This window comes from Solea solea, chromosome 19, assembly GCF_958295425.1.
Source record: "Solea solea chromosome 19, fSolSol10.1, whole genome shotgun sequence".
NCBI classification, from domain to species: domain Eukaryota; kingdom Metazoa; phylum Chordata; class Actinopteri; order Pleuronectiformes; family Soleidae; genus Solea; species Solea solea.
In genome coordinates, this window is record NC_081152.1 from 8,907,776 (window position 1) to 9,025,841 (window position 118,066).

At 40.0% G+C, this 118,066-nt stretch overlaps 6 protein-coding genes across 9 annotated transcripts; 2 read left to right on the forward strand and 4 right to left on the reverse strand.

The window, feature by feature from the left end:
• The first annotated feature begins 4,779 nt into the window (after positions 1-4,779).
• On the forward strand, positions 4,780-19,701 carry plpp1a (phospholipid phosphatase 1a). Of its 2 annotated transcripts, none has more exons than XM_058616522.1 (6): positions 4,780-4,990; positions 7,967-8,121; positions 11,286-11,566; positions 15,215-15,272; positions 17,466-17,642; positions 18,510-19,701. In XM_058616522.1, exons 1-6 carry the CDS (start codon positions 4,933-4,935, stop codon positions 18,627-18,629), a joined length of 849 nt encoding a protein of 282 aa, XP_058472505.1. In that variant the 5' UTR covers positions 4,780-4,932; the 3' UTR covers positions 18,630-19,701. The 2 variants fall into 2 exon arrangements, with proteins under 2 accessions (XP_058472505.1, XP_058472506.1); XM_058616523.1 differs by lacking the exon at positions 7,967-8,121 and adding an exon at positions 9,951-10,102.
• Positions 19,508-41,431, reverse strand: mtrex (Mtr4 exosome RNA helicase). The gene is made up of 27 exons (XM_058616521.1): positions 41,285-41,431; positions 40,291-40,431; positions 39,805-39,871; positions 39,656-39,718; positions 39,438-39,550; positions 38,976-39,150; positions 38,769-38,859; positions 38,556-38,680; positions 38,030-38,128; positions 37,732-37,852; positions 37,438-37,569; positions 34,267-34,346; positions 33,714-33,824; positions 32,119-32,220; positions 30,865-30,990; positions 29,925-30,075; positions 29,248-29,420; positions 29,097-29,165; positions 28,898-29,023; positions 28,096-28,206; positions 27,809-27,997; positions 26,450-26,613; positions 25,037-25,142; positions 23,287-23,343; positions 23,035-23,197; positions 20,979-21,083; positions 19,508-20,146 (listed from the first exon to the last, which is right to left on the reverse strand). Exons 1-27 carry the CDS (start codon positions 41,383-41,385, stop codon positions 20,094-20,096), a joined length of 3,114 nt encoding a protein of 1,037 aa, XP_058472504.1. The 5' UTR covers positions 41,386-41,431; the 3' UTR covers positions 19,508-20,093.
• A 274-nt stretch (positions 41,432-41,705) lies between these two features.
• dhx29 (DEAH (Asp-Glu-Ala-His) box polypeptide 29) lies at positions 41,706-51,393 on the forward strand. The gene is made up of 28 exons (XM_058617435.1): positions 41,706-42,025; positions 42,570-42,643; positions 42,785-42,898; positions 42,982-43,111; positions 43,202-43,341; positions 43,438-43,587; positions 43,852-43,978; positions 44,077-44,235; positions 44,630-44,798; positions 44,893-45,013; positions 45,103-45,492; positions 45,572-45,838; positions 45,959-46,102; positions 46,225-46,401; positions 46,659-46,799; positions 46,916-47,057; positions 47,147-47,267; positions 47,400-47,484; positions 47,617-47,705; positions 48,060-48,188; positions 48,286-48,361; positions 48,455-48,679; positions 48,793-48,929; positions 49,213-49,303; positions 49,425-49,724; positions 49,799-49,930; positions 50,261-50,357; positions 50,621-51,393. The coding sequence occupies exons 1-28, from the start codon at positions 41,857-41,859 to the stop codon at positions 50,674-50,676; spliced, it is 4,152 nt and encodes a 1,383-aa protein (XP_058473418.1). The 5' UTR covers positions 41,706-41,856; the 3' UTR covers positions 50,677-51,393.
• Positions 51,394-51,495: 102 nt separating this feature from the next.
• On the reverse strand, positions 51,496-59,531 carry pstpip2 (proline-serine-threonine phosphatase interacting protein 2). The gene is made up of 14 exons (XM_058617436.1): positions 59,289-59,531; positions 58,469-58,569; positions 57,632-57,706; positions 56,962-56,996; positions 56,752-56,858; positions 56,614-56,676; positions 55,515-55,607; positions 55,374-55,419; positions 54,625-54,704; positions 54,445-54,543; positions 54,094-54,190; positions 53,755-53,839; positions 53,636-53,664; positions 51,496-52,460 (listed from the first exon to the last, which is right to left on the reverse strand). Exons 1-14 carry the CDS (start codon positions 59,319-59,321, stop codon positions 52,405-52,407), a joined length of 999 nt encoding a protein of 332 aa, XP_058473419.1. The 5' UTR covers positions 59,322-59,531; the 3' UTR covers positions 51,496-52,404.
• A 601-nt stretch (positions 59,532-60,132) lies between these two features.
• On the reverse strand, positions 60,133-66,245 carry sdad1 (SDA1 domain containing 1). Its single transcript, XM_058617307.1, has 22 exons — positions 66,025-66,245; positions 65,816-65,920; positions 65,525-65,623; positions 65,312-65,422; positions 65,063-65,134; positions 64,855-64,955; positions 64,700-64,757; positions 64,517-64,591; positions 64,295-64,396; positions 64,104-64,173; positions 63,887-63,990; positions 63,628-63,685; positions 63,484-63,542; positions 63,324-63,400; positions 63,012-63,109; positions 62,847-62,923; positions 62,127-62,256; positions 61,891-61,982; positions 61,607-61,797; positions 60,950-61,034; positions 60,545-60,706; positions 60,133-60,413 (listed from the first exon to the last, which is right to left on the reverse strand). Exons 1-22 carry the CDS (start codon positions 66,112-66,114, stop codon positions 60,366-60,368), a joined length of 2,064 nt encoding a protein of 687 aa, XP_058473290.1. The 5' UTR covers positions 66,115-66,245; the 3' UTR covers positions 60,133-60,365.
• An 892-nt stretch (positions 66,246-67,137) lies between these two features.
• ptpn13 (protein tyrosine phosphatase non-receptor type 13) lies at positions 67,138-114,071 on the reverse strand. 3 transcript variants are annotated; one of them, XM_058616845.1, is made up of 49 exons: positions 113,724-114,071; positions 107,330-107,449; positions 103,629-103,795; positions 101,899-101,964; positions 99,636-99,821; positions 99,363-99,450; positions 96,069-96,677; positions 89,807-89,899; positions 87,870-87,969; positions 86,829-87,042; positions 85,376-85,450; positions 85,063-85,234; positions 84,684-84,834; positions 84,434-84,572; positions 84,168-84,320; positions 83,573-83,755; positions 83,293-83,455; positions 82,061-82,472; positions 81,460-81,566; positions 81,193-81,246; positions 80,563-80,652; positions 80,311-80,418; positions 79,841-79,972; positions 79,241-79,725; positions 78,666-78,782; positions 77,324-77,417; positions 77,140-77,225; positions 76,875-77,043; positions 75,454-75,668; positions 75,239-75,337; positions 74,430-74,812; positions 74,170-74,332; positions 73,861-74,016; positions 73,476-73,647; positions 72,743-72,953; positions 72,508-72,593; positions 72,365-72,417; positions 72,017-72,172; positions 71,064-71,229; positions 70,889-70,978; positions 70,654-70,760; positions 70,504-70,559; positions 70,291-70,388; positions 69,900-70,048; positions 69,128-69,218; positions 68,685-69,022; positions 68,382-68,597; positions 68,233-68,295; positions 67,138-68,142 (listed from the first exon to the last, which is right to left on the reverse strand). In XM_058616845.1, the coding sequence occupies exons 2-49, from the start codon at positions 107,442-107,444 to the stop codon at positions 68,065-68,067; spliced, it is 7,674 nt and encodes a 2,557-aa protein (XP_058472828.1). In that variant the 5' UTR covers positions 107,445-107,449; positions 113,724-114,071; the 3' UTR covers positions 67,138-68,064. The 3 variants fall into 3 exon arrangements, with proteins under 3 accessions (XP_058472828.1, XP_058472827.1, XP_058472829.1); XM_058616844.1 differs by having other exon boundaries at positions 78,651-78,782; XM_058616846.1 differs by lacking the exon at positions 78,666-78,782.
• Between the last annotated feature and the right edge of the window lie 3,995 nt (positions 114,072-118,066).

Sequence of the window (118,066 nt, forward strand, 5' to 3'; positions counted from 1 at the left end):
AAAATGTGACAAAAAAGTCATATGTTAGTATGTCGTCCAAAATCATGAAAAAACATCATAGTATAGTATGTCATCCAAAATGTGACAAAAAGGTCATAGGTTAGTATGTCGTCTAAAATCATGAAAAAACATCATAGTATAGTATGTCGTCCAAAATGTGACAAAAAAGTCATACTATAGTATGTCGTCCAAAATGTGACAAAAAAGTCATAGGTTAGTATGTCGTCCAAAATCATGAAAAAACATCAAAGTATAGTATGTCGTCCAAAATGTGACAAAAAGGTCATACTATAGTTTGTTGTCCAAAATGTGACAAAGAAGTCATAGTATAGTATGTCGTCCAAAATGTGACAAAGAAGTCAGAGGTTAGTATGTCGTCCAAAATCATGAAAAAACATCATACTATAGTATGTCGTCCAAAATGTGACAAAAAAGTCATAGGTTAGTATGTCGTCCAAAATCATGAAAAAACATCAAAGTATAGTATGTCGTCCAAAATGTGACAAAAAGGTCATACTATAGTTTGTTGTCCAAAATGTGACAAAGAAGTCATAGTATAGTATGTCGTCCAAAATGTGACAAAGAAGTCAGAGGTTAGTATGTCGTCCAAAATCATGAAAAAACATCATAGTATAGTATGTCGTCCAAAATGTGACAAAAAGGTCATAGGTTAGTATGTCGTCCAAAATGTGACAAAAAAGTCATATGTTAGTATGTCATCGAAAATGTGACAAAAAATTCATAGTATAGTATGTCGTCCAAAATGTGACTAAGAAGTCATACTATAGTTTGTTGTCCAAAATGTGACAAAGAAGTCATAGTATAGTATGTAGTCCAAAATGTGACAAAAAAGTCATAGGTTAGTATGTCGTCCAAAATGTGACAAAAGTCATAGGTTAGTATGTCGTCAAAAATGTGACAAAAAAGTCATACTATAGTATGTCGTCTAAAATCATGAAAAAACATCATAGTATAGTATGTCGTCCAAAATGTGACAAAAAAGTCATATGTTAGTATGTCATCGAAAATGTGACAAAAAATTCATAGTATAGTATGTCGTCAAAAATGTGACAAAAAAGTCATACTATAGTATGTCGTCTAAAATCATGAAAAAACATCATAGTATAGTATGTCGTCCAAAATGTGACAAAAAAGTCATACTATAGTATGTCGTCCAAAATGTGACAAAAAAGTCATATGTTAGTAAGTCGTCCAAAATAATGAAAAAACATCATAGTATATAGTATGTCGTCCAAAATGTGACAAAAAGGTCAAACTATAGCTTGTCGTCCAAAATGTGACAAAAAAGTCATATGTTAGTATGTCGTCCAAAATCATGAAAAAACATCATAGTATAGTATGTCGTCCAAAATGTGACAAAAAGGTCATACTATAGATTGTCGTCCAAAATGTGACAAAAAAGTCATATGTTAGTATGTCGTCCAAAATCATGAAAAAACATCATAGTATAGTATGTCGTCCAAAATCATGAAAAAACATCATAGTATAGTATGTCGTCTAAAATGTGACAAAAAAGTCATAGTATAGTTTGTCGTCTAAAATGTGACAAAAAAGTCATAGTATAGTATGTCGTCCAAAATGTGACAAAAAAGTCATAGTATAGTATGTCGTCCAAAATGTGACAAAAAGTCATAGTATAGTATGTCGTCCAAAATGTGACAAAAAAGTCATACTGTAGTATGTCGTCCAAAATGTGACAAAAAAGTCATACTATAGTATGTCGTCCAAAATCTGACAAAAAAGTCATAGTATAGTATGTCGTCCAAATTGTTACAAAAAAGTCATAGGTTAGTATGTCGTCCAAAAATATGAAAAAACATCATAGTATAGTATGTCGTCCAAAATGTGACTAAAAAGTCATAGGTTAGTATGTCGTCCAAAATGTGACTAAAAAGTCATACTAAAGTATGTCGTCCAAAATGTGACAAAATATTCATACTATTTTAGTCGTCCAAAATGTGACAAAAAAGTCATAGTATAGTATGTCGTCAAAAATGTGACAAAAAAGTCATAGTACAGTATGTCGTCCAAAATGTGACAAAAACGTCATAGTATAGTATGTCGTCCAAAATCATGAAAAAACATAGTATGGTATGTCGACCAAAATGTGACAAAAAAGTCATACTATAATATGTGGTCGAAATTGTGACAAAAAAGTCATAGTATAGTATGTCGTCTACAATGTGACAAAAAAGTCATAGTACAGTATGTCGTCCAAAATGTGACAAAAAAGTCATAGTATAGTATGTCGTCCAAAATGTGACAAAAAAGTCATACTATAGTATGTCGTCCAAAATCTGACAAAAAAGTCATAGTATAGTATGTCGTCCAAATTGTGACTAAAAAGTCATAGGTTAGTATGTCATCCAAAATGTGACAAAAACGTCATAGTATAGTATGTCGTCCAAAACCATGAAAAAACATCATAGTATAGTATGTCGTCTAAAATGTGACAAAAAAGTCATACTAAAGTATGTCGTCCAAAATGTGACAAAATATTCATAGTATAGTATGTCGTCAAAAATGTGACAAAGAAGTCATACTATAGTATGTCGTCCAAAATGTGACAAAAAAGTCATAGTATAGTATGTGGTCGAAATTGTGACAAAAAAGTCATACTATAATATGTGGTCGAAATTGTGACAAAAAAGTCATAGTATAGTATGTCGTCTAAAATGTGACAAAAAAGTCATAGTATAGTATTTCGTCCAAAATGTGACAAAAAAGTCATAGTATAGAATGCTGCCAAAATGTGACAAAAAAGTCATAGTTTAGTATGTCGTCCAAAATGTGACAAAAAGTCATAGTATAGTATGTCGTCCAAAATGTGACAAAAAAGTCATACTATAGTATGTCGTCCAAAATGTGACAAAAAAGTCATACTATAGTATGTCGTCCAAAATCTGACAAAAAAGTCATAGTATAGTATGTCGTCCAAATTGTTACAAAAAAGTCATAGGTTAGTATGTCGTCCAAAAATATGAAAAAACATCATAGTATAGTATGTCGTCCAAAATGTGACGAATATGAATGAACAAAACCCTTGAATGATTGTGCAGTCTTTTCTAAACTTTTATTGCTGACATGGGATTGAAACAGTGTCAGTGCTTCAGTCGTGCTCTTGAGAGGTTGCTCAGGCTTCAGTTGTCCACAAGATGTCCCCGTCACTGAAGTGTTGACGCTTTGAATCTTTTTCGACATAGTTGTTCAGAAAGCCTTAGTGCTTCATAAGGCTTCACTTGCCCACCACTGCAATACACAGGCATACAGTATATAACAGGCCCCCAATTTTGTGGTGTCTTATATCACTGGTGGCTAATCTCTGAATACTATACACTCAGTATGAAAATCTGATCCAATCCACGTCTTTGTAATTCCATAACTTCCATATTTCTGTGGTGTCAGAATCAGAATAAGCTAAACTCAGTTGTCTTTCATGTCAGAAAATGAGGCTCAGCACACAGCAGACAAAATATACTGTATTTACTTTTTTATTTGCCAGACTTTATTACTAAGAGAAGCATCAACTTGTCACAAATGCCTTATTGAGGCTTTTACTCAATAATTTACATTGTGGGTCATAAAATGTATAATTGTTTAATAAAGGTTTCTTCTGGGCAGTGGAGTTTATGGCATTTTTACATCTGCATGTGACTGGCAAAGGTTAAGGTTCATGTGACATGAAAGTGCGAAATGGCCACCAAGGTTAAATACTGAAGAGTTCTTTATTTATCTTTCAGACACTGTAAGATCCAGTTTTACTTCTTTAGGTGGTTAAAAAACACACAAAGGGATGGATGCTCCCTTTTTTTTTTAAACATTTTAATTCAAAAAGAGAATATCAAACCAAAATCAGACTCATAATAATTGCCAGAAATCCTCGCATAACATCAAATCACTGTTAGTGTATACACTTTTAATGGACATGGTAGGATTATTTATTCATTAAAAAAAATCCTATGAAAATCAAATCATCATTTCTCTGCGTAGTATTTTGCAACTTAACCTCCAAACACTAGGTGGGGTAAGTGAGCTATTTACAAAGCCAGTTGTGAGTTTAAGATTAGCTGCCATGTCATGGAAAACGTTACCATCACTTTTTGGGTTTTATATCAGAATATATCGAAGTTGACATAATTTAAATAAGAAAGACAGAGGGATTCGATGACTCAGTGTATACTTTGATGTTTCATTTCAACATCTTATGTACCTGTATTTGGGAAGATTTAATTGTTTTATTCCAACGGCTAATATTTCCATGTTTTTGAGTGCCCAAAATTTTACATTAAGTTTATAAAATATTGGTCTGACGTGTATTATTGCACATTTTACGTGACTACATTTAAGTTTTGCGGTTTCTGTTCCTGTGAGGGTATTTTTTCCGACACTTCAGCTAGCCCCTGAAGGCAGCACCGGTCCTGCAAGGATCGGCCGTTTTCGGAACTTTTCGGATCAATGTAACGAACACCTCGTGGGCCACCGTCTTCAAACACCAGTAAAGGACACAGGTGTACATCAGCAGCCGTTGATGACTGACAGCGAGTTACAACCTCGTTGTTTTAAAAGCTAAAAGCATCTTTTTAACAACAGTCATGGCCGGCGGGTGCGGTCTACGGACGAGCCGCGATTCTCTTCCGCCAGTGTACGGCAGCAAAGGGACGACGCGTCCCTCCAGTTGATACGCTTCTCTCCGCCGCGGCCCGGGCGGTCTGGTCTATTTGTCCGTCTCCTAGTTCCGTTGTTGAACCATCTGTTTTTTTTCTCTCTGTCGGAACCAGCGGTCAGCGACGTCCCAAGTAGGAGCAGCTCCTCTTCTCCACTCCTCCACCCCCACCGCCGGTTTTTATCACAGGGAGGACGCACCCACCACTACAAGCCAGGGACTCGACTCAGAGACAGACAAGAGCAAACATGTTTGAGACCAGAGGACTCCCTTTTGTCCTGCTCGACATAGCCTGTCTCATCCTAGGTATGTATTTAAACGCCTCTTGCCTGCTGCTGTCGTTGTTGCTATTGTTGATATAATCAGATTTGTGTACTGATACAATAATCCTCATGTTCGGATTGTAACAGTCATCACATGAAGGGAGTGGTGAATGTTCACCCTGCACGAGTGTGTGATATTGAAAATCTACTGTGTTTATTTTAGCCTGTTACAGGTAATCAATCAATAATCAATGTGTATGCTGAGTAACTTGCTTGCTATTGATTTATTTGACCAAAAACAGTGAAGAAACCCATTGTCTTTGTTTCCATTGTTTGCTAATTACTGCCACTCACTGCTTTCACAACGACTGAAGATGTTCCCAGGACATGCAGGGTTAGTAGTACTGTGTTGTTGATGGGAACATGTTCTACTAATGCAGAAAATACAATAAGTACAATGTTGTAGTAATAAATCAGGATCAGCAATATTAAACCAAATATTGGAGGACTCAGTGTTGGTATAAGCAAAAGGAAACATCCAATATGCTCATTAAATCCTTTGTATCTCGTAAATTCTTCACTAAGTACAGAAACATGTTGTTAAGAGGTGTGTGCTGCCATCATGTGAGCAAAGTCTTGTCTTTTAAATGGACAGTTGTAACATCAGATCATGTCTGTGGTTAATGACTTACTTGAGATGTAGAAAAAATACGTTGGACTGACCAGTACTGACCAGTATTGAAAAAGTGGTATCACCCAGCGCTACCATCTTTAATCAAGTTTTTGATTGTGTTGTTGTTTTGACTCACCTACAGTTTGTTTACCTATTCAAAAAAGACAAAGGTATTGTATTTTATATAATATTCTTGCTGGAGTACATGTAAACATGGATTCATATTGCAGCTAACAATTATTTTCATTACTTTCTGCTTTAATAAATGTTAGAAGATTGTGACAAAAGGTCCTGAACCTTAACAGGATGAATTCAAATGCTGTGTTTTGTCTGCGTGACTGGCCAAAATGAAAAGATTATGACTTGTACTAACTATCACTTTTGGAGATGGAGGTGACGTAACTATGAGATCATGCAAGCAGCAAATATTTGAGACTTTTTTTCTTCTTCAAGAAAGTGACAAATTCTGACTCATGTTTCATTCACTGAAATATTCAAAGTTTGTTAACTTATGCATGAGTGTTAACTGGTTTTCTACTCCCTTAACAAATACAGTGTATAAAATTCTGCAACATTTATTGGTGAAGTTGCAGCTGAACATCCCTCACCTTCCCTGTGTGTTGAAGAACTGAACCTGTGTCATCTTCAGTTAGAATCAAAACTCATTTTTCTCAGTCCATTCTAAAGTGTTTATATTTGATTATAGGAATGACTGTGGCGTCAACAAGGCACTCCTGGTTCTTTTCTGCTATGTCGGCATATACCTTTACTCTCAGGCTGATCATAGATAATTGATATGTACCGTGACTCACTGAATTATAGCTTCCCTTGCACAGACTACAATATGCATGAAAGGTGCTTATCACCATAGGATTATGAAAAAATAATATTTTAAAGATCCCCTGCACATATTTTCATGACATACTGTTTTGCAATACTATGCATGGGCAATTCAGTCATTTGTTGACATGGTTTGAACACAGTAGGTTCAATTATCCAGTCAAATACATCACACATGTGCACCAGATACTTCAAGGTTTAATATTACACTTACCCACGTTGCACATTGGACCATAATTAGCCTCCAAACTGTCTTTGAACTGAGATTTATTTCCGAAAAAACAAAACAAAACCCATTATTATGACTGTTATTTTATGTGTGGAGGGACTTTGACCGGGTGATAAACTCCCAAGGCTACATGTGCTACATGTAGAGTGAGAAGCAGAATGACTGTACGATCTCAGTGTGTTGGTTTGACTGATGACTGAAGCCAAGTTGATTATTCTGCTGACACACGCACACGCACATGCACACACACCGTTAAATTGTTATCATCTGTGAGAGCCTCCACACTGAGTCCGTTAGCAGCAATGTTACCAAACACTCATATACGTGTAATATGACCACATCTTTATACGTATGAGAACTGAGAGATTTTTATTTGTTTTTTGACTTGTAAAACAAGCAGGTACTGAGAACGCTACAGGCTGCAAATGAAGCATAGTTAAATATTTAATGGAAAAATGTATTATGTCCTGTTGCTGTGTGTGTGTGCGCCAGTTAGCCCTTGGGTGAAGGAGACGAGAACAAAATAGAAAGCGTGTGGGGGAGGTGGGGTTTTGCATGTGTTTCTGTCCCATCGTCCAGCTGCTGTAGCCATTCAGCTCAGGGTGGCACAGCTGACGGTGTGAACAGCTGCAGAAAGGGCAGAACAAAAATACCAAAACGAAAGTGAGATAGAAGCAGTTTGTGGGTAAAGGAGCATCTTTGCTGCGTGTAGACTCAAGTCTTCTCTCCCTTTTTATTAGACTTGTTAGCTCAGCGACGGCCCCTCATTTTGCCAGAAAGGATAAAAGACTTCTTATCCTCGCGTCAATGTTGCTAATCGGGCCAAACAGCCAGAGAACTGAGAACTGTAATGCTACAATGAGACTTTGGACTTACTAATCAGCACAATCTGTTATCTTTATGGTATTTTATCTGTAGGGAGGGTAAGATTGTGACCACACTCCGCTCCTTTCACAGCTGAGTCGAGGCTCCAGGAAAAAAACCAAAAACACAACTTTACAATTCTTTGGAGCAACATAATAAATTCTTAAGAGTGTTTTGTGTTGTAATGTAATGAGGTATGGGTGAACACATTGCTGGTTTTAGTTTCTTCACTTAGGTTATTAGCAGTAAAAAAAAAAGTTGTGGTCATAATAACAGAGAAGATAATTTGCTTTCTGTAGTTAGTCAATTCCCCTTCCTCAACTTTTTTGTTCTTTCAGCACCTTCTCCATCTCCGCAGTGTTTCTCTGTACCTCTGACTTCTTGTGGTAACTCCCCCTGATCTCTGTCCACAGGAGGTCTGCCTCTGGCAGCCTTTAACCTGGGTAAGATCCGTCCCTACCAGAGGGGCTTTTTCTGTAACGACGACAGCATCAAGTACCCTTTCCACCACAGCACTATAACCTCCACAGTGCTCTACACTGTGGGCTTCGCCCTGCCCATTAGCTGCGTAAGTAGGAGATGCTCACATCAACAACTACAGGTGTAACTGGGTGCAGTAATGCTGTCACGTTGGTGGCTCAGCTCACCTACGTGCAAAGCTGACGTTATTGCTCTCAGTTACACATGTTTTTCTTTCATCAAGAAAAGTCTCTAAAGACGAACAGAGCCAGCAAGACCAGTGCATTAAAGAGCTAGTACTTTTCCAGAGCCTGATCGGAGGATCATTCAGAATAACCAGCTTCCTGTTGGATGCTACACGTCACTTGAAGGTCCAGGGTGTGAGAATCAATTGCATAGGATGGTGAGACCGGTAGAGGGTAGAAAGTGGATGGATGGGTGAGACTATTAATTGTAAAAATGGAGGACTCCTCTGCTCACCCCTCCCTTTCCCAAGCACATAGGGAAACTATGGTGGCTTTGCGTACTAGAAATTACGTTTTTCTTATTTGTTTGTGGAGTAAGCTTCCACTTTTTGATTTTCAGAGCTGCTGTAAAAACATGGCGGTGCAAGATAGTGGGCGCCCTAACGCTAAGGCCTTTTGCCTAAACTACATTTAAGTCCAATTCTAAGGCTCTGAAAACCACAGGATTTACATTTTAAAGCAGGTATAGAATTATACAAATATAACTATGGGTAGTAATACCCTCCTAAAGGTAACACACTGGACCTTTAATTTGTACGATGGCAGCATTTTGTCTCAGTGAAACCAAACACTGATTCTCCATCTGATGTTTAGTTCTTTTCAACTAAAGACAGAGGAGGATGTCCACTTTCAAACAGCTGAAACGAATAACGTCTCTTGCATACACACAAGTGTAACAGTCTTTGAATAAAGCATTTCTTTATATTACTTTATTTATTCTCATCATTATAAAATGTAATGGGGATTTTAATCGTCTCTCAGTCCACCCCAATGTCAATATTTAGCTACTGAGCAATTTTTGTTACTGTTCATGAACAATCCATCCAAAATATACAAACGCACAAATGATTCTATTAATGAAAAAATATAAATGACACGAGGCAAGTTTGAGTATTTAAGTTTTTTTTAATGTTGACCTCTTTTTGCTGTTGCTGATTAGTACAACAGATGTGCAGCATGCGCTCTTTGTCCTTCTGTTCCTTAAAATAGCTGGAATGCTCTTCTGGACCAGAGCGATTGTTTTCAGAGAAAGTGCTGCTGGTGCTTTTGCATCTCTGTGTGGGTTTGATTTCTATTTTTTGCTGTTGTTTAATCAATGATTTAATTTTTCCAACCCTCATCTATGTATCACCGGTGTTCATAACCTCGATCTCTTAACACTTTCACTTGGTTTTTATGTCACTGCCTTTTGAACGTATGTGGGAATTTATCACAAGTCGGTTACCGTGAGAGGGAAAGTTTTTGCTAATGGGAAAAGGGACGAAGGAACGCCGATTGTCAAACGTGATCGTGTGAGTCACGTAGGGAACCACTGCTTCTTCTCACATGCTGACAGCTTCGGCTTCCTGTAGGTCTGTTGGAGAGACATCCCCAGGAAAAAAGTAAAAAAAAAAAAAAAAAAACTCCATCACAGTCTCTCAGAGGGAAAACAACATGTGCTTCACTTTTCAATACCTTGCTCAGAAATGTCATTTTGACTTTGCTTTATTAACATTCACTCTTTACCAGCGTTTTAACACTTTGACCATTAACACCTGCACACTGAGGATGTGGAGGAAATAACACAGTGGGTCTGAAACTCACACGTGGGCTTCTCCTCTGCTTTGCATAGCCACAAACACTGTTGCATCATGGGTCTTTTATAACACACATTTCTTTTGCTTGTTTCTTTCTCTCATTGCCTCTCTGCTAGCTGGACTCCCGTTTGCCATACTCAATTTGCAACACAGTCCTTTCCGCCGGGGCTTTTTCTGTAATGACGATACAATCAAGTACCCGCATAAAGAGGACACCATTTCCTATCAGTTGTTAGGAGGTGTTATGATTCCCGTCACAGTGCTCACTGTAAGTGCATCCGTTTTGTTACCTGCAAACGGTTTTGTCTTCGATACTAAATTTACGTCTGTATTTGCAGCTTACGCTGACCCAATACTACACCTTTTAACTTCTCTATTTTCTCTCATACTGTGCCATTACTTGTGTTTACATGATTCTCTGATGTATGTGTTTTAATTGCTTGCATCTGCCGCCACTCGCATTAACTGTAGTTTAATTTCCTAACGACAACAAAAACTCACAATGACACAGAGATGTGATGCATTTATTTAAAAAATACCCACCATTACCACGATTAATGTTAAGTTAATTCTTGATGTGGCCCAAGACACAAGCAGTGACCTAATGATCACGATCTGTTTCAAAAGAATGGCACTGAAAATGTCCAGAATACAAACTCGATCCATCCAATAAGCAGCAAAAGAGACAAGATTGCTGAATATATAAATCTAAAATCCAACTTCCTTTGTGAAAATCTTGATATGTATATGCTGCTCTAAGTTAAAGTAACCTTAAATGTTCTGCGACCCATCAGCACAAGTTGTTAAAAGATACTGAAGGCAGAGCAGAAGCGAAACAAACGCACTCTCATGCACCTGAACCACGACCATTTTAAACAACGGGAATTAATAACTCGTTTCCTCCGATGTATCACGCATCACTATGAACCTACAAGCTCAAAATTACACCAAAACAATCTAAAGATTTTGAATGACTAGATCACAAATTATGTATTTGAAGTGGACTTCCTCCTGTGTTTGTTCATTTCCATATAATCAATATCTAAGAGAGACCCAATAGGTTGAAATGTTAATTAATTATGCTTTCTTTCCCAGATTTAGGAGAAAGGCATGACGCCACATTCATGTCATAAATAATGAATCTTTATGTAGTGGATGCCTCGCTTTGTCCAAAAGAAAACAAAAAAAAATCCACTTACCAGCACAGGTTTGTTTAATCAAACTGTGCTGTTAGGATGATTTTTCTTTTATTAAAACAATTGGGCTGTGCTTACGATGACCACATTGTAGCTGATGTTAATCATTTAGAAATATGAGATGTTGTCATTTATTGTATTTTATTGGGGAATATTGCTGGCTCTGGTGTCGTAGGTTTTGTTCACTTTGTATCTGTTTAACATTTCCATGTGTCTGATATCTCTCACTCGGTATCTCTTCCTCCCTCTTCACAGATGATCCTTGGCGAGTGCCTTTTAGTTTATCTAAATCGCATCAAATCCAAGTCGTCCTTTGGCAGCTACATTGCCTCTGTTTACAAAGCCATCGGCACCTTCCTCTTCGGTGCCGCCATGAGCCAATCTCTGACCGACATAGCAAAGTATTCGATTGGCCGACTCAGGCCGCACTTCCTGGACATCTGCAGGCCCGATTGGAGAGAAATCAACTGTTCGGGAGTGGCTTATATCGAAGACTTCACCTGCACTGGGGACGCGACGATGGTCAATGAGGGCAGGTGGGTTTCGTTCCTCCTTTAATTGTTTCAAGTTGATTTTAATACTGAATTCTCTCTATGTGCTCCTGCACTACTGCTACTACTGTACTAGAATCAACAAATCACTGAGCTCAATATGCAACAACAAGAGCTTTATATGATAGACTCCAACAGGCTGCTTTTCTGTGCTACTGGGAGGTGATTTTAGTTTTAAAGACAAAACAATGGGATGTTTAATCAAAACAATAAGTCCGTCAGACCTATTGGATGTTGCCGTTTCAGATTTGAACTTGATCCACTCCAAAGTTGTGTTTTGTCGCTTAACAGAAAACACACAAAATGTGCCAGAATGAAAGCCCTACACCTCCCACACCTGCATTGTTATGCAACAGTCACGGTGTGAGGCACAAAGGGTGGTAGTTAAAATGTGTCAATGAACAACTTGTGTATGATTATATAGTTATTTTACCATTTTGGCACAGCAACTGTTTATGTCTGTATCCCTTTCCCTTCTTAGCTAAATGCTACAAGCAATAAACCTGTTACACGTTGGATATTTGCAACAATGGCGTCACACTCTGAAGAAGCCAGGGTCGGACCACAAACTCTTTTGTGTTCATTTTTTTCTCTCTTTATTTTCTCATTTTGAAAACAAGTTTACATATAATGAGAAAACTTAATAAAATATATATAAATAAGGAAGCTACAGCGCAAAATATAAGTGATGAAAAAGTCATGTTCCTCTTTGTGTGGAACTATGAGGAGTGTGAGTCTTGAAAACCAAAACAATATTTCAGTACAATCATAAAGAGAATGGAGATAAATGTGTCATTATCAGAGTATCCAAAGATTTAAAAGGTTGAAAAGTTGGTATGAGTTGACTTTGAGTAGTACCCTTTTTTTTTTTTTTTTTTTAATCAGGTTATTCCCTTATCGTCTGTGTTTGCTGTTTGAAGGTAGTGTGAGGCAGCGTTTGTAGGAAGTTACAGTGTGAATCTTTAATAGCACGTCCCAACGGAGATAGAAAATGTGAGTTTCTGTTTTGATTGTAATCTGCCTCTTATCGGCTCATAGCAGAAGGAAGCATATTGGGAGGAGAGGATATCCACATCTCATTCTGATGTTGTTACCACCACATGGAATTGCGTCAGGTTTAGAAGCGGAGGCCTCAGTCGTGACATCAGCTTGTATCAGTGGTTCAGAGTTATGGTCGACAAGGAGCTTTCATCTCTACTTCAGTTTTTTTTTTTTTTTTTAAATGTCAGCTTATTGTATTGAAAGGCCAAAGTGTGCATTGTTTCCTGCCTCTTTCTCTGAACTGCAGCCTTTGAGTCTGAGTGGAAATGTGCCCACTCACCCCTCTCGCTCCCCTCTGGGTTACATGCTGGGGTGTGGTGCACAATTGTTGACATTTCCTGGAACCTTATTGCTACTCTGCAGACTGTTCTTTTTACCCGTAGCTTAAAAGGGACAAATGTCTCACAGCAGGAGAAGAGAAAACCTGGTGAGTCGAGGAAGAAACCCCCAAGGTTTGGTTTGCAGATGTCCGAGTGTCGCTAATAGAATTAATGAACGCAGCAGGAGAGGAGAGACGAGGTTGCGGCAGGCTGCTCTGGGTCATCTTACTGTAATATGATTCCCTCTTTTAACTTCCACAGCAGAGAGCAGGCCTCCTGTCAGAGCTGTGTGTATTTGTTATCATATGAAAGGCCATGTGTACGCAGAGCTTGTGTGTAAATGATAAACTTAAGTGCTCTCCTAAGATGTGAATACACGTGAACTCCCAAATGTTTGCTCGTGATAAAAAGCATGAATATGCAATGAGTGAGGCTGACGTGGTCATTGTTGCTGCAAGGACCAGCTGGGGTTTTTGTTTCAAGGTCTTTCAAATCATCTTGCAAAATAAACAACAGTGCAACTCAGACGGGAAGAGGCTGCACTTGTCCTCAGCCCACACAAGCATAAGGAACAAGGAACATGTTAACATGCTGGTATTTGGCAGATATGTTTACCACGTTCAGGATTTTAATTTACTCTGTTGCCATGATTCACCAGGTCCAGTATTTTCTTTTAGACAAAAACAAGTCCTAGAGTACTAGATGTTCTGATTTCTTTGCTCCGTAGTGACAAAGAAACCACAAACAGACACAGAACAAGAAACGGAACATCTTTGGTTTGTTGACAAAACAAGACATTTGAGGTTTAGGAAAACCACGTCAATGGACCTTTAGAGCATGTGAAGGGTAACCTGAAGATGGACTTAATATTCACATGATATTGGGGAAAATGGGTACAATATGCGGAGCCATTTTTCTTTAAAGAGATTAAATAATTAAACGTACGCTAAAGTAATAATTAGCTGCTACAAATGGTTTTATTTATTATCATTGCTCTCTGGATGTATGTAGTCAAGTTTAATGAAAAGCTCTCACCAATACAAACAGTATTAATAAATATGCCTGCACTTAATTTTATTTACGATGTTGTCTTCACTGTTTTTTTCTCTTATCTTGTCCTTTACTCCTAAGGTACGTATGGAATAAACAATGCGCACAGTGTGGAAAAACAACTCTTCTCGCTAAAAAGAAAATATTGATTAATCAATAAGATAATCAACAGATCAATGTGTATTAACAATGAATGTTGGTTTCCACTATACACACATGTTGAGAAATGTCAGGACTTCATATAAATAGTGGACATCTGTGTAGATTCTCATTGAGTCAGTAGAAACTGGACTGGAATTTTTGTCTTGAAGACCACTCGCTCAAGAGGCTTCTTGATGGAAACAGAGGAAATAAGTGTATATTCATTGTGCTCTAACCACATCATCGGGCTGCTCCAATGTGTGATAGAAACTGCCATTAAGGGTCAATTACAGTCATTGGAGAACTCCAGGTTGCTCACAATGGTCATTCACAACGACCTGATTGTTATCAACGCTCCAAAGCCCATTGTTGGTTCAAATTCTCCTAGGTGACGACGTCACCGCCAGCTGTCACTTGGTCTGATCCAAATTGAGAGTCCGTATTTGGGAGAGTCCGATTTGAGTGTGGGACTGTAACACTGCAGGGGACTTTTCAGCGGATTGACTTTTGTGTAACTTGGCAGTGGGTGGAAAAAAAAATCCCCAAAGAGCAGTTTTCATTTTTCCACATCTTCTGTGGTCTAGTTGTCGTTTGTGGGATTTTTTTTTTTTTTTTTACCTTCCAAATTTATCTGGATGGCTCAGTAAAACCTGCTTCCTGGAACAAGCGGCAGGTTGTTGTTCCACAGCGCTGTCTAGACTCTGAAATACACAACCTGAGCTCATTCTGCACTATGAAGAGTGAGTGGAATAGCAGACCAAATACACCAGCACAGTAACATTAGACTGAATGCGTGTGTTCGTGTGTGTGTGCACATTCAAGGCTGTTGCTGCAGACGTGGTCCAGACAGCACAACAACTGTTTTTATAAACAGGAAGTAACTAAGGCAGTGGGGGAATGGAGGGGATGCTCCTGCTCACACTGCAACAAACACACTCACCTGCGAGTGAACATCAATTCCAAATTGTGGTGTTGGGCTTTAACATAACCAATGTTTTAAAATGTGCCAGTGTTTGTTTATTTAATGCAAATGATTTGATTACGCAGCAAAGTGCTCAGCGGTTCTCTCTTTCTGTTGCAGATTATCCTTCTACTCGGGCCACTCCTCTTTCTCCATGTACTGCATGCTGTTCCTGGCTGTAAGTACCTGCACCACTCGTACAATATTTACTGTAAATTACATTTTTTATTTCGCCATATCATAAATGCGGGGTTGCCAACATCCTAATAATAAAATAAGGAACTCAGTTATAGTGCATATATTGTCCCATGTACCTGATATACTGCACTTTACATGACAATTTTGTTGTTTAAAATAGTATTTCTATGTGTGTAACTTTCCCTCAACCACATATGAGTTTAAAAATTAAACACATCTTGCCGCGTCTCCTTTACTACGATACACAGGACTCGCAGTGAACTGGACGACCAGTTAAAAGTGCCAATTTTCTGTTGGATGACAGACAGATGGAGAGGGACTGACAGCTGGAGGAGGATTTTATTTCCCCCTCATACACAATCTTCATTAGTGGACTAATCTGTCATGGTTTGGCTCTGACCTCATGATCAAAAATAAGGAACAAAGTGTACTCCACATCTGTTTAATATGGAGCACATCCTTGTTTTTTACGGAACGGTTGGCAACACCTATGTGACGGTGAAAGTGACCGCTTCATCTTAAAAGAAACTGTGGAAAATATGCCAGTTTTTGTACCTTTCCCACGTACATAGCTACAGCTAATTACCTACTTAGTATTTTGTTCTATGCAACGTTCTAACCAGTAAATATGAAGCTTTAGTCGACAGTTAATTAGTCATGGGCTGAAAGAAGTAGTGGTCCTTTTTTGTACAAATTAAAACAATTTTTTGTTTGAGTTTGTGAGGTGTGGAGGTGCAGGTACTGGAAGATTTTGTGGTGACTTGTCAGAACCAGAATTTGTTTGCAGTTGTTGCTAAAGCTGGGGAAGTAGCAGGCATGTCAAAACTATGGCGATGTTTGTTTACCCTTTTAAACTGTCACTCTCTACATGGTCACTCTTGCGAGAGCTTGATGCGTTCAGTTACAGATTCAGAAAACTGTATTGGTCCCAGATGGACAATTCATCTGTAGCTTCCCATACACAATCATCCTCAGTTCACACATACACAAACATACAGCAGATCAGGCATTTGGTGTCAGACAACAGGGACAGAGAAAATTAATACAATTAGTAAAAAAATTGACCCTGATCCAAATTTAGTTGAGGATATGAAAGATTTGGAGAACCTAATTGTTCTGCTCAGGGGTAAAAGAAACTGGCAACCTGAGGGTTGAAGCTTGAACACAGATGCCAGGATGTTTTTGGGCCTTTTTAGACACCCGATCTTCCCAGATTGAACACCGGTCTCTGTGCCTGACCCCCATTGGTTTTGCAGCCGATGTTTACAATGCTGCTGAGAGCATTTGTGTCCTTGGCAGATAAAACACTGACTGAACCAACAAATACAAGAGAATGTTAAAAGACTTTCCATTATATATGTTGGCTTTGACAAATCAAGTCATGTGTGATCTCCCCCAGTCTTTCAGTGTGAACTCCAAGTCTTTTAAAACACCCTAACGACTGTGAAAGTTGTGTCCCCAGCTTAAGGTAACGGGCTGTTAATTGTAGTTTATTCAACACATGCTTGATGTCCTCATCTTACTCTGACCAGGAAAGTGACTGTGAGTCTGACGACCTTGGCGACTGTGAGGTCACCTCACTTTTGTGCCCTGTGATCTGCTGTATCTGTGACTTGTGTCTGATTTTTGCTCAGTGCAGATTTGACTGCCCATCCCTGATAAGCATCTTTGGCTGCTGATTCATTCTGCAACAGCAGATATAAATAGACACGGGGGGGGGGGGGCAAAGTTCCTGGCACCAACAGTCCCTCGGCTCAGAGTGGACATTTAAGTATGCCAAACTGATATTTCCGTCCGATATTTAAACATTTACCTTCACATTCTCTAGGTGTTTCTTCCCCCGCCTCCATTCAGTGGAAGAAAAGGAAGTAGATCAGAATAATGCTTGGCCCTGAATCAAACAAACAAAAAAATAGACACTTCCTGTTATCATAGCAATCACCTTATTTATAGCTCAAATGACATTTAGGAGGTTTGCTGTGGCCTGCAGCTGATTTTCAGGGGCTTCTCGGAAAAGGGGAAGTAAATGGTAAAGCTTATAACATGCTCGTCGGGTAAATGACTCAAAAGAAACAGAGTCACTCTCACAGCAACACAACGTCTTATTAAAGCCGTTACCATTGGCACATAACTGCTCAGGTGTTTTACGTGTCTGTGCCGTGTCTCCCTCAAGCTCTACCTGCAGGCGCGGCTCCAGGTGGAGTGGGCGAGGCTACTGAGACCCACGATCCAGTTTTTCCTGATTGCCGCCTCCGTGTACACGGGACTGTCGCGAGTGTCCGATTACAAACATCACTGGAGCGATGTGCTGACTGGACTCCTGCAGGGGGCCCTCATGGCTATCCTGGTGGTGAGTGTTTTTGCGTCTTGATGTTACTTTGAAGGAAGAGTCAAGTGTTTTGGTTTAAATACCTAAACTTTTTGCTGAGTTTGATGGCAGCACTGAAAAGATTTCCAGGTCATGTCCATGCACAGTTAAAACCTTTTCAACACCCAAGCCTTAAAAATGTCCTGTTAGTAAGTGCTTTTGCCCATTTTTCCAGAATAACTTTCAATATCTGGCAGTTATTTACATTTACTGCATGTTAATTATAAAACCTATTTAAAGTAACATTTGTTTAAGTCCAAAAATGGAAGATATGCACAGGCATGTTTCCAACCCTCTCCTCTCTGGTGACAAACCATTCGCTGGCTTCCTGCAACGGTGCTAGTGAAATTACCATAATGACCACAAATTGACTTTGACTTGCACCTTCTCAGCTTTCAGAAACTGTTGGATTTTTTTTCCCCGATAGCTCAAACTGTCGCGTAATTACAGTAACGCAAAGTGCGCTCACGCAAATGTGTCTTCGATACGCTCGGTGTTAAAGGGTTAAATCGAGTTCTCCCTTCATCAGGGAACTTGGATGACCTTCACATACCAGAAAGGATATCATTCTAATCTGTTTATGTCGTTAGCTGCTTGAATACACACGGGTTGATGTATAAACATGGCAGAGCCTTAGTAAGACAAAGTCCTTGTCAAAAGTACATATATTTATAGTACACATATATAAGGCTTATTCGATTATGAAACTATTACTTTACATCAAGCAATTATACACTTACAGCAAGAACATACTTGTAGTTTGCTAAATGTTGCACGCTGGACCTTTTTAAATCTTGTTGGAGAAGCAGGAAAACACTCACCTAATGTTCTCCACCTGTAACCTTGCAGGTCTTCTTCGTATCGGACTTCTTCAAGCCACAAGAAGAATCCCGCAAAGACCTGGATCTGGGCCACACGACCCTGCAGGAGACGCCGACTAACGGAAACCACTGTGAGAGTCCAAACTAATCTACGTGAGAGGTGACGGAGGAAGACGCCGCCTCTGCTCTGTCCAGATGCACACCCAGGATCTCAGCTCTCTAGCCTTTTGTCTCACACAAAATTCTCATCGACACCCTGCATGGATTTACTGTGTGGAGTACTTCAATTTTTTTTAAACTTCAAGTAAGCTATTGGATGACTGTGCATCCCCCAGAAGAAACTTTTTTTTAAAAAAAGCTACACCTCAGGCCTGTTAAAGACTTTTGTGATTTTATTTTTTACTTGCTGCCTTGTACACTGATTTCCATCACAGGAAAAGTAATGAGACAATCTGTCCAACCCTTGTAAGAAAAGTAAATGTGACTGAAACAGATGTAGGTCTGAGGGGGGGCTAGAGGTTCTGTTAGAATGGGAACCATCGATCTACTGAGCCAGTGGGGGACGACTTACCTGCATGCACTCACTAAAAGGGTCTGACCACTGCTGGAGGGAGAGAAAGGTTGGAAATCCATGAATGTAACGCTGCTTTGTGCATTTCCTGACCCGGAGTCTCAAGCTCTGATTTAGGGTCAGTTTTAGTGCTGCCCCAGCTCTCAGGCACGTGGAGGCTTTGATGCCCTGTTAAGAAAGCAGCGTCTCAAAGCTACAACATGCTGAAAGCTGATCCTAGATCAGACAGCAAGCTGCAGACTCCACACTCACGTCACTGACATCCGATTCTCCAACTGTCTAACCTCATGCAGTCAGAGAGGAATCTCCACTGATGTCATGTTTGCTTAGAGAGTTGAAGAGTCGACGGTCAGTGAAGTCCTGTGTTGCCTTTGCTAGACTGCTGCTGCTGCTGCTACCACAGCTTCCTGTGTATCTAAGAACTGATGTTATTTACATAAAGTGACTAAACAACATTGTAAGTTTGTATAATCTGTATGTTTAAAAAAAACAACATACAGACTTTTATTGAAAATAAATGTTACATATATGTACAAATGTCTAAAAATAATAATGAAATGACATTATGCTTATTACCACGAACAGTCACATGTTAAGTTTTGGATGTATTGTTTTAAGTTGTCTGATAAAAATTAAAGCATGAATTGTTTTACTTTGTCCGCCGGATGTTTTTGTCATGACGCACCACCTTTTGCGTGAAAACAAACCAAAAATAAAAACAATAAACAATGTATTCTAACCACGCAGGTGCATTCATCAAAATGAAAAAACACTTAACCTCAGACAAACAGGCTCATTTATAAAAGACACCTGGATTGCACTGTCGACACCACTTTGCTAATTAAGTTTAAATAGAGTTGTCATGAGGAAAGGAAAGAGTCAACTAATCAATGAAAATCAATTTCACATGTGAAAAGGTGGACCAAAATCTGAGCCACAAAAAAAAAAAATAAACGCTGCATCATGAGAAACCTGTGAGCAACAGTGAGGAACGGCATCAGTCGAGCAGCAGCTACTGTGATGAAAAGCTGTGACAGATCATTATAGGTAGAGACTGGCGGCAAAAACAATGTCTCTCTTGATCTTCGTTATTCCTGCAAAAAAACACAAACAACAAATAAGCAATTCCATCTTGAATGAAGGAAAAATAAAAGGTTACCAGTGTAAAACACTGTTTTGAAAGCATCCACTTATAAAACATAAACAAATGTCAGTTCCATTCAAACCATTGTCAAATGAGTTCATATAACGCTGATTAAGTCTGTCAGTTTCCACATGACTCGTCTCTGCGGTAACACAGTGATGCATGTTACATCAGGACTGATGGAGGGAAGGCGGAACCATAATGGCTATGCTAGTAAGGAATTAATCCCAGGTCTATTAAACATGACTGAGGTAAAGGAACTGTTTGCAGTTCCCTGAAATATAAGTGAGGTAGTGAAATACCGAAAGGAATGTTGGAATTGGTTGGACTATTGACGTATAGCGCTTTTCCACCATACAGTTCTAGCACGGCTCGGCTTGACTCTACTCATTTTTCTTTTTCCACTTTTCCATTAGGGATAGTACCTGGTGCTTGTTTTGGTGAGGTTCTAAAACGTGACGTCGACAAGAGTTCAGCCGTATTTTAGTAGTGCTGGTCATGCAGGAAGTACAGAACTAATCTTTATGTTTAATTAACTGATTTTAATGATTCAGTACACCGAAAACAACTGCTTTGCTCGTCGCATATAAAACATCACTGCAGCTATGGCGATCCCGCCCACGTTGAGGGGGTACTACAGTCATGGAAAACACCAAACTGAGTAAAGTCGAGGCGAGTAGTGCTGTATAATGGAAAAGCACCAGGACTCTGCAGGCTCACCTGAGGAGTGGGGTGAGTCTGCTGTGACACTCACCGTGTTTTTGGCGTGAGATTTCTCTTACCTTCAGCAAACTTGTTTTCCAGTTCTGTGTTGCCGATGGCCTTGGCTGCAGAACACATCTGTCTCAGCACTTCCTCCAGACGCCGCATGCAGCGGATGATGCTCCCTGCACCACAGACACACACATTTAGACAGTAATGAGTGAGTGTTAGAAGCTTATTTATTAAAACCTGTGGATCCTCTTTTTCCAAAATTGCACTCGGCAAGCTACTTGGAAATACTTATATTTTTCTTATAAAGAAAATAGACTGCACGTCAGCGGTACTCTTGATTTAATTAGTTTGACCTGCTCTGCTCTGAGTAGAGGTCAGTTAAGTGGAATCTAAAGTGAATATTCTTTTTTTACGAAATGTTCCCGAAAAATATGACAAAACAATCTTTTTCCTTTTTACAACCAAAATTGAAACTGAAAGATGAGACAGAAAATTGAAGAAAAAAAACAACATGATTATTTTGGAAATTTCAAAAGTTCACCAACTCTCTCCTTTGCCAACACTTTTATTAGTCTACAGTTTTCCAGCTCAGCATCACTTCCTTATTACAACAATATCCAATATTTCACAGATGAGGTCAGTGTTGGGAGCAAGAGATACAAGCCGAGGGAAAACGATGGACTTGGTTCAAATCAAACCGCACATAATAAATCACTTGGTGAGACTCTTACACGTGTGGCTGCACATGTGACGGTGAAAAAGGTGAAACGGTGAAATGTTTTTTTTGTTCAGTTCTTCACAGCAGACGATCAGAGAAAACTACAGTGTACTTACTACTACTACTTACAGTGTAAACAGCAGTGTCTTGTTGAGGTCATTTTTATTTAAAGTTTAGTTACTTTTGTGTTTTAGTTCAGTGATCCCCAAACTAGGGTTTGAGATTAACCTGTGAACATTTAAACAATGAAACCACCTTAGCAGTTTAGAGAAGAAATGTCTGCACTGGAAATGTGGTTTAATCTTTAACAATATATGGAGTTTCATTTAAATTTGCCCGTTGAAAGTCAAGGAAAGGACTGTTGTGCAGGATTCTTTGTTTATTTTTTTTAATCCCTTCGTCCCAGACCTACACATGTCGAAATGATGCACCATATAATTGAATAAATTACAGTGCATGTAAAACAGAAAGGAAAGGAAAGGAAAGCAACTTTATTGTCATCATACTGGTATTGTACAACGAGATGTCGAGGTCAGATGGAGGGTTGATCAGAGAGCCGCTGCGACTGAGCGCGCCGCCACAAGACCAACCTGACCGAATGTAACTAACATTCTATGATGGTGGGAGGAAACTGGAGAGCCCAGGGGAAACCCACGTAGACATGGGGAGAACATGCAAACTCCACACAGAAAGGTCCCAGACCAAGAATTGAACCCAGCACCTTCTTGCTGTGAGGCAACAGTACTAACCACCGCTACTAACCACTGCGCCACCATGCTGCCCAGAAGCTTTGCATGTGAAGAGTTTTTATATGCATGTTAGAAGAAAATAGTGGCTGAGAACATGTGAGAATAAAACACAACTATGGAGTAAAGGATTATGGATTACTTTCTCTCTAGCCCTTTTACGGCGTGTATACAAACAGAGCAAAGCCACACAGGAGTCTTAGTTAGTGGCAGAGCTTTTGAGAAGGAGTTTTATGTTATTTAAAATTCCTAAAGAAAAAGACAAATTAAGTAGAGGAGAACAATGGAGAACATGGACTTAATGCACATTGTTCTCTATGTTGTGAATAAATAAAGAAATCCTGCACTTTTGTCTTCAGTTAGACAGACATCTTGATGTATTGCTATATGATTGTCTTACAACAATTCTGTGTTCTGTGTAATTAATATGTTGCATCGTGATATTATTGGTATTAAGGACCATGTGTCACGTCTCATATCGTGAGGTAAAGTGGGATTCTAACCCGTAATCTTTTATCACTTTACATACTCTTAATGTACCTCAACATCGCCCTGAAGTATTACATAGTCAATAAATACCATTATTTACCACCACTGATCAACGGTCAGGTTTAGTTTGGCGCAGATGCAGCGGGTTAGATGTCGCAACAAGTGACTCACCTTCAAAGACGTCAGTCATCTTGCAGATTTGAGCGAAGGTGGCGCCGTTCGCCCAGGCGAAGACCACGTCCATCAGATGGGGCTTAAACTGGTTTAGATAAGTCTCCTCGTCCACCTCCAGCTTGGCATCGGCCGACACCTTGGCTATGCGCTTTGCACACTCCTGAACACAGCACGGGCAGGGTTCACATGTATCCACCAATATGAAACTTTTCAAAAAAAAAGTTTGGAGATAGTTTTTTGTTTTCTCACCTGCATCCGTCTCAGAGGTGCAGCCAACTGTTCAGTTAGTTTTGGCATCTCACTGGCCTGAGGGGGAGAAGGTTTACTTTATTATGAAATATTTCAGCATGTTTAAGACGTGTGGAAAAAATAAGCAGACCTCAACTCAAACACTGAAACCTGCTGCTTTTAAAACAATGGCTTCAAAGTCTAAGTCGTGTTTCCTTCCTTCCCACACTTTTCCTCAATTTAAGAGGTATTCATTCATTCAATCACCTTCTACTGCTTTATCATCCACATGAGGGCTGTGGGGCCACAGAAACAAACCACCATCCACTCTGACACCTATGGTCAATTAAGAGTGTCAAATTGGTCATAAAGTATGTGGAAGAAAATTGTTTATGTGACCTAATACTACCCAGTGCTATCCAGCTGTAATAGTTTTTGATTGTAGATAAGACTGAAAATTGTCAATTGTGGATAATAATCCATCATTCATAAAGACTGGTCAGTCTGCTTGTGATCAACTGGACTTGCTTGAGTTTCACCTCTAACACAAGAGACTTCTTCACTTCTGGGTGTACAAAGCAGCTCCTGTTAAATCAGCTGATTTCCCTGCACTGACTGCAATCTCTCTGATTCTTAACCGCATGACTTAATTGTCCTCAGTTTTGGGTCTGGTTCTGAAGCATTGGTTGGGCTGTTTTTATATCGCTGTGAGTTTTAACATTCATTTACACCGAATATGTCTGGATTCAGGGGAAAAAAAATGACCTTTCAACAGCACATCAGGTACGAGTGTCGCTGTTTTAGAAGTAGGTCCTGTTTCTCTGTGGAGCATAACGTTTGAGAAGCTGCACTGCTCTAGTTAAAATCAATGCATTCATCATAATTTGAAATATTTGACAGTGGAAAAAAAAAGTCAAGAGTCCAAATGTAGTCAATGCTCAAGTCTGAGTCACAAGTCCTGTAACCCAGACATTTTCTTTGTTTTATGTGGCTAACATACATTTACTTTATCAGCACATATAACAAAGAAAAGCAGCAAATAATCATTTGTGTGTTTACACATTTGGTTAATTTAAATAAAAGACAAAGTAAAAGGAGTTAAATGCCAGAATAAAGCACTTCTGTGTATAATCGCAAAAACAAATTAAATGGGTTTTTTGCCATCAATCCTGAGCCAAGGAGCAGCTGGTGCTCTTTTATGACACAAATCAGCTGAACACACACTTACACACACACATTTGTGCAGCAGTCATAGTGAGGACACCTGTAGACATAATAATCCCTTGTCCTAACCTTACCCATCATAACCAAATGCCTAACCCCAACCTAAACCCAAATCTAAGCCTAAAACCAAGTCTTAACCCACAAAAAGCAATTTAGCCCTCACTCCCTACAGTTTATGTTTTTTGGTCCTCACAAAGATACCCATACAAGCAAACACACACACACATAGTAGTCTTGTATTGCATACATGACAGCTGCTTGTCATTTGATGCGTTCAGTGGGCGGAGCTGGTGTAAAGCCAAAGAAAACTGTTTGATGTTGGGTTACCTCACTGACAGCACAGGCATCACGACGTGAGACAAAATCATGCTCGGTAAAGAAACAACCTCAGGTTTCTGGTTTGTTTGCAGAGCACGAGAAAGAGGCCAAGAATGCCACTGGAGTGGAATTTGGGAACGGGGAATCAAGTGTTTATCTTAGTGGTCGGGACTTAGTATCTGTTTGTACAAATCAGAGGAATTGCACGTGTTTGTGTGTTTGTGCCTACATTTTCCTGGAAGACAAAGCAGGACAGCAGGGCCGTGGCTTGTTCCGCTGTCAAATCGTTGAAGAGACCATTGAACACCATCTCTGTCAACAGGAGCTCGTCCGCACTGGAAAGATAAACACAGAAAAGGGAATTATTATTATTAGATGTTGTTTTATTACTTTGGTCTCAAACTGCAGGGTCAAGGCATGTGACAGAGACGGGAAACGACTCCGGTTAAAGACTTCTCCAAAGATACAGCACTTACATTTAGACGGATAATAAAACTCAAGATCCAGAGTCACTTCGCCGGATATGTACAGTTGTTAAGTTATAGCGTCATAGAGTCGCATGTTAGGTTTAAATCAGCCCCCTTTTAAGAGCATTTTCAATTTGTGCATACATTTTTAGGGAGGTGAAAAACCCAGTGCATCAACAAAAGGGCAAATGTGAATAAGTGCTTTAGAGGTTGATGTTTAGAAATCATGTGACTGAAGAATCTGCATTTCACTGGACTAGAGAAAATATCAGTAAACAACAGACAAGAGAAGGTTTGTGTGTACTGATGAGGAAACCACAACATTCTTCAACTTTGTGCAAGAAACAAACATTTCTACAAGATGCTGCAATGAAAGGCAACCATGTAAACAGTTATTGTTGCTTTTTATTTACGTCATCACCTTGCACATTCTTACCCTTCTATGGTGAAATTAACTTTAACACCTCTCAGTGAACTAACTCCCAATATTTCCCGATGGAAACGCACACACACATTTTCTTTTAGTAATGGATTGGAAATTAAATTACAAAATGCACTTAAGTTCAACAACCTCCTATGGTTACCTGAAATTTTACACCTCTCAGTGATCCAACTCCCAATATTTGTCTAACAGCAGTGTACAGAAAAACATTAATGCAATTTTTCTTTTCATAAAATGTGCAGAACATTTAAATGGAAACGCAGCTACAGTTTTCACCTTCTTTCCCTTCAATGGTGACCTGGACTTCTACATTTCTCAGTGAACCAATTCCCAAAACTTGCAACAGCAGTGGATTCATTGCAACTTTAATAGAAACCTTGCTACAGATACCAGCTTTACAACATAACGTCCATTAATCACAGAGGCAGCGAGACATCAATATCCAACCTTCACAGCAATGCATTTACTTCTCTGCACATTTTCTTAGCTTAGTGCTACATTTCCTGGATACAATTCTTCTTTCACAATCCCTTTGATCTGGTAACAGTGGTGGGGATTCATTATTTGAAGCACAACAGTGAGGAATGAGGAATTCCAGCTGGATTCATTTGACTTCCAGTTGGTTATTTTGGCTAATATTTTTCATGTACGTGTGACTATAGCAGAACCAAGCTTTCTGATAACCCGTCTATGTTTGTGTCTGTATTTATTCAAACTCTTGTCCTTTCCTTACCTGCTAATTTCACAAGCAACTCGCCCCTTCACCTCAATCACATCAGAGGGGCTGGCGAAGCCCAGGCGTCGCAGGACTCTCTTCCTGCACTTGAGCTGGTCCATCTGCAGGACGGTCCGTGCTTTCTTCAGCTCTCTCTTCGCTGTTCGAACATCTGCTGCAATCTAGAGCACAGAAATCACACACATACCATTAAATCACGCAGCCCTCACACTTTATGTAACCTGGAGACAATTCCAGGGTTTCCAGAAAATATTTTACTTTACTGAAAGCTGCAAGAGGTTTTGGCCATGAGGTGATTTTTTTTTTTAACATTGTATTGTGAAGGAGTAGAATACTCCAGTTATCTGCCAAAACGTTGCCACCACACACACAAATAAACACAGCTACAAAGAGATTTTAGCGGCACGGTTCATTACTCAAAGCAAGGCCGATGTCTCAGATCCACTGACTGCACCAGATTGTCAAGAAATCTATCGCATACACAAATGAGACATAAAAAGTGCTTGTTGCTGCCAGCAGCATGCGCCAAGAAAGACCACGAGGAGATGTAAATGTTTATGAAATTGTCAAACACAGTCTGGTTTACCTCGGACATCAGTAAAGTCTGTCTGCATGTTTTGCACAGATCATCCTCTTTAACAGCAGAGAACGAGCCCAGTGAAGTTCTGACGTAATTATGATCAAGGCAGAATTAATTTGAGGTCTATGTGATCTATGTGGTAAAGGGTCCTACATTTTGTACAGTATATTATTAAATTCACTTCAATATTCTATGTTTCAAAGTGTAGCAACGGTTTTATTTTACAAAAGAAATGTTTATATTTGGCAATAGTTTCATTTCTTTACCCTGATAAGGGTAAGGGGCTTTTTTTTTTTCTAAACAGTAGCAGTGCTCGCAGCATGACTCACGTCTGTCCTTTGATTCACACAGAAATATATCAACAACTATTAAACATTTACTGTGCTTGGACAATGAATACAATCATAAAAAAAGATAAAGGGTTAAAATTTCTATTCTTTTTATGGCCCTACTTTAAATCCATTTGCATCACAAGTGTGATCAGATGAGGTTTTCGTTCTGACCTATGACTGAGGGCAAGGCCCTGTAAATGTTTATGTCCTGTCTGTCTTCCTGCATTTGTATGACTGTATACAGCATGTGGCCAAAGCCCACCTGTCTGACAGAAAGACAAATGAAGGTCACTGTTCCATATCCAACATACGTGTCGATAAATAACAGAGATAAAAAAATAGACAGGAAAGAAAGTATTAATAAGTCAAAAGCAACAAAGCCCAACTGTAATCTGTATAAAAGGTTCCAATTTGAATAGGGTTTGACATTAAGCAGTTTCTCACCAGAGCTTTCTTCTCACACAGAGAATATACAGACTCCAAGTTGGGGTCACTGTGCAGAGGGTGGGAGTACATGCGGTGCTCAAAGGCCTCCACTTTCTGAATGACTTTCTTCAGTGCAGGGTCTTTGATGCCCATGTCATCTATGGGGTCAAGCAGAGGAACGCCATCTGGGAATCGCTTCTGCACCTCCTGAGGAGCAACAGTGGACAACAACTCAGATAAATCAAAATGTGTTGAGTTCTAAGAATGGCGGTACATTTGTTTCAGGATGGATTTTTTTTTTTTACCTGTATGGATTTGAGCATGAGCTGCCTGTTGTCAAAGGGCCTCAGGTCTTTGGGGATGTAAAGTCGAACAGAGCTGATGGAAGTCACAAGATGAAGCATCACAGGAACCACCTGGGGAAAAGTAGTAGTTGTTATGATTCTAACTCTTATGTGAATGATCCAAACATCAAAGAGTGGTACCAATACTCCACATTGATGACAGTGAACCACAGCAGAAGAGAAAGCAATAAGATGACACAACTAAAAGGATTGCAGTCAAACCTCAAATAAACATCACAGAATTTAAATGACAAAATACCTCCTCACACCACCAACCAGTTGTTTTCGCTTGCCACAATTTTATTGGGTTGGAAATTTTAATTAATTTCAGTTTAATTCTCATATTTCATATACCCTTCTTATTGAAAATTGCCACATTTTATCCTTGTACAAACACCAACATTTCCACTGTAGAAAAAAATACACAAAAGACGACGTGTTGGCTAACAAGTGGTACTGAATATTTCCGTCCCCATTCTAGTTTCAAAGGAGGTTTGACCGCAGAGGAGACCACAATGAAACAGTCTATTGCCTTGAATAGAAATACAAATGTCTATGTATTCAAATAATAGTGCAAACTCTTTGGATAATACAAGTACACTACTCAAAAAATCTAATATAATATATAGAACTGCAAAAATGTTGCATATTAGTTTCCAGAGTCACTGAAACACAATTTTGTTTCTGTTGTACAGTCTGAGATCTTTAAAACAGACCAGTGGAAATGAATTTAGCTTTTGTACAGTATGTTTGCTTTACCCACCTGCATCTCTCCAGTCTCTCCTGGTGCAGCAGGTTTAGCAGCCTCAGTCGCAGCATCTTTTACACTGTCCTTATTACAGTGGAGCAAGACCTCCACCACATACAGCGGATCCGAGTCTGCAACGCTCTGAAAGGATACACAAGTTAATCACAGCCACATATTACTGGCCTCTCATCCATGTGACAACAGGAGAACTTACCTTCACGTTAGACTTCTTGCAAAAGTTAACGACAACTCCCCAGCCAAAGTCAAGGTCTTCATTTCTTACCTATTAGAGGAAAACGGGGATCATGTAGTTAGCATCTGTAATGGTTTTCCCATCATCAGACTTTACGTGAGTGAAGCTCTACCTTGACAAGTCGCCCAGGCTGCAAGAAGGGCAGGCAGTTTTTGGGTTTATTGATGAACTCCTGTATCTCTTTGCCCAGTTTAGCCAGCTGCTGTCTGATTTTAAAGTAAGTGACGACACTTTCCTCGTTAGGTATCTCGATGGCATGGTACTGCTCTTCCAGCTTCTTTATTTCTGCACAGAAAATCAGAAATGTGATTCAAATAATAGCCTGGAACTAAACCATAACAAGGCACTTTCAGAATATTCCATCTAAATACTTTTCTTTTTCAAGCATCTTTAACTTCCACCAACATTAAAGTCACCTAGAACTTTTCTAGCAAACACTAATTTATTTTCTGCATTATTTAAGATCTAATGTGTCCTCTATCGTGCCCAGTGAAGATCACTAGACTGTTGCATCAAACTGTTGTTGCGACTGTGGGAAAATTAAGAGGCATTTATGCTTTTTTTAAGCCAAACAATCTGTCAGACATTATGCAGATTCATTATTATTAAAAAATTTAGCTAAAGCTGCTGACAATGATCACTTTGCAATGGCAAAAACACTTGTGGAATAAAAGTCTTTACGGTGGCTCAAATATATCACTGTATTAGGATAATCAAAAACAGTTTGTCGAGATGTTATTATCTCATCCAGGCTGGAGAGCACAGAACTACATATGGAAGAAAGCTTACTCTCCACAACACCAGGCAAAGCTCTATAGTGTTGGAACTGGTAGAAGGATTTCTCCAGCATGTACTCAGGGTTGATCTCCTCCACACGCAGCAGGTTCAGCACCATGTTGTAGGTCAGATGGAAGGCACTGTTCAACGGGTCAGCTGATCCCTAAACAACATAAAAACAATAAGAGGTTACAAATTTGTATATATTATTTTAATAATAGACTTGTGGTTTAACATGTGTTTTCATAATGTTTTTACCATTTGGTAAAAGGGCCAAGAGGGTCTGAGAAAATACAGTCACTTCCCCTAAATAAACTGAATGATTTTGCAAACATGACCTCTGAAACGGCAGAACCGCAGATATGTGTTCATCTTTCTCCAAAAACGCCCTGGGAGTTTAGCACTGTGACAGCGCCAACAACCAGTTTCACACTGGCACGCAGTAAACATATTTATAGCAACACAGCAATAAATGTGTCAACCCAAACTCAAAAAGCCAAGACTCCCTTGCCTTTCTGCGTGTCGTGAAGTGTTGAGCACCGAATGATTCACAAAGGGAACGACTCCAGTCAACTCAAATTAGTTCCACTTAGTTCCACTAAATAAGTTCAAGGGTTGCAATAATTAATCGAATGGTAGTTGACCATCAGTTGGCGTTTATTAGTTAAAATAGTTTAGATATTTTCGACATTTTTATCTGATCGATGGATCAGATAAGTTGGATTTATTCAATGTGGATACTTTCTGGTTTCTTTGCTCTTTAGTCTACTTAATATCTGTTGTCCTCATTTTGAGGTCTGGGAGTCATTATTTGACATGTTTTGCCATTTTCACCAAACAACTAATGGATCGAGTAAACAAATAAAACGATAATGAAAAGCCCTTATGTACACAAAGCACTAACTTGATGCTGTATACTAAAATGATACCCAGAGCCTGGATGTTGAAATACCTTGAGGAGCTGTTTGCCCACAGCCGGACTCATCTTCTCATCCACCATGAAAATAACGATTCCTCTGTCGTCCATTCCTCTCCTCCCAGCACGTCCAGACATCTGGATGTACTCACCTGATGTAATCTAATCCGCATGAAAACACACAAAACATTAAGAAATTAGCGAGTGCATACTTTTCTATGCCTGCACTATAATGTAGAGGTCATTATAAAACCGTCTCTTTTGTGAGCGAGACAGAAGCTCAAAGAAAATATTGCAATAATGTAGGTGATAAAAACAGTTGTTGTCATTGTTATCGCACAGTGAAAAATCTAGATGATGGGATCGTCTTGTGGGGAAAACGCTGGACCAGATTTTCTTTCAGGACTAATCTCTGCATCACACATGGATCTGATTAATCCCCACATATCTACTAGTCTAGAGATGAAAAAAAATAAAAAAATTAAAAAACATAGCAAAAGGCAGACATGACTCTTTGTGCTGAAATGATCCGATAATCATTTTCGGAATGCTGAGGAACCTGCTCATGATTTGAAACACAGCGAGTTTTCAGGAATGAGAGCTGTGTGCTAAAGTGTGCGAGTGCCTGCGTGGAGCTTTGGCGCAGTCAGAAGCACCAGATGTTCCTGATGAACCTCTTGGAGGGCAGTTTGCTTCTTGTATTCTCTTCATGTGTGTGCTTGTGTGTGTGTAGTGATGATGGCTGATTTGACGTGACGGCAGCTCCACACACTCTCTCACACAGCCCCCACCTCTCATAGGCAGGACGTGGCTGTTAATGTGGCAATGCAAGCTGCAGGACTTGAAGACCATATAAAGGCCTGAGAGAAGAAAAAAACACTCCATGTGCGACACTGCCACACTGCTGACATGCTTAAGTGGTTGTTTTAAAGAGATAGCACTGTTTATGAAGAGTTCTACACAGCAGAAACTCCCTTCAAAGAGCACCAAAATGCATTTTAAACATCTTAAAAAAGAAATAGCAAAGTGTAAAGTTCTTTGGACAATGTGGGATAATGATAAATTAATTGCTAAGAAAGACATTTTAATTCTAAATAACTAAAAACTATTCAACTCAGTATTGCAGAGGAGTAAAATGTATAATGTATATTCAAGTATGTACTGAAACTGCAAGTAAATACTTCAGACTGAGGGAAAACTAAGATTAAAAGTGATGTATTTAACATTATCAGAGTGAAAATGTAGGAACCAGTTTGATAATGTCGTGTGTGTGTGTGTGTGTCGTCTTACAAAGCGATGACTCTTGCCATCAAACTTGCGTGCGCTGGTGAAGAGCACAGTGCGGGCGGGCATATTGATGCCCATGGCAAACGTCTCTGTGGCGAACAGGGCCTGCGGTGACAAGAAAATTGATGAGGAAATTGTCACCTGAATATTTCAACAATGTCATCTGATTTTTGAAAAGACGCCCGGTTGTTTTTTTGAAACTGTAAAAATCCAAATATCATAAATGGAAATTTAAGGCATTCAAATAATGGGAACATTTTTTTTTTTATTTATTATACTGTGTGACTTAGTTACAAGCCTTTGCTGATACCACATTTAATCAAAACTGTGCACATGCCTACTCATCCATCCCCGAGTGCCTTAAGTTTCTGATTTAAAATGCTTGTTCTGCCAACAGTTTTCTTCTTCACAGCCTTTTGTTGGCACATTGATGATCTTTGAGTTAGCCTGCGTTCTCACACAGTACCATTCTGCAAGAAAAAAACTTCCTTTTCATTTGAATGAGATCGGTCTAGGGGCACAGCTCGATAAGAAATGATAAACCTTGTTCAACTGTTGCTGCAAAGGTGACATCATCCACTAGCATCGCGCTGCAGCCACCAAACACAGGCAAATTTCTGGTAGATTACACTTCATTACATCGGTAGAGTTTTTCCTACCGTTTACCTCACACATGTCACCATGAACTTTAAAATACTGGGTTTTGGCTCATCTAAACTGATTTATTAGATCAAACATCTCACAGTTGAAACCACACAGCCCCACCACAGTGGCCCCTTCATTGTTTTAACACAGCGCTATTTTCAGTCTGAATGCTCACTTACTCGCACTTACTAGTGAACGTGGGAACCTGAAATTTTCAGCACAAGTGTGTGGAATTTGCCTCTGATACAAACAAACTGGTGACCTTTTTTCTAACACACTGCTCCATAAAGTCGCTGTTATCAAAACCTAGCTACTTGTATTGTAAAAAAATAAATAAAATCGAATCGTTTTATAATTGAAATATGAATTTGAAGAAGAAAAAAAGCACTAAGTGAGTCAAAGGCTACAATTGAACTGTTTTTGTTTGGTTAATGTCTCACACTAAATGATCAAAATGTAATCCAGACATGTTAAAATGAAAGCATTCATATTTCTCATCCTTGCATAATCAGAGTATAATATAATATATGCCACTCCTTTATTATTGCACTTTTTTCTTTTCTTACTGTTGCACATTTTACATTTTATGTTTATAATATTGTTTGTATTGCTGCTTTGTTAAAACAATTTCCCCTTGGGGATGAATAAAGTATTTCTATTCTATTCTATTCTATTCTAATATGCATATTTTGATGGTATCACATGATGTGAGCACACTTTTTAAATCTATTCCTTGGTGAATAATGTATGGAAGCTTCAATTAAACTTAATATTGCTGATGAAATCACAAAAAAATAATTAGAGTACAGTCAAACCTGGCTGGGCTAAGTTGAGGTGAACACTCATTGATAATGATTTACAAACCAAGTCACTGCAGGTCTTGTGCTGACATGCTGCATCTAATTTGTATTAAGTGTGTTTTTATGAGGATCTTGATGCAGAGACAGTCGTACCTTGAGGAGGCCTTCGGAGAAAAGGATCTCGATCGTCTCCTTCAGGATGGGCAGCAGGCCTCCGTGATGGATACCTATTCCCCTCTTCAGCAGCGGCAGCACATGCTCTACCTGAGGCACACCAAGAAATACAAATACACACATTAGTGACTGCAGTACTTGTTTATAAGTTTCAGGCAAAATGTTTAACAGTGAATCACATACAGACACAGACAGAGAGGAAAAGCACTGAAACAATGTCATGCAACTGTGATGTATGGTTTGGTTTGCAAGGCTTTGCCTTTGCTATTACAGTGGTGATATATACCCCAATTACTGCAAAAACTGCTTTTTTTAATAATTACAGCAGGGTAAAACAGCAGAAGCTTGTGTTGGTATTATGGGTGCAGCAGTTTACATTAACGTTGTTTAAATGTGTTCTCTCAGCAGAAATGACTAAAGGAAACTGTAAGTCTATTTTCCGGTGCTCATAACCAAGCTTTACAAATGTTTATTTAGAAGACGGGTACGAGAACAGTAGATGTTTATAAAAGCACTGTACAAGTCTCCTCACCTGAGGGAGTTTCTTGTCTTCATCTGAAAGACAGTCGACTGCGTTGCTGAACACCTCCTCCACCAGGCGTTTCTCGTCATCTGCATTCGTGAAAAATAACAATCATCATCATCATCTCGTAAGATGTTCAAAGATTCTAAATATAACTACAAACGCCACTTCTTATATTTTGAACATGTGTGTGACCCTTAATAATCACATGCACTCACACAACTCGCATGTGATTTCTCCTGGCATGAGCAGTGAGACAACACAAGGAGTTGTTTTTAGGGAATTATTAAATTGCTGGAAAACACCAATCACAGCCAGAGCAGGCAAATGATGCTGCCATCTGTAATTGGTGCAATTATGTACCATTTCTTACCAAAAATATGTCTATTGTCTAGTCTGCTAAATATGACTACACCAACTGTGTCACTACAGGCAGAGTCATTATTGTGCAAACCAAGTTACATGTTTACTGGAAGGCAGCCATTCTTTTTCTTTCAGTGTGGAGATTTAGTCACAGGACTTTTATTCATGAAACCATTTCGGGAAAACGTCCCCCTCATGTGCCCGGTTTCAACTTAGACTTCCAAAAAGTCGAATGGCTCAGTGTTTACTGGAAAGGCCAAATGATTTCAGTGTCAATGAGACAAAGCAAGCAATGCCAGAGACAACAAATACTAGGGTCAATTATTCAAAGCAGGTTAACTCTAAAACAGCCAGGACATCTACTTTACATTATAAATTAAAAAGAGTTGGGTAAAGACGGAGCGACTTTTAATAAAAGATATAACTAAGTCCAAAGTGTTATCTGTGATCTACAGAGACTGCAGATATCAAAACAACTTAGTCTTTTAAAAGCATTCACAAGTACATCAACTTAAACCACTGCTATCTATACGGCTAAACAAGCAACAGGCCCAAGACCTGATTATTCCTCCTCTGGGGACCATGAATGGCCACAACACACCTGATGCAGATACCTTGCCATAGGCTTTATGTAGAACTCACAGTTAATACCATGTCTGCCTGTTCTGTTCTACATACAGCTGTATAACTATTTCTAAATTTGGGTTTGGAGATTTTACATTTTTTACAGAAACCCTGCATTACTAGTGTTACGCAGGTGGAATACTTAAGGGTTGGGAGTTTCCTTTGAAACAGTAATCAGTATCCAAACAACATTAATGGCCATAGTAATTTCTGCTTTCCAGCACAGATCAGCACCACAATAGACCATTGGCCTATGTCCTTCCAACAGTCACATTTTCTGCAAGCTTGTCGCCAACATGCTTGGAATTTATGTATCAGCACCAGTTGTCCCCCCGACAACAACACGACTACCGACACAAAAACCAACACAATTGGGAGACAAGAGAAAAACCGGGGAACAATAAGAATGGAAGAAGTGAGTGTAAGTGGAAAAGGTAGAGGGAGGCGAAAGTGGACAGATGGAGAGCCACGTGGCTTTTACCCCAGACCTAACCGACCCACAATGCCAAAACAAAACATTATCTTTGGCTGAGTATTTAAGTTTGTTCTGTGCAATATTGATGAAGAATATTGGCAGAATGTTTACAGAATAGAGGCATTCAGTGACCGATATGCAAAATATTGATATCAAAGCTAATTTCCGAAGACAGTATTACTTTATGACACTTATTAAACATGTTTTATTTCACAAGAAAAAAAGAAAAAACATGGACAGGAGCAGATGGAGCTTGTTGGATTATTGACAGAGACAGAGATTTGTCCTCAAGAAAGAACCTCACTTGTCCAACGGAGTAAACAACAGGAGCAGCTGTGCATGGACAATAAACCAAATTCATGTTAATAACTCAGCGGGGAGGATTCATTCTCTTTGGCTCACCAACTATTTCACATTTTGTTGAGCATTTCTCTTGCTTAATTTCAACCCCCTTCAAAAGTCTCAACAGTTTATCACAAAAAAGTATTTGATTAGGCAGTTACATAAGTGTGCAAAGACATTCTACTCAACCACTGTGAATGTAACCAAAATTATCCTCATTGTTGAATATGCTGAATCCGTCATGTTACATTATACCTGATGAGTGCTGTGAAAATACAACCCACAGTTAAACACTATAATTTTGCAAAGAAGAGATTCATTATCTCAAGCCAACACTTGAGTTTCTACTTAAATGACGAATGAGCAAAGAGTTTTAATTGCTGGAATAACAGATGTGCCAGAGAGGAAAATATCATTAGATTATGAAATCTATAATGAGGGGGGCTATGAATCAAAGTCTGAGTTGTCAAGTCTGGAAAATGTTTTATCCTTATCGTATTTAGAGCAGCAGAATTTATGCTTTGTAAACACGGAGCAGTGATTTACAGCGAGATGAATAAGCTTGACACAATTTGACCTCATTCAGCTCAGCAAAAACAGGAAAGAAAAGAAAATGATCTCATGCCAAAAAAACACATCAGCTGCCATTAATCTAATGGTACCAGAGCCGATGTAAACCTTTTACTGTGCATGTTAAACCCGTATAAGCCAACTCAAACTCAACAAGTGAAGGAGTCTCACTAGCACTCAGTATTTCTTCATGCCAACAATGTTGGTGATGTGCAAGTTTCGGAATGAAACTGTACATGACGCAAATCTCCACAGACAGGCCGAGCATAGGTTTGAGACACATACAATATATACATTGTAGGAATGGGCATGAATATTCCAAAGTGTTTGATTAGAAAAGTCAATAACTTAACGTGACTATTTGTGAGTATATTAAAGATATATTTTTAAGAGAATTCCTATCCTCCTGGTCACAGGGTGTATCGTTGCTTTGGGTCCGAGTGCTGGGTGATGTACAAGGATAGAGGGATAAGTCAATAGGGTACTGAGTATCAATCCAATACTGGTCAAAATTACTGGATCCTATATAAAGCCTATAGCTTAGGCATGCTGTGGGTAACAGCTTTCTTTCTTTTTAATGGGAGAAGAATATTCACACAGTTAGAGAATTATAAATTTGAAATTAATTGAAATGGCTTGGTGGAAAATGCATCAGCACAAACATGTTAACAGCTCAATAGTTTAGAAGGTGTAAATTACTTTAAGACCGATATCGGCACAGTACACACTTGAGGTTGTGATAACGTTACTGGACATCAAGCCATTCAAAATGCCCATCCCTAATAAGTTGTGATAAAAGCACATACCTGTGTTAAAGTCCAGTTTGGCCACCTGCAGTGCGTAGGCCTCACACTCTTTCTTGCTGAAGCTGAAAATGATAACAGGCTGGAAATTCCTCTCCATGATCATCTTCACAATTTTGAACACACTGGATGGACCTGTGGAAAGAATTCAACCGAAAAAATAAATAAAAAGATAGAGACGTAACCTGATGTAAGCAAACAAGTTGGAGAATAGGCAATGGGAATGACTATAATGCTAAATTGGACCTAATCAACATTACAGATATTTTGATATTGAAGACAGACACAAAGACACACCTTTAGTGCCTCCTTTGCGTCCTCTGGGGTCCCATTTGCCACCTCCACTGCTGCCCCCAGAATCGCCTGCATCTCTCAACACCTGCATAGCCGTGTTGAAATTGTCCTCTCTGAAGTCTCCCTGGTGAAACCCAACAGATATTGGAAGATATAAATCATATTATAGAGACAAGTGTCAGTCGACTGGGTCTAATCTGAAAGGAGACATATTTAGTTAAACTTCTATAAAACCCATTTGTCATCAATACATCAACTCTCCCTCATAACCCCAGTAAGTGTAGTCTTTAGTTGTCCTTACGTTCTCATCAACCACCAGGTGGAGACCATCGCCCCCTGCTGGAAAGACGTAGTGTTGCAGAGGAGTGGGACGATAGTCTGTGTACACAACATGGCATGTCTACAAGACATGAAACGGGAAGTTATTCAGAACAGAAACACATGAAAAACACAGTACTTTGCAAAAGTCACCAGATTTGATGTTTTTATGTGTCAAATTATTTGGTCATTTGATAAAAGGGTAAAAAAAAGGCTTAAATTTGTCTTAACTCATATCATAGCAAATGTGTTACAGTGACCTGATACTTTAGATACTTCTTAAATGTTGGCAGGTTGCGCTTAGTTAGCATGAAGAACTGGTTTACACTGCATCGAAAAACATGTGTATTATTGTCTGAAATAGCCAACTACAAAAGCTATATGCTAAGCTACTTTCCATCTCAGGTTGAAAACGTTTGCATTAGATTGTAAGACTCATGCTATTCCACCAATGAACAGACTATAAAAGTGTATTTATAATGCTCTGTTCAATATTTGCACAATCTCACCTGTTTATGCAGGTGACAAATCCACTCAGCAAACTGTCTAGCATTGGGGATGGTGGCTGACAAGAAGACATAATGGACGTTGTCAGGAAGAAGAATGATGGTCTCCTCCCACACGACACCACGCTCTGAAAGGCAAAATCAAGTAAAGTCACTTTCATTGCCCATCATGGTCATTAATATGCTTGTGCCGTTCATTTTGCAGTTTGTGCACACCTGCATCTCTCATGTAATGGATCTCGTCAAAGACGACCCACGCCACTTCCCTCATTATCTCAGAGCCTCTGTACAACATGCTCCTCAGGATCTGGAAGAAGAAAAAAAATACTAATGAGTCACAACTTTCCTAACAACACCCTCTGATAGAAGTGAAATCTAACAAATCTAATTGTCTGCTTTGTTTTACACATCATCAAATCCCACCTCTGTTGTCATGATGAGGCAAGAGGCAGTGGGGTTGATGGTGACGTCACCAGTCATCAGACCCACGTCCTGAAACTCCTCGTACATCTCTCTGTATTTCTGGTTTGAAAGTGCCTTGATGGGGCTTGTGAAGATCACTCTCTGCTTTTCTCTGAGGGCTAGAGCTATGGCATATCTGCAAGGATGAGGATATCAGATAAACAAGGTTAGATTACACATCAGACATCACCATAGTTACTGAAAATGACTGCTTGATCTAAACGATGCCTGTTGTCAAACTGGTATTTTTGTATGCATCACACAAGAGAGGAAATGGCAGCACACAGATGCATTAAATACAAATACCACACTCAGTTGTGACATATGCTGCCACAGTAGAGAACAGACATTCTTGGCAAAAGTGAGCTTGTGCCCTAATGTGTGTATAGAACAAAGTTAATCTGTACTCTATGTTATACTTACTCAGCACAGACAGTCTTGCCTGCAGATGTGTGTGCAGACACAAGCACAGACTCATTGTTGTCAATACATAAGATGGCCTCACGCTGGAATGGGTCAAGAACAAAAGGGTACTCCTGCAAGACAAACAAGACAACAATTAACACTAGCAAAATTGTATTTGGACATTATGATCAAACTCTGTCAACCCCCTCCCCCCAAAAAAGTGTACATCAATTTACCTTGGCTGCTTTTCCCACTCTGGATTTCAGAGGTTTATATTCATCACTGGCAGGTAAAGCCACCTAAAAGGGAAACGACCACATGCTCAGCAAATAAAGATTTAACAAACAGTACTAAAAGCAACAATTCTTTCATTTGATTCCCTTACCTCATGTGAGCATCCTTCCACAGTTTCAACTTGCTCCACCTTCACTTGGGGCATGAATTCTGCAAGACTAAAGTAAAAAAAAAAAAGAGTTACCCTCACAGAAACATTAAAGGGATAGTTTGAGGGTTTTTTTAAGTCTAGTTTTACAAGCTATTGACCCATCATCAACACTGATTTCACCTAGCATGCCACACGAGCTGCTGGTCTACTGCTACCTCATCTGGTAAGTTTAATGACACTCGGGCAAAACCAAATAAAGATTTCCAAACAACAAGTCTCAAGGTAATACATATGAAGGTACTAAACTCTGTTTCCCTCCTGCTGGCAGCCATATTAACAGTGAGAGTAAGTGTCTGTGTCCAAGGATGATTCAAAGAAATGACAGCACATTTAGCAAAGTCAGTGATGTTACTGTGTTAATAACTCATACAAAAGCACATAATCAGCATGCATAGTCCTACAGTGTTAAGCTGTAACTCCTCTCACTTTAGGTCATTAGCCAAGGCTGTCTCAAGTCGAGGTTTCTTCTCAAACACCACTTCCTCTCCGCCGTCACTGTCCACCTCCCTCTTGAGCCGTGCAGAGGGTCCAGCATCCTTTTCAGAGCCATTTTTACTTATAGCTTTCCTGAAAAAGAGAATAACACGGACAGGCACAACATTCTGTTAGTCTAGATTGAACAGAACAAGTTCACTATGGAAATTACCAGATGTTTTAAAAAAAGAAAACCTCACACAACCTCTCACATTATCTCACAGTTTTCACTCCGCTACATTTATATAATAGTTATAGTTTGGGCCCAGACATGCCAGTGGGCTAAGGCCCTACTGAATCTGCTCTAATAAATAATTTAAATGCTCTTTTTTTTCCCCCATTATCATCTTTTAATCACAATGCAAGGGCGATCCGACAAATGTTGCATAAATTATAGTTTTAAACACATTTACTTTCCTAGTTTAACTAATTGTAGGGAATGATTAATTCAACTTCTCCTGCAATTCACACATTTTGAAATGCCACTCCTTTTCATACACTGCAAATTAATGGATGGGACTATGATAACGAACTTTGAACTGTGGAGGATAGCATTTACACCTCTCAGTGTACAGCCTGCTAGAACTTATGAGAAGAATAATCATTTAGCTACTTAACAATCACATGTATCCTCACATTGACCAATTTACATGGTCAGTGCTGCTTTCGCAGCAATTTATCATATTATTTCATTTCTTAAATTCGCCTAATAAGTTGCAGCCCTTTAGCAAAATCGTCTAACACAATAAAAACTATTTTGCGTTGGCTTTCATCAGCACAACCTGCCACATTTTGACTCTTCTTAACAAGCTAGCAATGCTAACCAACTCACACGGGTGTTTCACTGTCACGAGCACACGCGATACCGCGTTCACGGTCCCTGTACAATCCATCATTATGGGTTTAAAATACAAAATTTTACTACGCAAAGATTCGGAGACTTTACCCTGTTTCTGGGGGCACTGGGGGGAGAATCTTTTTGCTCGTGGTAGTTTGTTGTTCATCATCAAACACGCTGAACAAGCCATCTCCAAACGCGTCAGCCATGATTATTTAGGAACACCCCTTCCCACAATTCAACACGAGGATATGCTGCGTTCAAGTTGTGGCTTAAAATTATAGCGTCATTGCACCACCAGTGGAAGTTACAGTATATATAGTGCGAATGCATTTAAATTAAATAACAGGGGTAACAGGTAATTTAAATATTTTATTCCACATATGAAAGCAGGTGCAAGAACGTACTACGACGAATTGTCATCGAACTTCTTTATCTTTTGTTTATCTGTCGTGATACTAAGTTTCATTGCTTTTTTTTCCCTATGTTACTGAACGCAACATGATACTACACTACGGCAGCCGCGTAGGTCTCGTCAGTCACCGACAGGCAGAGATGGAAAAACAAACTAGCCTAATGTTGTGTCTCTATTCATAATCAGCACTGTTTTACCCTTTCAATGACTTGTCATCGCCTACCCACACACAGGTGCCACACATAGGCTGTGTTTGTTTGACTTAATGGGTGGAAAAAAGAAGAAATCGGCAGCTCCGGTGGCCCCGGCTGTGGCGGCAGCAGCACAGGGCAGGAGCGGTGTAGCTGCAGCGGTGAACAGCGTGGCGGAGGAGCCGAAGAAGCAACCAGCCAACGCCAAGCCGGCTAAACCAGCCAAAGAAAACAAGTCAAAGGGTAATAAACCGGGTTCATTCTCTCATACGTTGTCTGGATTCACCGTAAAAGACACCCACAGCGTGTTGAAAGGCTCAAAGCGTGTTGATATGATAGTATCGTGATCGTTCTTCATTAGATGGTGTATTTACACACAGTGACTTTATCATACCTGTATTTTTGATGTGTGTAACAAAAGGTTCACCAAACCTCTTTGGGCTACTCATTACAGTTGGTGTGTTTTGGTCGTTTACCAGCTGAGATCAGTGTTCCTGTCAGTAGGGATGAGCATTACAATATTTAGGTTTTGGTAAGATACTTGTCAAATTAAATGTATCTGAGATTGCAACAATACCATTCAAATACCATAATAGTACAACAAAGTGTAAAAAGGAGATCAAAATAATCTGAATATAACACATTCTTTTCTGTTATAAACCAGTGTCAACAATGTGTCAACAATTCTGTGATGTAAAATATTTCTATTGATTATGTCAGTAAAAATGATCGGTTTTAACATAAAGTGAGATGTAACATAAACTGATCTGCTGTAACCTTACTCCAGCTCCAAAGACCTACAGCCTTGCAAACACTGCACAAGTGGACACAGGTGGAGTCTCAGACAAGTCCATTCTGAAAGTGAGTCAACCGCCATTGTAACTGTTGTTGATGGCCCACATGCATTTAATTTATTCAACTGCAGAGATTGTGGATTTTGCTTCACCCTGAAAGACATAAAAAAAAATGTAGAAATGAATCGGACTCCTCTTGCTCACACAGGTCACTATCCAAGCTGACTTGGAGAAGAGGATCATCAAGCTGATCAATGATTTCAGACAGGAGAATGGGGACAAAGAGCATGTTTCAGGCAGACTTACAAGCAAGAAACTGCTGGTGAAGACAAAATTTCCCCGCAATTGTTTTATTCAAAATATTTTTTTATTTTTTTTTCTAAACTTTTTCTTAATGTGCTTCAGGACCTGTACACAGCTCTACAGAAGTTCAACTTCAAGAGAGAGCACATTGAGGAGGCGATGAAGAGCAGTGTGCTCTATGGAGGGGATCTCCACTCTGCTCTCGACTGGCTCTGTCTCAACCTTAAAGATGGTAACAGCGCATCGGCAATCAGATCAGATATAACCACTGTATCGTACACAAACAGGTCAAGGAACTATAATTTACTGTTTCCTTTGCCAGATGAGCTGCCCGAAGGTTTTAGCCAGCAGATGCAGGAGGAAAGCCAGAAGAGCAGGCCCAGGTACCAGCCTCCTGCTCAACAGACACCTGCCACCCCAAGCCCCAAAGCACCCAACAGTATACGCAAAGAGCCCAGCAAGGTTTGTGCACTCATTACCAAATGTGCATTGGGTTGGACGGATGTGTAGCGTGGGGTTTTATCATGGCTTATTATAAGTGTGTGTTGTGTCTGGCAGGCCCCAGAAAAGGACGAAGCTGCAAGCGTGAAGGACTGGATCTTAAGGTATGCGGAACAGAGCAGTGATGAAGATGATGGTGAGGAGGAAGAGGAAGATAGAGAGAAGAAGAGGGGGCACAATCCTGAGCTGGAGGAAAAGTTTGACCCAGTAAAAAAAAAATTTATTCTCACATCTCATCTAACTCTCTTTTCATCTATCTCCCTTTTTAATATTACTATATATACAGTATGTTCAGTGAAAATTCCACCTCCATGCTGCATGCAAAACCACATTTCACCATTAACATGTTTTTTTCATTGTTTATATACAGGTAGGAAGATGTGATGGTTACCTACACTAACTTTAAATATTCACTGTATGTGCCACTGTGAAGTTGTTCTATAACGATGTGTTTCATTCCTTGCTGTGTAGAACGACCGCTATTTGGTCCTCACCGCTCAGCTGTATGACACTAAAGAAATGGCGACCGCTGCCAAGACCAAAGGGGACAAGTTGGGCCAAAGGACGGCACAGGACAGGATACGCATCATACAGCAAGGTGCATACTTTGCCTCTTTTCTGTAGACATTAAACGTCTCCTTTGAAACCACTATTGAGTCACGCAGAATACGTATATTTCTATTTTCATATTTCTAGAAATGAAGCAGCTGGAAGCCCACCCCGTGTTCAATCCAACTATAAAGGTGGTGGATATTCCGCAGAGGGAAAAGAAAACAGTTCCAGTCAGTGAGGGCAAAGAGGACGTCCCCTTTAATCTGTTTGAACGAGCTGAAAAGGAGCCTCCCGCTGAGAAAGGTTCATCACATTTATTTATTACAGGAAATTATATTTTCTACTATGGAATAGCTACTTTGTTCACAGACTGCACCACCATGAAAAAACATGGGTATGGCTCATTTTTACCTTCACCTTAGTGAATTATTTCCTCAAACTAGATATTCAAGATGTTTCCGGTGCCACCTTGGATTCAGGACCTCTGTCCTCAGGGATAAATAATTCATCATCAAAGAGTGTCCCAAATTTACAATTGTATATAGAGATAGCTGTTATAGCTGAGATAGGGACTTTCAGATTGTTAAATCCCAACATTAGAAGCCATTATCAGACAGACTCCTAGGCACCAGAGGGCATCTGGCTTCAGTGACCTCTGACTTTGTTGCTGATCAGTTTATGTCACTTTACATCACAGCTGTGAAGAAGAACGAGCCAAAGGACATTCGTAATTTTGACTATACAGCTCGCAGCTGGACTGGAAAGTCTCCCAAACAGTTCCTCATTGACTGGGTCCGAAAGAACCTGCCCAAGAGTCCTGCACCGGCTTTCCACAAGGTTCCTGCTGGGAGATACTGGAAATGCAAGTGAGTATTCTGTGTTTCTGTGTCCTTATTACCATAATGTATGTTGTGTATAGGTAAAATGTTATTTAATTTTCTCTGCACGTATGATCTCCAGAGTGCGTATTCAGAGGATAGAGGATGTTCTGGAGGTTTGTCCCACCATTCTGACTGAGGACAGCATGCAAGCTCAACATCTGGCAGCCACACTGGCGCTCTACACCCTTATTAAAGGACAGGTACTACATGTTAACATTTTTGCTGTGTTTTAGCCTCATATAATTCTGTGCTTTATATAAAATAAATGTGTTCCTTTTCCCCCTCTCAGTCGGTGCACCAGCTGCTTCCTCCAACCTACAGAGATGTGTGGTTGGAGTGGAGAGACGGCGACCAGCAGCGACAGGAGGAGAACCGCACTGCCGCAAACAAACCTCGAGATCAGTTCATCTCCCGGCTCCTGTCCCGACTCAAACAGCAGCAGAGCCAGAGCCAAGAGCAAGGGTCAGGATCCCAAGACCAGGCTGTGCTGGACCATAGTGGAGATGACGAGCCCGAAGAGTCCTGGGAGAACCTGGCTAGTCTTGATATCAGGGATGGAGAAGATCTGGAAGACAAGAGTGAGAAAAGCGGGTGCAGGAGGGAAGAGGAGGGAGCACTCAGGGCAGGAAGAGAGCTTTTACTGAAGCTGAAGAAGTCACCACTCGCTCTCAAACTGCTGGTAAATACCCTTTAACATCTCCTGATGGTACAGTTAGAATTAAATACAGAAATTAAATTAGTGTTGTACATTTAACTAGGCAGAGCGAGAGCAGCTTCCTGTCTTCCAACACCGCCGTCGTGTCCTGGAGGCTCTACAGCGCCACTCTGTGGTGGTGGTGGCTGGCGAGACGGGCAGTGGGAAGAGTACACAGATTCCTCAGTTCCTGCTGGAGGAGCTGTTGACTGGGGGCAAAGCGGCACAGCCCTGCAACATCGTGGTGACTCAGCCTCGCAGGATATCTGCCATGAGTCTGGCCTGCAGAGTCACTCAGGAGCTTGGGTGTGAGGATGGACCCGGATCCAAGGTGGGAATCACATCTTTAAGGGCAGCATCTTGAGACCTCAGTTCCCCTACTGCAATGATGCACAAAGATGCACTGACACCTGCTGCACTGATTGTGTGTAATGTTGAATTTGTGTTTCAGTCGTCGTTGTGCGGATACCAGATCCGCATGGAGAACCTGTCCGGGGAGTGGACCCGTCTGCTCTACTGTACGACTGGAGTTCTGCTGAGGAAGCTGCAGCACGACAGACACCTGAGTTCACTGACTCACATCATCGTAGACGAGGTACGGACAATTCAATTTTCAATTCAGTTCAATTAAATTTTTGTTTTTTTGCAAACCTGACAATATGCATCAATTGTATTGATATTGGCATATTCTTCACTGGACCTCTCTTCATTTGCCAGGTCCATGAGCGCAGTGTGCAGTCAGACTTCCTGCTGACCATCCTGAAAGACGTTGTTATGAGGAGATCGGACCTGCAGCTGATTCTCATGAGCGCCACAGTCGACTGTGACAAGTTCTCCAACTACTTCAACCGCTGCCCAGTGATCAATATTCCCGGCAGGACTTTCCCAGTCGAGGTATTTTTTTATTTTTAAACGAACCTCTTTGAACCAAGCAAAAAAAAAAGGAACTTTGATTTATAGTGTATAGTAATTCACGTGCTGTTTATGAAAGGATGCGTAAAACTGTAAGACAAACCTACCATCCGGTAAAATTAAACTGAAATGACTTGTCTTTGTCTATGGAACTGCTTTGGACGTGATGACGCGAATCAAAGCTGCTGTTCATTTATCTGCATGGACGTTATTCAGCCTCCTGTGGTTTTGTTTTTCAGGTGTTTCATCTAGAAGACATCGTGGAGCAGACAGGCTACGCCCTGGAAAAAGACTCAGAGTACTGTCAGAAAATTCTGGAAGAAGAGGAAGAAGTCAGCATCTCTATCACACAAAAAGGCGGCAAGACATTTCAACACCAGGTATGATTTGGCTTTTTATTACTATTACTATATTACTATTATGTTTGGTATGTAACGCACGTTCATTGGGCTGTAGTGATTTATAATTATTAATCTGTGTGTTTCTATGTGTTTAGGAGGTGATATTGAGGGACTCCTCAGGCTGGGACCTGGGTCCTGACCTCGACCACTTTAGCAGCAGAACACGGCAGGTGTTGCAATACATGAACCCCAATAAGATCAACATGGACTTGCTGGTTGACCTCTTAGACTATCTAGGTAAAAAACCTTGTCACAATTACTACGTCTGATATACTACGTCTTGTATGGGTTGGTTCTAATATGGGTTTGTTTTTGTGTGTCTACAGACAAATCCCCACAATTTGCAGTTTTGGATGGAGCCGCTCTCGTGTTCCTTCCAGGGTTGGCTCATATCCAGCAGCTGCACGACCTGCTCACTTCAGACAAGAGGTTCAGGGAGAGAAACAGGTGACACACACACACACACACACACACACACACACACACACACACACATAAAAAGTTGCGCAACACACTAAACTGTACAAATAATCTGAAGTTTACCACCATCTCACAGTGAGTTTTGTCTCTTACTTCAAGGTACAGGATTGTAGCTCTCCACTCAACACTTTCATCCAAAGACCAGGCGGCTGCCTTCACAGTGCCCCCTGCTGGAGTCAGGAAGGTACTAATAAATATGTTAGAGAGTATTTAAGACTTTAAATTTAAGAACTAAAATCCCATATACAACAGATTCAAAGACAAAAAAAAAATACAACCTAAGGTCATGGACATCTCTCCTGTGTCTTATGTTTAGATTGTGTTGTCGACTAACATCGCTGAGACAGGTGTGACGATCCCTGATGTCGTGTTTGTCATAGACACTGGGAAGACCAAAGAAAACAAGTAAGTGCCCGTAAACAATGTGCATTTTAATATTGCAGTAGCATGGTTAATATACACTATTATCGTTATCTGTTACAAATTTTTTTTTTTTTTTAAAAAGTGAAACTTTGTCTGTTTTATGACTTCAACCAAAAAGTCTGCAGCAATTTTGATCAGATGAAGATTTGATAAAGTTATTTCACTGCTCAGACATTTAAGTTGAAATTACAGATCTCACCACCTGGTGGCAGGAAAGGATTCATTATCTGTCAACCGTGACTTCTGTTGGTGTCTGGCAGTACCAAGGCTACATTTATACTAATGGCAGAATGGTTGCAGATCATTTTTGACTCTGTGAACGTTTGTGTCGCTCAGGTACCATGAGAGCAGCCAGATGAGTTCTCTGGTGGAAACATTTGTTTCCAAAGCCAGCGCCCTCCAGAGGCAGGGGAGGGCAGGACGTGTCCGTAACGGCTTCTGCTTCAGACTCTACCCAAAATTCAGGCATGGAGTGCATTTTCACATTTTCTTTAAATATAGAGGATGATTGTGAGGATGATTCAATACAGTAAAAAAAAATATATATTTTTTTAAACCTCAGGTTTGATGCCTTCATGGATTATTCCATACCAGAGATACTACGGGTCCCACTGGAGGAGCTCTGCCTCCATATCATGGTATGCTACCGTTACTCAACTGAATGGACACCAAAGAGAAGTTTCTGCTTCTTCATCCCCATTCTTACCCCTGCCTTCTCTTTTGTTTGGTAGAAATGCCAGTATGGTTCCCCGGAGGATTTCCTGAGCCGGGCCCTCGATGCTCCTCAGCCACAGTCAGTCAGTAATGCTATCAACTTGCTGAGGAAGATAGGTGCGTGTCACCTCACCAATCACCTCCTCACTCCTTTGGGACACCACCTGGCGAGTCTGCCTGTCAACGTGAAGATCGGCAAAATGCTGATTTACGGAGCCATCCTCGGCTGCCTGCAGCCCATAGTAATGCCCCACTACCTCATATCATGCAATGATTACATGTTTTAGAGTTTTTTTTCTATTGTATTGTATATCTTTTACTTTTGAGATGCGTGTTAATGAAAGATTTGTTTCAGGCAACCATTGCAGCAGCCATCGCTGAGAAGTCTCCCTTCTCCACACCGATGAATAGAAAGGATGAAGCTAACTTGGCCAAAGCTGCACTGGCATTGGCAAACTCTGATCACCTGACTATCTACAATGCATATGTGGGGTATGGCCTGTTCTGTTAAAGATGCTTTTAACCAATAATCCACACCACACTTGTTGTGTTGGCCTACTGAGCCATAGAGATGAACGGAGCACTAGCTGGAATATATTACCTGAATGCTGTATCCAAATGTGCAATGCATAAATTTGACATACTTTAAACTGCGTGCCAGTATAGGCTGGATGTTCATGATGCTTTGCAGTATAATTATGATGGTTTAATTTGGTAACCCATGGAAAACCCTGAAACAAAAGTAAACTACATCTGATGACTGTGTTTGTTTTAGGTGGAAGAACTCACAGACTGAGGGACCGAGAGCAGAAATGTCTTACTGTAGGAAGCACTTCCTCAACAGAACAGCTCTCATGACAATAGAGGTATCACCCTCACTTACACGTGCACACACTCTCACCTGGGCCTCTTTACTTACTTTTACACAAATGATTCTTTTGTCCTTTCTCCACCGTTCCGCTGCCCTGTTTGACATGTTCCATGCAGGATGTGAGGCATGAGCTGATGAAGATGATGGAGCAGGCAGGTTTCTGGTCACCTCGCTCCTCCTCTCGCTCTAAGGCCCCGCAGGTGGCCCCGCTGTCCAAGCAGCAGATCACAGTCTTGAACGCAGCGCTGACGGCGGGGCTCTACGACAGCGTGGCTCGGGTCTTGTGCACACCCTCGGTGGATGTGCTCGAGCGACTGGCCTGCACGGTGGAGACGCCTCAAGGCAAAGCGCAAGTCCATCCGTCATCCGTGAACCGCAACCTGCAGACCCACGGCTGGCTGCTGTACCAGGAGAAGGTATGAATGAAGACTCTGTTTATCTCGTATGTCTCGTTCGTCACATTTGTGCTAATGCCTGCTTCTCCTTCAAGGTGAAATACACCAAGATCTACCTGCGAGACACCACTCTGATATCTCCATTTCCAATGCTGCTGTTTGGAGGTGACATTGATATTCAGCACAGAGAGAGACTCATCACACTTGATGGATGGATACAGTTCCAGGTCAGATGTTAAGAGGGTTTCAGGGTTCCAGTGGATCCTTAAAAAGTCTTTGAAAGGATTTCATAGTCCTTCATAAAGTCATTGGATTCAATTATCTAAAAAGAAGGCTGAAATTGATATGAAAATTTTTTACTGGACCAAATAGTCATGTTTAATGTGAAATTAAACATTTGCAAAAGTTGTCCATAACTATAATGTCTTCTTCTTCCTGTCCTCCTTTATCCACCACTTGTCCACCCGTCATTGGTGTTCGTGGGGTTGTTTTCTGTTTGTTTATTGTGAAATTGGCATAAAAAAGTCAACATGGGCTTATTTCTTTCCATTTTAAAGGCTCCCGTTCGCATCGGTGTGATCTTCAAACACCTGAGGAAGCTGATGGACTCTCTGCTCGAAAGGAAGCTGGAGAATCCAAGGATGAATCTGGAAGGTAAATCCAACCATGAAAGTTGTTTCCTTTACATTAAGCAGCATAAAGTTGCAATTAACACTTGTGCAACATTTGCTTTGAAGACCAATTGCTTGCCTCTTTAAAAATAGTACTTTTAAACAGTATGTTTCGATTGCAATGTAACGTCACGGTAGATGCCTTCCATAGCTCTATATTACATGGATGAAGTGTGCTGGTATGAATAATAAATAAGTATATTTTTCCTGAATCTGATCTGATCCAGTCTCTTATGTCCACTGTAGGTGAGGGGACCATCCAGATGATTTTGGATCTGATCCAATCCGAGCATGCTCTGTGATAACTGACCAACTCCGGAAGCATTCGCCACAGAAAGAACCTGCAAACCAGGACTTAGGCTGTGTGTGCAGGAGTCCTGCAGACAAAATCCTTATTGTGTCAAATCTACTGTTCAGGATTGACACCTGCAGACAACATGTGGGTTGGACTCTTATTTATCAGGAGCTCAGGAGTGTATGATATGAAATTTCCACTTTCAAACTTGCGACTGTTCACACCTGCCATTCAAATGCTTCCTGCGATCACTTGCGATTGGATCTCACTTCCTCATGCTGTATGCAAATATGACAGATTTGTATCTGCTGTTCACACGAACAAAACAAAAAAAATCATGCTTTTAAAAAGGTCTGACCATACAGACGTGTCTGTTAATGTGTTGGTATGAGTGAGGTGGAGTGAGAGGTCTGCTGCTGTATCATGAAAATGAGATTTAAACGCCTGGAAAAATCAAAATCATGTGTGGATCAGTGTTAGTATTGTGACGCTGATATGCGAGTCCTGAAGAGTGAAATGAAAGCTTTCAGTTCACAGTGGAACTGAAGTGGGTCAGAGGACGCCGGCTAAGTCTCTCACGTTTTTACTGGTTTACACGACGTGATCACATGTCATAAATATGCATTCAGGACGCAGTGAGTGCATTCACACCTGAACTCTCTGAAGAAGTGCAAAAGAATTGTGTTTCCAAATGCAGTGGAAAATAAAAGCTGAATTAAGTCCATCCATCCTTGCATTTTCTATCGCTTTATCCTCCACATGAGGGTCATGAGGGAGTTGGAGCCAAACCCAACATAAGGCGAAATGTCTCTTTTCATTTTAACATTTTATTCTGTCATGGAATTAAAGTACTGTGTATAAATTATGAATAGCAAGAATGCATAGAGCCCCACGGAGTGGGAGTGAAGTATTGTTTTTGGTGGCTCTGTGCTTCCGCACTTGCTTGCAAGAATTTGTGATAGACACACACACACACACACACACACACACACCAGGCACATGTTTATGTACGTTGCTCAAGCACCCTAACTTGCTCCAGTCTTACACAACACATCACATCAAGAATTACTCAGAAACTGTTGCCACACACAGGTTTGGCTGAATGATGTAACCCATTTAATTACTGACACGTTATAAATTAAGTGAAATGAAAGTGCAAAAAGTCCAGTCAAAGACCCTCCTCCAGCGTTTAGAAACATCCTCATCCCATAATTTACCTGAATTGTCACACAGAACGCTCTTAAAATCCAACGGAAACCAGTCCATTGTTCCGCTCGTAAATCTACAGATAAGGCGGTCACAGAGGGGAGTCTGCATGTGAAGCCAACGAACACTCTCATACTTTAAAGAGGAAATGAAAAAAGCAAGCAAAAGGCACAGTGTCTTACTAGGAATAAATTAAGATGCAACATTTGAGCCTCCTGATAATAAACTGGCTTCATATGTGGAGAGCAGAGAGTACCTGAGTTAGAAGAACTTTATAATTGCATAAAACGCCAATTCTGTACTGTTTACAACACAGTGATATAGTGTATGTTTAAAATGCCCCACCCAAACTATGTAGGTATACACAATTATGACACTCGTTTTTTTTTTTTCAACCTACTAAGATCTTGTCTTTACAGGGAAACAAAAAAGAAAAGAAGGAAGTAGTCATGATAAAGTTCATGTCCGTTCCAAAGCTCCAGCGCCGCACAAGGAACGTGTACAGTAGCTGCTGCAGCCAATCTGTGCATCAGTACTGGATAACACTGTAGTCTGTGTCCTGCACCGTGGAGTACGTCACATCATCTGCAATCAGAGCACAGATCAAACACGCGCAGTCTTAACTATGAAAAGCAGATGCACGCGAGGCAGCATATACTCAGCACTGAAAGACCTTTAAAGGTGACAATTATCCAATCATAGTCAAATGGAGCACGAGTGAATCTTTGCCACTGACTTGTTGTTTTTTTTTTACATATGATAATATCAGTGTCCCTCACTCGCCAATCACAAATGATGCTACTTTTAACTATGTTTTCACACCACTATTACAAAGACTTGTTATTTTATAGCAAGTAGAGGAGAGGTCTCAAACTTGTGGTCCGTGGGCTCCACTTGATTTAGAATTAATTTCTTTGGAAATATAATAAAAAAAAATTTAAAAAGCCAGAATTCTGACTTTAATCAGAAGTCAGACTATTTTCCAAAAGTTATTTATTTGTTATTTTTTTTTACATTTGGCCCTAATCCTCTTCCGTACTTTTATTTTGAATTTCTGTGAACTATCAACATTTCTATTGAGATATCATGATGGATTATGATATCATTTTAAGCTCATTTTGCCCACCCCAAATTGTCACAGAGTTGTTTATTTTCAAAAAAGTTGGACTTTTTTTTCACTTGACTTCATGAACCCTGAAGCCCTAACTAGGAAGTGGAAGCAACAGGATGCTCCGTCATAAGAAGACTGGTTTAAATTTATTAACAAAAAATGACACAATAGAAAGGTTAACATGTTCTATGAAAACGAAAACAGAAGCATTTAAGAGGATGTGGTTAAAATGGGTTGGGTACATCAAGACTCAGAGACCCGATTTGATCTGATGGACATTACTATTTTTTTACTATTGTTACTATCATTACTAATCATCTCTTACAGAAACTGTATGTATAAGAAGTGTACAATATACACTTCTTATAATACTCATTTATTTAGATGAAGTTTTGAACCCATATATTTCTTTTGATATGTATGTACAAATGTGATGTGTCATTGTTCAAATGTGAAATAAATAAAAATAAAATTAAATAAAAAGAATTGTGAAATCAGTGCTACGGGAGAGACCGTATTGGTTCAATGTTATTAATCTGGACATTCCTCCATTGGAGGTTTGCCATCTAACCCTTTTCAAAGACTTGTTTTATGATAGCGAGCAACACAAAGTATACGTCAATATATAATAAAATCATACCACCACTACCTTGTGCAGGCTCAGGTAACGGGCCCCTCCTGCAAATTCACAACAACATTAGGAAAACAGAGAGTTATTGCCTAACTACAGATCGATGGGTAAAGCAGTCCTGCAGTGCTGACGATTACCTGAGGATCAGTGGAGGTGGTCGAGTGAGCGGAGCTCCAGTTGGAGACCTCAGACCAATGTAGAAATTCTCATACAAAACTGGAGCTGTGAAAGAGAACAATAAGGTGATTAAACGGCACATATATATGTGTACATGTGTGTAACTATCGTCCCTTTTTTTGTCTGTCGCTGTTATATTCATATACATTTCAGACAAGTGTGCAGAGAATCAGGTGATATTATCCAGAGAAAATCTCTTTTTACACATGGACATATTTGAACATCACACACAAAGTCCCTGCGATGCATGTGTCGAAGCGACGTTAATAAGTGCAGTATGTCCTAATTCTACAACACACCTGGTGGTTTATCTCCGGTCCTCCTGAGGTTTATAAAGTATCCGATGTCTTCCTGGACGTCGCACTGTTCGAGTGACTTTCTCACTTCCTCGTACAGCTGCAGAGAGACAGTGAAACCACACTTTTACAGAATTTCTAGCCACTATGTTCACCAACCAGTTGCTTATTATGTATAATTGGGCAAATGCTTTGTCACAGTCGGACACAAAGTGAACCAAATATGTAACAAACTGAACTAATTGGCAACAATTTCTCATTTTGTTTCACATGATTCCTCATCATTTGCTCCATGGCTGTCATAAAATGATCCCTAATGGCAGTTCAATGTGTTGATCTAACTGTGAACTTCACCTCATCGCTGGTCACACACTGCTGCGAGAGCTGGTTCAGGTGAGTCCAGACAGCGTTTCTCACAAAGTTGATGCGCTCGACCGACTGCTTCTCAAACACCTGTGAAGGAAAGCATTCGGCTCATGTGACCGCATGCGCCGTATTCAGACGCCAGCAATCTTGAATCACTCGCAGTCTTACCTCACACGCTTTGATGTGTTCTTTCAGCCACTCGTCTCTAATCTTTCCCAGTGTGGTCACGTTCTGCTGGTATAATCGGTCTGCCAATCAAACACAGGCATCGGCGTAAGTACAATATACCGTATCTATGCGTACGATAGTAGGAATTAGGGATTAGATTTTGAATAAATATCAAATTGCGATTGCGATATTAATTGCGATATCAGAGGGAATGGCAATTTTTACACAATTATTCTCATTTTCATTTGAATAACATATATAAAGTGATTACTGTGTGATATTTGTGCAGATCTGTGAGAAATAAAGATGGAGAATAAGACGTGTGAAGGTCAGGACAATATTTAATGTAAAAATGGTACTTTGACACACATTTTGGCTTTAAGAAATATTGTGCCCCCCTGCGATTCAGTAGGTCGTATTGCGATTTTGATAAACTGTTCAGCCCTAGTATGAATACTACATACGGTAAATATCCAAAGATATTGTTATTATTACATAGTACATATTTGTATTGAATTATAGTATTAAATGAAATGAATGTTTTTTTTGAGTTCCTCATCCTCTGGGGATAAATACTACTTTAAACTAATAATAAGTGCAGGTGTCTAATACAATCCCATAATAGCATAGGGGCTCTTTTCCATTGGTGTGTAAATGAGAGTCTAAACGCTGTATATTATATGAATGCTTTCCTCTCCATACACCCCAAAAACGATGCCAGAGGTGAAAATGTTTCTTTCTGAACTCACCTGCTTCCTCTGCGTTCTGTTTTGCCTGCTGTGCTTTGGAGCAGAGCTGACAGGTGATGAGGAAGAGAACACATGAGAACCAAGTCTTCATCAGTGGGTCAAATTAGTGTGAAATCTAACTGAGCCGGTGCTCCACTGTACCTTGTCCATATGCTTGGGGTTGTTGGTGCTTCTGTTTACGTTCTGATCGGCCTCTTCTTTGTCTCTGCACTTCTGCTCGTACACCTTCTTTGACTGTGGGACAGCAGCATCGTTAAGTTAGTGTCTGCTCGCAGAGCGTTTTAATGCACCATCATGATGAACTGCAATGGAGTCGTTGTTCGCTGCACTTCCCCAATCTACTGGCATTAGTGCAATCATTACCACAGACTCATTTTATCCTTATTTGAATAGAGCATTTCTTCTTTTTTTGACATTGATGCTCACGCTGTTAAATGACAGCTCTGTGCTTCACTTCCCAGATCGGTCGGCACGACTTCCTCCCCCAAAGAGGAAGAACAGTAATGGGACGAGAATAGAATTTTTCACTGCTGTCTCAACACAACTGAAAGAAGAAAAAAAATCACAACTGGACTGGCGTCCAGTGTCACATGAGTTTCAAATCCCTGTGCTTTTTAGCTTGACATTAAGGTAGCACAAAAAAATGTTTTAGATATTAAAAAAACAGAACACTAACAGTAATCTGACGTTGGTTTGGCAGGAAAATTTCTTTTGTAAGCAATTGAATATTTGGCCAAAACATCGTATCAAAGGGCCTTAAATCGTCTTCAGTCAGAAACATAAACCCACGTTTGCTGCCTTAAGCCAACAATAAACAATAGCTAAACAATCAATCAGCATGTGTGCAATCATTTCAAGAATTACAGCTTGTTCTTTGAGCCTAACACATGCAAGTAGTTATTTTACAGACATCTACTCCCCTGAACCTGGCTGTCACCATGACAACAGCAGTGTTTTTGGTTTAGGTTAACTGTCAAACCTCATAACAGAATCTATTTGAATCAGTTCATATTATTTCAGAATAAAAGCTCGATATGAAATAAAAAACATTTTTTTTTTTTTTTTTTGGGAAGATAAGCAAATCATTTAAGATCAGATTGTTAAACAATCTGCCGAGGCCAGATTCCGCGGGTCCACCAATTGCTGACCACTGGTCTACAGTATGTGGTCTCCAAGCCACTGAGCTCAGAAAGCACTCAAAAGTTCCCTTTGTAAAGTACTGAGCTTATTTTTGACTCACATCCATTGCCTTCTTGAACTGTGCAGACTTCTGTTTGTGGAGCATGTCGATCTGTTGTTCAATCTGAAAGGACAAGATCTCTCAGTTACTATGGTTTCCTGAGATGGACTCGTCTCATCCGCTCATCACAGCGCTGACCCTTTTCCTCGCTTCTTTCTGCTTTTCTCTAAAGTCTTCCAGTTTTTTGGCCTCCTCTCTCATGCTCTGTGCCAGCTGTAGGTGTGACAGGCTCACACGTTCAGTTTCTGAAGGGGTAAAAAACCCAAAAACAATGAATCAATAAGTGATTCGAATTGTGAACTGAAACATTTTATGAGTAGATAATAGTGTACAATGTTGAGCACTTACGCAACTTGAACACATCCAGGGATCTTTTTAACGTGCTGAAAGGACAAATGGAATGCATGCTATAATATAATATGTTATAAACATTATACATGTACATAAATGGTGTACTTCAATTCAAAATCCCAATTTGTAGCACTGCATTTCCCACTGGTATTTGTTCTGTGCCAATTTAAAAAGAAAGACATACACCTTCCGGAAGGATTCATATGATGTATCTTAATAAAAATTGTGTATTTCACAAATAAAAGCAGTTAAACCATGTTAAGTCCTTTTCACAGAAACAAAGACATGTGACCACTTAACATGTCAAACCACATTAAACTGTCTGTATTGATTTAGTGTGTTTTAAGTCTTGGTAAGCATTTAAAGCTGCTTTATACTACAGTTAAGTTCCCACGGACACATCAGCATCAGTGGACTAGTGGAGCCGAGGACCAAACCCATAACCTTCTGGTTGAAAGACGACCGACTTTACCACTGACCAACCGCTGCCCCAAATAAACCAATGATATGAAGAAACTGCATGCTGACCGCAAACTAGAAAGTAATCTCTATTTCGTAGTTGGGCTCCAGGAGTTATTCTAACAGCCCAAATCCAAACAGATGAATTAATTCCATGGTGTGACGTTCACTGACAAACACACAACAGCTGCAGCTCAACATTGCTTACTTCATCTCATTGTGTCCGCACACCTTCTTGGACAAACCAAGGAGGTCTTTGGCGTATTTCTCCTCAATTGAGGCCCTAAAAAACAACAACAACAACAACAATTAGTCTGGTATTAAAACATTTTGTGTGGCTGGTAAATGTGGCTATAAAATCTATTTTACTTATCTATTCATGTATTATTAGTTATTACATTGCTTTAAATCAAAAAAGTAAAAGTTATTTCCACTGCTCTGCCATGACCTGCATTTTTATATATAATATATAATATAATATATTATATATATGTTATATATAATTATTATTTTTTGACTCCATTTATTATTTATTTGACTTTCTTGTTCCTTGTGTTTTGAGTGTGTTTACATTGCATGGTGATGCTTGATCCTGTCTGCTTGTTGTCTTTGAGTGTTCAATGTCCCACTCCCCACCAACAACACGTTTTAATGTCTTGACTTTTTCCCCTTTTTTCTCTCACAGTTGTGTTGTAACTTCCCACAATAATGACCCAGAATAAACTGCAGCTCACGTTCCTTCTCCTTGCCAACTTTCATTTTCGCCTCACTTTCTTCATCTGACTCTTTTGCAGCTTTTCCACAAACTCTCCAGCTCAGCACCCTCGGCACTAGCTGCTTACTCTGCAGAAGCTTTCAAATAAAATAAACAAATAAACAAATAAAATGCTCATTTCTCAGTGCAACACTGAGCAACTTTGGTAACAACCAGGGCAAGATGGTGACTATGCATCTTGCTGTATACTTAGATATTTATTAGTGCTTCTATTGAATTGAACTAAATAATTTTGCATGATTCCACATAATAGATGTTGTTTTTTTTTACCTGGCTTTCATGAAGTCCTCCAGCTCCTTGCATGTCCTCCTGCCATCATTGAGATACTGAATGATGACGTCATAGCCACCAGTGCAGGTCAGATCAATGTTCTGCCAAGGTCAAATGAAAAATATTAGATTCTGTTGAATTATATTTTTAACTTTGTTTCTACTGACTGATTCTGACTTTACAGACAGTGGCACTGTAACAGTACTGTTATATTGGAACCTCCTCCTGCTGCCATATTCTACTGCTTATACAGTACAAACATTTGTAAGGACATTAACATCCAGTAAAACACTGAAAGCACCGTGTCTCTGAGTGCATGTTTGAAATAGCACCTTTGACAATAACTATAACACCTTTGCCTACTGTCAGACATTTAACTGTACAGTTATTCTGACCTTCAATGTTAGATAGACAGACTCTGAGGTTTATATCACACAAATCAATGCAACACACGTAAATGTAAAAAAAACAAGCAAACATAAAAAAACCTGTTAAATATCAGGATGTTTCAGAGAGAGAACGAGGGTGTGAATTGATGTTTTGACCCGCATATCTCTGTAATTAAAATAAGCTTCTTAGAGCAACAGCCTATAATCACCCAAACCATGTGAATATGAAAATCACTGAGTTTTTTAACTTTCCATCTCCATAAACTACATGAGGTCTGAAGTAACTGTGCAGCAATCCATTTATGAGTTTAGTAATAGTTACGTTTATTGATTTAAAACGAGAAAAATAACAAATGATAGATTTGTTGTTGTTGTTTTTTGGATAATCATCAAAGTAATTCAAGGACGAAGTAAAGAAGAACAACACTCACCCAGAAGAAATCCTTTAAATGTAGATTTTCCATGACGATTAAACGGTGTGGACTTCAGCAGATTCCGCAGCTCTGACACTGTCGACCTGCTGCTGTCTGAGTTTGTCTCTCTCTGAGGAGGAGGTTCGTTGTGGCTCCAGGTGCATCATGGGTATTGCAGTTTTAATGCATCGCGGGTAAAAAAAGGCAGTGTTCAGTTAGTTAGTTCGCTGCCTATTAATTTAGTTCACTACTTAGTAATTTTGTTTATTTAGTGAGTTATGTAGTTTCTTTAGCTTTTTAGTTAGTTGTTTATTTGGTTATGTAGTTTTTTTAGTTAGTTGTTTATTTAGTTATGTAGTTTTTAGTTGGTTATTTAGTTTGTTATGTAGTTAGCTATTTAGTTAGTTTATCAGTTTAGTTACTCAGTTGTTTGTGAAAGCAAACAAAAGTAATGCTTCACATTACATGCTTTGTAACAGTGAATCTCATGAGTGGACACTAATGTTATTGTGATGTTTGTGAGGTTTTAAATATTTCTCTGGATCAAACTCGCACTTCTGTTTACATAAAATTAAAACATTAATTCAGCTATTAACCAACAGCTCACCATTAAAGTTTAACGGCAGGGCATTTATTGACTTTTATTTAATGTATTGTATTAACACAGCTGTTACTGATTTGCAAATCCTCTGCATTTGTAAAGAGAGGTAGAAGAATTTTTCACAACAGAATAAATAAACACTACTAGTGTGACTTTTTCAGCGCCTGTGACCTCATCTATACAAAATATGCTTGCTTTTAATGGAAATAACCAAAGCCATTTGTGTGCTACAGACATGTTTTAACAACACAGGGACAAATGTTATGTGTGACCAATTTTAGGACATTTATTAAAAGGAAGAAGCAGAAGTCGTAGCTTAAGAGCTGCAACACACATCAAAATGAAAAGACACATGATCACATTTACAGAACTATCAGAGATGATTTATTTTAGCCACTGAATATAATACATTAATAAGCTAACAAAGTTCATGTATAATATCATTTGAGTTTAACATTCAGGTCAGTGATTGTGTCATGTCATGTCCATGTGTCCTACTTGTACTGCTTCCTCTTTTTAAGGAGCGTGTCTCGTAGAGCAAGCTGTGGAATGAAGACAAAATCGTTACAGTTGAAATGCAAATACAGTTCCCTCGGTTTATTTGACACAAATAATGAACCGAGACAAATCCAGGAGCTCATTCACTTCCAAGTAAGTTTTTGCAGTAAGTTACCTGTTTCTCTCTGAAGGAGCGTTTGCCCTTGGTCCTCACATTCCGACTGTGTCTCATCATCATGAAGTTCTTTGTCCTCCTCTTCTCCTTGTTGCTGGTGCTGGCGTGTGGGTTCAGCTTGGTGTGCTTCTTCGCAAACTCCTTCCGGTCAGTTCGGCCCGCCTACAAAACCGAGTATCAGGAAAAGATAACGGTCAGCAAATGTAAATCGAAAATGTTAAATTATTGAAATTATATTTTTCTCATATTTTATAGCCCAAAGAATAAATGAGGAACATAATTATTAAACTGTATTTATTAGTTGCAGCCCTGCATAGCATTATGTCATGATGTACAGTGACAAACCACTGCTGTAAATCTTAAAACAAGATTTAAAATGAGCAGACAGTAAACGCAGGCTTTTACCATTGCTGTTGCCAGACGCGTTTCCTTATCTGCTTTAGGTTTTTTGTGTAGTTTCTCGATATTTCTCAGTGTCAGCAGCTCCCCACTGCAGGATACGAAAAAAAAAAACACACAAACACAGAATAATTACTTTTAACTTTACAGTAACAACACTATTATGAGACCTGAGAATACTTGTGTATCAACAAATCCTTGCAAATTATAGATTCTTAGGGGACATTCACATGCTGCATCTTTTGCACGTAGAAGTACATTATTTAAAATGGAGAAGTGCGTCAGATGTACACAAATGTGAGAGACGCTGTTGTTCTTCTCAGTGCATCTGCATCACACCCACATAAATATTTCTCAACTGTTTCTGAAGGATTTACGCTTGAACTGTATCTTTGATATTCAGGCCAAAGATGTAGTTCTAACTGTCCAGTCTTTGTCGACTCTGAAATGAGCTTTCATCCAGTCGAAGCTCCTGAATCAGTTGGGAAAGGAGAGGATGAACATTGCTGATAGTCCATTGTATTTTTAGTTTTATCAGTAATTCAGTGAGGATTTAATAATGATGAATACTGCACCCTTGGTTTAAAACACCTCTACCTTCTTCCATGCATTATTTTTTAATGTGAACGACCCCTCAAAACTCATCTTTCATCTCATTCTCACCTGCCGTCTTCCTCATTGTCACTGTCCACAATTTTCCTCTTCTGATTTTTGCCCGGTGCAGCATTGACCTCCTTTGCCATCTGGGCCAGACGGATCTTCTTGAAGTCATCCTGAGTCAGAAGCCTGCTGGTGCTCACTGCCACTGCCTTGGCTTGTCTCTCCTCCACTGGTATACTCTGGAGCTTCTCAGCCTGAAACCAACATAGAAAACTCACATTAAAACAAGCATAGCAAGCATAACACAAACACTATCTATATATATATATATGACAGTTTACTCTCACCACTTCTCCTGTGTCTTCATCAGATGAGTGATGAACGTCCACCCATTCCCCGTCCTCACCATCGTCACTTATGCTGGCACTCTCCCAGCCCTCTGTTGTACAATATGAAAAGATATGTGTTGTATTGAATATCTACCATCTTTCATAAGCTCAGTACATTAGGAGAACAGGTTTCCGTTTACAGAAGGAATCAGAAAATGTATGTATAAATGTTCAATAATAAGAGGATGGCTGACCTTCATCCTCCTCTCCTTCTTTCTTCTCCTCCTCCTCTTCCAGGACTTCAGCTCCAGGGATGTGATCTTTAGCTTCAACTTCTCCATATTCTTTGATCTTAGCTTCTGTTGATGCCTCTGTGGGTCTCCCCTGGACAACAACGAGCAGAGCGGTGTTAGAGTTTGGGATCTTATTTCAGCACTCTCCACCAACGTAGGTAAAAATAACAAACAGCATGAAACATCAGTATCATTTGACCTAAATGTTCAACATTAATTAATTAATTCATTCATTCATTTATTTATCAGATTATTTTATCTGATAAATAAATAAATAAAATTAATTATTGTATCAATATCAATATTCCTTTAACTGTCATAAAAATGGATGTCTAATTCTCACTTGATTTCTAACACCAGTAATTATTGGAGTAAATCATCGCAATCATTAGTTTCAACTTAAATAAAATGTTATTTCCAGTATCAAAAACTGACAAAGTGCTGGTCATATTGTAAATCTCAGCCTTGACAGGAGCAACCAAAAGACCAAGTCCATTCTATATACAGTCTGAAAATTCCTCACAAAAAACCCAAACACCAAGCAATGCACCCACATTTTGATTCCAGTGTCACACATTTTTTTTTTTTTAATCTCATTCTGTGTTATTACACATTTAGATTTTGAATTAAAATATGTTTTTTGGGTTTTTTTTTTTTTTTTTTAACACTCCGTGAACTCACTCGGTCCCTCTTGTGCAGCATATGTGGGTCTAGGTTTCTGAACAGCTGGATCAGTCCTCGCGCAGACATCATCACATCTGAGGCAAAGACATGTTGTGTTTGAGTGAACATGCACGCACATACAGTACACACACAAAACTACACTGGCTATAAAATGAGACTCACTCTTGTCCTTGTGGATCTTGTACTGAGCCAGGTCCTGCAGCAGGTCTTCGTTGATAGCGAGTGGACAACGGGCTGCCACCTCTTTGATGGCATTAATCCTGAATCACAGGGAGCACAGGGAAAACTTTACTATTTAACAATACAATAAAACTGAGTATGGCATCTGAAAACATAGATGTTCAAAAGCTGACTTGTTGAATTTTAACATTTAATGATGAAGACACAAATGTTGGGATTCTGACTGAATAGGAGGCTGTAAGGACTTAACAAAAATCGTTTACTTTAACCGCAGAAACTGTGAAAGGTACTCACCCCACAGTCATGACCTCCCCAGAGTTTCTGTCGGTCACAAAGTTATTTGCAATTGTCATGATGACGGGTTCAAGGATCTGCATGAGTGGGAAAAAATGGTGTTAGCATTGTTCACATGAAACCTGAGGTGCTAAATGAAAATAAGCAGATATCCGTGTACCTCTGGTGGGACGAGCTGGTGTGATGACTGTGCAGCACACAGGAGAATCTTTGTCACTTCTATAAAAATGACAGAGATGTGGTTTTAAATGTGTCACAGCACAAGTCAAATGACTTAAACCTATAAGATTTCTACTATTTTTACCTCTTTGATGGGGCTGAAGAAATCTCTGGACAAAGGGATAATAATTGAAGAGAAAAAGCTGGAGAGTGGGAAAGAACAATAAGTATTCTACACAAAATAAACCTTTTAACCAGTACTTCATTTAAGCTTTTATCACCTCTGCCTAACAGCATGCAATTATATCTGCTTGTTAATAAAATAATAAATGAAACATCAAACAAACATCTTACTTAAAACTTACCATAACATAAAAACAAGTGAGTTAAAAATGATCACTGACCTCATGGATACCAACGAGTCTGGATATGAGCTCCATCATCATGATCTTCACCTCAAAGCGCTCTTTAGAGTCTTCCAACTGTTTCAAGAGTTTCTCTGAGAAGTCTTCACCAAAAATATCATATTTGATAGTGAGTACACTTGTGCAAAACATGTCACACAAATGTCTCTGGGAAACTTTTTTCTACAGTGCAGGGTAGAGGACAAGTGAGCTTTACCTTGTGGGTCATGAATTAGGTGAATGGCAGAAAAATTGAACACCTCTGCTTTCCTCTTTTTCTTGTGTTTCTGCAAATACACAACATGAGTATTGAGAATCAAAGCGCTAACGACTAACTTAATTTATCTGAACATTCATTGGACGAAACAAGTCCTGTATGTGCGATTTTCGATTTTACAGTGGTGGTACCTTGAGGACTTTCATTGCTTTTTCCAACTTCTTCTTGTTTTTGGAGGATTTCTTGCCCGTGGAGTATCTCACCTTCAGGTCTCGGGCTGATGGTCCCTCTGCCTGGAATACAAAACTGATGTTTAACAAAAAAAGTTGCACCATTAACATGCTATATAACAATGTAACTAAAATATATTTAAAGTCCTAACTACTTGGTTTCAAACTTTCCGTTTTACTCACCTCTGAATCTGAATCGCTCTCATTCTTTTCATCTTCATCTTTGCCCAAGAAGAATTTAAGACCTGCAACAAGGATCTACAAAGGGAGATGCATGTGAAAGGATGTTCACGACTGGTTTTATATTCATTCAATATAAAACGCCAGTGTTTGCTTTCAAAATGAAAATAAATAAACAGAATAAACCTTGGTCACTTTGGAGAAGCAGGCTGTTGTAATGACATTAACCGTCTTTGCATCATTCCTGAGGCAAAACCAAAAAGACAAGGAAATTACTTAAAAAAAATAAAAAATCTAATGAGCTCTACTCACTCTCTTCTCTTTGTGTGAATGATACTCACCATATGTTTCTTTTGTAAAGCTCCGCCATTACATCTAAAGAGATCTTTGCTGCAATGGGATTGCTGTCTCTTAGCATGGTGTACATGAAGTTCTGTAGCGTCTGAAACACACATTGTATTAAAAAGAATGAGATTCAGCTGTTCACAGCTGCTTCATCACACAACATAAGGTGACGCTCACAAATAAAGCATGAGTTTGGGTACTTACTGTGTTGACCTTGTTGTTTTTGTGCTTGGAATTTATGTTTTTGATATCAGCCACTATGTGTGTGTACAGTGTCTGTGGAGAGAAAAGATGCAACAAAAGGGAGATGACATGATCAGAGGGGGACATTTAAGGAACACAAATATGGACTCAGAAACCTCATACCGTGAACAGATTTATGCCTCAAACATATATTACCACTTCCTTATATGGAGCCAAATGGTTGTTTGAGCAGTGAAGTGGAAAGATTACCTTCCTAAGCAGTTTGTCGTGGCATCGCAGCATCTCAAAGAACAGTTCAAGGAGACCGGTCGGGTCAATCAGGTTTTTATTCCTCAGAAGGATCAGCGATTTGCAGAAGGTCTGACCGAGGTGGGGTGAGAAAATAACATTTCACTGATGTGGCATAAACATAATCAAATATTATCTGTGTGACTAACCATGTCACTATGTTCAGCTTCTTACCATTCTTAAGTCTGAATCAAGGACTGTGTGGTGACTGAGTAACAACTCAGTCAGTTCTTGAGGGAAGGTGGGCAGATGTTGCAGGTAACAGTGAGCAACCTGAAGGAAAAGGAGCAACCATTAGTCTTAATTACAAGTGAGGGATCCGCATATGGGCTCCTATGTGTCCAGACTGTGCTCATTTTTCTCATAAGAATGACAACTTTGAACCATATCGCAATTTCAATTACTGTCCGAATAATAACAACATTAATGTTTGACTATATTGTGCAACATTAAGTTTGAATTCACCTGAGAAATAAACATGACAAGTTCTGCCAGCTCCTTGTTGGGCTTGTCGGGCTGCAGTCTGAAGATGTGAACATTGGACTGGTAATGTCGGTACTGCTGCATAAACTGAAGATGACACAAGGACAGCCAGAGGTTAATGTAGTTAACTGTAATTCATTTGTTTTATTCTGACATGAATAAAACTAGTCTACATGCTAATGCTAACTTACCTCTTCCACGTACGACTGTGGATCCCTCTTTATCAAGTTCTGCAGTTGTGGCAAATTGTTTGGCAGTTTGTTGTTGTGTCGTCCGGACATGTTTGAATCGTATTATGTGATATTCTCTACGAAAATAAACTAATATTGATAAAATAATCACAATATAAGGGAAAAAGATGTACTTTTCACGGAGAAAGCGTGGCAGCTGAGCAGGCTGCCATTAAACACCACAACAGGAAGTAGACTGGAACGTCACTTCCGCTTCAGTTAAAGGGCACCATCGTCTTTTTTTCGAGGTTCGATGTTTTACTGTGAAATTTCCAAATTTTACTATATAGATCACGACAAACGCAAAGTTTTGCATAAACAAGCGTTTTTGACTAGTTTACTGCAATTTCTGTAACACCTAATATTATTTTAAATAAGTTAATTTCAATTAAATGTTTGATAAATGAAGCACAACTTCATTTCAAGTACTTGACATAACGAAAGGTATTGGGCAATCTCCAAACTACCTAATTCTGGGAGTGAATGCCTTATAAATGTATCACTGACAGTGATGTGCAAGTGGTAAAAGTATGAGTTAGTGCCCAACTGGCTGTCCATGGCCTAAAGCAAAATAGTATAGTGCCCATTAAATAAAACCAAAAATGTAAAAAGAAACAACTGAGCAATACAAAGAAAATTCATTTACATCAGGAAAAGCGCATTCCTGATAAGTCTGAATTGCTTCTGTAGCAAACCAGATCTTAAAAGAGCAAAATGAATTTAAACTTTGTTTTGTGGCCCAAAACTATTGAACTGTATAAAGGTAAGACGTCTAGGCAGGAATAATATGAACAGGACTCTAGCACCACCTGATGGTGGAACTAGTTAATAGCTGCAGCCAATGCATTGTTTCATTCAATTTACACGGATGGAAAAACAAAAGCACATGATTGCCAGTGAAACATGGACCAAAAGCCATGAAGGTTCCAGTCTTTGAAAATGATATGATATAAATGAACAGTTGATTAAATTCTGAAGTCCATATTGAAACCAGAGTTAGTTTGTGTTTTTTTTTATTTTTGACAAAATAACATTTTCAATATAATGCAGTAAAAAACAACAACTAAAAAAACCTTCACATACTATATCCATTTATTTATTTTTCTGTTGACTTTCCAAACAGCCTCAGCGTAGGTAAACATCATAGGCAGCATTTTTGCATTTTCATATTAAAAAGCAGTGGCCTCCATTTCACTATTGTCCAACCAGTATCAAACCGTTTACATGTGCACAAGACAAGCTGTGGCGTCTCTTACTCTTCAGTGAGTTTGATAGACAACAAACTTGCTGAAGCTGTATATTTTTTTAAATGTTTTTATATGTACTTTATATTATGGCAAGTGTCGTAAAAGTTAGGAATGTGATGGCAACTTCTGTACAAAGCACGACTGGTAACATTTTGGGCTGAGAAAGAGCCCTAAAGTGACAAAAGACAAGGGAAATATTAGATTTTCTTTAAATGAAACCTTCTGCTACAAACCATTTTAATATGTATCCAGTTTAATTTTCAGGAGCTGAATATGTACACTTTTAATTTCATCATTTGCCTCAGGCAGTTAGCAATCACTGTATAATAGATTTACAAAGCAAATACTGACATAGTATTCTGTCAAGGCATGTTCCAGCATCAGAATAGGATTCAAAATACACAAGTAAGATTTTGTTCCACATAAAATACGAGATCATCGATCACTTTTATAATTATTTTTTTAAAATATCCAAGAATCTGACAAAAAACCCCATTAGTGTTCTCCTACTGGTGATGATAGGAAATACAATCAGCAGTTTTCATAAATGCATTGAAAGGGAGCAGCAGCCAGGGAGAGAAAACCCAAAAAGCAAAACATAAAAATATAGACTTCTTAAAATGGTTTACTCTTAAAAAGGAACTGAATATTTTAAGGCATAAAAAAAAACATATCGTGTAATTTGGCAATTCCTGCCTGTGTCAACTCTGCTCTAGTGATTCAACCACTACACGGCGCTGATATGTGGTGTCTACTATCCTGAGATGTTTTCCTCAGCTTGAAGGCATCTGAGCACGTAGAGGATCACTTGATAGCAGAAGATGTATTGATCCTAAGAAAAAAAACAAGGACGATTTGAGATGTAAATTAATGTAGTTGATATTAAAAGAAAACTTAATAAAGAAAAGACAAGAAAAGTCACCTCTGTTTGGACCATTCCCTGTCTCTGAAGTCTCATGGTTCTTACGACGTCTGAAATATCAAACTACAAAAAAGAAGATTATAAACAAACAGGAAGTTTCTTCTTTAACAGCAGGAAAGAAAACAATAATAAAAGACAGTCAAACTTACATCAGCGTCTTTACTAATGAGACCCAGAACCACGTCTATACAGATGAGTGTTCCTGAGCGACCAATGCCTGCGCTGCAGTGTGTGATTATGGGCCCCGACTCATGAATGTGCCTCATGTAGGAGATGAACGTTAGCAGCTGCTCAGGTTGTGAGGGCGTACCGTGGTCGGGCCATCCCGTGTAGTTCAAATGAGTTACGTGCTGGATTTCATCGGTCTACGGAGGAAATGTACACGATAAAGAAACTGTATCAAAGTTGAAATTATTAGAAGAAAGTGAGAGGATATGAGCACATAAACTTACCAGGACATCTTTGACCTCGATGAGTCGGATGACAAAGTTGTCCAGATATTGGTCCTTGATGAGTGTGATCTGTAACCGGTCGTCCACCATCTCTGCCGTCTTCGGCGTGTCGGGCCAGTACCGCTGACATTTCACTTTGCCACCCTCGACCTCTTGCGTCATCATGGCGATAACGTTGGACTTCTGCTCCCAAACCATTTGCCAAAAGTCACCCAGAGTGGTGGGTAAAGGTCCCTGGCAGGCGATGTACATGAAGTTCTCATCCTTCACGGGCATGTTGATGAAGTTGGCGTTGATGTAGCCTCCGTCTTTGCCCAGAACAACTCGAGTGGTGTCAACTAGAAGAGTTGAATGAAGTAAAATGTTTTAATGGCACAATGAATACAATTCCTTATTATGTTACAAAAAAAAAATGGGGCCGACACATTTGTGACTTTTCTTACAGGGAACGATATTCTTGTAGCGATTCTTCTTCTTGTTCTCCTTTGTCTGACCGATTAAACAGTCGTCCAGTGGCTGGAGATTTTGTAGATTCTATAAAGGAAGGAAACACAATAAATAAAGACAAATTAGTTTCAACCAATTCACACTGGGGCAGAACAATTCAGGTTACATCTTCCTACACAGACATACTGTGATTAAGATCAAGCTTCAGAACAATATTCTAATGATAATCTATCTATCTATCTATCTATTAGATTAGAGCAATCAAAATAAATAGCAGCCTTTGTATGGGCTGAAATATGTGCCACCAGAAACTGAATTTGAATAATTTGTATTTGAATTTAAATAGCTAAACTTGAATAATTGCATTAAAAAACTGAATTTGAATCACATCATTTGAATGTATTATAATACATCGATCAAAAATGTAGGTGCTCGATTGCAGCAGCAGAATGATTTCTCAATCCTTTACCAGTACCTGGATGTCTGTCACAGTAAATTGAAATTGAATTGTGAGAACTGAATGTGAAAACATAAAGATTTTTTCCAATGCAATGATTCAAATTAAAAATACAAATTCAAATGATGTGTTTTTTAATGCAAATATTCAAGTTTAGCTATTTAAATTCAAATATAAATCATTCAAATTCAGTTTCTGGTGGCACATATTTCAGCCCATACTAATTGCAATGTTTCAAGTTGCATTTTTTTGGCTCGAAAACAATGAATTGATTAGCCTGAATTCACATACACTAAAATTCAAATTCTTACTTCAAACTCCTGCAGCGGCACTTTCTGCTCCAGAAGCCCCCTCATCATGCGGACCACGGTGTTGAGCTTTGGTCCAGTGAACTGACCATCAGGGACCACTTTGACAAGGGGCAAAGAGGTCAGCTCGTCCTCCGTGATGATTGGCCCATCTGTAGAAACACAGACTTATCAAATACCAAATATGGTTACTACACTAACCCTACAAAACAGTGGCACAATGAAACAGAAGAGGAACTGACTTGTTCGCTAACCATAGAAGAACTCTTTCACTGATCATTGTTATCACTTTCACAAACACAACCTGTGCATGTTATTTAAGACATTTCATCAAAGTTTAAAGCTTTTTCAAAGTCAAATTTGAAGACCAAAGTTTGGATAGAGTTAGTCTTACCATCTCTTGACCTGGAATTCATGTTCTCAATTGGCAGCTCATCACTTCCCCATGTGATTTCATCTTCCTCTGGCTGCCCCGCACTCATTTGCAGATAGCTGTTGATTATTATCACAAAGCGTTGAGCATGTGTGAAATACAATAGGAAGCACTGCACGATATATTTATAACCTAACATGCGACAGGTGTACGCCCCCAAAAACAACACCTTACTTCTCATTTCTTGGATCGTCAACACTCTCCTCTTGCCATTCCACTTTTCGGGAGCTCTGATGAAGAGTGGGGGGGGGGGGGAAAGAAGAAATTAACAAAAGATTATCCGATATAATCAGTTCCATAAAGTCTGGTGGGTTTGATTTGCACCTCAGGAGAATCTTCAGGCAGAGAAGAACCATCACAGTCGGTATCCTCGGAAAATTCTTCGTCTTTCTCCGTCTCGCCTCTCTGCTCCAATGGCCCATCGTCGTAGTCTGGGAATACATGTGTTTGTTCAACTTACACAGTATATAATTCATAAACAGATTCACTTCCTTCATAAAACTGCACATTATAACATTTAGGATTGTTCAGCTGGGATTTTCACTACTGGATGCTCTACCTATTGGAGGTATGGGAGGAAAGCTGCCGGATTTCAGCTCGTCATGGGGAGTACACAGTTTAGTCTTCACGCCACTGTCCTCACTCAGATCTGAAAGCAGCAAATACAGATCAAATTCAACCTTGATATGTTATTGAAATAAGAAAACAGCATTTATCCGTCACAAAATCTGTACCTGTATTTTCATTGCACTGGTCGGAGTTGATGGGAAGATAAGCGAGGTATGTGTTTGGGTTTTGGTCCGGCGGTCTGGACACTACTAGATGCACCAAGCCTTTAGCTTTGCGGATAGTGGTGACAGCTTTGCTGTGGGTCACACCTGTCATCAGCTCTTCATTCACCTGGGAGAGATAATCCGAGTTTATGACAATGTACAGTTATGATCACATAATGCGACCATCTCTAGTACAAACAATTATACTTGTGTATACGTGTATCGTTTATTGAATTGCACGAGGAAGGAAAACATTGCATCACCAAATCGATATTTGACCCAACCCTAATATTAAGAATGTAAAGCAGTGATTATCAGTGTTCCTCGATTGGGAATCGAATGCAAAGAAAGTCACTTTATGAACTTGACTTTTAGATTTATTTGATTATTTCACATCTAAAGAAATAAGCAATAAGCATGAGATAACACAATATCTTCTTAAAAATGTTAATGCAACAGCATTTACACTCTGCAGGAGTTTTATTTGGCTGCCTTCTCCGTTTCATAAAGGCCGTGCTTTAGGGATGTGCAGATAACTTAACTGGGCTTAAATAATAACCGGCAGGTTTTGCAGCAGCAGAATGATTTCTCAATCTCTCAGCAGCTGTCGCTTCCTTTATTGATTAGGCTTTTTCCCCGAAGTTCCGTTTTTTTTTAGTTGCAATCAATGCAATAAAAAAAAAATAAAGCACACATTAAGGTTTGCCCTTTTATTTTCCACGTTAAATGCTGCCACACCGAGTAAAGGCACAAACATCAAACATTAAATGTATGAAGGTTTCTGGTGTGGGCAGATGGGTCACGTAGCATTTAAAACTAAAATAATACACATTTCTTCTACAATCTTACTATATGTAATTACTATGATTAAAATGATGTTAAAGTCCGAGCAGCAAATGTCAAAAGGCACTTACCTTCAGCAGCCTGTCTCCCACTTGCAGCTGGCCCGAGGACTCTGCTATTCCTCCTGGTGTGATGGATTTGACAAAAATGCCTCTTTCTCCTCCAATCACAGAGAATCCCAGACCTCCAGACTGCGGCTTTCCGAGATCCAGCTCTAAGATTTCCTCCTGCATGTTCCGCAAACAAACATGACATCATCTAAATGTCATGACTCAAAACCGAGCCACACGAGCAAGCGCACATGAGCTTAATGGTAGTAGTCGATCCATGAATGCAGAAACAGAAGAATGCGTTGGAATTCACGCACGAGACACAAATACAACGAAAGATTATGAAACGGTTTCTTAAAAAAAACTCACATCTAAGGGACAAAGTGATGTGAGACTCTCGGCATCTTCTGCTTTAAGAAACCCTTGAAACAGAAAACAGCGTGACATTTATATGCAAAATAAAACAAGTGAAATAATATGTCACAGATGAAATGTCCCGGTGTGAAACGTACCATTCATCCTGGATGAAAGTTTAGGGCTGATGTTGTTGTTGAGAAAAGAGACACTTTTCTGTGTGGGAAAAACAGGCTTTCCATCCCTTTGAGGCACAAAATAACCCAGAAAGATTACGGTACGTACAGAATCTTGAGCTGGAAATAATTTTCTGTAATGCTTCAGAGTTCAAACATCAACATCAACACTGACTCGGCATGTAAAATTCCACTTTCTCGGTGCTTCAGTGACTACCTTGTGGCTTTGAGCGTGAGGTTGTTGAGGGAGAGCTCCAACAGCCTCCTGTTCTCGCTCAGAGTCAGCTCCTGCGTGGGAGCACCGTTGATGTAGTGGATTAGATCGAGTGGTTTCAGGCTGCCTTCTTTAAAGGCCAGAGACCCTGGCAGGACGTCTTTCACAAACAGAACGTCATACACACTGTCACTCCCTCCATCCAGTACCAAACCTGGGGAGAGAAAAAGAGAATTAAGAATTAATAGTCACAAAATAGACATCATGTGTCATTAGAGATCAAGGAAATGTGTTAAATTGAATCACTGGCTTCACTGAGCAGGCTGCAAACTCATGTTTGTGTTTTGGGTTTGGTGTTTTGATCTGTTGCGCCAACCACCACCACCCACCTAATAACTCAACACTTCACCACACAGGATGCCAGCAGAGAGCAGCTACTTGCTGAGCTTTGCAAATTGTGAACAAACCTAAAAAGCCTCACTACCAATCTAAAAGAGGGTATAAGAAAAATGAGGGTCTGCAGTAGAGATGCGGAAAGCTGAGAGGAAGTCGAGGAAACAACTGCACTCCTCGCCGTCATACACTTAGTATTGAACATATATAACATCCATTATTTCTCATAATTTTAATTGGCATTAGCCTCTTAAATGCCAGAGACATATTTTACATATATATACCCCCGTAAATTTCAAACCCACCAGAGAGGTTTTATCAAGTGACAAGGGCTGTTTCTTACCCAGTGCTTCCTGGTTGCCCTTGAAACTAATGTCTGGCAACAAGTGGGCTTCAATGGGAGGCTTAGGAGCTTCCAGAACCCTCCCCACCATCAGGTCAACTACCCGAGGAGCACCACGCACAAGGTTGACCACTTCGGTGTGACCCATACTGCTCACGTCTGTGTTGTTCACCTGTCAAGAGATGAAAATGAATTATTCATTGTTTGTGGATTTGTAAAAAGGACTTTTGGGAAACATTGTCTCATATCTGTATGCAAAACATGGAGCATGTGATTATTTTAGCCTTGGGTAAAGGTTATCAACACCAAATTTTAATAATTAACATGTGTTTAATAGACACTTTTTGGGTACAAAGAATGGAGGAGGTTGGGGACAAATTTATACCATGATCATTCTGTCCCCGGGCCTGAGTCTTCCATCTCCTTTGGCTGGGTCCTGGACAATGTCATGGATGTAACACCCATGATCATTACCTTTGGTAAGCGTGAAGCCTAAACTGCCCTTCTCTGACTTCATCAGGGAGACTTTTAGCTCAGCTTCCTATCAACAGAGAAGAATACAAGTATAAAAGTATTTATTATTAAAATAAAAGTATCTTTTAAAAGTTAGATGCGGAATATTGTTCAAACTGTGCTCAGAAACATTTAGATCATCAATTCTCAATATGAGGAGTTTCCCCTCCTCGGTCCCCACCGGTACAAACTCCTCCATGTCCAGTCCATTGCCGGGCATGGAGAGGTTTAGGGGCAGAGGAAGTTGCGGAGGAGGCAGTGGATCTGGGCTTGGGGCAGAGATGGGGGGTGCCATAGGGAGTGTGGGTGCCTCAATATCGGCGGGCAGTCGGGATGAACGATGCCTGACAGAAACAACCATAGAGACAATTTCATATTATTTTCATATTTCAAAACTGCAATCAAAGCAGCTGATGTTATGAGTAGACAATGATCAAATACCTCTCGCTGCAGTCTGATCTTGTCATTTGCAGGTTCGGGGAGTAGAAGGCCGAGTGGATGGTGTCGTCCAGTTGACCTGTGCTGTCGTAACGTCCCAGTCCCTGGTTGCTGCCGGGAGTGTGGTAGACACTCCGCTCCCAAGTCTGCCTGCTGTGCTCCAGGGTGTTTGGGCTGAAGGCTTCCTCCACCTCCTCATCGCCATCTGTGCTGTCACTGTAGCTGTTGCGGCGGCTGGGGGTTTTGTGCAGCAGCCTCTCCAGTGCGTCCTCCACCAGGCCCTTATTAGTCTTAGCCTGTGGAGCTAAGGGAGAGGTTGTCCTGACGATGCTCGCGCTGGCCTCCGTCTGGGTTATCACCTCCTTTCTGGGTGATGGCCTGGGTGTCTGAGAAGAAATACATTTCATTTATACTTCATTAGCACTGCATAACCTTTGGGCCTTTGTGAACAGAATCAATGTAACATTGTGTGTGTGCTTAATCAGAAAATGAGCTATGTCAAGCATTACTAGCACACTTCTTTGTGTTTTCAGTCATACTTCAACTTGTTTGCTTTGCTAGAGCAATGTTTGCTGTTGACTCCGTCTGTCTTGACACAGAACTAATCACTACCTGCTAATCACTAATCCCTAACCGCATGTAATTAAGCACTGCTATACTGAGAAATACAGAAAGATTGAGTGAACTCATCTAACAATAGCTGGACATTTATGTTTAAAAGTAACGCACTACAGTTTAAGTTTAAGTAACTAGTGGTGTTTGAGAGTCTCATAGAGCAGTAAAGGACAGAAACCATTTAATTTAAGACTCACCAAAGTGGAGGTGTCCATCTCAGGAAGAATACCAGGTTCAGGTCTACAGAGGCGCAAAGTCACCTCCTGACCAGTTCCTCGCAAAGCTGAAATCACCTCCTAACAGAGACAAACATAAGTCCAAAGTAAATAATAGAATTTAAGAAAAAAAAAAAAAATAATAATAATTCCCTCTGTTACTATCAAGTTGTGACAGGATGCAAAGTCTTGCGTACATGTTGCGAGAGTCCTTTGAGGGGCGTTTGATTGACCCGCAGGATGATGTCACCCACGTTGATCCGACCGCTCTCGGCAGCAGGCTGACCAGGAAACAGCTTCTTAACGCGCACCATGCTGGAGCCGTGAGGTTCGTCGGGGCTGTTCTCCTCTCGACTAAAACTGAAGCCCAGCCCTGACGTGTTCTTCAGCAGACACACCTCGAACACGTTATCTGTAGAGACAAGAATGCACAGTGTGAAAGATTATATTCAGCCCACACAGAATAAGGGCTTAGAGATACAGGATGGGTGAAAGAATGGATGGAAGAGCTAAGAAATATAAATTGAAATGCTTCTGATGATTAAAAAATTAATAAAAAAAATAAATCACAGTTTACTTTTCATAAAGAAGAGATCAGAACCTGTTGAGGCTCTAACTAGAGACAGATGCAAGTTTGTTGCATAAAAAACACTTTTTCCAGATTGGAGACAAATTTCCTTCCTGACCCTTTGCCAACTGCACCATGTACATGCTTTTCTGTGTCTCATTATTACTGTTACACGCAGTCGTCAAGATCTACAAGTCACTCACTTTCAATCCCTGCTGTGACAAGACAAGGATGGACATATTATTTTTTTTGCATACAGACTATTACTAGTTTTATTACCATTTCATCATGTTTTCCCAATCACTTCCTGGCAATTTTCCCAGAGTGGAATTAACAGCCAAGTGGCATTAATGTAAACCTGCAAATGTATCCCCATCACTGAAAAATATATATTTTTTTGAAACGACACCTCTATATCCGCTGCCAATGACTACTTTTGTAATAATCAGTATCATAAAAAAATATTGCTAGGATAACTGTAAGAAAGAGGCATATACAGTAATCGTGGATGATTCGAGCAACTAGTCAATGACCCTTCAGAAACAACGCTGGCTTGTTTGGAGCAAGCAAGACTATTGATGTCCTTCACACAGGCAAGATAATGAGCTCTAAATGGGCAGCAGAGTGTTGCTAATAGGTTGTACACACACGCTCATTTACTTTCAAATGAAACGACCTACAGCAAGTTACTTTGCCCGCATAGAACAAATGGCCTCAGTGAAAACCCTGTTATTTAATAATCACAGAGTTATTGCTTTTCATTACAAACTAAACACTTATACAGGTTCTTCATGGAGTGTAACTTCATGGTGTAAAGATATTATTAAAGATATTCACTACTGTGCAAAAGTCTTGGGCCACCATTCAATGTGTTGTTTTAGAAAAACTATAACGACCATACAGTACCTCATCAATGTCACTCATTTCACCATTCCATGACATGCTTGAGCATTACATAGATAAGTTGCAGGAGTTGATATGTGACATTTCAGCACAACAATATCTCAAAGTTACAATTTACATACGGTGCGTTTAACTGTGCCACCTCACCTTGCGTGATGAAGCTATACTCTGGTTTTTCTTTGACCTCGTGTGGTTGTTCTTTGCTCTTGTTTTGCTCTCGGCTGCTGCCAACACTCGTTCGAGTGCACAGAGGTGTGACGGGAGCATGGACGTGGTCTGCAGGCGGATGACCCTTCTCCAGCAACAAGTGCACCGTCTGAGGGACGAAATGATTTGCTTAGCGTTTCCGGACCAGCTGGTGGCAACTGAACAGCTCCTCATCAACATACTAAGGACAAATGCTGTGCCTCACCTGCCCAGTGTCTCGGAGAGCCTCTACTGCTTGCTGATGAGTGGCTCCCTCCAGGCTTTTGCCATTTACAGCCACCACGCGGTCACCTGAGTATAAATAGGGCAGACGGACACCAATTAAGACAACAGAAATAGTGCAACCATCACTATTTGTAAAAGAAAATATGAGTGTCGCGGCTGTTAACCTTTCTGTATCCTTCCATCCAGCTCAGCTGCACCTTTAGGAATGACCGCTTTGATGTAGATGCCTCCATGTCGAACCGTAGTGTTGACTCCGCCCTAAGAAACGAAACACAGCTCTTAGTCTACTTGGCCAAAGTCACAACCCGAGATTTTGTATGGGAGGTTTGATGGGATGTGTGGAGGGTTTTTTTTTCACTGGTAAAATGATAAATGCTTTGTCTTCACTGTAGGTTTAGCATTTAGTGCATTACATTACTGACATATTGTAGAAGGGGATATTAACAACACTTCACAGCAGAAGTATTTAAAATAAACAATCTGCCCAACTATCCAACTGTCATACTTATAATTTCCCTACACAATGGGCGTAATTACTGGCTGCTATTTCACCTTTATGTGCATCAGCTGCTTCATGATTTCTAGCAATTCTGGCAGACTATAATCAATTATTTGTGATGTATTTACTTCCCTCATCTCTAAATGCTCAACTCTTTGAGAGGAAATGAAATCTTGCCTTCACACACCAAAAAACTGACTTAAGCAATGAAAACATGTTCCAATGAGCTGACTGCGCTCACCTCGCTCACCTCTGCGCTTTACCTTGTTGACAAATCAATTTAGTATTCATGAGGTCATTTAGTTGGAATGTTTAAATTATTCCTCGTGCAGCAGTTAAAGCATTTATCATGTAAGTCATGAAACACTCACTGAAGTGTAAATGACCAAAAAAAAATCCTCCACTGTGACGTGACTGATGAGATTACTCGGGGGTTAAACACGAACAATCACAGACGGTGTGAATTTCTATATGGTGCCCATTTAGTTGTGATTGTTCTGAGGTGAATTTGATGTTTCCTTTTTTCGTTTGTGTGCATTGCTGATGCAACAAAACGGTGAGTCATTTTGATATTTGACAGGACTCAAAGTTAAGTGAAGCTATTGTGTCTGCAGTGTGAATGAACCCATGGCAATCAATAAAGTGTTGAAATTCTGTTAAAAAGAAATTATATTGGCTGCAAATCTCTCTGTCTGAGTTAGCGGCAATCACATAGGCAGCCAGTAGAAAGAGCACTTCCTGGACCTGGTGAAACAGTGTGAATGTCCAACAGATCATTTGTTAATTTTTCAACCCTGCATTGATTAAACCCATAAAAAGTATGAAATTGTTCTGTTAGTTCAGCGGAAAAATAAATAAATAAATAAATAAATTCCCAAGCATTATAAAAAGCGAATCAACCCAAGCAACAAAAAAGTGCACACACACACAAACCCACACAAAAATGCCAAAATGAGGGGGGGAAAGGGTCAAAACAAAGAGAGCGTGAAAACCTTTTCAAACAGTACCGTGACACTTATGCCCAGGCTGCTGTCTTTTTTCGACAGCTCAACGTCAAATAGATCTCCTGGATGGAGACTATTGACCCCTGGGGCATTACCATTTACATTTTCCATGATGTTTTCCTGCAAACAGAAAACAAGTCGATTTATCACAAGCTGGAACATGCGGAGAGAATAAGGGATCAAGGGAGAGGGAGGAAGCTGAACTAGGTAATATTGGAAGACAAACAAGCAGATAGTATTCTATTCGGGGGGAAAGATGTGCAGTGTTCTGCTAACAAACTGCCCTACATGGACAGAGTCAATGCAATGACTGGCAGTTATAGTAGAAGTCTATATACAGCAGGCAGTTAGTTGTGCCAAGCATTTGACAGGTATTGTGTGCAATGCTTGTTTTGCAGAAGAACCAATCTAATCCCAATCTAATATAAACACATTCAAAAATGTTTATTTTGTTTGCTCCACTCAGATATACAAATGTTTTTTTATAGTTTTGATTCATAAATCCCAGCATGTGGGATAACTCATGACAGTGAACAATACCATTGACACCAGTGAATTCATTGACACAAACGCCGCACCTTTTTGCCTTTGAGTTTCTCTTGGCTACTGGAATAGGTCTCCTCGTCCATGTCAGAATCCCCCCAGTCAGAATGTTCGGAGACTTTGGGAGCTTCTGACACTTTAGCTTTTCTAGTTTTAGGTGGCAGAGCTGGTGGCAAAGGATCCGAAGCCACGTTAGATTCTGGTCTATGTTGTTGGGCAGTGGATGAAGATGTGGCAGGAGCTGTAGCTCGTTCAAGCAACTGTTGAACTCCATTAACAGGGAGCTGGCTGATTTTCGCAAAACTGCTTGTCCTGGAGTCCCGAGAGCTGAGGCTCGGGTGCTGGTGGACTGTGGACGATGCCACTGGTGGTGTGGCACTTCTGTGCAGAGGAGGGGTAGGGCTTAATGTTCCTGTGTGCTCCTCTGATGAGGTATCAATGTCTAGTTCTCCTTTCTGGCCAGAAGTAAGTGCTTTCAATGCAGACTTGGCCTGGGAGGAGACATAGCCAGAAGAAGAATCTGCCAAATCAAGGAACAAGAACAGTGTTATTACTCTACAGGTCTAAGTGTAAACAAAAAAGGCAATGTAATTCTTATATATTACAAAATACTCATCACATGTCCCTGCCTTTACCTTTGTAGAGCCTCTCTTTGGGCTGTGACACCACCAGAGTAACTTCATCGGGAGCATTTTGAAGACGATCAAGTGTGGAAGCATGAGAGAGTCCTTCTAGGTTTACTTCGTTCACAGCGATCAGCCGGTCGCCTGCATCAACATCACAGCATGGAGGAGAAATGGGTGAGGAAAGACAAGAACCTGCTTTAAATTATTACCGCGGACAACAAATCATTCCATAATTCAGCGGTTTAAAAACCTAAAAGGGCTGTGGCCCAATTTGAAACTCTGGCACTTTTATACAGGCCACAAATACTTCAATCAACAATTTCCTTTCCCTTTATCTATAGTTTTTAATGACAGTACTGTGCAAAATGGCCAAACGTGCGTTACCGTCATGTCCCACCAGGGGTCCATGGCGCACTTTAGGAATTTAATGCTGTAATATATCAATTAGGAAGGAGGAGGATGGCAAAGCACAGGCCTACCAGGTTTGAGACTACCATTGATGTCAGCAGGACCTCCAGGAGTGATGGAGCTAATGATGGTACCAAGATCCATATGACCGGAGTTCTCTCCTCCTACAACCTGGAAACCTGGAGAGCACAAACAGACGTAAACATACACACCGTGTACATGCTCTTAAAACACATCATATCAGGAGAACACATATCCCTTAATCAAAAACTTAAATTGTTGGTACACTGTTGAATCAGAGACATGGCAGCAGGGAAACTTACCTAGACCGTACTTAGCATCTTTCTTTAGGTTTACAGTCGTGATGTCTCTCTCTGGATATGGTAAAGCATTTAGTTTTTTCATGAGTGATTCTGTGTGGTGAAAAAAAACAAACATTCCCCATTTAAATAAATTGCATGAGTTCTGTCACGTATCACCAATGCATATGGTGAAATTAGGGTAAGTTAATTCCATTAGGGATTTAAAATGGGTCGTTTATGAAGACTGTAATTATAAACCGAACCAGACAAGCATGCATTGTGGCTGATGTGGCTCTACATTAGCACAGTTGGCCGGAAAAGATGGACTTAGCTGGGATGAAAGGGGAGGTCACGACTTCAGAGCCAACCATTAAGCTTTTAAATGGTGGGAGCGAAGCCAGAGTTCAGTTCCACGAGCAGGCAGCGCAGAGTGGAAAGGCTCAACTATGCATTATGTAACCGTGATCTAGGACTTATTTTGATTTGCATATCCGTACTTGGCTGTGCCGTTACAAAATATATGGTTCAACAGATTGACAGAGAGGATTAAGGACGCTATAAAATCAGGGACCGTGGAAAGTGGTGGGGGAATTTCCCACAGTTTGTATCTGAAGGGGGGGGAAAAAGGAAATGAGAAATTAAAATACCAACCATCAAAAGAGGCTGGGGTGGAAGGTGGTCCAGAGGAGCTGTGCATACTGACCCCTGGAAAACAACAAGAGATCAAAAGAAAACAAGAGATCAGCAAGGCTATAATTTGCCTTTTGTGCACTACACAGAATAATGGTGGTGTATTATACAGTACAATGACCGCTAAACCCACCAGGACATTAAATAATCAAATAAATACATTAACTTTCAGATAACTTAATATTAACATTGTCATCACTCATTTGTGTTTTAGGTTAACATCCCCACCTACTACATAAGCTTGGCCATTATCCTCTATGGAAGAGGAGTCGGAGTCTTTTTTGGACTTGCTGTGGCTCCAGGCCTGGCTATTGTGCAACGCTGCGCTGTATGACCTGTGAGGAAGAGAGAAGGGGGAAAAGAAGACGAATCAGCCTGAGGTGGCAACTTTCATTTCTGAATGGGGCAGAGGAATCAAAAGGAGACTGAATGAAAATAATAAAAATATGCTCTGTGCTGTTAAAATCCCACATGTCATTTGTAAAGATGACAGAAGAGGGAGCAACTGCCATTAAAATATGTTTTTTTTTTCTGATTAAATAGGAACACAAACACAAACACACAGGTAGGCACAACAACACAAGGGCAGGTTTGAACACCCCCCTCCAGAGGGTTAATTAAGACACAGATTTGTCTATGTCTCTGTAGTATGAGGCCAAGTAGCCCCAGTAACAGAGAGTAAACTATGGCGTGAGGTGAGCTTGGAGACTCAAACCGTGAACTTTCTGAATAGTTCTGATGGATGGTAAAACAATTAACAACCAAAGATGAACATATGTCCTTCATAACAACAAGTGCATGTGGAATGGATCATTTCCATTTCACTCACTTGTCTGGGTGGTGTGTCAGAGAGCCTGTTTCTGAGTTGACTCTGTGGTGCTGCTGGAAGTCAGAGGCCACTTGGTTAGACTGTGGTTGACTCAGTCCACTGTGCGACTGGCCATGATACGACTTTGCCACCTGGTGCTCTGGAGACTCCGGCGTCTGTCCAAGGTTGTGGTGGGAGTGGCTCATTATTCGCGGGTTGGAAAGGACTGTGGAGGCCACTGGATTGTAACCTGGAAAGTGCAGCTCATCTTGGACTAATATTGGGCCGGCCGGTGCCTTGTTGAGGGCCGCCTCCGAGTATGAGATCCTCTTAAGGTGGTCCGGGTTAGAGCGTGTCGATAAGCTGTCGGAGCTCACCGTCCTTCCCACCGATTCTCCACTCCGATATTGTAGAAGGTTCAGAGGGCAGTTCTCTGATTGACATGCAGGACATACGAGAGAGAAAAAATACTGAATATTACTCACTTATGACATATGAATTTATTCTTTGGTTATATATTACAAACAATTTGTGTGAATAAGCAAGTGACAGTAATAAAAAAAAAAAAAATATGCAAATAGGCTCAAGCACAAAGCTTAATTTTGCCTCCCCTATAAAATCCATAAGAAAACCAGGAATATCAACAATCTAAGAAAACAGGAAAATAAGTTAAAGTTAAATAAACAATGTCAAAACAAAACATATATTACTTTAATAATTGTAAAGCTTTACTGAAACTCCACAGTGATTTTAACAATTACATAGATATACAACCAACAATGTAACAATGAAAATGTAGGGACTGCCCTCAACACTGGTAACCAAGTTCCTACTTCCTGGTAATATCCGTTATAATCGTCACAGCGGATTACAAATATTTCACTTCCGATGACTCCAGCCTTTTTGTTCAAAGTAATAATTATTATTTATAACTTGACCTAAATTTTCAATTATTAAATCGGGGTAAGATACAGAAATATATTTTTGGCAAATGAAAAAACAGGTGAAATTGTAAGAAAAGGGAAATACACGAGCATCAGCTTTTATCTGGTGATAACGAGAAGGCTGTCTGACACATGCAGCTGACATCTTCACAGGGCTTGTCTTTCTGTGCAGGGCTTGTCTTTCTGTGCACATGTCTGTGTGAGGTCTTTCGTCTCTGGGTTACAAATGCAGCTATTTTCTGGTCGAATATTTGCATCTGAGGGTCACATGATGTGATGAGACATTATGTTATACATAAATTGTCCTACCTAGGTCCTGCAGCTCCTGGTTGCTTTGACGCGCCTTCATCTGCAGGTAGAATTTGTGCTGATCAGAGCAGAGCTGCTGCAAATACTGACACGTCTTCATGCTGTCCGTCTGAAATATGTGCTTAATCCCATCCGATGTGTTCTGCAGGCAAATCTTCTTTTTCTTTAGCAGAGGAGGAAATAAAACAAGTCAGCGAAAGCACAGAGCAAACAGGGTAACTTGTAGTGAATTAGAGAATGGCATGGTTTTATTTTTCTTGGAAAATAGACAGATACGTACTGTAAATGAAATCTTTTTAGTCTCCCGCCAGGGAAACCTAAGCACAGGGGTACGATTTCCATTTAGGACTTCAAAAATGACCACCGCTTTGGAGTAGACACCCAGCATAATTCCCGTCTGAGACCTCCTCTCTGGGAGCACCCGATGGAAATGGACTCCGTACTCCGTCAGCTTCTGGCTCAACTTCACAACAACAAACACACAAATGTTTAATTCTTCCACAGTCTTCAGATGTATCACATAAAATACCACATACTTCATGCAGAAAATAGGTAATTCTTTGGCACAGCGATCAAATACGAATATGGTTTTTTGTTATGTGGCATGAATCAAATAGAGCTGCTTGAGTAACAAACTTCACAAAGAATGAAGGATAAAAGGCAGAAATATTACGCAACTATTTTTTTGTTATGGACGCTAAAATGTTTTGTTACTTCTTCGGCCAATTCAACTACTTCCTGGAACACCTGCCATTTGGTGCACTTAAAACTTCACGTTTGACATGTTTCACAACTGCAATAAAACTGCTGCAATAAAAGAACATTTTTGGGACTTGTCTAAAATGTCGATTCCTTTATATTTCTGCCTTGCCGACCTTGAGGAATTCAAACTCCGCCTCTGCCTCAGATGCTCCATAGTAGTTGCTGTGAAGTTTGGGCAGCTCCTCCTTGAGGGTCGTGTGGTCCACTTTATCCAGGATGGATGCCGGCAGGTAATGCTCCAGCCTGAAATAGGTCTTTCCATGGAGCTAAGGCACAGAGCAGAGAGCAGCTTTATTTATCAGATCACCTTATTAGCCCAAGACTCAAATTTGTTTTATGTATTTTCTAATTCTTTTGTTTAAGACTGTATAAAACACACCTCGGGTTGGTAATCACTGAATTCAGCCATCAGTGCCAGTGAAGCGAGTAACATGGAACTTTCCGTGTCACAGCGCAACCTCTCCTCCAAGACATCCTTCCTCAGCTGTAGGTAGTACTGATGTTTGGTCATAGCGTGTCTGTTTTCCAGAGAAAAAAGGAATGCTGATGTGCCAACATCTGGGCAAAGTTCTGTCCAACGATGATGGAGTCAATGTACCATTTTAGGTTAAGCTTACATGCATACTTACTGTATGAGGCTGACATCATCGAGGAAGAATTTGATGCGCAAGAAAAGGTTAAAAGGCACGTCCGATTTTCTCTTCTTGGGATCCTCTTTCCACCCGTCTGGGGCCACTTTGGAAAGTTTGGCATCAGGATCGACGAAGAAAAACTCATTTTCTGTATGCGTGAGGAGTCAGAATGAGCCACTAATTATGTTTGATTTGTTATGTCACAGAGGTATACTTTCATGATTTCAGGACAGCACATCTCTATAATATATCATGAGCTATTTAAAGGTTTCCACATAGCACAACACACACACATCTGAAAACACTCAAAACTTGCACCTGATGCACACACAAGCACCTGAAACCACAGATCAATCCAGCTTACAGCACACTGTACCTCTGAGGTATGCAAGGCCAAAGAGATGGTGCTCCACAAGCCCGATGTGGGCAACCACCATATCCAGAACGTCTTTACAAATGGCCTTGATGTCACAACTCAGCTCCAGCTTTTGGCCGTTCAACAGCACGACGCCCACCTTTCTCTGCACTTCCTCTGCCTTTCCGCGTTTCTTGTGGGAAGAAAGCAAAACAAAGAGGGAGCGAGGGAGGAATAAATTATGAATGGGAAATAATGGAGGCTCTGTGACAACGCCCTATTCATCTACATCATACATACTGTACACACATTTTCACCAAGTTTATATCCTCACCATAAATGAAGAGGGGACAGTTAAGGCAACGCAGGGCTCACTGGCCATCTTCACAAACTCAGGCCCGTGGTAGTTCTGTCATTTTGTGCAAAGATAAAAAGTAACGGTCAGAGAGAGAGTGAGCTTTATTTTACAAAAGAATGATGCCAATTGATTGTGTTTCATCACTTTTAACACACAAAACATCTGTTATATATTACTAACGAAAAAAATGGACCCTCTTTCTTCCATCACAAGAACACTATGACTGCCAGTTCAAACCAGTTTTATTGGCTACTCCTTTCACTAAATTTCACAGCTCATGTGATACTTTTTAGGTGTTGTTCACACACACACACAGACACAAAAAAACACACAATTTCCGTGTTGAGTTTCTGTTGTGTACTCTCACAGTAGTGGAAGAACAAGATTCTTTTGCTTCAGCTCAAAGAGTTTTGCTTTGTTAGCCGTAAACCCTCACATCCGAAGTGACAATCACACTATAGCAAGTGCAATGCACCAAACAGAAGGAATAACATTGATATTTTAGCAGATAATCTCAAATGTCTTACAAGTTTACACCTTGTGCTAATACATTTTCAAAATTTCTGATAGTAGGCGAGGAAAAACAAGACCAGACCAGACCAAAAAAACACCCACATGTCCCACATATTTGTTTTACAGTCATCATTTTGTATTTAAAGAACATCCAGTGAGCACAGCATTAACAACCTCACTGCCAATGAGCTCATGCGTAATAAAAATGTACATCCATCATTAAATAGTCCAAGATAAACAAGATTTAAGGAATGAGTCGTTAGGTCTCACATCCAAGAGTCACCACTGCAGAATCAGTGGTGAAATGATGTCTTTCAAGCTCTTGCTAGAGTTGGCTGTGCCATATGTGTGGTCTAAATTTCCGTAGTTGAAGAGGAAGTGTTGTATGTAAACAACTTTAATGCTGATAAAGGGAAATCTGGCCCAAGTAATTAACATCAGTCGTGGAGCCGACAACTACATGAAGTAATCTGTGAAACTGTGACTATGTTACATTAAAATAACATCTTCACAATAATTTTGATGGTGAACTGGTTTTATAAAATGAAGAGTAACGGCTCTGTCGTCTGTGATTGCGTGGCCCAAATTACTGTGCCATGTAAAATTGCAGACACAATCTACCATTATATGTGTGCAACTGAATGAGAGTACACAGCTCAGACCGCCAGAATTAGCTCAGTGAGTGCAACACTAATGCTGAACTGTAGGTTAGTTTAAGAAATAATTTAAAAACCAGTAATATTATGAGAGGAAATAATTGAAATATCAAGAACAGAGTTTGGTTTGTGTGTTATAAGTGACTGTGCCTCCGGTGCAGGAAGCTGGAGATCAAGAGAATCCATCAACCTTTGTGGCATGCAGAGACTGATGTTACACAGAACAACGTTACTTAGCAATGTTTTAAGTTCCTTCAAACCTTGGGTTTTCGGAGTGGCACAGATGAGTTATAGAGGGGGTCTGGAGGGTCCAGTATAGAGGTGCGTGATGGAGGCAGGGGGTCGTCTGTAGAGTAGAGGTTGGCCCTGGACAGCCTGCTGGCCAGGTGAGCCTGGAGCCGCTGCACCTCCTCTTCTTGCTTCTGGAGGAGCAGCTCAGCTCCAACCAGACCTTCATCAGCGCCTTCATACTGCCTACAGTGAGGGGAAGAGAGGAGGAAGGATTTGCAGTGCAGCCTAACAAACAAACAAAACACTAAAAATAAACAGAGTGCAAACAGCTGTTGTCTGCAAATGGTTGGTTGTATAACAAAAAGACAAAATGCATTTACACACAAAAGATTCTGAATACTACAACTGAAAGTGCTTTGCACTGTGGGATAGATTACAATCTTTTTTTTTTTCTTCTGTGAGCAGCAGCAGGCAGGTCAGGTCTGTAATGACAGAGCTTAGAGAGACAGAGATTGCCGAATGTGGATGTTGCATTAGATGACCTCACAAGCAAAGCATGGGGCTTCTGACCCTGTTGTGCCACATCAGCTGTGTGTGGGCCAGAAGGCCAAACAAGTCAACTAAAGTGGTGGCTCTGCTGCTCGGTGTGGGGTTTGTAGCAAAGGAGCCAAGCACATACTAGACATGTCGTTTCAAAAACATACATAGTCCTCTGAAGTGGGGCAGGTGGTTAGAATAAACGTAATAACATTCTGAGCCCTGATGTAATCATGTAAGCAATTATTAAACCACCTTAACAATTACTACAGACGTGCAGTAGGAAGTAAACACCTGGTATTGTAACGGTTGCTGCCTAATAATAAGTTGGAGGTGAGATTTGGAAGAGAAATATTAAATCAAAGTGGCACAGAAAGAAGTTCAACACGTCTTTTTTTCTTGTTTCTAATAATAAAATGGTTACTGGCCTGGTTACTATATGACATGACTAAGTGGTAGGTTATACGGGAATGGCATTAGGCATTAGTAATTTGGTTGTTCAGTAGCCACCTGCATGCACATGTGTGCGTTACCTGTGTCTGTGCGCGTTGTGACCCGTCAGAGACAGGCCATCGTGGTCAGGGGAAAGTGCCAGCTGTGAGCTGAACCTCCTCACCTCAGTTGGTTTCTTAGCTGGAAAAGACATGGGAATATGAGCCGTGCACACAAAAGGAACATTTTGTTTTTACATGTACACAATCAAACACACCCCTCGAGATTCAGACACCCATGCTGTGGTGCAAAAGTACCTGTGTGGACATGCATTTAAGGAGGTGCAGTTGTTGTCAAAAATTAGGTCAAACCAGTGCCACAAATGGCCCTGCATTCATTCAACAGCATGTGTCAGGTGGTACTAAAATATACAGAGTCTCTGTGCATTGAAAGTTATGATTTGTGGTATGCTTCAGATGGGGGGGAAAAAAAATAAATCAAACTGTTCAAAACATTTCGATTATTTCCAAAGAATAATGTGTAAACTCTTCACAGCTGCCTGAGCTCAGTGTCAAACGTTTTCCTGCAACAGTGCTAAGCAGTGAAGTGTGGGTGTTGCGCAAGCTTAAATAAATTTGCCTTTGACCTTCGTAAGCTCCATTTCCTGCGACGCTGTCAATTTTTAATTCATTATTCATGAAATCATTAAAACAACACACGTAAACGGTTTGTATTGTAAAAAATCCTGTATTCATTTCCAACAGTGTCTGTTTATAATGTGTGTGACGGGAGCCTTTTATGACATTTCTGTAACAATTACCCAAATTCCATTTCCAAGTCACATTAAGCTCATCAAAAGCCTGGAAATCAAGACATTACATGTACGTTCACAGCTCCTGTGTTAGTTGCTTCAAGATCATATGATCAGGACTCAAGTGCAGAGGATATTGACAGATACTCCAGTTAATTTCGGAGATGTTGTGCTCAATAGTGCAGCCACAGTTTTTTTTGCCACATGAAAGAGTCGACCAGCCAAACAGTTTGCACACTATTATGTTATTGAAGTCTTTTTTGAAAGCAAAAGTATGTTACCTTGTGCAATCCAACATAGCTAACCAAAGCTTTTTATCTTGTTAAAATCATCAAGGCAGAGGGGTGCACCTCTGGATTAAAGTGTGCCCTGAAGGGACTGGCTCGTAAGGAAATCTGGCTTTGAGCAGGACAGACGAGAGGAAGTGGTCAGTCGAGACAAAGAATAATGAATATGGTTTGCCAGGGGTTTAGAGCTTCAGATTTACAGCCCAGACTGCTGCTGGGTTTCCTGTTAAATTCACTCTTCATTACAGGTGTAAATCAGTTCTTGCTTAAATGGCTCAAGTGAAATTGAAAGTTAAATTCCTGCTGTTACGGGAGTAATTTAACTGGACTGGAACAGCTTTGACATTTTGAAGATTTTCTTTATTTTTTTAACTTTCGATTTCTGCTTCATGCAACACTTCAAGTTGGGTTGTACGAGTGCAGCATGCGACGCCTATGCCCAATTTCCACCAAGTGGTCAACTTCAGTCCGGTATTGTATGTCACGCAGTTATTTACATTTACATTGTCAAACCTTGAGAAGGGCACCAAAATAACCGAGCCGTACTGTTGCAGTAATGGCCACCCTTCCGTTGGGGTGCCACGCACAGTGGTTCAGCTCCTGCAGGTTGGAGCAACAGTGCAGTCTGGTTGTCAACAAAGACTCATCACTTTCGTGTGAAAATTGGCATTTCAGCATGTAGCCTTCTGTCAAACAAGACTTGTGATGCCATACGCCAAAAAGACAGAACACGAAAAAGGTGGACGCTTTCATTTCCCTTTGGTTCTAGCATTGTGTTCTTCTTCTTCATGGAATTTGTTAGCGAGCTACACTGTGCCATGTAGTATGACATCATGCTATTTCCGTAGCTCACCATACAACCCACACACCCCGCGGAAGAAACACAAGGCCGATTTGATTTCAACCATGGCAAGCTTGGTGGAAAAGAGGCATCTTTTACCTTGTCTGTAGTCTGGATCTGAGGAGGTGACCGAGGGGCTTTCACTAGAAGAACTGTAATCACTGTGGTACCTCTTGTGAGTGAGGACTGGGTCTGAGGGAAGAGGGAAAAAAAACACGTTTAAAAAAAATAAATAAATCACACAATCACAAATCATGCAGCACTGTTAGAACATGTCAGTAAAATAACTCAAGAAAACATGCACATTACTTCAAGTGGTTACGTGGACACGTTTGTAATGTTTGTTTATGATGGTGTATTATAGTGAAACAGTCTGTTTATTTTACATCATGTGACACAGAACGTCACAAAAAGTTGCGTCAGTTGTCTCGACTTGGACAAGGTGAAGTGACAGGCTAAGGACTCTCTCCAAATCCACCTCAGACCAACCCCAAACAAGTAGACCGAGAAACACAGAGCAGGAATTAGTCATGCTGTTGGCCAAGACTCCTTATGAAAGACATATGTGACTAAATTGAGACGCAACCTCTGCACAACAAAACTGTATGTGGGCACAAGCCTCCTGTCAGGTTAGAGAGCCTTTCTGTTGAGGGTGTAATCTTTTGTCTTGCTTGACTGGGTGAACCACAACAAGTACAGACCAGCTCACTGCAGTTACTTACATTTCCTCAGAGCAGTGCTTCACAAACAATGGTGAGAAACACGGGGAGAGAAAACACAAGACACTCTCAAAACAATCTGAACCCTAACCTAATGTGTCCCTCTGCCTAGTACATAGAACTTGAAAGTCCTGCTCCTCAGTATCTGCTACATTACATGAATGAATGGCATTCCCCTGTCATTGCTGAGGCATCTAGGTCAGAGACGTTTCACAGGGCAACAATCTTCTCTTTGTAATGACGTCTGTCTTATATAAACATCAATAATACAAATATTGAAATACACAGAGTCGCTGCTATGTTTATACATAGTAGTTGTTAGTACTATTTTTTGTCTATGTACAGAAAGGCATACACTGTCCATGATGCAGCTCTTTGTGTGCGTGTAATTAATTTTTAACCTACGTGTGAAGTGAAAAGACACGGAAGTACACATAAAAGTCATTACCTCTTGTCAGTAACAGAAGATCTGATAAAACATTCTGGCAGGCAAATTAAACATGTACGCATCGTGAAGAACTAAAAGTGTTTTTGTGTCACTTATTTGATAAAAGTATATGAAAGGACAAGAAAATGAGACATGTAGCATCTACTACTCTGGACAAAACTTTTGTAATTCATAATTACAAAAATGTACTTTCCCATTTCCCTCCAAAAACAACCTCAACATTAAAAAACAACTACCCTGAATGGGGCAAAACTCCGCAAAAACCTCATGATATTAAGACACAGTGAAACACAACAATTGAAACAAATGAATGTGGCTTGTGGAAAAACATACATTGGTGGTCAAGCCACTATTATATTGTCTATTGTTGTTAATCAGCATATATAGAGAAATCTTAAAAAAAGAGAATTGGAAAGAGTTCCAGTTAGTTACAGAGAATCACAGTGAGAACATGCTGATACTCTTGACGTTTGACTCACTGAGCAAGGGAGCAGAAAGGCTTGACTGAGATAAATATGTAGTGCATAATTTCCTCTGAATACTTCTCCCCACTAACTCTTCTTTATTTCCCAAGAAATATAAATGACGATCCGGAGACGAAGATGATGAAGACAAAGAACTCCTTCATACCATAAATGGGACTCAGACCGTTATGTAACATTGTATGTTATGTGATTAAAGTCGTTTTTCATCCTAGTAGTCGCACACAATCGACATTTTTAGAGGAAGAGCAGCTTTTATAAAAGCAACCTGAACTAATCTCTCTCCTCGCTTTTCAGTATCTTCTTATCCCCCCTGCACCCTGATGCCCTATGGTACCTGCTACTTTGAAAGAAAGCAAGAAAGCCCTTGCTTTCTTTCAGAACACAAGAGCTTTTTTAGGCAGTGTCTCTGTGGGTTGTTTGGATTTTGGTGGTCTCAGGGGAAAGGAGGAACTCCCTGAAAAGTGTAGTCTTGGAACACATCCAACATAAACACAGCAGTTAAACAAGACCGGAAAAAGGAAAAACATAAAATGCAGAGTTTGTGAAATTGCATATTTAACCGTCTGTGATTTTTGTTGTTGACGATACTATGTTGCCTCTGTTTGGACTCAGTGAACAGAAACTATGTAAAACTACCGTACACTGCATTTTATCTTAAAAATGGGCTCTGTCAAGCATTGCTATCGCACCTGACGGAGGGAGTGTTTATACACCAGCAGCGTAGGGGCGTGTGGAGGCAAGAAGTGTTTAACTCACAGCACTTTTTTGTGTTTTCAATCATACTACAACCTGTAAGCAGCTGTCTCGCTTTAGCACAATGTTGCTTTTGCCTCCACCTGTCTTGACATAAAACAAATCACTTCCTGTGTGCTACGTCACCGGCTGTCACAAGATCTGAACACCTCTATACTGAATAAGTGTGGCGCGGACAGGCCTAATCAGCATTATGTCAACTAATATTTGACAATGGTTTGAATGAGCATTTGTTTATATTTATAAGTTAAGCACTACAGTTGGTGCTGCCTTTCACCCCGTGTCAGCCAGGATTGGCTCCAGCCCCTCTGCGACCCTCATGCGGAGGTTAAAGCGGTAGAAAATGGACAGACAGTAAATGAGTGTGGCAGTTGATTAAAACGGACTATAGAAAAAGGCTTTTCATAAAACCATGAGAAATCCTCTGTAATCATTCCTGAAGCAGTTTCCGAACCAAACTGTAACATAATTATGAAAATTTGGGGGTTGAACTTTTTTTGTGAACACCTCCTCTTCCCCTGGGGCAGCAGTGGTCTGTATTTGTTGTCCAAGCTGGACCCGCCCCAGCCCAGAGCCACATGATCTGCTGCCAAGTGCCTGAAAAGTCCAATAACGTTAGGAATTCCCTCATCCGTTACGCATGACTCCAATTACAGCCTGTAGGTCTGCGAGGAAACTTTCTACTGAGTGAAGCACCATGGTGCCAAAGAAGGGGGGGAGTTGACAGTGGCATGGTGGCACTGGGTGAGGGGGACAAGACATAACCATGCCCATGCACACACACAGGACATTCATGTATTCATGGAATTAATATTCATTAAGCTAAAGACATTTGAAAACTCGCACACACACAAAACACAGAGAAGCAGTTTGGATCTGCCTGAAACCTGAGAGCACTAACCATTGCTGCGCCATCACTTTCCTGTAGAAAAGGACAGAAAAAAGTGAGAGAAGAAAGAAAGAAAAAGGTCTCTGCCAAGTAACACATCCACACGGCTGCGCAAATGGCCTGTGCTCACTTAGGCCCCATTCATATTATCGGATGGAAATATTTCTCAACCTTTGAAGTCAGTCTAGAGGGAAGCATTTCTATATCTCAGCATACTGTCCAACATCAATCATCATCACAATTTAACATCAATTAGAAGCTACTGACACGCAAAACAAATATGAACCCATCGTCTCAGCACGCAGACAGTCTGATAGGTGGGACAATAAACACCTGCTCAGTGGACAAGCTTCACACTGTCAAAAAGACTAAAAGGCTTATGTCCCTGATTACAATCAGCAAAGGGCCAAGGGGAGGGAAGAAAAGGAAAGGAAGGAGTTGCCGAGGACACAAAGCCACAATAGAGGAAAAGAATGCTTGGTTGATGGCTCTGTCAGCATTTTTAAAAAAAGCTGCCTGAAAAGCATGGAGGCAGCCGGAGGAGGAAAAGGAAGAAGGGGTAGAAGACGGTGGGATTTACCATTTGAAACTACGTATTAATCGCTCATGCTCCTCGGCTGTCCCTCATCTGTCCCATGTGACCCACTGCGTTAAACTAGCCTGCATATGGAGACTTTACCAAGAATCCGATAATCTTCCGAGGAAAACGTAAAGCTCTTTGGAATGACTGCTGACTTGCTAAACAATTGTGTTGTGTGTTTTTGCGGCCTTGGGTGTGTTTATGGTTATTAACTTAATTTGCACGCGATGTGTGCTCATATCTGTGTGTTTACAGTCGTATGAATGTGAGAGGAACGTGGCTTTATAGCATGTGTGACAGTAACATAGCAGGCTAGAATTAAGCTGGCCTGTAATTAGAATCGGCCATTTGGAAACCTCTGTACCAGTGACTCATTCATTCTGTCTAAACACTGCTGCACAGCCACCACCAATGATACTTCGTTCAAGCCAGCACCCAGCTCCCATCCCACATGGTGGTTACGGATGGACACGCAACCTACAGCTCGTCCGCGTGTCCGTCCGCTCACGTGAGCCTACCAATAAGACAATTTTACCACTCAGATGAAGACAGCTAATGGATACCTTACATTCTCTTCACCTTTCTCTAAATATATTAATTTCTCTGCCCAGTTAATCTCAATGACACTGAACTGACAATGTCTTACTCAAAGCTGTAGGACATAAACAAATGTCTGTTACATTCAAACGGTTGTCAATTAACACAAAGCTGATTAACCTTATGAGCTTCACATGACTCTCTCTGTATTTCTCAGTATGGTGGTGTTTAGATCTGTTGTTGCCAAGCAACAGTTCCAGACTGCACACAGGAAGTGATTATTTTCTTTAGACAGATGGAGGCAACAGCAACTTACTGCCTGCATTAGGCTTTACGATTAATCGTTCAAATTGCAAAAGGCCAAAATCAATTTTTGACTGTTCTTTACCAATTACAAATGTAACACATGTGTTAGATACAGTTTATAGAGTTCTTAATATTATTGATGCCATCGTATAGCAATGATCCATCACATTTTAAATCTATTATAATGAATATTGAGGGCTGACCTAAACAAAGATAATATTTCAAATTAGTCTCTACCCTCTGTGACACTTAAGTGCTTTGATCCAGCTAATCAGACAATGAACAAAAATAATATTTATAATAATAATTAATAACAATTTTGCATAATATTATACTTCTTTTTATGATTGTTTTATGAATATAATACACACAGTGTGTGTTCAGGAGCTGCACTGAATGTTCTGATTCTGATTCTGGCTGATGGAGTGCAATAGGAGCCTCTGAAAAGGTCACACCAGTAGCGTCCCCCAATGTGAGACGCGAAATGAATGCTATGAAAGAGAACACAAAGAAGCGCCCCTGAAAAGTTGCAGAAGTTAATTCTACTGCTCAAACGTTCAGCATTTTTAACGGGATATATTATGCTTCTTGCCCTCTCCTGCCCCAGTGTTACAGCTGTATACACACAAACTCCCACTGTCAGGTCTGATAGTATTGCTTGACGGCACGTTTTCAGATGAAAAACGCAGAAAATATCCTCACATTGTTTCTGTTCCTGAAGACCAAACAGAGGAACAACAACAAAAATCACTACAAGCCAAGCATGGCAGCTTTAAGACTGTACACATAGTTTCAGTCACAGACTGTAGCCGAGTACGGAGGTGGGATTTTCCGGTTTGTTTGACTCAGCAAACAACAAGTTATTCACCAGTGAAGTCGCGCAGGTTCTGACAAGGCACTAGCATCATGCATAACACAATAATGACACATGACTGTGATGAGACGTGCGATGAAAAGCCCATTATAATAATTATGACAACAAAATAAATGTTGGTAATCTGTCAGCAATGACGAAGGTGCAGATAAAAGAATAAAGCCAGTGGGAGTGTGTCGAGTGTGCTTTGTACATTGTTCAGAGTCATTAAGGGATGAGCATTGTCTCAATTTAGGCCAGTGTGCCCAACATGGGACACTATGTTATTGTCTGTATGTGATCAGTAAAATAAATAAATAAATAAAGTGTATTTATCAATGAAAAACAATAGAGCCATTACAAATACTTGAATCTCGAATCAATCGTAGAGAGTGCGTGAATTCCCTTTCAATTATCAAGGAAAGCTTAAGAAATGGACATAAATAGATGGCGTGTAAAGAATCAAAAATGTTGAAAGTTAAATTCAAACCATGAATACTTTTTCACCTCCGGCCTCTTAGCCAATCCCAGTGAGAAAAAAAAAAAAGGGTCTCAGAATATTAACTCCTATAACTAAAATGTATATGTAGAAAAATGTGTACATGGTGAGCACTTCTAGGAAACTATACCAGCACTTAAAGAACCTTATCCTGAGCAAGAAACAAAACTGGCAAAATAAATTTGTCAGACATTGACACTAAATCACAGAGGACCAAAAATCAACATGTAAAAGCATGTTTGAGTGTGTGACTGCTCCTCTACACTGCACATTTATGTTCAAGTATACTCACCATCTACTGCTTGTCTAAGTGCCTCAAGTTTTCTCTGTCTCTCTTTGATCCTGTCATAAGCACCAGGAAGGCCTGAGCCTACGGACAGGGCTGAGTGGTGGTGAGGCTTCCTGGTCTTGAGCCCAGAAAACTCAGGGTAGAAAGACTCCTTCTCTCTGCCTACAGAGCGGGTACTTAAGGCACTGCTGCCCCTCCGGGCATCTTCCAATGCCCCAAAACGAAGAGCCTCTGGGTCAATGCAAGCCAAGTCCACAGAGGAAGCCCATGTCTTCTTGGCTTGAGCAGGGCCAGGGTCCCTGCTGTGGAAGGGTAGAGACCTCCGGTCCAGTTCCACTGGCCGGTATATTTTGTGTGGTTGAACAGGCTGCAGGTAGGGATAGGATTGCTGGTGATGAAGAGAGGGGGCTTTGGAGTAAAGTTCTGTGGGAGACTCAGAGTTGTGTTGATGATAGTCAGACAGGTTATACTGTAGAGCTGCCGCCTCATCCCCCTTCAGCAGGCCCTGGATTGGCAGGGAGCCCATGGAACGACTGAGGCCCCGGTTAAGAGACGTCAGCTCCTGAGTCCTGGCTCGATAACGCTCCAGAACCCTAGGGGCGGCACTCCTACCTGAAAACAGGATAGAACAAGTGTTTGTTTTTTTGGTTTTTTTGTAACCACAATGTGAAAATGTCACAGTTGAGAACAAAGCAAATGGTTATCTTGAATAGTAAAAAAAATAAAAAAAAAAGGAACAAGGAGGATATATTCACTCAAACAAACACACAGGGCACTTTTACACACAGGAGAGGGCTGACCCTCTCCATCAACAACTGCACATGATAAAGACATGCACCAATATTCAAAAAGTATTCAACTGATGAGGAAGAGGAGGACCACTGAAATGTTGGCCCTTCTAATGCGTCACTTAAATAAGCGTGAAGATAATGCGCCACTGACTTTAGACCACACATGCTGTTGGCCAATGTTACAGTGAATTTCTGCTGCCTCAAAGATGAATCATTATTGCAATAATGTAAAATAATATAGGATTGAATAATGTTGCTCTTGTATGAAAGTAGAAGAAGTCAGTTGTGGTTTTAAAGAAAACATCAAATCGATTGTTAAACGTGCTGAATAAATGCAATAGTGAAAAATTATAAATTGAATAAAATCATAATAAGTCGAGATACAGCTCCCCATTGTGGCTCATAATAAAAATGGACAGGATTTTTAAGTGACTCGCATGAAATTTTAATGTTTTTCTCCATTCACGATTCTAACAATAATAGAAATTCACCACAATTAACTTTTTGTTAGTGCTTTTTAATCACAATGAGTGATGATATCATATTCTGTCCCATCACCATGTACAAGTGTATAATCGATTTGCTTTTGAAGTCGAAGCTTACTATGCAAACGAAGAAGGACAACATCCTTCCTAACATGCAAAGGCCAGCATAGTTCCCTAATACACTTGGGAAAGGGAGGGGAGGGCGGAGGGGCATTTCTTACAATCCACACTCTCAACATTCAGTGAGATGATTTCTTACATCTTGAATTCAAATGCAAATTTAATGTTTTATGTTAGGCCCTAAATACAGATTGCATGTTTATGTCATGTTTACTCCACATATTCAACAGCAAGTAGGTATTAGCCAATGTGCCAGATTAAAATGTAAAAACTGAACTTATTGTATCATTCAAAAAGGCTCTATAATGACTGTAACAAACTGATAAGGTTGTCATATCGATATCGGTATCAGACACAAACAGTTACATCATGCCATCCCTAATCCCTAGCAAGGGATTAGCATTTAAAGCTGCAACAGGCAGTTTCTAGGAGGAGGCTGAAATGCAGCTGCCATGATGAATAAAGAAAATTAAATATCTTACAAAGACACAAAAACATAAGAAAAAGCAATTGAAGAAAAGTGGCATGCTGCTCTAGTACCTACTCTCTCTGTGCACATCTGTTTTGTTGAGTAGCTAATTTTGTCTGCATTGCTTAAAAAACAATAAAACATGCTGCTGCACCACAATAACAACATTTTTTGCCAGACATCCAGCCCATCTATTACTGCGTCTTTTTTTAATATTGAATAATGGATGTCGGTTTCTTAGACTGTATAAAAATCTGCCAACGGGGCTGTGGATTTTAAGAGACGGAGATAAACAGAAGGCAGACATGTACACGAAAAGACCAAAACAAAACAAGGACAAGCAGGAGGAGACGTCGAGTCGTGTAGAAATGCTCCATGTGGTAGTTTAATCTACAAAGCCAATGTTTGGTCTTAATACTTCAAAGACAAACTGTCTTCCAGAAAGACAAGGACTAGATCGAGTGAAAAACAGGATGTCTTTTATTTATTTATTTTTTTTCAAAAAGCTTTTGTGGAGTTAATACATGTGTGGTGCCGCTGGACTACAGCAGTGAAGAAGTGACGACGTAAAATATCCAACACGCACAAAGAGACAATGACTGAAGTCCCTTAGTAGCAATTACAACTCGAAAGCACTGGAATACAGAAGGGAACATGCCGCTCCTTGAGAAGAAAGACTCTGAAGAAGTGAGTAATACTCTTTGCATGTACTTTCCCTAGGGCTGGCTGGTGCTCAACCACGGAAACAAAGCACTGATACAAACAGCAGACCAGCAGCTTCACTAGTGTCTCCAAAATATGCATCTGTAATCAATGCCATGCCATGCTTACATAATAGGAACGATAGCCATGTTTGCGCTCTGCTCTCCTTTCCATGGCCTGGAAGAATGCCGGAGTTCTCTGAGAAACCACTGGGAGGATTTGGTCATATTTTCCTGAATCAAATCCGATTCAAGGTTGTTGCACTGTGTTGTTCCGTGTCTACAGTTATGAACAGCTTGACAACCAGGGAAACCATTTGCATCCCAATGAAACAACACTAATGTAAACAATGCTAAATATGAATAAGACAACAACCACACACTGTGATCTCACTTTTTTTTAAATCAGGAAAGAAGAATGAAATAAAAACCCACTATACTCTTCTAAATTAAATTGGATTATTATTAACATTACCTTAACTTATCTGGGGTCAGGTTGCTCCTAGTTCCCAACTGTGATTTGTTGTTACTCACAATATTAACAATGGCCTCCATTATGCTGATTTGGCAATAGAAAGCAGATATACACCACTGGCACCCAAGACATCTAAATTATTATGTAAATAAATGACTTCCAACAACACTGAAAAGTTCTTTTGACAATACACAAAGCAGATACAGCTTGTGTACGTGTGAAAGAGTGAGAGTGTTAACACTCCAGCTCATCTTACCTGAAGGTAAGCCTTTGCCCCTCAGTCTCTCTCGAATCTCCTTACTCCTCTCAGGTAGAGACTCTCTATCAGTCAGCAGACCGTCCAGCTGAGAAAAAGTGGAAGAAAAAGAGAAAGAAAAACAAATAAGGGGTCAGAGAATCTTTCTAATCGAGTCAAACATCTTAAAATCATTTTATGGCAGGTGCATATTTTTGGAATTAAGAACATGGTGAGATAGACAGGAATGTTGACTTTGACCCACATAATAATAAAAAAAAAAAGACTGCGTACCTGAGAAAGGCTGCCAAGTACCAAGCGAACCAGTTTCCTGACATAGGAGAAGGGGGGGTCACAGCTGGAATTTCGGATGTGTTTGCTGCAGATGTCCAGCACCGTGCGCATCGACATTCGACTTATGGTCACATCATCACACATGTTGAGAAGTAGGCTGTTTAGATGTTCCCCCAACTTCATCGGCTGCATCACAAACACAGTGACCGTTAACATACAGTAACAGAAGAACAGAAGTGTCTCTGCATCTCAAATCTGTTTTGACACGCTGGCTTTCTTTGTGTTCAAATGAGACGGGACTAAGCCTTGCCACCTTGGCACGAGTCCATTACCCTCTTTAAACATGTTGTTATGCCTTAACTTGTTACCTTCACTGGTATTAAATAATTTGTCCATCAAATCATGCCACCACATACAGGGTTTTAGCTTGTGTTTTTCCATTGTGAAGATATCTGGCACTGGTGCTAGTTTCTCAGGGTGAAAAACATTTTTTTCACAGTGCTTACACTTCCAAAAGATTGTATTCATTTCTCTCTTATCCTCTCCATCGCCTGACTGGACAGGGCAAGTGAGAGGTGTGGGTAAAGGTGTCAAGTCATCCACAGATTTCTCACAACTCAGCATCACTGTGTATTATAATCTCACGATCGAATGGTTCAACACCACTGAACCATTTCACTTGAATCCATTTCACAACTACGCCCTGTCCACGTTCTCTGTTATACTTAGAAACACATGATAAATTTGGAAACTGAAAGGGACTGAACATCTGTTTCACTCAGTACATTTCCATGCACACTTAAGGCCATTTAATTGGACTAGTGCCCTTGTTCAAATAAACACGCACTAGCGGAAAATCAATTTACTGAATTTAGTATATCTGACAATGGCAATATGCCCCCTTTCAGCTCGTTAGCATTTGGCTTTTTAAGGTTCACCTCTTATCTCACAGACCATAACAACTTTCAAAAACTTTAGCTGGTGGCTAGCAGCTGAACCCATGTTGAGCGGTGAATTGGACATCTTTAAAGTTCTTTAGATTTCTTGAGATCTCTCACTACATTTTTTTGCCTCATCCATGCTGCTTCTGTATAGTTGAGTCGACACCGAGCGCAAAGAATTTTGTAAGACAATGAGTCTATTTTTTTTTTCTACCATCAAGCAAACTGTGACTATATAATAGCCAATGTTTGCACTTCATGACTTTAATTAAAATTCATTTTCTAATAAACATGCATCAGAGACAATGACATGTTCTATTTCACCTTGTTTTGTTACACTCTCCGCAGCTGCCTCAAGCAGCAGCCACTTAAAGGATGAAAGAAAAGGACGCGATCAGAGTGAATAAACCCTCACCTCTTAGGCAAAGTGGAGTGGGGAACAAACTTGCGTGTGATTTACGTTGTGTCAAACATGTGGGCGGAACCTTCTCACAAACCTGAACACACTGTGCGGATTGTGTTTTACACCGGGCGTGCTCTTCACCCATTGAGGGACAGTATATTCCAGAGTGCATGGCAGCTTGCACAAGATCAGATATTCAGATATATATTTTTAAACTATTTTTAAATGGTAGGTTCTCATTAAAAAACAGTGTCTGCTTCCACTTTGGCTAGAGGGAATTATAACAGGAATTTCATAAAAGTCAAACACTGATATCCTTAAAATAATAACTGATAGGTTTTACAGCGTTTTTTGGGGAGTTTTTTTATACACACTATACTCATTTTCATGTGACCGACATGTTGCGCAAATCACTGACATGAGTAAAACTATTAAAGCTACTTTAGGTGTGTCTCATTCTGTGACAACCACAGTTAATTATAGTAGTTCTCAACACGTCAAGTGAACTGATGTCATAATATTTGTCTCCAGTCACATCACATGAGCACTAGTGTGCAAGAAACAAGTTTAATATTGCTCAATGTTAATAGTCTAGTGCTTTGAATTGTAGTGCTAGTCAAGGTTAGTTTTTATTCATATTTTTTTAAAAAGACGGAATGTTTGAAAAACAGTTTACAGCCATTGATTCAATTTTATGTTGACACCAGACTAAGGGACTTGTTGAGAGGGTAAAATTGACGTGTTATGATGAATCAAATTTGTTCAATGTTTCAACTGTGTTGCAAAACAATGACAGAAAGCACAAAATAAAATACAAATACAATTTAAAACAAGTTCCCATATTACTATATACTGTTTAAATAATTGTTATTACTCTCTCTATCTATTTGGAGGAAAGTATGCATTTGTGATGATGTACCTGACTTTGGGGGATCTCATAATCTGCTCCCCAGAACAGGGTCATCCCCAGAGAGTACATGTGCATCTGCAAAAGAAAGCATCACTTGAACCCAAGAGCCAAGATTAAAAAAAAAAAAAAAAACATTTTAAAACAGACAAATGTAGAGTACAAGAAGAAAAGATGAGCAAACGGTTTTGATGCTGTCAGATAAAACTAGGCACTGACCCCTTCTAAAATAAGTCTCTTTGTGAAGGAAAGACAGAGACAGACTTGAGCTCAACAACTGCTGGGTTGTAATAAAAGGAATTCATTCTTTTTTTGGGTGGAAAGAAAAAAGAAAAAAAAACAGGGGCTTTCAGTCTAAATCCAAAAACATTTTTCCATTTCCCCCTCCTTATTACCGTGCACTCATTACTTGGAGAGAAATCACTTCCCCTGAATGTTGGGCTTGGTAGAGGAAAGAATAATTCGAGGATTGCCAAAGAATGCAACATAGCCGTCAAGGTCTTTTAGGAACAAATCTCACAGTACAGATTTAAAGACACACACACACCTCCAGTCAATGTGGAAATTTTCAAAGCCACTCGCATAAAAGCAGCGATACCACTGCATATGATGAAAAAGTGAATGGAAAATCGTGGCATTTGCAGCTGACGTATATCTAACCAGTCTGTGATAATGAGAGAAGCAGATTACATTTTCTACACTGAAATAACTCAGCTGGGGAGACAGGCCTAGGGCTGGAAAACTGACTCAGCACAAACAGTGTTGAGGTCTGTGGGGCTGTGCCAGAAACAGGAATCCAGTCATGCAAGCCTTCAGCACTTCTACCAGAGGGGCAGAGTTAAATTGTGGGGGTGTGGTTCTGAGAATATGTAAATGAGGTTATTTATTACACTGCAGGAAATAATATGGCTTTTCTCAACATCATAGCTATATTGGACCTGATGTGCTCCAACACCTGATTATCCCATCACAACAACAGAGGGATTTAATAGCCACAGCTCCACACATAATCACAGAGAACATAAAGAGGCCAGATGTATTGGATGAAAAAGTTCACAAACAGAACAAAAACACTATTAAATGTAAACATGTGGAAGCTGACAACAACAACAGAAGTTGTTACTACTGGATATTTTGCCAGTTTGTGCATTTTTACATGTTATTTGCCTCAGAGACCACAGAGGGAAGACATTTAGTGAGACATAAACAATATAAGGTACAATACATTTATTATTATATTTTGTGGTTCCTACTTCCTGGTTTGCCTTGCCACGTCACATATTTTATATTGTTAGTAGTCTGACTTCATGAATTTGAACGCAGCCTAATTGTTGTTGATATTGTTTTTGTCATGTTTATATATTTTTCTTGCTCCTTTTGTTATCTTTTAAAGTATGTACATGTGCATGTATAATCTGGTATATTTAAATGTTAAAGTTTGTCAATGTCCAATATCTCTAATCAAATAGTTAAAGAACGCAAAGGTGTGTTAGTCCTGTAGAGGAACTGTAACATGCAACAATTCTAAAATATCCAATTAAAACAAACATGATGTCAACATCTTAATTAGGGTACTGAAAGTAGACTTAATTAAATAAAACCAAAACCAAAACAAAACAAATGTTTACTGAAAATGTACAAGCATTAACAAAAGCTTTGGAAAGCTAATGTAATGCACACTACTTGAGAACAACAAAATATGGACTTCTAAGATTCTGGTACTAGATGAGTAGACTTTATACCTTCTCTATGTCAGAGACTGAAGACAAGGAAACCCCCTCCAGGACCTCTGGAGCTGTAAACGCTCTTAAGTCCTGCTGGGTGACATACTCGTCCATGAATGAGATGTTGCCAGAGGGCATGAGCAGGAGGGACCAAGGAGAGATGATGAAGCCCATGGCTGCAGGGTCTGGAGGAGGGAAACACAAGTCAGCAACTGCAGATATGATCAGAATCAAAGAAAAAAAAAAAGGAAGAACACACAGATTTCATTTATTTAAATTCTTTGCTATAATCGCACAGACACACTGGTGAAGTAAAGTGTTGTATTAAAAGCTCAGCTTCAAATTTTGTCTAAGCATTTACACGCGTGGACCTATCCAACCACAGCAAATGTTTCTCTCTTAGGATTTTGGCGTTAATGGAAACTCAAGATGATTGAAGTAAACAAAAACACATGTTGCTTTCTTTGCCTGCATGAAAATAACTGTAGAAGCATGGAGGCAGAGCGGAATGGCTACACAGCGTAATTCTCTTTTCCTACAAACCCGCAGCCAGTGCTATGGTTAGAGAATGTTTTAAAAATACACAAAGGAATGTTTGAGCAGCGCTGCAAAATTCTTTTCTTCGACTGAAGCGAAACTCTGCAAAGGCACACAGAAACGAACAGAGGAACTGAATTTGAGGCACTGAATATCTGCTTTCAAAAGCTGGAATTTACTATGTAAATAAAAGTTTCCTGTTTAAAACTTGTGTGAGCATTTGGAGATCTCACTTAAAAGTGGACTGGGTTACTAGGTGTAACCCACACAAAACTTTAATCTGAATAAGCAAAACCAGAGCTGGGCAGAAGTGCATGACTCAGCCTAAGCACATTTTGTTTTTCTGTGGGTAACGCATTAAAAAACTATTTCATCAACCCATACACATTGATGGATCTAATAGACACTAACTATTCAAAAATCTGATTACCCTGAGACTTCAGAGAAAACTATACCACACACTTCAAGTTCTTTATCCCATAACAGTGGGGTTTGCCAGCCTGATGAGCTGTTCTGTACGTACTTTCTGTATCTGAGCTTATTAGAAACTGTGTACAAATGCATTCAATTCCCAAATAATCACATCTTTACCAACAGATATGGAGTAGTGGGTGAGCACAGGAGCAAACAGCGGGACAGACAAGAGAAACATGTGAGCATGCAAGACACTACTTTCTATACGGGTCTAAATATTGTGTTGATGGGTGGAACTCTTCTAACAAATCAGAAATGTTCACACATCACTTATTTAAACAAATCATTCCTAAACAAATACAGTAACTAACCGCTACTGTTAAACCTCAGGGGAAAAAAGAAAGCACTTGTGGTGAAGTGTTTGACGACGTGACGCCATTCACAATGTTTGAGAAGCGCCTGGAAAGTCACAGTGAATTCAGCCAAGTCAAATGTACATTACCTCCTTTCCTCCACAGTGACTGTCACCACACAGGGAGAAAACTAAAATACATGCACAGCGTGAAGTTAATATAATTTATCTTTCAAGTGTAAACCAGCAAAAAAAAACAAAAAACACCACCTTCTCCATTAATAGCCGACTAGGTCATCTAACAAACTGCCCAACAAATGAAAAAAGTTTAAATGGCTGCTGTCATTTATCCACTCTTGTGGTAAACATACTTCTTTACATAGCTCAGTGACTATATAATAGCTGGTTCTAACATCTGCTCTTCAGATTTTAGCTTCACTCAGCAGTCTAAAACTGTACGTGTACACGAGAGGCCACAATTTACCCAGGATAGCTACACAACTACACACTGAAGGAAAAAGGGGGACTTGTTGACAATCGCAGTCACGGAGAATGAATAATCAAAAACACTACAAAATATCCAACCTCGCATATTGCCCAGAACATTATCTCCATCTTAGACAATAGTCTTGTCATGAACTCTGGGGGAAAAAATCTCACAAACACCTCACACTGATAAGGAGGGAATTCCTACATCATCGCAGAATTGTTAGTGATGGGATTAGTCTTCAGATGCTGAAGTTCGTCAAGCTGGTTTATTCAGAAACACACAGCCAAGTCTAGTGTTGCGCAAGTCTGGATAACTGATACATCCCTCCCACGAGCCCTCTTGTCAAAGTTCTGCTTCAAAACACTGCAGGACGCCGTGTGTAGTAGAACGGGGAATTTTGGCTGCACTTTCTCTGACATTTTTTCAAAACTTGCTCGCTAGGTTCTGGCTATCGTCTCTGCTTCAGCTGTGTTCATCTGTCCAGCTTGTTGTGAAAACTCCAGTCACACACTGCGAGAGCATGGGCAGGTCAATCGGTTGGTGACTGACAGGTAACACGGCAAAATATTCCATATGTTTTAAATGAAATGACCAGTGGTGTTTATTTCAGTATTGTGAGGGCTACAGACACCGGATTTCTTTGTGGACAACTTTAATTTCTGATGCCTATCGGGACAAAAAGAGGAGATCAACAAATGAAAAAAGTTTTGGAAACTTTTATGCAGCTCTGAAATCCTCCGCTGACTCACATCCTGCCTGATGTCCCCAGAGTTAAACCTTCTTTAGTCACCCAATGCTACAAAGACACTGTCACAGGACACAGGACATGCATGCCCACACACACAAATGATTTGCACAATGATTAAAGCACACAAGAACAAAACCTTAGGTAACTATGCGATCTGCAATCCTGTTAATGACAATGAACCAGTTTGGAACAAACGGACAGCTAAAGGTTTGTGTGTTTGAGTGTTTTGATTTTACGAAAAAATAAATCTAAGAGTAACTTGAAGGGATGGTGGTTGTAAAAGGTATTGACACATTATGAGCATCACATTTACTGCCTTTTCCCTGAATCAGCCTGGAAGCCAAACACTTAGTTATAATAAGGCTGCCTGCAGGGACACAAATAAAAACTTATTTTAGCCATGTAGCAAAGGGTTCATTTAATAAAATGTACACCTGCTAAGATCTACTGTAACGTACAACTATGTTCTCTGCTTTATCTCACTGTAGACAGCTTTTTGGAGCTGGAAACTCCAAAAAGAATTGTAAACCACTCATCCTTCCACACCAAAGTCCCTAGAGAAAAATGTGCTTTTTTTTTTACTCACAAGGACAAAGGAGCTGCTGTCTTGTTTGGTCAGTTTGTGTCATCGATGTAAATCAAAGGATTTCCAACTTTAAGTCATAAAATATAATGCATTTTAGTGTACTGATGGAGGCAGCAGTGGATTAACAACTCATGGGTGCCATGGAGTAAAATGACTAATTTAAAACTCCAGGTTCCAGCCTGAGCGTAGAAATTATTCAGCGAGTCTTTTTGTATTTTAACTTCAGTCTCGGCTCGTAGCCATGTTATTAGTGAAAGCAATTGTCCAGGTCCCACGCTAGTTCATGGAAACAGCTGTGAATTCAGTGTTGATAACTTGTCAGTACCATATACAACTCCACTTCAAATAATCTATAAAAATGAAACTATAAATTGAAAACAAAAAAAAAAATCTAAGGGAAAGACAATGTGTCGATATAGCAAAACAAATAAAAAAAACGCGTTAAAAGAGAAAAGGTTGTGTAAAAGAAAAAGAGGAACTAGATGAATGGGGCTGAGTACTGTATGAAAGAAAGACAAATCCATGAGGTCTGTGAGCATGTAAAAATATTTCTAGGAAATGTCCCTACAGACTGGATTCCACATGTTCAAACCTTTGTGGAAGAGTTCCTGGAGGCTCTCCACACTCTGGCTGAGCACTGCCCAGACCTCTTCCTCCTGGAGCGGACCTCCTCGAACCTCCAGGGCTTCTGCCAGAGACACATGCATCTTCCCTGCGCAGAGAGTGACAGAGAGACATGTGATCAACACCAGGAAATAACCCTGACAATAAATACAGATAAATGGACACAAATAAGCTTTAACCATAAAGGAGGGGGGAGAGCACATATTTTTCTCCAGTTATACAAGAAAGGAGTCAAGTAATATAAAATAAAATCATGCAACAGATCACCTCACATCTCTATTAACAGGAACAGCATAGTACTCTATGTCTTTCATGATTAATCTCCTACTGTAGGTAGGTCCCAAACACAAACATTTCTTCTTTTTCATGGGCAAACTCTTGTGTCTTCTAAATGTAAGGTATCTTATCATCTGTGCAAGCACACCCTATTTCACTGAAGAGACATTCGACAAAGTTGCACCAGCTTTTCTCACCTTGTGAGTGTGGAAGTGCGTTTTCTGCATCACAACTGTTGTTGTTGAAGATGTCTAATGCTGAGTTAAGTAATTTTGTTTTATTGTTACAAACTGAATTTCTAGTTTCTACGTGGAGCAATGTGCCGTTTCCAAAAGTAGTGTCTCTGCATTTGAGAGCTTATCTTTGTACTCCAAGGAATCTTGGCCAAAAAGAAGGATCTCTTGTATCGAAATGGGCAAAAGTGATTTATCTTATTTATGTTCTCTGAGACGAGACGTGTTTCAAATATAAGATGATATGTTCACTTGAAAAAAAATGAAAAAGTTGAGTGGAGGTGCACTGCCAACCTCAACAGACCTTTTCACAATGACAGAGTATTAACACCAGCCTTCAACCAACGAAACGGTGCTGTGGTCAATTATCCAGAGAGCACATGCAGATTAAAAGCATATATAAACGGATATCTACTTTCAAGGCTCACAAGTTGTGAACTGTCACATGCTCATACAATATGTGCAGTAGGGGTGGGAATCACAGGGTACCTTGTGATACGATAAGATTCACGATACATGGTCCACGATACCAATAATATCACGATACAACGATTCAGTGATATTCAAGATATTGCACACAATCATATAGCAATCCATTACGATATCTGTCTAACTGAAGATAAAAACATTTGCTTAAAGTCAATGTATTGAACATGGATGGGGCATCTCTTCACGTAGCTTTCTCCGACATTATCCCGCTGTAAACTCCCTCTTCTTTGCCAGGTAACTTCTGCCAAACTCATTTATTTCAGCAGCGCCACCGCAAGGAGACATGAAGTAGCGACGCCAGGCAAGTGAAGCTGACAGAGACGGTTTAGTAGTGTAAAATGTAGGCTAGCAGCCTAAAAGGACAAATGTATAAAATCAGCAGACTGGTCTGATGTGTTGAGTGTGCATAGAGAATGTCAAAGTTGTAAGGTAAAATATACAATAAAATTCTGCTAACATTCCAGAACTTCATTCTAAAACTACAAAGCATTTCTGCACAGCACCTGAAATTAACAAAACTAGAGTGAGTGATTTCTACCACTCTGGAAAGAAAGTACAATTTATTGACCCTAATATCGCATATGTCTGAAATCATGCACAACTTCAATAACAAGCATACAGAGAGGGTGGATGGAATCAGGGCAACACCAGCCAACTGGTGCTGAAGACCACGGGTCCTGCCACCAGATTAAACTAGAGAAAGCACTCAAGAGAGCTTAAACCTCCATCAAGTCGGCTTGGTTTTCATATCTGAATCACCAACAATATCTAATACTACCCAAACAATGTCCACAAAATCCATTTAAACTGTTTGAGCTATGCTGCTCAAGGACAGACAGACAGCAAAAACATAACCTCCTTGACAGAGATAATGACCAAGAATAACGTCTGCCAGAGAGCTCAGAAGGATAAATCCAGGAAAGTCAAATTAACCCAAACAAATCAGAAATCATGCTGCTTTTACTGTCAAACTATGCATGATACAATTATATAAAATAACATACACCTACTTCTACTGTTCCTCCACTAAACATGATAATGCAAAAACCCAAGGTTTGATTGTCATCGATTACATTTCTCAAAGCTTAGCACACGATGAGGGAAAAAGAAATAGGCATGGCACAACAGAACGAGAAAATGTGTTTTTGGCCAGACACCAGTTCCTTTCTGGGTCAACTGAGAGAAATTCATAATTTTAACAACTGACATATTTTCTGATGTTTTAAACTAATGTCACTTTTCCTCCAAAAGCTTAACCAGAGGACATCTGGCGGTGTCCTGAGATATTGCCACTGAGGCTTTTGCTAACAGCAATGCACCTGCAACGATACAGTCACGGCAGAGGATGTAATTACATGTGGACAGGGGACAGTGATGAGTTTGTATTTCCACATGTGGCATTAAAATGTGTGCTGAATGCTTCTTCTGTGACCACTTGTGATCATGTCTCACTTCCCTGCTCTGAATGCAAATATTAGTGTTACTATTAGTGTTTGAGGAACCCAAATGACTTTAAATGGAGGTTTTTATCCAGTCCGAGTTTACAGATGTGTACTATGAAACTGTGTGTGTTTGTATGTTCCCACTGTCTCTGGGTACTCTGGTTTCTTGCCACAGGCCAAAAATATGCAGATTAGGTTAATTGGACACTCTAAATTGACCGTAGGTGTGAGTGTGAGAGTGAGAGTGAATGTTGTTTGTCTAGTAGCCTGAGCAAAATAAACATTCCAAAGCTCTTTGTATTAATGGGTCACTAACATCATCAGTGGCAGTAAAATTTAACTGGAGGCAATACCTGAAAGAATATCCTGTCTACTAATCTGGTTTGGGGGAAGAGAGTAAATGAGTAAGCATGTCACAGGCCTAGTTGTTAATGCAGGAATGCAGGTTAACCATTCTAGTAAATGGAAGGCTTGGAGTGAGAGGCGAAGTGGGTTACTACCCATCTTGCTCATTACCCATGAGAATGGGGAGAGCGGGTGTTGTGAAGACCGATTGTTTTGTGGCCCTTGTTATTTCAACAGAGACCTACAGTGGAATGTTTTTATCCGCACTGAGACTGCTGTGCAGGCCAGCTACGCTCTCATTGGACTATGGTCCTACTCATTATTGAGGGGGCTTAGGAGGCATCGGCCCAAAACAGCAAGAGCAGACAGCCTTCACCACATCACCGCCTCATTCTCTCTCACTCTCTCTCGTTCTCTTTCTCTCCCCCCTTTTCAAACAGTGGGGATGTTTGTTTCTAGGTATTCCCATGTATTCCCACACTATAACTTAGAGCAAAAACTTAAAAGGGGCTTAGAGTGCTGCTGCAGCAAAGTGTTTGAAAGTTAGTCACAAGGATTTTAAAGAAAATAATCCTGGAAACGTGATAGCACTCTTAAACTCTGCACTTAAGTGAAACTATTCCTTTCCTCCCACCTTCCTGTCTGTGATACAGCTGCAAACCATGAAATGATTTCAAACACCATCACCTGAAACATTGCTCTATGGCTAACCCCAAAATGTACAAATGATTTTAGTTTCTGTTGCTTTCATTAAACTTTCATCTCCCCAAATGTGCCAGGAACACAAGAAGCAGAAACAGCCTGCACAGCTTTCTCCCTTTTATCCTAAATCTTTGAAAACCAGAGTGACTGCACTTTTCAGGGAAATCACCCATTAAAAACACACCAGATTCCACTTCTACTTCCAAAAGCATAACTCATAACATAAGATATCAGGAGGAATTTGCTCGTATCCTCCAAATATCAGAACTGTGGTCTCAGCTGGCAAAAACATTTGGAACAGAGGCTGGCAAGAAGAGGACCCCTATGCCAACATAGAGGTGAAAATCTTCCTAAAGTTAGGAGTGCCAGGAAAATTCAACTACAAACTCTGAGTGAACCTCTATTCCCAGAATCGTACTGTATCATGCAGACTCCAAGCACACGATTCAAATTCAAAACACACGTTGTCGAGGGAGACCTGGATCACAGTGTCTTTTAAACCAACAGGACTGATGATGCAAGAACGTGTGTTGTCAAAATGCAAACCGAAACCAGACAGTGGGCTAGTGTGGTGGTAAAATGTAAACTTTGCCGCTATGAATATACAACATCTGATGTATCCTTGCTGCAAATTTGTAAAGGAAAAATTGTATCACAAACTGTATTTACAGATGTGTCTTCCTCAATCTTGGGATGAAAACAGTAGCGGGAATAGAGCACAAGTGGTGACTCACCTCAATAAAAGGGCAAACCCAGGGGCTGGTTTTCATTAACTGTACCCTACTTACAACTGGGGCAATTTGCTTTGACATGCTTTTCCAGATTCTCTTACAGTGATTAAAACACAGAGGCATTTTTCTTTTTGAGGGACACAACATTGCCCATTACATCACTGGGCCGAGTGTCTTCCAGTTGTGGAGCAGTCGTGTGTGATTAACCAGTAAGCCACCCTGGATGTTTAGTGTCTCAGCACTGTCAGGGTGAGGAACAGCCAGAAAGGACTATTCCATGATTATCAGCCCAGTTCTGGACCAACAGCCCTCACTTCTCATTTTGGTCTCAACCTCATCCGCTCCATTTCTCTTAATCACAGGGTTACTGCGAGTACCGTGACATGCAGAGCATGGTTTTTGCAAAAACCTCACTCCAACCCCCCTTCTTCCCTTCCCAAAACACAAACCCAACCCACTGGCTATTTTTCCTATGAACATGCTCACTCACACACGTCTCCATCAAATCCTCCTTGGATAGTCAGCTTGCCCAGTCACACAGCATCCCCTCTTCAGGTCTCATATCTAAACCCTGACGACCATTCACCTTGAAGCAACTTCATTACTATTCTATGTAATGAAGGGGGATGGGGAACAAGACTGACTTCGTTCAACCCCTCCATAAAACCTTCAAACTATGTCCATATGACATTTCTTGAAGTTCTGCTACACCTTGTATCCTGCCCCAAAAATTTTAAAACGCAGCTGGCTCCGTTTTCATTTGAAAACATCAGGGCTGCATTGTAATATGGATGAGCAAAATCTGAGACTTTTGACAACAATGATGCAGTTTCTCACATTTGCCTCTGGACCGGTTCTTGTCTACCAGAACCTGACTCTTAGCTGTACACCTTGTTGTCAGACTAAAAAGAAATCCTTCTGCTTACTTTTCACCCTTTTTTGTTTCTTGTTAGTAATATTCTCTAGACTAGGCAAATGGCTCCAGAGGAGATGATAATCTTCCTGTTTAGACCAGCATGTAAATGCCCAGTGTGCCTGAATGGTGACATGACAGACGTGTTAGTAGGGATGCAGATTACTGAGCTAAAACGTTAATCTGAACAAAATGTACTTTGATCATTTTTGTCTGAAAACATTAATCTGTCCTGACACATAATGAAGGGCAACATGCTTGTTGGTCAGAAACACACAAACGATGCAGGTGGATGAACATGAAGGAAGTGTTTGTTATTTTAATACTGATGTCTGCCCCCTACTACGAAAGGAATTAATTGTATGGTCAAATACAACAGAGATTAAAAGAAGCTAGCTTGCAGCTTTGTCAGAGGATTTTTGTAGCTCAAAGAACTATTAAAATATAAAATATTTTGCAAAGCATCTGAGGCCAACATTGTGATTTGTACGTTAGCAAGAACTTAGCACAAGAGTGAAGTAAACAAACATTTTTTGTCTCAGTTTAGATTAAATAATGATGACTTTAATACTGATTAACATAACTGTGATAACCAATTTAGCCATAACTGAGATACACTATGCTGTGTACACATTAAAGCTGAACAACTAATCTTTTGCGTTAAACAACGCAATTAGGATATCACAATGGCTGCTATTTTATTATTCCTAGGACCCCCTCCAAGACGAGATGATACATCTCAATGGGTTTATAATAATAAATAAAGTGATTGAAAGGAAACAATTTTGAGTCCGAAGGCCCATAGCTTGATGGTGTCATCTTTGTTGAAACCTCTAATACATTGATTAGTTAGCTTGTAGCTTAACGTGACAATTGCATAACAAATCAAGTCAGTTGCAAATTTAACATTTTAACCAAAACAGCAGCACTCGTTCTGTCAATAGACACAAATATCGTTCAATTTAGATTTTTTTTTAACCCAAATGGAAGAATTTATATATCCTCAACTGAGGCCCACATGTAGTACCTCCAAAGACCAGCAGCGGGCCGCAGCCCACACTTTGAGAGACACTTTAAAACGGCGTTTTTTAGCCTCAACACAAACCGACTGAATGCCTCAGTTTTCCCGGTAGAAGCTGCCGACGGTCACGTCAAAGTTGGCAACAACACAATAAAGTTAAAACACATTCACACGACCTTCTTTTCTTTTATCAGCTAACAAGAAACTTACCGGACGAGGAGAAGCTAGAGAGCGAGTTTCAGGGTAAATGTGGATGCTCCGGCGAGGTTGCTATGAGTGAGCACACGAACGGGACCAGACGCCATCCCATCCACAAAGCAACATCTTGGAACGTTCAGCAGCAGAAGCGAAGCAACAGGTTAAAGCCGCCGATGAATATCCACTGCACCGCAGGTACTCTTTTACAAACAGTTAAAAAAAAAAAAAAGGAAGAAAGAAAAATTAAAAAATATACATAAACAAATCTGTTCCTAGGAAACTGCTCAGAAGTCGTGTTTGACGGCGGCTACGCGGCATCGAGCTGCCGTCCTGTGCAGCCAAGTTACCATTACTGCTGAGTGAGGAGCTCAATAACCCCTCCCTCCCTACCTCAGAGAGAGAGCGAGAGAGAGAGAGAGAGAGCGAGCGTGGGCAGACTGGAAGTAACCAGACACCTTACTATGGCTGTCTATTGGCTGCTGCTTAGGGACTGTCATTTAACCGTTTCCATAGTAACACACACACATATACACACACACACACACACACAAACACGCTGGTTTTGCCATCTTTGTGTGGACACTCGGCATATTTAGACATAACATATTCCCTTACCTTAAAACCAGGTGTTAATCCTCAAAAACCACGTTAATGTTGTGTGGACCAGCCAACATGTCCTCAAAGGTTAAAAATGTCCTCTCAAGGATGGGTTTGTTTGACAATTGGTCCACACAGCCCATTCAAACACACACATACACATAAGTGTGTGCAGCTATATACAATTTACACAATTTACAGTAATGAGGTTCTGCCTCATTAGTACCAGGTTTTGGTCTTCAGGAGGACTACTGAAGAAAAGGTCCTAAGGAGGTCATAAAATCTTGTTTTCTTTTCTCTCATTTGTCTCATCAGGTTTTTTTGATCACACTTTTTGCTGATCTCGTATATAGATGCTTTGACCATTTACATTGTTTAGTGTTATCTAAAGTTTAACTGTTATCTATGTGTGCTCTAAAATAGAGAATATACCATAATCTTCCTATCCTGACCAAAAACACACCATCACATCACCACCACCACTTTGAATGCTTTTCAATGGAGATGATGTATCATGTGATGCCTTCTTCTGCACCCTGTGGACTGCGTGGAACAGCTGGCACGTGTTTCTCGATCAAATAAAATGAAAATAAAAAATACGAGTAAAATGGAGCTAAGGGTGAACTTATTTTTCTGTTTCCCACAACATCAAAGCTGTCTCATCTATCGCTGCCAGGAAACAATTCACTGTTGAGTACTTCCTTCCCCTTGGTGCACTTCAAAGCAGCACCATTCATATTGACTGCCTTGTGCCATCTAGTGGCACTTGCCTATCATTACATTACTCTTCTTCTTCTGCCTTGTGGTGAGCGGCCTCTCTATCTACTGTATCTCTTCCTGCTGGAGCCTGTCAGTGCTAAAAAGCATGACCTTTATCTCAAACTGTGGGCTGACGTGATAAGACTCTTCTGCGACTGCCAGATTAACCCTGGTTTTCAGGCTTTAACAGAGAGAGAGAGAGAGCGAGAGCAGATATTCTTGTTTTTCAGTGTTTCAGCAGCTGTTGCATGAGCATAAAACATTTAGGGTGCTTATTGTCATCTCAATTTTCTCTAATGCAATAATGCAGACATGGACGTCTTGGAATAAGTGTGCTGCTCCAGATAACTTAAGCTTCAAATCCTGCATATGCTGTAGCAACATTGTGCAATTAGACACACACATAGGGACCTGTAATACCTCATATCAGCGTGCTCATTATAAACCTGTTCATATGAAGACAGCAGACAACCACACAAACACAATGATCTTGTTAAATATAACAAATATGGTCAGTCTAAAACTCTGTAGTTCTCGATCTACCCTTTCTCTCCAGCTCCTCTCCTCCACTTGCAGCTTCCTTTTTTGTTACTGAAACTATGATCATTTGTTACTCTGAACTAGGTCACAAAAACAAGAGCACCGAATACAAGGGATTTTACCTAACTGGTTAGCAAATGAATATATATTTTAAGTCTAATTTTCCTCACATAAGAAGTAGAGCTGCAACTAGCGATTATTTGCGATTATTTTCTCGATTAATCAATTAATCGTTTGCTCCATAAAATATCAGAAAACCTTAAAAAATGTTGATCGGTGTTCGTCAAACCTGGAAATGATGATGTTTTCAAATGTCTTGTTTTGTGCACAAACCAAAATGATTCACTTTTAATTAATTATTTGTTATGCAGAGCAAAGAAATGACGAAAATACTCACATTTAAGAAGCTTAAACAATCGGAAATCTTGTTTTAATCATGAAAAAAAGCTTCAAACCGATCATTATCAAAATAGTTGTCGATTCATTTAGTAATTGATTAATCGATTAATTGTTTCAGTGTAGAGTCACAGGAAGGTTGTGGTTCTGGTTAAGTCTGAGCAGAGGAAACTGTTCGGGCCAACAGGGTCTTGATAAGTAATGTCTTGTGAAGTGTAACTAAGAGGTGCTGAATTTATGATTCGTTCAATTTATATCAGTGCTGTCCTTAATACCTCCCCATCACAGCTACAGCCTGAGCCCCCGGGGGCAATTTGCTCTCAAGACTTGAAAGAGTGGATCTGCCTGTTCTGACAGCCTGAGAAATGTGGAGCGTCTGGCCCTGCAGGTTGAAAGCATGCGGTGAGTCGACTGGTTAGTTCAGCTTTTGTGTCCACCTGGAGAGCATTAAAACTTCTCTTCATCGCCTTTCAGAGGAGTTCCTTGGTCTGCCAAGAGTTAAAAAAAGACATGAATGAACACATATGATATATTTGATGTGAGCAACTTTGGTGGATACACATTTAAATTTCAAAGCTTTTTTCCAGGCATTTCTCTACCTGAAGCACCCACATCGGACGTAATACATAAACTGATTTGGATGTGCATACAGTATCTCGCCCAAGCAGGACCTGAGACATCCTTCTACTCTAACCTACATATTACCTGAGGCGTATCAGGGGCTGAGCTTACATTACTGCTCGCCGCTCTCACTCCATTTACTGTAACAACTCGATGTTAATACGGACAGCAATATTCAGATATATACCGTCCTGGATTAAACTGCTCTGTATAATCTATTTAAAGTTGTATTTTGTATAGTCTATTTAACTGATTTATGTTTTTAACTAAATCATCTCTTTGACTGTTCCGTAATTGAACCCCCCCGAGATTGAAACACACATTAAGACAATAGTCTGATTGCATATTCTGACTTTCATAACCTGACTCATACTCTAAACTAAAAAAAAGGAACAATCGTCACAGCATGTGGAATATTCACATCACACAGCGTGTGACGTCTTATTCAGATAGCAATGCTGCCCTGTATTTGAGTTTTTGCAGCAGTGGATGTTTAGCATGTATGACACACAGTCATCTGTCTGTAGTGAGAAAGAGGGAGAGAAAAAAAAGGGTGTTAACTCTAACAGAGATTACAGCTGCCATAGGAACAGGAGAAAAGGATGAAATGAAAACGATTCCCTGAGATCAACAAGTCTATATTCATTTTCACCAGAAAACTGAGGTCAGGAGGATTCACTGTCAACACTCGGACGACCTCATGACCTCAATTCAAACAATTATAATCTCACCTCCTGTTGGGTCTTCAGAGTAACATCCGTTATGCTTGTTATTACTGCATGTCGGTGCTTACCAAAGTGTGGGTCATGGCCCACTGGTGGTCCTTGGAAGTATTGCAGGTGGGCCTCAGAGAGGGATATGAAATGTGGGCTAAATGTGGATAAATTCTTTAAAATGAAACAGTATTCGATATCAATAATTGGGTCAGATGTCGGTAAAAAAGAAAGCTCAATGAAAGTTGAATATAATGTATAATATTTTTTAGCTTTTAAAAAGCACATTTTTTGTGTCTAGCGATATAAGTGTGAGTATTTCACACTGCAGAAAAAATACTGTGTATCAAAGGCTACAATAATTTAAAACAAAATAAATCTACTTTGCATGTAGCATTTTGAAAACAAATCATATTTCCTGTTTTTTTCCCCCCATCTAAAATCTTTAAAAATGAATTAGTATTTAATATCAATAATCAGGTCAGATATAGGTCAAAACAGGTCAGTGAACGTAGAATATAATAATGTGACATTTTCTATGAGACTAATATTAGACCCAGCCCTTACATATGTTATTTCAGTTATATGTAAAACGACTGATATAGTTATGTAAATATTATGGAGAGTGTGATATTGTTAATAAAAAGTCGTATTGTTTTGACTGTGTGATGCCCATGTTTGCTGCGGCACGGAAGGTTGAATGTTTTGGGACATCGATGTGAGATTGTG

Coding starts and splice junctions, on each gene's coding strand:
- mtrex (XM_058616521.1), bottom strand. CDS start 41,385: ATGGCTGACGCGTTTGGAGATGGCTTGTTCAGCGTGTTTGATGATGAA. Junction 38,681..38,768: donor CCATTACATGAGAGATGCAG/GTGTGCACAAAC, acceptor TTTGCCTTTCAG/AGCGTGGTGTCGTGTGGGAG. Junction 29,166..29,247: donor AGCCTGGGCGACTTGTCAAG/GTAGAGCTTCAC, acceptor TTCCTCTAATAG/GTAAGAAATGAAGACCTTGA.
- ptpn13 (XM_058616844.1), bottom strand. CDS start 107,444: ATGCATGTGTCTCTGGCAGAAGCCCTGGAGGTTCGAGGAGGTCCGCTC. Junction 84,835..85,062: donor TGGCCTTGCATACCTCAGAG/GTACAGTGTGCT, acceptor TCACGCATACAG/AAAATGAGTTTTTCTTCGTC. Junction 73,648..73,860: donor CCGGGGACAGAATGATCATG/GTATAAATTTGT, acceptor ATCTCTTGACAG/GTGAACAACACAGACGTGAG.
- pstpip2 (XM_058617436.1), bottom strand. CDS start 59,321: ATGGAAAATCTACATTTAAAGGATTTCTTCTGG. Junction 56,677..56,751: donor AGAAAGAAGCGAGGAAAAGG/GTCAGCGCTGTG, acceptor TTGTCCTTTCAG/ATTGAACAACAGATCGACAT. Junction 54,705..55,373: donor ACAGAACGCAGAGGAAGCAG/GTGAGTTCAGAA, acceptor TTTGATTGGCAG/ACCGATTATACCAGCAGAAC.
- dhx29 (XM_058617435.1), top strand. CDS start 41,857: ATGGGTGGAAAAAAGAAGAAATCGGCAGCTCCGGTGGCCCCGGCTGTG. Junction 42,026..42,569: donor CAAAGAAAACAAGTCAAAGG/GTAATAAACCGG, acceptor ACCTTACTCCAG/CTCCAAAGACCTACAGCCTT. Junction 46,103..46,224: donor CTCACATCATCGTAGACGAG/GTACGGACAATT, acceptor TTCATTTGCCAG/GTCCATGAGCGCAGTGTGCA.
- plpp1a (XM_058616522.1), top strand. CDS start 4,933: ATGTTTGAGACCAGAGGACTCCCTTTTGTCCTGCTCGACATAGCCTGT. Junction 4,991..7,966: donor CATAGCCTGTCTCATCCTAG/GTATGTATTTAA, acceptor CTCTGTCCACAG/GAGGTCTGCCTCTGGCAGCC. Junction 15,273..17,465: donor ACTGCATGCTGTTCCTGGCT/GTAAGTACCTGC, acceptor GTCTCCCTCAAG/CTCTACCTGCAGGCGCGGCT.
- sdad1 (XM_058617307.1), bottom strand. CDS start 66,114: ATGTCCGGACGACACAACAACAAACTGCCAAACAATTTGCCACAACTG. Junction 64,956..65,062: donor AAAACAACAAGGTCAACACA/GTAAGTACCCAA, acceptor TGTGTGTTTCAG/ACGCTACAGAACTTCATGTA. Junction 60,707..60,949: donor CGCGTCTGGCAACAGCAATG/GTAAAAGCCTGC, acceptor TCGGTTTTGTAG/GCGGGCCGAACTGACCGGAA.